Consider the following 134,227-nt stretch of genomic DNA (forward strand, 5'->3'; position numbering starts at 1 on the left):
CACTGTAATCACTCATGGTGTGGTCACTTTGCTGGGAGACTCCTGACGTAAACCTTCTCTTCGCGTTGCAATCACGTATTCATCGTCATCATCAGCGGATTGGATTAACAACAATGATTTTCTGAAATCACCTCCACCATACATTCGAGGCATTTCTATTCCGATTCCAGATCTCCATCCGGCTTCACACCACCGATCCGGACACAATCCGGGGAAAAAAAATTATTCACTCAATGGAGTGACTAAACTGGCCGATTGATTAAGAAATTGTTTCTTCCAGCCTAGATTTTCTCCAGCACGCAACAACCGCTGTCACAAAAGTCCCATTCATCTATGGACAATAAAAAAAATGTCTGGGCATTAGTCATCACAAGATGAACTGGCTGCAACAAGACAGTTCCTCTGTGTAGGTGGGCGGACAATTGACTGTACCAGATAAACAGTGCAAGGCTTTGACCATCGGGGGGGGCTCTCTCTCTCTCTCTCCTACCTGCACAGCCTCTGACTGTGTTTGTGTTGGTGTGCGTGCGTTCTGCATGTTGTGCAATCAACCAGCCTCACTTTGTGACTTCTCGGAAAGCATGAAGAAGGGAGGGGAAAATATCTGCACTGCCTGGACTGCAAGCTGCATGGAAGAGCTCTGGGCTGCATGGAAGAGCTCTCAAGCTGCATGGAAGGGCTCTCAAGCTGCATGGAAGAGCTCTCAAGCTGCATGGAAGAGCTCTCAAGCTGCATGGAAGTGCTCTCGGGGCTGCATGGAAGAGCTCTCAAGCTGCATGGAAGAGCTCTCAAGCTGCATGAAAGAGCTCTCAAGCTGCATGGAAGAGCTCTCGGGCTGCATGGAAGAGCTCTCAAGCTGCATGGAAGAGCTCTCAGGCTGCATGGAAGAGCTCTCAAGCTGCATGAAAGAGCTCTCGGGCTGCATGGAAGAGCTCTCAAGCTGCATGAAAGAGCTCTCAAGCTGCATGGAAGAGCTCTCGGGCTGCATGGAAGAGCTCTCAAGCTGCATGGAAGAGCTCTCGGGCTGCATGGACGCGCTTTCTCCACAGCGCCTACTGCTGCTGCACGGCAGATCAGACGGGGTCAAAGTGTGACTTTGCGTGCTTTTGTACACACGCTGGGGCCAAACGCTGAACTTCAGTGGACACTCGACCCCGCAGCCTGGACAGGAGGAGCAGCTGACATAATGGAGACAGCTCATATTTACATCCTTAACAAGCCCCCCCCCCACCCCCCCTGCACTTGAACACACCACTTCCACAATGCTCACAACTTTATTCTATTATTAGATTTCCCATCACAAAGCGAGGAGTTAAAAAAAAAACCTGCACCCAATAACCACTCAAAGTTGAGTTGCAAGTTGTCACGTCACGTCGTCTCGCTGCAACAAACCATATTTGTAGTCCTGCACACGATATGGCTTTCATTATTTCCCCCTGAGCAATGGGCAGAAAGCCACACGCACAAACTCGTGCAGAGTTTATTATAAGAGAGTTGCAACGTCCTGATCTCAACATCTCCGTCTATAGGTCGCTAATAAACGCCGACGGGACTGAGTACGCTCTGAGCATCGTCTTACCAGGAACTGTGCAAAGGGGAAGATCTGAAACAGGAAATGCAACTGACCCCATCGAAGCCACCTAACTTTAAAATGCACCGGCCGTGCTCGAGCTGCAGCCGTGCATGTTGCAAGCCGTGCAGCGGGGATTGCACGTCGGGAGTCCTGCACAGATCGGTTGGGTATTCTTACCTCCCTTTGGCTGAGACATTTCCCCTTTGCTTTGATGAGGGGGAGGGGAAGCACAAAAGACTTTGCCTTCTTTCTCACTCCCTCCCTCCATCGCCCTCGCACTGGAGCTTCACTGGCTTGCTTTTTTTGCAACAAAGATGCAAAATACAAGCCTCGATCTTCATGCACTTGGAGCCTTTTTGCGTCCGAGGCGTGCGTGTCCGTGCAAAATGCGATGTTGGAATTGCACAGCCCCCGCGGGCGTCGGGAAAAGAGGTATTTTTTTGCAATTGCACTGCAAAGAATTCTCCGCAGCAGTTACATGATGGGCCAAAGGCTGGCAGCTGAAAGCTCCTAACTTGGATCGGCGTGAACCCCTGCGAGAGAATGTTCTTCCTGCTTGGAGCGCGGAGCGTCATGGGAAACGTAGTTTTATCAACGCTGCACCCGACAACCGAGTCAGTCTGCGATGAGATGAGTTGCAATCACATTTAAATCACAGCGCGATGGAATCTAAAGGAGGACTTTCATAAAAGTCCTTCTTTAAAAAATAAAAGAATAATATTCATTTTTATTTTTATTTTATTAGCAATTTAAAAATTGCTTCCTCTCCATTCTATTTTCAAGACGAACATTGTTCTTATGTATGAGTTAAGTTGAGCAACACCAAAATTTACGGGTGGGATAAAATAATGTTTTTAATAATTAATAAGTGAAATAATGCTTTTTATCAAAGTGATATTTACTTTAATGCCCTTTTATTTATACTCCAAAATATTCAGTGCCAACAACAACATGGACTTTTCTGTGTGCAACATTTATTTCCTTCCTGCTGTAACATCTTGAAAATTAGGAATTAAGAGGTTAGAGTTCAAAGAAGTAATCCCAATTTGGTAATGCAAATGCTTTTGATCAATAAGTATTTGCTTGTGGTAAGTAACTAATTGTAGCTGTCAGATAAATGCGGCGACTGAAGGTACATGAAGTTTACAGATATAGCAATGAACAATATGTCTGTACGTAGCGGAGAAATGACAACTTCAAGTTTACTTTCAAAAGTAAAAACTTTATTATGAGGTTCAAGTAATTAATGCAACAACAGAAAATAAAGGTAATAGCACCAAACAAATCAATGAAATGTAACAGGAGGCCCTCAAGCAAAACAGACAACAAAATGGTTCCAACCAAAGGCATAAATCTGAAAAGACACAGCACAAATATATATTTTTCTTTTTTTTTTAGTTTTAATCAAACCAATAGGAGGAACTAATGTTTTTTAGAGAGCATTGTCAGATGCCAATTTATCAATTGGAGCTTAACTGAATATTGACAGCAATAACAGGATAGTGCAGGTAAGATTTTAGTCAAATTGACTACAGTATCTGTTTCAGGATTTGCATGGGATTTGTTGAGGGTGATAAAAAAAAAAAAACACAGAATACCACCAGACTGATCCTTTAAAAGAGTTTAAAGACACACTTGTGTAACCCTTTAGCGTGTTAGAGGCCCAGTGTGAACAGAAGCTGCATGAGACGGGACAAAATGATCACACACGAGAAGGATGTCAGATCCACGTCTCCATGATGTGATATGAGTGAAGTGTTGCTTCGGAGGGGGGGATTCTAAGGACAGGTGGCAAGAAAAAAAAAGGGGGGGGGGGGGGTCAATTCTTGGCAGTAACAAGGGTTTGGTACAGCGGCTTCACCACGACGTGGAGCACGAGGGAGCTGTTGATGAGGTGCTCAGACGTCCGGCGGTGCAGGTCGGCCTCAGCCAAGAAATCGCCGTTTTCCTCCGTGCTCTGGTGGAAGTTGTAGACGTGCTTCACCACCGCCTTGCCCTGCTGCTGGGCCATCACCAGCACCGTCTTCTGGAAGTCTACCCCAGCAAAATCTGCACTGGACGTGGCCGGCGTGATGATGACTCGGGGGCGCCCTCCCTCCACGCGTGTCGGCTGCATGGCGCCAGTCTCCGTGTACATCGGCCTCATGACGAGGGGCAGCCAACGCGGCGAGAACAGGGCATTCCAGGTCACGCGCTTGCTGGCGTCGTGACCGCTTGGGCCGAGCTGGGTCTGAAAACTTGTGCTGCGGTCATCTCGAGTCGGGTTGCTGATGACCCAGGGCGACCCCCAGAGTGGGGACAGGTAATTCCTGGGAATGAAGAGGCTGCAGCTCACATCAAAATATTTGGCCATGTGCAGCGGGGACGCGGAGTGGAACTGGTAGGACATGTAAAGCAGGTCACGCACGGACTCCTGATAGCGAGCCAGGACTGGTGACTGGGTCTGCAGGCGGAAGAGCTCCCGTGGCGGCATCATGGCGTAGCGTACGGCTCTCAAGGCGTTTTCTGCCGTCAGCCCATCGGGCTCGTTCTGAATGATCCAGGCCTCCAGCCCTGCAAAGAGCTCCATCTCGCTGTACAGGACGAGGTCCGAGCGCTGGAGCAACGACATGAGCAGGTGGCTGCTGGCGGTCGCCCACTCGCCGCTCTGCAGCATTGACGACAGGTTCCACGCCATGTACTGGAGGCAGCTGTCCCTCAAAGTCGCGTCCCCAGCCTGCAGGGCGTACTCGTACCAGCTTGCTACATGGCCCGAGGAGTCCCGGGCCAGATTCTGGGTCATGTACTGGGTGATGCCCTGCTGGAGGCCCAGAACTTGGTACTTGGACGCCAGTTTGTGTAAAGATGTGGCCTGGTCCAAACGCAGAGAAATCTCTCCACAGTAAAGATACCTGCTCGGAGAGAAGGAGCACAATAATTACCCGTTATCTTAACTTATCTGGTTCTTCCACTGTATGTTATGCTGCCTAGCAAGTTGGCGTAACGACCCAACCAAATAACAAAGTGCAGCAAGTTGAAGTTGCTCTATAGGACATGGGCTGCAGTTGAAAAAACAATCCTATTACTTCCTTTTCCCAACTGACTTTCCTTGGGAAACTTGGTAAAAGACGACCACAGTGAGGCTGCGCTAACCTTAAGACCTTACTGCATGTCGTCCATGACTCCTGTCTGTACAGTTGTGGTGAAACCACAATGTGCCAAAAATGGAGTAAAAAAGATAATACAAAAAATGCACAGACTAAAATGCTGCTGCTGAAAGGAATTGTGGGATGGCATTGTCTTCCTTCCTTTTCATAAATGCTCGTTCTGTGCAGCTTATGGTAAAGTAGTTAGTGTCAAAGCAGAGCCTTCAGGTATTTCCTGATCGTTTTACTCAGTTAGGAAGATGCCTAATAGTCAGCCTCGTGTAGCTTCCTTCCTATAGGTCACCTGATGAACTTGTCAAACACGGCAGCACAGTCGGCGCTCTCTTTCAGGACCAGCGCGCTGCTGTTGCGACTCAGCAGCATCTCCTCGAACACGGCGCTCTGCAGGGAGAGCACCAGCGAGTGAGCCTGGATCACCTTCACCTCATCGGCGTTGGGCGTCTCCACTCTCAGCGGCACGTCGCTGCCGTTCCCCTGAGCCAGCAGGGCCTCCAGGCGCTGCACCACGCTCAAGGAGTGACTGATGGTGTCCCCTCTGTCCTGAGCGCCTTCAACTCTAATCATACCTGCTGTAGGGGAATGGAGGAGCAATAAGACCGGATGCGAAAAGCAACGTTGCAAAAAAAAAAAAAACAATAATGGGCAATTGAACAGTAAGATGACTTCTCAGAGGAATGCACAGAAGTTGCATGAAGGGAATTTACTGGGGCAGAGAGTGGGTCAGAATCATCCAAATCCATGCCATTGATTAGTCCAGCTGCACAAGCCTGCCTGGACAATGAGGGATTGTGGGTCACGTTTAATTAAAGCTTTGTCTCAGCTGATGAAGCTGACCACCACCCCTCCTCCAGCTCTTCTCCTGCCCAGACTGATGCTGCTGTAGCTGGGATCTGGGATCGTATTTCCTCACGCAGGATAAATGGCTTCCTTTACCCGAGATGAAAACAGACACAAAATCAAACTCTGGGCTGCCGTGTTTCTTTTAGCTCACGCTAGTACGTGCACTGTTGGTGCTGCATATAAGCAACAGTAACGTCAGTCAGAGACGCCCTCCTGGAGGATAAAGTGTCTTCTCCAAGCGATGAAGCCAAAAAGAAAGAAGATATTAAACATTCACCTTCACCCAATAAATAAAGAGAATACCTTTGTGAGGATAAAGTTTATTTCAAAATTACTCATGCAGCAAATTTCAGGTTGTCTTTGAATTGTAGTATCCTTCACATCATGTCCTTATAATTCAAGTGCCAACTTATTATAATACCCTTCTGATAATTATCACATATTTGGACCCACAGAATCATAAAAAATCCCCTCAATAAATTCATTGTATTGGATAACAGCGAAACTCACATCTAATTAAAGATTGTTCCAAATGCTAATAACCATTATGAGTGAGCTGGACAGTAAATTACCTGCTGAGTGCAGACAGAGAGCCAAAATCAGCATCCCAATGTGGATTTGAAGTTTTTTGCCCATCTTTTCCCAGTCTTCCCTTCTCACTGTGTCCGGGAGTCCGTCTAAGCCCGATCTGAAGGACATAGACGGTCTGTCTCTGAATGTGGAACGGGGGGGTTTCCTTGCCACTTCCGGCCAATCTCATCGATTAGTGGGTTTGATTGTGACTTTCCTATCCATTGGTATCATTATTTGTGTGTGTGTGACATTGATTTACTAGTAAGGCCTGGGGTCTGCAGTGATTTGTGTCAGTGTTGGTCGCCCAGTTCAGCCTTGATGTGCGTGTCAACGCAGCAAGAGTAATTCATTCCCAGCTTAAGGCTACAGCACGCTTCATCGGGCGGGGGGGGAGAGTAAGTTATGCAATCGATATTTCTCTTTTTACTTTTGGAACGATAGGAAATGATCACACACTACAACGTTTTTTTACAGCTTTTTTATTTTTCCAAGCAATTTTTGAATTTGAAAGTATCCGTTTTTCAAACTGATATATAAAGGGTTACAGGAGAGCGTTCATATGACCTGGCATGCACATGTCTTATGACTTATAGTCATAATGAAGATTAAAAAATATGTTGACTTTGCATCCAAAAGCAATTTTGACTGAAGACACTTCACAACATGGCAAATCAATAAGTGAGCGTTGTTTTGAATGTCACTTCCTAGGATGATTTATTCTCTGAAATAAAATGTAAAAAAAAAAATACACTATTGCTTCTTAACTCTAATAGCAAGCGCTCATAATATTTTCCTGCTAATTCATATTTGAGATATTTATGTCAGTTTCCTGCTTCTCCTTTCCACACATTTCAAAGCATGTACCAATCAGCCAAAATGTACCGCCTGGATAGAGGCCGATGCTGTCGTCGAACTTCCATATCGATCATGCCTGTGTGACAAAAGCACCAAGCTGTATTGTGCAGAGGGAGAGGCTGCAGAGTTCATTATATGAGCATTCGCTGACATTAGAATTTGTATTTACACTTTATGTCCGCTAGAGGGCAGACAAGTTACGTTTCGTCAGCTGATGAAGTGTGGTCTGAACGCATAAATATAACCAAGAGAAAGATCATCTTTCTTCATTTATAATTTTTTAAAGGGCAAACAACAATTAGCAAATAATTAATCAAATGGATGAATCAGAAATAGAGACTCTGATCCCCCCCCCCCCCCCCCCCCAAGGAGACCAGGAAAGAAGCAGAGATAAGATGACAGCGCTTGGAGAGCTGCTTACGTCACAACCACAGTCTTCTTGCTTGAAAGCTGCAGAGTGAGAGTTAGGTAACATGAAGCTGTGGCAGGCAAGAGTGACAAGAGTTCTGCATCTCAGCACCCCCCCCCCCCCCCTTCAGTCCATGTCTGAAGGACATGCTGACTTTCAGAAAATAGAAATGGACCATTATTCTGGGTTGCCAATAGATGCTGCAGCCGTGAAATTAGCTCCTTGAGTTGCTCATGCTCTGCAGAAATGCTCATTATCTACACATGATCCCAAACTGCTGGTGTATTAAAATCAGCTCATATAGCCTTTACTGCCGTTTACCACTGCTTCTTTAAGAGTGGAAATTTGCCTTAGCATTTTTACCGAATTATATTTCTCCGTGAACATTTTCTTTTTTCCATCAAGGCTTGTTGAAGCAGGTGGAGAGTAAAGATGGTTTGAGAGTAAATTGCTGCTCAGCGCTCACCCCCGTCTCTGTTTGAAACACAATTTGCTTTAATCACAGGCAGCAGTTTCTGACCTACAACTGACAGAAAAGATGGCCTCTCAACATGTGCATGTTTCACTGCTGCAATATAACAAGACCACAAGCTGTAGGACAGAAACGGGCTTTACTTTATACAATAACATCTGCAAACAACATGGTTTGAAATATAATTTTCCAAAATATTTAAAGAAAATCGATTGATTTGACACAGTGGCTATGATGCGATTCATGCTCTAGAGTTAGAAAAACAGATCTGCAGCTAAAAGCTGTTATGACCTCTGAGGGGTCACGGGGTTCTTTGGGTCCGCAACAAGACGATTAGATCGTGGTGCTGAATATCAGCCGCTTCGTCGCGTTCATGAAGCAGAAGAGATCAAGCTCATCTTCTCAAAACTCGCAGCTTGACTTTTATCTGTCTAAGAGGTCTGATCAATAAAGAGTCATGTCCGTGCGTGACTGTCGACCGCTGCCGTTCATAATGTGCTTGACTGAGCCCTGCGGCAGGAAAAGCAGAATGCTAAAGAGAATTATTGAATGATATGCAGATGCAGGGAGAATGGAGACAAATTTGAGACAGAGCGAGGCCACGCTGGCTTTGGGATGGCAAACGGATGGGACTACGCAATGAGAAGTCTAACATCTAAATATCTATCATAGGACTTGGATATAATGCATGTAATGCTGCACTATTTCAGACATATTTGTCTCGTTTCCAGCGTGAAGAGCAAGTCGGAGTTTTATGCCCCCCCCGTGGAATTTAACGTCATTCTGGAACAGAATTTCCCGCATAACTATCTCCTATTTTTTCTTGTGCATTTCTATTTGTTTTGATCTGTTTCCTTTTTCCTTCATCTCTTTCCTTTCACAGATCAATCCCTCCCTCTTTCCATGCACCCTCCCTCACCCTCCCACTCATTTTCAGTGCCCTCTGCCTCATTTCTCCCCTCTCCCCTCTCCCCTTGCTCACTAGTTGCAGTGATGTATCAACTGCCTGGACTCCTCTTCTCCTCTTCTCCTCCTCTTCTTCTCCTCTGTCTTCCTCGGCGGCTATTTGGCGGCAGAGTTCGAGGCTTTGTCGGAGCCTATGGGGGAACAGCATAGCTGGGGTCCGGCCGTAAACCCAGGTGGAGGGTCACTGTAAAGACTTTAATGCGAAGGTAAGACAGGGAGACTTTATATGGAAACAATGATAAGCGTGTCAGATTCTCCGCTGTCGAACATATTTATATTTTTGTGCAATCCTGGCTGTCATGCATCACTGACTTCAAATCTTAGTTTAAGGTACAGCCTGTTTACAAATCTTATTGAGGCAATCACTTCAGCTGCTTCATAATTGCCTTGCACTTTTGCATGAAGAGAACCCCCCCCCCCCCCCCCCCCCCCAAAGACTTCTGAAAAAGACATTCCTCATCTTTTGAACCCACTTCTGGATTTTGTCTTGGTCTCTTGAATAATCTCTGAACAGCAGCACAGTTCACGATGAAGACATTTATTTGAGCCCACATTCTAATGTTGCTTGTCATCCATCGCTATTTCCATCTGTACAATACGAGATGCATCAATGATCTGTTTTCCAGCTCCTGGGATAGAAAAGATAAATAGATCTCATCTTTCTTTTTTTTCTTAAATGCATTGTTCTGGTTCTCTTGTGAAACAGTGATATGGCTAGCGTGCTCCGACTGCTGTTGTTTCAGGTGCACCGTCTATTAAATAATTAAGAGGACTCAGTGGGGCATAGATGAAGTTCAGTTCAGTGTCCTGGGCACTGAGTCCCCCATCCAGCTCTATCGTAACCCTACAGATCATCCAAAAAACGTAATCACAGACAGAACTCAGCCTCTGATATTCACTGACTATACCCGCTCATCCACCTTTGGTTGAAGTTAATCTTTTCAGAGGGGATTTTTCAGATACTTGACAGGTCAGCAACACTTTTTTGTGCCCTTTTCCACTTGTATATGAAGACTGTGAGGAGATTCAGTCACTCTTCAATGTCATGTGAGAACGGCTCAGTTCCAAAACTAGAGCCTGCAGGATTTCAATATTTAATTTGCTGCTTTCCGGATTATAGAGACATTTCACAAGTGTGAGATATGTGACTGCAGAGAAATTGATTGGTAAGCGGAACCTGCCGACCTCTCGAGCAAACAGATCAGGTGTCTGGAAGACCTTGCGCATCTACAGAAACCATTTTAACCTATATCTAGAGGGAAATGTGTGCCTTCAGCGTTTCCTCATTAATCCTTACAGTTCAGCTCATTTGCTTTTGTCGCACCGACACTTGTAGATGCAGAAGAAGGTGCATAAAAGGCACAAGGAAAGCATTCAGATAATTCATTGACCAAATAAAATGAATGCACTTTTCACTCATCTCAAATTTGACTAGTGAAACAAAATGTCAAAGTGAAAATGTTACCTTTAGAAAATTATGATAGTTTTTCTTACATTCCACTAAACAAGAATCAGTTAGGAGAATATGTAATACTGCTTGTAATTCTTTTTGAGCCTGCCAGGAATATGTTTGTACTTTTTCATATTAAATGTTATTTTATCCAGATTATATAAGAAGCTAATTCAGCTGTGTTTCAAGAATTGAATGTCTGCAGTACTATATAATAGATCACACCAGTGATTGCTTTTTTGATTGCTTTACTAGTCGTTTGCAGTGCTGAGGTGATTTAGCAGACAGACAACAAGATATTTAATGCTGCCCAATTTTACGACCGCATTCCTGCTATAGGCCATAAAAAGGGCCAATCAGATAACGTGCATGCATGCTTTTGGCACTTTACTTTACGACCTTTACAATGGCAGCAAACGAACATGACCATTTGCTGGAAGCAGCGATTGCTCCAGTTTCACCGATTGTGTGGATCCATGATTTGAACCACAAATGGTTTTTGCAACTGAAAAGCTGGAAGATAACACAATCCATATAGGGCTTCATGGACGAGTGAGGGGAAATTAGGAGAGGAGACAGACTGAGGAAAACAGGATGGATGTCTCCCGGGTGAAAAAGGTTAGTTAGAGAGACAGGATGATAATGACTCACAGGAGGGTGGCGGATGGCAGGGTCATCGATGTCAGCCCATCTGTTGCTGTGGAGCTGCAGCGTAATTGGCCATCCGTCTTTGAATACCTTCTGACAAATCAAATTGTCTAAGGCTTGAGGCAATAATAAAGAATAAATACCTACTTTAATTCATGTGTGCATTTATGGCGCACTATTTTCCGTGGTGGATTAATCCATGAATGCACATTTGGTCATCAGAATTTGAGGTTGAATGTGCATGAGCAGAGTGCAATATTGTGCCTCACTGATGTGTGTTTGCACAACAATTGCACTGCTTATAGATGCAGACAGTCAATTTTAAATCGTTGGCTGTTATTTGTAAAATAATGCGCTGACTCAGCGTCCAATACTTTTCCCTGTCTCCGTCTTTATTTTCCAGGGGAAGCGCCAAGGTCATGATTGACTGGCCCAATATGACAGCGCCCGGCCGCCAGGAGCCAGGCCTGAAACCTGAGGAGCTGCAAAGGTCCAAATGTGTCCTGGGCTTCATCCCTGTCGTTTACTACAGCATTCTGCTCTGTGTCGGAGTACCAGGTACGTGATCATGATGTCATGAGTGAGAAATCCATGTTCTCTAACTCTTGCAACCTTGATTTTAATGCCAAGGTTTTTTTCCATCCTTGCAAAATGGAGGTAAACTGAATTCCATGTATTTGAGCAAAGAGGAATTCCTGTTTCTAGAATATTGCTTGATTTTTTTTTATAAAGATTAACTAAAATTAACATTTTAGTTAATCTTTAGTCAGTCAGAGTGTAACATGGTTGCTGCTTGAATCCGCTGCGTTAAGCAAGCTCTATTTAGAACCCAAGTACAAGAAAGAAGGAAATCAATGCACCAGTGAGTTAGAGGTGAATCCCAGCGCTCTGTCTGGTGATAGTCATTGTCAAAAGAAAATGATGGCGCTTTGCACAGGTTACAATGATCTCATCATCTGTTTATCTGTTAGAGTTTATGAGCAATTATGTCATCAATCCTTTCAGCCAGCTGTGCCTTTCATCTCCAAGTCGATGGCGGTCATTTTGTCCTGATCCAGCAGGGATTTATACCAAATGTGTGTCATTTAAATGTCCCCTGAGGGAATAATTTAATGAATACATGACTGTGTGTCTGACTGGGTATTAATACTGGATGTTAATGATGATCCAAAAGTTGCTGCAAAGAAACAAATCAAGGCTTTGTAGTTAAAACTGAAAAATGTTCTCCAAAAATGCACGGCTTTACATTGGGTGGGATTACATAACCCAGTCTGCCTGTGACTGAAAAACAGACATGAGATTTATATAAAATATATTTGAAGAGTTGAGCAAATACTCATTTAGAACGAGCATCCAGGACAAATACTTCTAGGTTCCCTTGTACTTTTTTTTATGGTTGTCCCTATGGTGATGCAAACTGCTTCCATCACGGGTTTACCTTCCTTGCTCTACCCGAATCTTTATGTAATAATTATTATTTTTTTGGTGTGAGTCTTGCTCATTAAATTTGTGGCTTTTTTCTATACGGAGCTACAGAAAGAATTGCGGTAACGAATATGAGCTCGAGCTCCTCATAATGGAAATGTTCTCACGAGAGACGCAAACTTTACTGGTATTGTAATACGACGTCTCTCCTTGTTCCAGTGAACATCCTCACAGCAGTGGCTTTGTCCAGACTGGCGTCCCGCACCAAGAAGACGCTTTACTACTACCTACTAGCCGTGACGGGCTCAGACATCCTCTCCCAGCTTTTCATCATCTTCGTTGGCTTCCTGCTCGAGACGGCGGTGTTTCACCGTCAGATTCCCGCCGTCTTGCTGCACACGGTCAGCGTTGCCGAGTTTGCCTCGAACCACGCCTCCATCTGGTCAACCGTCCCGCTCACCGTGGACCGCTACGTGGCGTTGTGCCACCCCCTCCTCCATCGCCAGATCTGCTACCCTGCCAGGGCCCGGAGGATCATAACGGTGGTCCTGGCGCTGTCGTTTGTGTCGGGCCTGCCTTTCTTCTGGTGGTCGGACATGTGGAGGAATAGCCGTCCGCCCACATCGCTGGACGCCTTTCTGATATGGACTCATGTAACCATCATCTACTTTGTGCCCTGCAGCATCTTCTTAGTCCTGAACTCTTTGATCATCTGCACGCTGAGGACGAGGCGGCGGCGGCGGCGGCAGCATTGCCAGGATGAGCGTGGGCCTAAGCCAGTGCCGTCTTCGAGACTTGGGAAAAGCACAGCCATGCTGCTCGCCATCACGTCCGTGTTCTTCGTGCTGTGGGCTCCCCGGACGATCGTGGTCATCTACCACCTCTACGTGTCCTCGGTTCACAGAGACTGGCGCGTCCACCTTGCCTACGACCTGTCCAACATGCTGGCCATGCTCAACACGGCTGTGAACTTCTTCCTCTATTGCTTTGTCAGCAAACCCTTCCGGGGAGTTGTGCGCGATGTCGTGCTTCTCAGGGGCGGGGCACTGTATCCACGCCGTGTTCCGGCGCAGCATCAGACCCAACCCAATGCTTCCATGTCGTCTCTGTGCAGTGGGAACGCCAAGCGCTTACAGCGGGAATCCGCCCTGTTGTCACCTCAGAGGACCAAAAAGCCCTCGTGACCCTGCACCCCTCCGTTTCATCCAAAACACCCATCATCCCACGCTCCCTGATTACTTCTGCCCCCCCCCCCCCCCCCCGGACGCAACTGCATTCCAGCTGTGACCGTGGACAGCCGCCAATCGGCTCCGGGGCTTTCTCAAAGGGCCCCCTGATGAAGTCACTAGAAATATGTTTTCTGCTATTTGTCCTTGGAAATCTGATTAAATGACGGCATTAAGCGTTTGTTTGTTTTTCTTGATATGATAAAATGTTTCAGTAACACTGCAAGAAAAGAAATTGGGTCGTTGTCCCCTGTGATTTATTTAGGGTCAATACATAGAAAGGACAGAATCAAGTGAAATGTTTTTGATGCTAATATCTAGCGGGTAGAATCTGCCCGGTCCTGAAGGAGCACAGCACAGCAAACAAATCGGGCTGCGTCTCCACAGCACAGTCCCAGATACAAAAAAAAAAAACACAGCTGCTGAGGCAAGTGTTTATTTTTCATGAAATGTAGCTCGATGGAGCCTTAAATAAAAGCTCGCTGTTGAAGCGGCAGGAGCCAAGATGCCCCCCCCCCCCTTTGCTCTTCAAACAGTCCACATCACCAACATGGCCTCAGCTCTGGCTAAACAAACCACAGATTAGCCTGATGGTCTGCACAAACACACAAACTCACACGAAGGTGCATGCATGTTCGACAAACACCCGCTCAGACATGATGAACCATCACAGCCAGTACATTTCCATCGGAAGCGCTCGTGTGACATCATCACCGCAGCATGAAGATGAAAGGGTGAGATCAGCGTTGAAACATCGGTTTGATTTGCTTTCATGAATTGACATTTGGCATTAACAAATGTGATAATTGGTGCCCTCTGGAGATTTCTGCGCTGCAGCACTAATTTTTATTATTGAGTAGTTCTTCATTTTACGATTTCTTTTACTGTCATGCTTGGGGGGGGGGCTTGTAGTATTTTATGCTTCCATGCCCTCCCTTTATGTGTTGCATTACTTCCTTTTCCCTCTCGTTGTCACACCTGTTCTGATTGTCACACCTGCTCCTCATTCCCTTCGTCGCACGGCCTTCTTCTCCCTCCCTCCGTCCAGTTCGTTGTACCTCACGGTCACGCTCCAGCCTTTTTCTCAAGCCACAGCCTTGTTTTCGGACCTTTGCCTGTTTTCGTGGCGTGAACTCTTCTGTTGCTCCACCGTCGGCCTGTGCCTCTGCCTCTTGACTCCATGTGTTCAGCGTTTATATTCATCTTCTATTTATTCCTCCGGCCATCCATTCAGTTTCCATCTCCGGCCGCCTTGCCTGCACTCATTCCTTCATTTTCCACTTGTGTTTACTGCAACAGATTGAACTCCCTTCTGCGTCCCTCCGTGGCCCTGTGGTCGTCCCACACTGAGTTCTGAGAGCCTGTACGCAGGAACTGATTCTTTGAAGATGTGTCCTGCTGCTTGACAGTAACAGTCGGGGGGGGTGAAGGACCCTGTAAAACATGAGATGAATGAAAACAGAATTAAGGTTGTAATGCAAGGATAAGATGTCAGAGCAGGCTTTGATAAAAGTTTCATGGAGCTTTCATTCAGCTTGCAGAGCTGTTAGTGGGGTGGGACCGGGAGGAGATGAGGACAGGTAACCCCCCCCCCCCCCCTCCCCCAGGCACACGTCCCCTGTCTTCCTGACACCTGTCCTTTGTGCCTGTTCAAACACCTGCTTGCATTCCCACCCCGCTCCCATTCAGTCCGGCCTGCTGCTCAGCAGCTGCCACATAAACCAGTGAAAAGACAAAAGCACTGCAGAGTGTAGCCGATCAAATACGATTGTCTGAAACCAGCAAGTCACTATTTTCGGGACATATCAAGTCTTTCACTTGAAACATCTTTATTTCCTTAAGTGTAATCTGAATAATGTCTGAAGTTTCACAAGAATGAAAGCTTTGATGTTCTTAAAGTTTCGTAGACGCTCTGTTATAGTTCGTCTTTACATTATGAGAAGTCAGACCGCATGTTTGAATGACACAGTGTTCTGTGCCAGGTTGAGTTCCGACTTTCACAATAAGTGCATCAAAATCAGAATTTTTACTGCCAATAAGAAACAGTTGTATTTATAAAAAAGAAAATACTCAAGGTTTTCACCGCTGGAGAGAAAATTGGACTATAAGTAAAATAAAAATGCAGGACCAATATGTGCACTTAATCTGTGTATATGTTCGTAGTATACAGTATTGAAACTGGTGTGTATATTTGCATTGTGCACAGTGTGCAGGATTTAATTTAGGCATAGGATGGCATGTAGGAGTTCCTGCTTTCCTGACAACAGCAAGATGGGAGCACATTTATTCATTCATGTAGACATGATGAAGAAAACTCTGTGTTGTTTGATGTTGGATAAAATAAAAGTGAGAAAAAACACACACAAAAAACTACAGTCGTTTAACATGTGTTGCTTTACTATCTTGTTTGAACAAGCAGATAAAGTAAAACATAAATAAAAAAGATTTTTTGGGGGGGGGCCCAAGTGGGCTTGTTGTGCAGAAGGCTCTTGTCTGTAAGCCCTGAGAAGACTTTAATGCGTCGAGGAAATAAATGTTTCACACAGGAGGGGTGAAGTTTATTTTGAAACATGCAATCACAGAGACTTTCAGCCTGGCAGATATTTAATACCTGCTGTTAAATAAGGGTCGAAAAGTACACGTAAAGATAAAATCATGCAATCAATCAGTGGGTAATACTGCTCTGTGCATCCAGTGCCATACTGTAGAGAAGGAAAATGTCAGGCAGTAATGGGTTACTCCTTGTTGATTTACAGTTTACAATGTCTCTCTGGGGAGTCGGTTCAAGGAGGCAGGGAATCAGTCAATCCCAAAACTTCCTGAAAGACCTCCACAGATCACATCATGTGGGAATCTGCTCCAGTGGAAACCTGTTGGAGGCCATGAAGGAGCTAAAAAGGCTGACCTCCGTTCTGTAAGAGCCAGGCGGAGGAGAAACCGAAGAGAGAGAGAGAGAGAAGCCGTCCACTTTGCGGAGATCAGTTTGTGACCCCGTTGGGAAATGGAGCAGGAGAAATCTGACCTTGCACAAGTGTGAGCGAGCGTAAACTGTGAGGAGCCTGCAAAGAGTCGGAGGAGCTTCACTGGGTGGTCTCTGCTCCTTCAATTATTGACCAGGATCTAAAATGATTTCAAAAAACAGTTTTGAGTTTCAGTCATAAGGGAACATTTATGTTTACGTACAGCTTGATTGACCTCAGGGAGCACAGACTGGCCCAGGGCTGCATATTTATCAGTCATACTGCTAACATTATTATTTTAGTAGTTTGGAGAAATCAAACTTTCACATACGGCAGGTTTATGGACAACTATCTCAACAACTTCTCATGACAAGTCAAATTTGACACCAAATTGATTCAGCAGTTTTAGCTGCGATGTCTAATTTGGTTCAAGTCTTTGTTGTTATTATTATTATGTTGGTATTCCACAGTAATTAATATACCATTATTGATTCAAACATTAAAAGCACCAGATCTGGATTATTCCTCCATTCCAGATTATAATGCGATGTGTGGCTCATCTGCATGGATGGACGCACAATTATAAAGAATATCGGCGTGTTTTTTTAGACCTTTGCGCGTTGCTGGACGTGACATTTTCTACCACTAGATGTCGCCACACAACAAATGCACTCTTCACATTGAGTTCAGGTGCGTTTGTACCTCGTCCGTCAAATAACAGTCTGCTCGCGTTTCATTCATTCATTTAATTTCATATGAACGTAAATGTATAAATATTTATTTTTAAGATCTAATTTTGTTTCTGTTATTTACATGTAATTAAAAATAATAAACTTATCCATTGATTGTATGTGCGCGTGTGAGCGAGCGAGAGAGAGAGAGAACGAGAGAGAGAGAGAGAGAGAGAGAGAGAGAGCGAGAGAGAGAGAGCATCGCGCCACTCAGATGGGTGGAAAACGCGCACAAAGGCTTCTTGGACTCTTCATCTTTACGTTGCCTTTGAGGTAAAACTGCGCCGAAAGCCGTCAGAAGTCTTCATCTACGAGAGTCGGACGTCCAGTAAAACTTTTCTGCTGCTCCTCTTCCCTTCACTTTTCAGGAATAACGTGAACTCCGCAGGTAAAGCGTTTCAGAGCGCAGCGCGCACGGAGGGGACGTCTGCAGGCGAGGAAGGTAATTTCTCAATCAGTGTTTAAGAAGACATGTTTCTCCTGGAGGTCCAGCCTGTTTTGGTATTTTGGAATCTGCTTCTGCTGAAATCATGAAAAGTATAAAGCAGTAAGTTAAACTTGATATAAAATAAATTCACCGATAATGGCAACAAGCCTGGGGTTAGTCTGGGGCAAATATGAGCCGCTGGTTTCTCTCGCGCACGCATTCCTTCAATATCTTATGTGCGGGGTTTATTTATTAATCGATACATTGAATTGTATGTATTTTTATATGAATGTAAGATGTTCTCACGTCAGTTCAAGATAAACGAGCGCTAAAATAATAATTATGTGATCACTCTGCGTGTATAAATGTGGTTTCAGAATTATATTCCAATAATATCTTTAATTTCATGTATTTTTCTTAAATACCGATAATAAAAAAGAGACATATTTTCATATATAATATCTAAATAAGCACACAGTTAGTGTTTCCCTTAATTTCATCTTAATGTATTGGATTTAATAACATTGAAGATTTTGGAATTATTATTTTTTTGTGATATATTTTAAATGTATTATGTTACAGAATCCTGAACCCATGATCCCGAAAGAATTCAAGGATCTCTGTCTGCTATTATTTTGGTGATTTCTGAGCACATTATTTTATAATCTAATGATTATTATGTTTGGGAAAACAACACCGTCTGCTGCTCTCAATCTCAACTTCCATTGTTCTGAAGCTTTCGATCACGTCAACTGATCTTTATCAGCAGATGGAAACAAACCTACTTGCACTTCAAAGAAGTTCTTTAAAATAAAATTACACTTAAAGGAGATCTTGATATGCATGACTGATCCAGAATAGCTGTTTAATGGGCAACATGATGGGATTTCCTTACTTCCAAGCTGCTGTTTCAAAGGTCAAGATGAGTCCCAGGGAGGAGTTTTATTGTTATTTTAATCATTTTATAGATCTTGAATGGGTGTCTTATTTCCATTCAAATCACTTATCTCACTCCGCAATGAAATCAAGTCATCAATTTAATGGGGATAAGGTGCACTTTTCAATTGTTTCATGTCCTTTACTCCAACTTGGGGGGGGGTGAGTACGGAAGATATTGTGAAAGTATAACTGTTGCCATGTGTCTTTATTTTATTTTAGTAATGAATGTATTGTTTTGTTTCATATATTCCTTCAGAAAGTGGCATTAAACAACAGGTCCTTGAGGTCTGTACGTAGAGTGCGAGGGTGGAAATGACAGAAGTCAAAAGAGTGTGAAGGGACTTAACGGTGTCGCCACAAGCTGTTGTTCGGGAGGGAGGGAGAGAGAGAGAGAGAGAGAGAGAGAGAGAGAGATTCAAAGAAATGAACTGTCACAACTCTCAATGACCTAAAACAACCATATCTGTACACAGCAAAGGTAACTGATGGTTGCTCCAGAGAGACTTCCCTTCCTTGACTTCCTTGCTCTTTAGATATTGAAAAGGTATCACTTGTTTTCCTCTATGTGCTTTATTCACATTATTTTACGCGAACTTTTACCTTATCAATTCACGCGCAATTGCAATGTACAGAAACGAAATTTGTTGACCGACTTGGTCAATGATTTACACAAGAGATCGGAAAACGACTAGTGTTTGACATTCTTGTGATATTTTGTGGACCAGTGAGGCCTTGGATTCTTTCGATATAAACAGTCATTACAATGGTTTTGTTTGGAATCCCATGTGCAAGTGTAATATTTGTGTAATAATACTTCAGAGTCCCTTTTCAGTGTTTGTGACGTGTCTTGTTTGAGATCTGCTCCACATCGATCCCCTCAGACTCATCCTGTTTGTCCCATATGCACAGGTGCCGCCAGGATTCCAGAACAGCTCTCCCTCCCAGTAGCCATGGCTGCCAACGTCACCATTCCGGGCTGCGGGCCTAATGTGGACTCGCTCTATTACAACCTGTGTGACACGAGCGTCGTGTGGGGCATCGTCCTGGAGGCCTTTGCGGCAGCCGGCATTGTGTTCTCCTTGGTGCTTTTCATCTCCCTACTGGCTAGCGTGCCTTTCACGCTTGACAAGAACCACAGGAGCTCGGTGGCGCTCCACGCCTGCTTCCTGGTCTGCACCGCTGGACTCTTCTGCCTGACCTTCGCGTTCATCGTAGGCAAGGATTTCTCCACGTGCGCCTCGCGGAGGTTCCTCTTTGGGGTTCTGTTCGGCGGCTGCTTCGCCTGCCTCCTGATGCAGTGCGTGAGGCTGAACATCCTCGCGAGGTGGAACAGCGGGCCCCAGGCTTGGGTCTTATGTCTCGGGGCAATGGGGCTGTGGCTGGTGGAGGTCATAATCAATACAGAGTGGCTGATCATCACAGTTGTGCGTCAACCACAGGGGCCACTCAACGCCACAGCTACGCCTTGCAACATCGCCAACAAGGACTTTGTCATGGCGCTTATCTATGTGATGGCCCTGCTCCTGGCTGTGGTGATGGCAAGCTTGGCCATCATGGCAGGAAAGCACAAGCAGTGGAAGAATGAAGGGGCTTGCATCCTGCTCACCAGCGTGTCCTCTGTGGGTATATGGGTGGCATGGATCGTCATGTACGTTTATGGGAATCAGAGGAGCGGGGGCCCTACATGGGATGACCCCACCTTGGCCATCGCCTTGGTGGCGAATGCATGGGTGTTCCTCATGGTCTACACCATTCCTGACATCTGCTGTTTGACCAGTGATGACGAAAGCCAAGAGACCTTCGGGGATGACGTGTATCCCAATCGAGGAGTCGGCTATGAGACGATCCTGAAGGAGCAGAGCGCCCAGAATATGTTCATGGAAAATAAGGCTTTCTCTCTGGACGAGCCCAATCAAGGTATGTACGAAATCTCAACGCACCAGTCAAAAGCCCTCCTTTCTGGTGTCTCCCATGGAAACTGATTACATCAACAACATCACCCATATGATGTTTGGCAACCTAAGAATCGATTTTGGATTCTTGTATTGTGTTTTTAACTCTGTACTCAAATCCCAGGTAATTAAAAAAAAAGAATTGTCACAATTAAACCTAAATGCACTCATCTTATTAAAAAAAGGTTGGCAATTCAGGCACGCTGTTGTTATGTACTTGTAGCAATAAGATGTCCCATCCGTCATTTTCTCAGGTAGGAAAACGATTCCATCCCTCTGGTCCGTATTGTCATTTGGCAGGAAGCAGTTTAACTCCCAGTATTCCCAGAAGATAAACTATTTGTCTGGGTAGTATTTTATACGTGTGGACACAATGGTCCACACAGTTACCTTTTTTAAGGAAGTCACAAATTGAAGGTCATGTAAAATACAGCGTGATTTCTGACCCACAGTTTTTCGGATGAACTCCTGGGAGAAGCCGCACGTTCTGTCCCTTCTCTGTGTTTTTGGAGTTTCTATATAGGCACACAAATCCGAACAGAAGGCTTCACTCTGCTGAAAGTCCTCAAATGGTTGTTTTGCACCTGCATGATGACCACACAGAATTTGATATGCTGCTTTTTTTTTTTAGCCTTCCACTGAACAGGATGTGATGTTGCAAGAAAAATCAGAACACTGAGTCCTCCAAGTCAGGCGCAGCCCGATCCAAAAGTCTGCACGAGGATTCAGTGGGCAATCGCAGATGATGAAGCAGGGCGTAGTTTTGGAGTGTGCTTTGTCTGTCATTTGCGTCGGCTTAGGTGAATATACATGTCATCGTTTCCAATTTGGGAGACATTGAGCATTTCCTCCAAAGGGAAATCTGTCATTCAGAAGGTGGCTTTCAAAAAAAAAAAAGCAATGTAAATCTTTCACATTTAAAACTTCCTTATTGTGAGGAATGACGAGGCAATAATTGCAGCCCGGATGGAAAAATTCAGTGAAACCTTTGTGCATAATCGTTTCTCTGGTATTCTGAGGTAAACGCTTCCTCTGAGTCAATCCTGTTAATGAGTGCCTCAGAGTCTCACCAGAAATATCACATCTCGTGTTGTCATGGTCTCAATGGCAACTGGGGGCGTGGCAACACAGCCTCATCCGGGGGACAATATTCGTTGTGTGTGATAAAGTCCGCTTTCCACATCCGTGTCTGTGTGTTTCTACGGAGCTACATCAGGACAAAATAAAGAACATATTATACCTCGTCGTGGCCATTGAGTTTCTCCATATCTTAAGTGCTTGTAATCTAATGATGGCTTTTGCTGAACGATAGCACTTAAGAGGCCTAAAGATATCACACAAAGGGCTTCTTGGGTGATAAGTGAATTAAATGTGTTCTGTGTGTCCATTGCAGCATCCAAGCCCGTGTCTCCGTACAGTGGCTACACCGGGCAGCTGCGCAGTTCCGTCTACCAGCCCACGGAGCTGGCTCTGATCAGCAAATCCATGGGAAATGTGAGTATAAGCCCGCGTGGTGTGTTCATGGAGACACGTATTTCAAGTATGGCCTATTGAGGAAACTAATAAATAACTTGTTATTAAGCTCTTTTTTTTAAGCCCTATTTTTGAGTAAAACCAGTAAACATCTGACAGATTAGAAAATTTAAATATTTGTGATATGTCAATTAAATTATGATTATTTTTACTGATGCTGTAGCCATTTATTTTAATGGGGGCACATCACCTGCTCTAAAACCTACAGGCAATCCACGAGGGTAAAAAGAAAATGCCCACTCGATGTGAGGCATGTCTTTAATGTTTCACCACAACACCAAATGAATATGTTGATTTTCAACAATGATGTCAAAACGTGAACAAGGTGCAGTTTTTTAGCATCTAAATAATTTTAGAATTCACACATAATGATAACACACAATTAGCAGCAGCAGCTAATCCCATATTCAAAAGACGTCCTCTCCCTTATTATTTCTTGGATGTTTTTTTTTTGTCACGGCTTCACGCAGCACTCTCCAGACTCGTCCTTTGACGCGGTTATTCCCAGAGCCTCCGCCATCTCCGCGCCCAACAGCGGTGGCAGCACACCCTCCACACACGCCGAGGTCCTGAACTCTGCTCACACCCAGACAAACGGAAATAGCGTAGGTCGGCCCACGAACCCTTAACACCTCTCTTTCACGCCGCTCTTTTCTTCCTCTCACTTGCTTACCTACAGATACGTTTCTATTCCCTTGCTGCTGATGCATATTGACCTCTCAGCTCCTGTTGTATCCATAGCAACTTCCTCTACAGGTTGACGATGAATCACTTCTTTGTCTGGCCTTTTTCTTTTTTCTTTTCTGGAGCTCACTGTCGTCAGGCCTTCAGTCTTTTACTTTCTCTTCTATGTACTTGTTGGACTTGTGTTCTATAAAAATTCTCGGAGTGCGTTATGGAAAGATCTCTAATCCAACATGAGGGGTCTTTTGTTTTTTATCCTCACAGTCGGCATACATTTCTATTCTTTGTGCTACATTCAGTTCTGTATGTATTAACAAAACTCAGCTTTTAGCCTTTAAGTTAATGATTTTCTTATTCAGGGAAGAGGGTGAATAATACATCAATATGAAGTATCAAAGCAACTATTTATAGCTGAATAATGCACTAAAAATCTAAATATTTCTATGCAGTGTATTTTTAAAGGTTTCTTATCACTTAGCCTGTCATATTGTTATTTGTAAAATATGGCAAAAACAAATTTGGCGAGTGATGATTCTGAGAAGTACACACTGAGAGTAAATGTGCTGCACTATTATCCAGGCTGTCATCTTCTCTCCTCCACGAATGAGCCACTCCAAACTCAATGGAGGCTAGTCGATAAACTCTACCATGTCTCTCTCTTCTTCTGCAGGGGAATGGTCTGCATAGGACGGTTCAGTGGTGAACGCCTCACGGCTGTCATCTCCCAGTCATGCTATCCTACGTTCAATCATTTTCATTCACACTTGCTGTATGTTTGCTCTTACTTGTGGTTCCCTAAGCTGGTTCTGAGTGGAACCTTCCATCCCGCCCTGTGGAGTTTAATGCTGGGTCGCCACTGAAAACAGGCTAAAACCTTGTTTAACTGGATTCCCACGTGCCACTGGGTATTAGACGGTGCAGAGCTGCATTTGGAAGTGGAAGCGAGGGAAACAAAATCCACGGCTTTGGTGCAGAACAAAGACTTTTTTGCAGCGGCCACATATTCACTGAGAGTAAACTGGGGGCTTTGCTGAACCACACGGATGAAGAGCAGCGGTGCAAAGAAAATGGGTAGACAGTCATTTCACTAAAAGTTAGCACAAAAGCATATTCATATATGCACATATGTGTGCAAGAGCGTATGCCCTACAACATGCACCATAAGCCGGCTTTAAAAAACAGCAGTAGCCACATACCAGTGAAGCATTCCTTTCCCAGTTTACATGAAGGCAACACAGGCTGGAAAAATACCCAAACTGACAGGCATTACTTTCACTTATATTACTTATTCTTGGTGTTTAATTATAGGAGTCGATGTATATTACTTGTGCCTGGATTGGGACTATAACCACCAAATTCACACTTTAAACTGAGCTACTGGTGTAAATATATTGTTAATGTGTCTTTAGATTTTCACAGGATGGAAGCATTGGAATCCAAATGTGTATTTCATACTATTTATAGCACTCCTGTGTGCTATTTAATTATTTCATCTGAATTCCACCAATCAAATGACGACGAGTGTTTCACCAGCTTGTAATGCTCAATGTAATCGCATCAACTTCGCTGATCAGCCACTGTGTGATTTATGTACAGCCAATAAATGTTAACTTGTGAACATGTGAATAATGTGTTTTTCTAATCTTCACTATTGTATTTTGCGAGAGAGGGGGGGAACGTGGCACGGCATCTGTTTTTGATGAAGTGCAACTTGGTTCTCACCATCATCAGACAGTCTAACAAGCGAGGCATCTGTTTATTCAGCAGAATACTCCGACTATGTGTCATTTCAGTCGTTAAAATGTCCGCCGCTAGCTCCAACCATCCAGGCCAATAACTCAGTGTTACAAAGGGGGGGGGGGGGGGGGGCACCAACTGTTCCGGATCGCTAAATAGTAAGCTATCTGGTTGATTCTAGTGTTTAAATCAAATCTTTACACGATTAAAAGAAAAATTCAAAAGCTGTTGAATTAAAGTCACAACTCTTGATATGTCCACAAAAAGGTGGCTGACATTTATTTTGGGGTTTTATTATTCTGTTGTATTAGCGCCGCCAACAAGGTTCTGTGATTGGTTCAGCTTGTTGGTCTGATTTTCAGCAGTATTGTGAAAGAACTAATAGATGTTTTTTGGCATCGTATTTTCACCAATGATGGATCTTAGCATATCCGTGAAGGGATTATATTTTGGTGATCAAGAACTGGATCTGAGAATCTTTCAAAGGGCAATTTAACGATTTACCGAAGTGGCTCCAGCTGCCTGAGAGAGGTTGGGCTGTGATTTACAAGTGATCCAACTGCTGTGGCCTGATAACCTCCAAATAATCAGTGGAGGTGAATCATCTCTATTTTTAGCTCAGAAGAGCCTGCTATCATCTGTTTGTGTCAGTAATTCTCAATATCCCTTCACGGGTGAAGCAATAAAAAAGGCTCTAAAAGAACTGCTGCAGTCTTGATAAGAAATATGAGCAGATAAACACAATAAAATCATCTTCTTTTTTTACCTTTTGTGTTCAGTGAAGAGAGAATAAAGCTCTGACCTCAATACATTCAATGGAGATCCATGCCGGGGGGCTAATATATTAGCCGAGGTTTGCAAGGTCAAAACAGGATGAGCATCTGTTTATTTTCTTTATAACTGTTTTACATTATTATTATTATTATTTGCTTCTTGAGATCTCAAAGGCTCATTATGGTTCTATAGCCCAAGGATAATGCTCAGATCCATGCAATGATGTTGGATGGTAATGGCAAGATGACGGCCCTGAAAGTTTAAAAGGGAACGACGCCTATGTGAGTTAATTGGCACTAGAAGCTATCTTGCTGATAAGCACCACTATCTGAGCTGCAGAGCAGTCTGCCCAATTAGCAGCACGTACACATGAACAGTGTGCAGTCGCGCTCAGTACGACAGGATCTAATGCACAGTAAGAAAGATTGTTGATGCGATCTGAAAATCAAATCAGGGGCATTTAGTGAGAAAAGGCAACGCCACAAAAAAAAAAGGGCAGAACTAAGGAAACACAATTCTTATTAAATAAAAGTATTTCAAAATCTGGAGGAGTGCCTGCCTCGTCAAAATGCTGCCCGCCTCCCTCACAGTTTGCAGCGCTCCTCCCTTCCTAACCCTTCACGCCTCCCTCTGACAGTTCAACAAACTGTCAATGAGGAGCAGTCATAAATTTACAGCCCTCAACTTTTTCCCCAATCCACTGTAAACATGATAAACCTGTTCATAAATGATGATGCGTCTGCTGATCATTTACAGCTATATCCGTGATGTCATGCAGAGCGGCTGAATGGAGCCACCGTTTCGGTCAGTGAAGGTGTATTAGGGACTGAGGGGATAATAATCAGGGCCACCGATTGGTCAATATGCCTTTACTCACTGTGCATTTGAACCCTTAGTTAACCATGCAGACCTTCATGTGACCAGTGTGACCCTGTGCCAGAAAACTGAAGAATGATTTACCAGCAGCTTGATCTGAACTGTATGAATAAACAGAGCTGATTCCCTGACGAGTTTGGTTGCAAGCTTAGAGACGTGTGAGGTAATGCTAAGCTACGTTTGCATGTAAAATAATGATCCACATTATGATTAGTGAAGTAGGAATTCACAGTTCCCAGTAGGCTATAGTAGCGATATATTTTACCTGTGCTTGATCCAGTCAACAGGAAGTCTATACAATTGTTTATTGACATTTAGAGTATGAAAAAAAAAATATTGTTGTCATCATCAAAAGCCCGGAAGTTTCTAAAATTATCATCAGTAGCACCAACAATTTTCTAACATTTTTGCAGTGGACAATTTGACACAGGAATTCGAGATTAGATCCCTCCATTATTTATTTTCTCATCTCCACCCACACTTCCTGACTGTGACATGTCAACATACACAAGGGGACACATTTCTGGGCTGGTTGTCTTTTGAAGTAAGTCATTGTGATTGCCATTTTGGGGCAGTGACCCCCCCCCCCCCCCCCCCCAGGTAACAATGTGGTCTTTGTACGTTCAGGACAAAGCTGAGTGCTGTGATTCAAACATGACGACCTTGAGAAAGGGACACCTGAGTGCACCCGTAGAGGGAAACTCTTTGAGCGACCTGTTGACACAGCTGCAACATCCAAATGCTACTTCATGAGCACCACAACTGTATCAGAGGCATATTACATGAGCTCAGATCACCTGACCTCTGTGACCATCTGCTAAACTTTCTAGGAGATAAGATGTGCATTTTGCCTATAGTTTATACCACAAGTTGTTTCAGATTGATGCAAAAAAAAATCTGAATATGCATATCGGTTTTCGTGAAGCCATTGGTAATAATTATTCAAATATCCTGTTTCTCATTTTATCTAATTTCCTTTTCAATTCCTTTTGAGAGTTGCACATGTGCAACACCAAGATGGTAGAGATTTAGAGGCATTGCTATGGCGATTATTTATTACAACACACATCATAGCATTAAACCATGACAAGAGCATGTTAGCTTGCTCAGGGGATGAATGCCATTACCTTTGCAAGTATATATATACAGTATATTACTACATGTGAATTTATGCTATGCTATATAAGCGAACACAGTAACGCTTTTGGGAGAATTTATAATATAAATAATATTATATTTGTCATCTTGTGACTGAGCTATGTGACATGATGAGCCTGTCTTTACAACAACTCCATGAATTCCCCTTAAAATTCCACAGGAGTCCTTGAGATACGCTCCATAACAACCAGGTTATGAGAAATGTATCAGATGTAACAGCACCAGAAAATAGCCACTTCCATTTGAGTTTCGTTTCTGTAAATATGTGTCACGTGCCTCGTTTTTACCTCACCCTTCAAGCCCAAGGCCCCTCAGAGGAGGTGGTAAAGCAGCGCTGCAGGAATTCCAAGGGAAAAGGTGGTGAGAGAAATGTAATCCAGCAGCAGCGCTGTGACGGGACTGTTGGTGAGGACATTAGTGAGGAAAACAGACCCCTCAGCCTCTGCACTCACATACCTGAGATGCTCGAGAGTCTCTGAGCTGACCTACATAAACTGATATCAAGCACAGCTTGGCCTTCCTTTGTTTGTTTCTTATACTTACATTATATCGGCATGCTACAGATGTTTTGAAGACCGTTAGGGATGAGGATGCCCCTGCCGTGCAGAGTCCAGTGCACTTTGGGTAATAACACCATATCCTGTGTTTGTAAAACTGATTGCCACAAATATATTCAGTAAAATCCATTCAATCATTGCATTTATACCAAACATGACCCAGCAGGCACACCTCACAAGTACAAAAAAAAACTCTGTGAAATGGAATTTTAATAAAAGACCATTATCAAGACAAACCCTTATACATCTGGACAATTAAATCTTAAGCTTTGGTTCATTCTACTGTCTGTGCTCAAAGCTAATCGCCATTGTCTGCTTGTTATTCTTCAGAGATTTATTTGTAATTCATCCCTTCTTTCAGAATAATATCAGCAGCCTTTTAGCTGTTGTTGGGTTTATGCATTTTGAACAGAGGCCTGGCGCTTCTGTGAAGCGTGACTGAGGGAGAACCTCTCTTTGGAATAAGGTCACATTGTGATCGGGGCCTCCGGTGAGATAACATGCCCCACCACACACCTGGTATCTCATGCCAGGCTGAGCAGCTGCTGTGTTTCAACACAACGTTACCATGGATGTGGCTTGCAAACACTGGAGTCTGTGGGGACCGAAGACTCACACCCTGATCTCATCCTCCCATTATTAAGCACACCTACTCACACATAGATCAAAGGTTTATTCTGAAGCTCTGTTTCAATCTATAGGCCTAAATGCCACTCATAGCAGGATGAGGGGATTCTGCCTGACAAGTCATTCTAATTCAAATCACTGTTCACAAGTCTTGGCTGTGGATGAGTCCACACCAAGCCTCAAGGCAAGTCTAAAACACATTTTTATCACTTCTCATTGTGACCTGTTACTGCAAGACTATTAAGAGATATTTTGTTGTCTTTTTTAACCTTATTTTCAATTTCTGGGATTGGAAATAATATAAAATAATTCTAATTAACAACACATTAGTTAATTAAATGGTCCCTTTTGAAATTGTCTATAATATCAAATGGTTCTCTACTCCTGATTGTGAAAGCAGTCATGGTATCACCAACACATCTTTACGACTGCTTCTATTTTATCTTTTGAATTGTATTAATATTTATTGTTTTATTAATTTTATCTGAAATTAATTCAGAGGAGGAAGCTATAACTGTTAGGATCAAAAGCATCAAGCAAGCATTTTGATTCGAAATTAAATTAGAATTCACACAAAGAAATAGGCCCCTCATTAAAATGTCGTTCTCTCTAGCTGAGCATAAAATGTGTTGTTCTGTCCCAGAAACAGATTTGCATGGCCTTGATAAGGCACATGCAGTCTCTCAGCAACAATCAGTCTTGTTCAGTGCAACCAGCCGCGAAGAGATTTTAGTTACACTGACTTATTCTGACTGCCTACAAACTGATAACAGATAGGGATTTTTTTTTTTTTTTTTTTTGGGCGGGGGGTTGCTTTGTTTTTTTATTCTCACATAAGAGTGTGAGTATGTTCAATATTTAAATTGACATATTAATCTAACTAGTTAAGTTAGCAATTAAATATTTTTTATATAAATTATTACTCTATTGTGTGAGTTTTATGCCTGCTAAAATCATTGCAGCGTGTCTAAACGCAGTGCACGTAGATAAATAGCGACCCCTATTGGATAGAGACGAAAGTGCAGTGATTTCGTGGCACCCGCCCAAATTATGTTGCGGCATTTTCTATTGGTTTAGAAACGTGCCGTGGGATTTGTCAGATTATGTTCTGTCAGCCAATCAACGGGTTTGTTTACAAACAGCCGCAAAGGTCAAAGGTTCAAACCCATGGGAAGTGACGCAAGTATCCCGGATGTCGTATGAAATTACATATGTTTTTCTGAGAACTATATTATTAAAATAAAAGGAATTATGCAGACACGTAACCGGGGTTCCTGTTTCATCCAGCGATGTTGTCTTTGGGTGTAAACGTGCTAAGGTCGTCAGTGTCCTTCAACAAGGTTGGTAGCTAAGCTAATCGTCCTGTGGTGTTGACTGTGCAGATGCTAATGTTACCAAAGTCGCATACTGAGCAGATCCGACAGGTTGACTTTCACCCAACCAGGACCTTCCTGTGCAGCTCACGCCTTTTCAACAATTTTAAGAGCGAAAACTAGCATTACGTGTTATTTCGTAGAGTAACGTAATTGGTTATTGATACCGTCTATAAAATTAGCCGGCATTTGGGTGCAAATGCCGGCTCGGTGAGGGCTCGGTTTATGTCAACTTGAAGATGTTGTCATTGTAATTATTGCATTTTGGTGTTCAATACCTTGGCTATTGACAGTCCTGCGTGCCGACGAGTGTTAAGACATTGGACACTTGAATGGACTTATTACTGTGGGATCTTTTGAAAAAAAAAAATTAAGGTCTAAAACTAAATAAGCTATTTTTATGCAAGTGTCAGGCTTATTTTGATTCTGAAATGAGAGAAGCTGTCTTTAACACATCATATTCTATATCATTATCATTTCAGCTTTGCATCCGCTCCCAGCTCCACATCAGAGATTGGTCAAATAGACCAGATTTTCCTGCTTCTGATTCTTCTGAGTGTCGTGAACCGGATCCGAGTCACAGCGGCCCTTCCTGGTCTCCTGACCAGGGTCCACCACCTGCTCCTACCCACTGTTGCATGAGTGGCTGTCACAACTGCGTGTGGATCGAGCATGCCGAGCAGCTGCTGGCGTACTACCATGACGGGGGCGACCGAGCGCTTGCTGCTATTGAGGAGAACGTCCTTGACGAGAACCTTAAAGCCTACCTAAAGATGGAGATTAGACTCTTGAAAAAGACGTGACTGTTCTATTTAACGCCAGTGGTTTCGACCACAGTGTGAAATTTAACGAGTGTTGTGTGTGTTTTATGTAATTGCCTTTCGTTTTATTTAAGCACATATTATTTTCTGCACTGGGAATGTGTAAAAAGTTGTTTATCTTCTTTGAGAAGATGGAATGAAGAAACTGTCTACTTTGTTTAATCAAGGAAACGGGCCTTATAGTTTATAACTTATCCTAGCATATAAGTAAACAACGCCAATAAATACTATCTAAATATCAGTAAAGTAATTCTAAAGTTTTTAAATTCACAGTTGATCTAAATAGGTGTTTTGGTGAATGAAGGAGTCCTCTGGCAATAATCGTCTGATGGATTATGTCAGGGCAGAAGCAGAGCACATTCAGGTTTTGGACTGACGTCAGTCAGCTGAGCCTGGTGTCCATATGTCTCACAGGCCCACTTTCTGGGGTGGTGCTGACCCTGCTCTCTGAGTCAGATGTAATCTGGTGCTCAGTGATGCCCGTTCGTTTACACATGCAGTGTACAGTGGACAGTTCCAGCATGGAGTTATTCTTTGATCTGGATTATACATTGATCATATTCAGAATGCTGTATGACACTGACGTGGTGGAAAAGAAATCAAAATGGATCAGTGCCACCGATGCAACGTCATGGTTAATATTCTGTACCAAACCATCCAATCATGAATCAAATGTAGATACGAAGCATGTGCAATTCCACGTGTTTAATATGTTGTTGTTTTTTCAGTGAAAATGAAATAGAAATACAAATTTTCATTCCCAAAATTTGAACCCAAGAACTATCAAAAAATATATACTTTTTATTTAGCAAATGTATTTTTAGGTATTTCTATTTTTTTCAAGATGATTTCAGTTTTGAATATATTTATATCTCTGATTTAATGATTCTTAAAGATGCAGATCATTATCTTTTCTTTGGGGCTTTTTTTCATCTAGAATCTTCTCTAAATTTGAAGATTGAGACACAAAGCTATGACATGGATACACAACGCGTGTACATCCTACATGTGAACTGTTGACATTCAAACAAAGAGGCGGTGCATTCCTAATCTCGGAATATAAGAGGGGGCCCTAAGCATCCACTGGCCCTCACAGCAATCCTAGCATAGAACTCCTCTCATCTGCTGGACAGACCGGGGCTGCACTCACACACACTCGTCTGCTGTCCTTCACCCAAGCAGCTGGTGAGTAGACCCCTGCACTACATGGCTACCACAAACACTGCTTTACATACAGCTACTAAAACGAGTTGTCTGTGCTCTGGAGTCACCTCAGGTCAATGGATATTATTAATTATCATTGCCAGATTCAAAAGTGTCTGAACATAGCAAGTGCAGGTTGACCAAATTTGGTTTTCTTTCATTACGTCAAACATTAGGCAACACAAATTTCCCGGAGGAAAAGATTTTCACAGTAAGTCCTGCAGGACATTTGTAGTTATTTTCAGGTTCAAATGCTTAGAACCTTTAAAGGGTCAACACAACTTTGGCTTGGTGATGAGGACAAAATGTACAGTATATTAGTTCTTTTTTCTGTCCTTTATAATTATATTACAGGAACCTCTGTTAGTGCTTTCATCAAGAATAAAAATAACTGCAACATTTATCAGTAATGTGGTTAATAACTATATGGGCAAATAAAACAAAAAATATTCAGAATGTTGCATCACTTTTTCTTTATAGTTAGGGAAAGAAAATGCCAATCTAATCCTAATGATGCATAAAAATAAAATGTTTGCCTTGATACAAATTATTTTCAGTGTACAAAAGCTTAATTGTGTGAAAATTGTAAATTGGTTGCATAAATAGCTGCAGTATCACTTTCTTATGGAAGAATAAATAATCTGTCACTAAGAAAATACACCTATTCCACACCCTTATTTATACTTCAATATAAATCCACTTTACACTTGTCTTTTGAATGAATTGTGATTGGCTAAATTATGCAAACATGTTGCTATGAAACTGGCTGTGAATGGTAAAGGCTTCTTCAGGACTGTTATTGTCATCAGCACACACTGAGCCGATTGATCACTGAGACCCTCTGTGCATGCTCAGCGTTTCTGCTTTGCTGTCCTTGCTATAACAAGATTACATGTGGACAGCCGGCTTGAAATAGAGAACACGGTAGTACTCATTAATTTGAGCCAGGGATTATGGGAAAATTGGGTCATCCTCACAGAGCATGCAGATGAACCATTCAATGAAAATAGGGATTAAAGAGAGCACCGTAGTGTTGATAAGCCATCTGAAAGTCTTCTTTTGAGATGAATTGCCTAACTTTTCTTCCTCGTTATCTTACACGAAGCCAACAACGTGCATTCAGGTACCATAACTGCTCAAAATGAATCTTGAGCCAAAAGCTGAGATCAAGTCGGCCACCCGTGTCAGCGGAGGCCCTGCCACCCCACGTAAGGGTCCACCCAAGTTCAAACAGAGGCAGACTCGTCAGTTCAAGAGCAAGCCTCCCAAGAAAGGAGTCCAGGGGTATGTCTTGAAAGATTTTTTTAATATATATATTTAGAAATAACGGCAAGTTATGGTTTGTAATTTCTGTTTCTTTGCAGTTTTGGTGATGATATCCCTGGAATGGAGGGCTTAGGCACAGGTGAGCTCAATTCCAGGTTTAAAAGCATTTTTTTTATATCAGTTTCTATGTTCTATAGTGATGTGATAATGCCATATCTGTATTTTGTTGCAGACATCACTGTCATCTGCCCATGGGAGGCCTTCAATCACCTGGAGCTCCATGAGCTGGCCCAGTATGGCATCATCTGAGCCTTCCTGCAGCTCACAACGAACCTCTGAGGATTACAGACCACGACCATGCACTTCAAACCATCTGCCTCAGCCTCCGTCTCCTAGCTCTAAACTAAACTTTTCCAATGAACTACAATAATGACATGTAACTAACACAAAAAAATTGAGAAAAAAAGAAAAATAATCTACAAAAAAAACTTCTCCGTTATCTTTCAATGGATTCTTCTGCTAAGATTCTTCTGAATTTTTGATAGATTTTTAGAGTTTTTGATTTGAGTTTCACATCTTTAGCACAGCTTAGTCCTCTTAAACAACATATCTTATTTCCTTTTTTCTTATTCCTTCTATTTTTCACACAGACAAAACCTTAAACTTTACACAAGCATGGTAGCCTCAAATTGAGTTTAAGTGACAAACCCATGAAGGGGCCGGATTCCCACCTCATGCGCTTCAAATGCACCCAAATTCTTTACAATCATAGTATGCATAATTCTGATGAATCTAGAAGTGTTGTGAGGAAGAAGAAAAGATCTTCACAGCCAACATCCAGGAAACCACAATTTGTTCATTATAACTCATTTCAGCAGAAGACTTAAACGTTAATACTAGTGTCTATTAATTTTAGTGACATATGATATATGTGATATGTACAATATCACTGTGTATGAAACATTTATTTGATGTTTGCATGTTTATTTCTCATACTTTCACGCAATTTGAGTGTTTATATTTGTGTGTTGAAGGACAAAATATTTTGCTCTATTGTTGTTATCTTGTAGATTAGGGCGTTTCTTATTTTTCCTTATTTATTTCAACCATCATTCAGAGTAACTTGTTTTTGATTTCACTGTTGTTCACCCTCATCCTTTTCATTATCGATGAGCCATCAATCTGGCCAAATATATCACTCCCAGAACTGGTAATTTTGTAATTTTATCACTCCTGATTTCACTCCTCAAATGCAGTACTCAAATAAACAAGAGACAAATTAAGATGTTCATATTTTTTTTCTCTAGTGATATAAAGCTGGTGATGGAAAATTGGTCAGTCTTTCTTCAAATAATGGTGACATTTGATGAAATGAGACATTTTTCAGTGCATGCTCAGTTCAGAAGAAATGGGTAATGAAGCATTGACTCCGAGATGATGAAAAAAATAAAACATAAAAAGAGGAAAATCCAAATGGAGATGTGTTTATTCTCATCAAAATTGTTCCTAGGTCTGTATTGATGACCAGTTACATTACATTGAATACATTTTAATTAAATTAATGGACAGTGTTAATTAAATGGACTAATATGCAGTTTACAAGTCTATATGGCCATATTAATAGGAACAACTTTCTGTATTTGATTATCGGATTGATTCTGATTGTTTGACATTCAATAAAATATTTAATAAAACAGGTTGGTACGAATAATGTATCATATAATATCAGTGCTGCCATATGTGAAATTATATTGTTATAAATAAGTTGTCATGTTATTAACACATTATAACGTATTAAATACAGTACAAAAACAATATGAGTAACAATTTATATATGTACAAATATAGACCACTGAGGCTCAATTTAAGATCAATTATGGGCAAATCATACATGGAACCTTTCCCCTGTATTTTACAAAAAAAATATTTAACCGTTTTTTCTTTGATTTTGTGGTCGTTGCAGCCGTATGAAAAGTGGAACGCGGTATTTTCATCTGAAAAAATGTTTCCGTCGTGATTGCTTCAGCGTCGGACCAGTGGGAAGCGGTCGGTCACTAATTCGTGCGACACCCGTTGTATGAGTTGTGTTATGGAGTTTCGTTGACAGACAGCAACGTAACGTGAGATTTGTTGTTGGAGTTCCTGGTTACTTACACAGTGATCTACATTTCGAGCGCTCGCCCGAGCAACATGGCAGATCATATTGTAAGTATAACATCGGCTGCTATATCGCATCAGTGAAGGATCAACTCGGCTAATGCTAGCTAGCCTGTTAGCCGAAGTCTAGAGTGATGAGGCAGCAGAATTAGCTTGGTTGCTAACGTTAGTTCGCTATCATTAGTAAAGTGATTTGGGCCTGGTTAGCTTGCCGGCTAATGTTAGCCCTTTAGCTAGCAGTCGGCATTCAGATAAAGGCCGATAGGAAAGCTACATAACCGGCAAATATTTCGGGATCATAATGGTTGACTTAGAATGTTCATCGCATTAGTCCCAATTAGCTACAGCAAGTTAAGTGAATATAGTGGAAGCTAATATGTTGACTATTCAATAGATGTAACGTTCATATTTGTTGACCATGAATAAGCCCCATAAAGTCGTCTTTAGTAAACGTTGTTTGATTCGGATTCAACATTTTAATGTCAAAAAGTCATTCGGTGAAATGTTACAGTCTCGTACACGATTTCTGCACTGTCATCGTTGAAAAACGCATTGGCACAACGGGAAGAAAAAGCGAAATAGTACTCGGGTATTTGGAAGTCATAAGTGGACTGAATTAATTGTAGATTTATTAATTGTTTTGCAAGTGATAACAACAGCGCTTTCCCAATTGTTTGAATTCAGGTGACAAAGAAAAGCTGTTTATGTCCAATGTTTTCGTTTTAGGTCATCAGGGTACAATCCCCAGACGGGATGAGGAAAATTCCTTCCATGAAGAGGGAGACAGCAGCTGCCTTTCTAAAGAAGGTACCTTGTTTAAATCAGTAATGCAAAAGAGTGCCACACAACCTGGCTGTTGTTGTGTGCTGGTTTAACAACAACTTGCAAAGCTCCTTACTGGTTGGCATTGTTATTACGCTCTAAATAAGTGCACTACCCATTGATCCAGAGTTTGAATGTAAGTGAGCAGCAAACCACTCCCAGCAGGCGGTTGCAACAGCGGCACATTAAGAATGTATGTGCATGCAGATCAATCACATGAGTAGGTTTTAATTCCGTGCCGATGCGCTGCCAGTGATGGGTGAATTAAAGCGTCATAGTGAGGTAGACAGGAGGACAGACACGGTGGTAAGTCTGCAGCTACAACAGAGTAAAAGGAGCTCAAACCGATCACGCAGCTCATGCTGAGAGAACCTCAGTATCATTTCCTTTAATTGGCTGATTATTCCAAATGCTGACCACGGATATTTAAAGCAGTGCTGAATAAAGCTGAGTGCCCAGCATTTGGCTGACCTTCTGCCTGATGTAGTGATAAAATTGCCGTGCAATACTCTGCTGGCCATTTAGCTCAGAGTGCTAACTGATGAGTTTGCAAGGAGTTACTGCAACCTGACTTTCTCTCATGTCATTTTTTTCGACTTACGGTTCCTGCCTAGATTCTATCTTAAGCAATTCCACCAAATGCATTTAATGGTGTTGCACGTTGTTTGTATTTTAATGTGAGGCTAGTCGTCATCCATCATATCAGCATACTGCATTTGTATTTGATTTTTTTATCTCAGGTAGCCAAAGAGTTTGGGTTCAATTCCATTGGGTTTTCTATCTACTTGAACCGCAATAAGACCGGAGAGATTCTTTCCCAGAACAAAACTCTGAGCCTGCTTAAGATCAAGTAAGTAAAAGGCAATAATATTCATATAGTAAAGTCTAGATATTCCAAACTGGTCAGTGATTCTCTGAGTTGACACATCCTTTCCAAATTTATTGGAAATGAGTTAAATGTGTTACTTCAAGTGCATTTTTGTTTTGTCTTCTCTCCTTCCAAGGCATGGCGACATGCTGTTTCTGTTCCCATCAGGATCTTCCACTTCCTCTGGCGAGGTGATGGACACTGCCACCCCACACTCATCTTCATCACTGTCCTACATTTCATCCTCTCCGTCCCCTTCTTCGTCCTCCATGATCCCTCGGTCCTTTTCAGCTCCTCAGGTCCAGGAAGATGAGATTGATCAGTATTTGGCCAAACAAGATGGCAAAATCTACAGAAATAAAGACCCACAACTGTAAGAAACAGACCTACTGTGAACATCCAAGTCAGTCACGAATGTCGAATAATAATCATTAAATTCTTGTTTTGTTACAGATGTCGCCATGGTGCCCTTGGAAAATGTGTGCACTGTGTACCTTTAGAGGTAAGACAATTAATTTATGTTTAATTATCACGCTACTATTGTTGAAAAAGAAACAAAAAGCCCTGCTCTACTGTGCTTACTGTGCCTTTTTTTTTAAATGTAATCAGCCTTTTGATGAAGACTACCTGAATCACCTCGACCCACCAGTGAAACACATGTCATTCCATGCGTACCTACGCAAGCTGACCGGTGGAGCGGACAAGTGAGAAGTTGCTCTTCAGGACTTTGGTGGAATTTCCACACATTCCGCTCAAATCCTAACACTGCTCTGATATTCCTGCAGAGGTAAGTTTGCAGCTTTGGAGAACATCAGCTGTAAGATCAAGTCCGGTTGTGAGGGCCACCCGCCCTGGCCAGATGGTATCTGCACCAAGTGCCAGCCCAGTGCCATCACCCTAAACAGACAGGTATGCAATCGTACTGTTTGAGAGTGGAGTTGATGACCAGCAACCGAGACCATGGAGTGTTCTTGACGCGCCTTGATAAGACCCTCATTCGTTTTGGTCTTTACTTCCATGTGTGTGCTGGTGATGATGTGGAACGTTCTTTTTTTTTTTTCCCCAGAAATACAGACACGTGGACAACATTATGTTTGAGAACCACACCATTGCTGATCGCTTCCTGGACTTCTGGAGGAAAACCGGCAGTCAGAGAATGGGATATTTGTATGGACGGTTCACTGAGCACAAAGACATCCCACTGGGCATCAGAGCGGAGGTGGCGGCCATCTACGAGCCACCGCAGGTGACTTGGAGCCTCTCGTTGAGGTGACGTTGTAGTAACTCTTCATTATCGTGTGATTGTGACTGTTTTTTTTTGTTTGTTTTTTTAGAATGCCACTCAGAACTGCCTGGAACTGGTGGACGACCCTAAAGCGGTAGCTGTGGATGAGATCGCTGCCAAGCTGGGTCTCTGCAAGGTTGGCCAGCATGTTCCATGGCTCGCAGTTGCTTTCACACAAAGTGGCTTCTTTCTTTGCTGTTAGCACTGAACAACTTGAATATTCCAAATCCAAAGTTAAAGTTCTCAAACTGGTTTTGTCAGTGTGAAGTCTACTTACTGCTATTGTCAAATATCTAGTTATTTGTCTTGGCTTTTAATCAACCGAGACAGTAATTACTTCATCTAAACGCTGCACATCATACATTTATCTATCAATTGTCTCGGCTCTTCTTACTTGATCTGTTTTGTTCTTCCTGCTTTTTTAGGTGGGTTGGATCTTCACTGACCTGATCTCTGAGGATACCAGAATAGGTACTGTTCGCTACACAAGAAACCAGGTGAGGGCGTAGTTCACGCAAACACTACCTGTACCTGCTGCTTTCCAACATTTTCATGACTGTCCTCGCTTCTGGTTTGTTAGGATTCTTACTACCTGAGCGCCGAGGAGTGCATCACAGCAGGATACTTCCAGAATCTTCATTCAAACCCTTGCAGACTCTCTCGGGATGGTCACTTTGGCTCAAAATTTGTAACTGTGCTTGCAACAGGTATGTTTGTTTGCTCTAATGCCCAAATCAGAGTCCCTCATTTCTTAGTAAGATATAATTACGTGTGAAACGGCAACAGTGTTTGCTTTGAGATCTTTCTTCACCCAACAATAATGCATGTTGTCTTTTGTTAATATGCCGTGTGCAGGTGGTCCAGATAACCAGGTGCACTTTGATGGATATCAGGTGTCCAATCAGTGCATGGCTTTGGTGAGAGACGAGTGCCTACTGCCCTGCAAAGATGCTCCTGAGCTGGGCTTTGCCAAAGAGTCGAGCTCCGAGCAGTACGTACCGGATGTCTTCTACAAGGTAAGGCCTTATACGTGAAACAACAACAAGCTACTTTAAACACTGGGCTATCTATACCTAATATATAATGGTGTGTGTTTGAGTCCAGTTATTATGGCTCCATTCATCCAGATGTTAAGATTTTTATATGTGTGTATATATATATATATTTTCTTTTCTTTTTTCATCTAAAAGGACAAAGACAAATTTGGAAATGATGTCACATTTCTAGCCCGGCCTCTCCCTGTGGAGTACCTCATCATAAATGTGAGTATGATTCTTGTTGACAGAGCATCGCTTCTTAATAATGAAATGTCTTGCCTCCTACCTGCCTTTTTCTTCTTCTTCTTCTTAATATCATCTTCTGGTGGTTGTTTCATTTCATTGACAGATAACTACCACTTTTCCAAAGGACCCCCAGTACACCTTCTGTTCCACACAACGCTTCCCCATCGAGAACCGTGATATTCTGGGAGAAACGCAAGCAAGTCAATTCTTGATGACATATAATATGCTCTTCCGTTAAATATGCCAGTATAAGCGTTCGATTTACAGCGTGTTATGTTATTGGAGATGTGATGAAATATCAAATATGTTGAAAAGGAAAGAACTGCATCATTACAACATGCACACGATGAGAATGCAGCGTGCATTTTCTCTAGATAGACATTGCTCAGTACACTTTAGCCTTGGTTCCTGAGAGAATTGGGGTGACCTTAGGATTCCATAACACTCGAAGGTCAGAGGAAGTCATGCATCGTATTTTTCTGTTGTTTGTGTATTTGCAGAATTTCCATAGTTTAGCAACATACCTGTCCCAGTGCACCTCCACGGCATTCCTTGACATTGTTTCAGACTTCCATCTGCTTCTCTTCCTGGTCACCAATGAAGTAATGCCTCTGAGAGTAAGGCCTCTTTCTTTCTATATTGTTCCGTTTGTGTATTGATTAATGTCTTTTCCAGTCTGGATTTGGTTACTGGCGTGAAGATGTCCATGCTGATAGGATTTCAGGTTGCTCTTTGACCCATGATGATTAAAAAACAATATTGTATAATCTTATTATTGAGATGGTAGCAGTCGAGACGCCCCCCCACAGCTTTGCTGAATCCGTCTCATCTCGTTCGTGGATCACAGGCTGTGTTTGTTTCTGCAGGACAGCATAGATTTGTTGCTCGATGCGGTGAGGACTCGTAACGAGGATTTGGCACAGACCTGGATGAAATCCGAGCAGTGGGCCACTATTGAGCAGCTGTGCGGTAAGTCACTGATGATCACTGCTCTGCTCAGATTGTATGTAAAGGTTGAAATGATGAGTTAATGATTTTAAAAAAAAGACAAATGATCTGAAAACCAAAAGCAGTCGCGTAAAATTTGCACTTATTTTAACGTTTGAATATTTTGCGTGAAAATGTGCTAGTCGATCAGATTAAACAAGTTTGTTTTTTTTCCCCCTAAACGTATTGATATTATATTTAAATTTAAAATGAATCCGTGATTAAGTATTTAAAATGAATTGCTGCCTGAATGGCCCCTCCTGTCCTTCCAGGTACAGTCGGCGGGCAGCCCTCCAGCTCGATGAGTTACGGGGCGATGGGCGGTCCCTCAGTTCCCGCCTCCTCCTCCTCAGTCATGTGGTCCTGCCTCCACTGCACCTTCATGAACCAAGCTGGCACAGATCACTGTGAAATGTGCAGCCTGCCCCGAGGTTAAACCCCCACCAACGCCCTCTACCCTGATCTTATCCCGCCCCGTCCGCCGCTCAACTCGCCAATGACATCACTATTACCGGGACTGGCTGCGAGAATTTAGATGCCCCCCCCCCCCCCCACACACTTTTTTTTCTGTTTGTCCTTCCCAACTCCCAGGCTGAAAGGGATGCACTTGTTTACATCAAATTCAATGAGTGAAAGTAAAACCAGACTCTTTTTTTGTTCCTCTTCTTTAGCCGTCTTCTCCGAGCATTAGGATTCGTTAAGGTAAAGCGCTTTTCAACCCACAGCTTGCCTGAATGATCGGCGCCCCTCAAAGGAAACCCTGCTGTGACTCAGGACAGCAGCAAAGACTCACATCTGTGCCCATCTCAGTCTCACTATGTCTTCTGGAAGATCTTGCTGTGTATAAATTCATCTGAGGAAAGACTGTTCTTTAATTGAGCCTTTTTATTTTTCTTCTGATTGTAGCGATACCTTTGAATCTTCAGCATGGATTCTACTCATTCAGGTGTTTATAGGTCTCTTTTGACAAGCCCATTACAGTACAATCATTGGCTCAGCCCAGAACTTAAAACTCTTATGAGTGCCAGAGTAAATCTGGCTTTAAAAGGCATACACAAAAAAATATCCTGTCGTCTTCGACAGATTGCAGGAGAAGTTGTTCTGTTTTCTAACTTTCGGACTGATGTCCCACCAAACGGAAGTGGCTCCTAAAGCCCTCTTCACTTTGTTGGACATGTAACTTTTAAATTTGATGGATTGCTGGCTAAATATGTAGCTTATTTCATCGGCTGGATGTTCTGTTTCGAACACCATCTGTTAGCATCGTCACATTTACTGATTTGCACTATATCAGCCACAAGGTGGTTCTAGAATCAGCTTTTGCTCACCACCATACCTGGGGTTCTTCTCTTGCTGGCACCAGTCCAACCCCCCAATCGGTCCTCAACCGCATTCTTTCGCCAATGGGGCCCTTCCAGCATTTTCCATCACTAAGCCTTTAAAGACTCTGCAGAGGTCGCGGTTCAGCATCTGGAGACGGTTCCTTGTGTCATCTGATCTCTGTGCTGGATTTTTTTTCGCCAGCCACTAGGAAAACTATGAAATGAGAATGGTCTGCTTTTGAGGTTTACACATAATTATTTTCTGTGCTTTGACAAAAGGCTCTGAGCTCCTTCCATCAGGAGGGAAGGAGGATGTTCGGCTTGACATTTTCCTAATTCTAGAGTTACAGTCATCAGTGCAGCTAGTTAACAGGCTCTCAATGGCACTGCAGAGGCAAACATCCTTTGGTTTTGAACTAATTTGGAATTTGTGATAATGAGGTACTTTTTATTTTTCAATAACTACTTTCAACCCACCCTTTAACATTTGACACTCAGCAGTTGGCATAGTGAGGTTAAAACAGATTGTTAACTGGAGATCATTTCGGTTTATGTGATTTTTACAAGTTCACATCCGGCACCAAAATGTTTCTTGGAGCCAGTCCGTTGAAAATACAACAATGCATCGAATCAGTTAAGTCAAATCCCAAAGTCCATGTTTAGTTTTCTGCATCATTACCTGGAATTCTAAAATATGTGTGTCCAAATTTTGAGAAATAATTGAAACATTGTCTATATAGCAAGAAAAGCTGATGTGAACACAAAAACTTGAGTTTGTTATTTTTCTTTAAATATACACACACGTTTAGCTTGTTGACTAAACTTACACTGTCACATGAAGTGGATTTTTTTTTCCTTAACAGGATATTCCAACTGGCAGGAAAACCAGAGGGAATCACCAGATCCCCATTGGGTTTGGGGGGGGGGGGGTTCTTGTTCGGATTTAGCCTCTTTGGTTACGAGGGCGGAGTCGTGTGCTCCAGATTTGTTATTTATGAGACTTGCACTTCTTTGTAAGAGCTTGAGTAATTCCATTGATGAAGTGACAGTATATTTTAGTTCTAGAGGAATTATTAAAGTGCGTGAATTCTTGCATTTTCCTTCTGCCCGGTGATATCATTCTCACCACTTGTGTGAGAGATTTATCTGATGTCATTCTAATGGGCGGCAGTGACCTTTTCCTTTTGTATTGCTCCAGAGTTCGTTTGCTGAGCAAGCAAGTTCCTGGAGTTACAGCCAGTCCTCACTTTCCACTGAGGTGACAGAGGACCCTGAAAGTTGTATGCTGTTGACCTGGATTTGAAACACAATAAAAAAATTAAAAAAATTCCTATGCACATAGTAGTTTCTTTGATTTGTTTGGATGTTCACTAGAATAAGTTGAGAAAACTCCAAATAGAAGCAGAAGGTGGCTCAGACTTTACAAATCCTTTAAAGGAATTGCCCTTTTTTGTGTTTATAATGCAATATGTATATATCTGTATCTGAAGAATAGAAGAGGCTTTATTTATTATTACAATTATTATTATTTATGGCTTTATTAAAAAAAATGCTAACTCTTTCATCAACTCTTAGGTTTTATGGAGCTACATTTTGAGGGGTATACAAAACAAACATAAAAAATAACTTAGAAAAAAACAGCAAGAGACAGAATTAGCACTTGTGTTGCTGTTCACACACATTTGTGTCTTTTATTGCATCATTTATTGTTTAAACCCTGTCGGTTCAGGGATGTTATCAGCCCGGCAGACCCGGCTACACCATTTTTCTTTTGTTCTTCCTTCTTAAATGCCTGTTTCCATCCATCAGCTTGGATGTAGATAGTAAAAAAATCACAATAAATCCTTTCAATGCTTCAAACAGTGGGAAATAAAAAAGTCTTAACAGGTTCATGCTTGACTTTGAAGTGAAATCCTGATATACGAGGCCCAGTCTGGGTGAGGCTCAGATGGGGGGAGGAACCCTGAGACCCGCCCTCCTTCTCAGGCAATGAGATGTCCAGAAGTGCCAGTTTCGACCTCACTGCACTATTCGACTGTCTCTGCAGGTAAGTGTTCTCCCTTTAAATCACTGCAAATGAAGCTTTTCTTCATTTCTTTAGTTTTAATTGTATGAATAAATGTAGTTCGGGCTCACATTCTCAGACGTGCATTTGTGTGTGTTTCCAGTTGCAGCTTTCAGGATGAAGCCTGCTGGAGTTCTGTCCATCCTATTGGTGACTCTGTGTGTTGCTCACAAACAGAAAGCAGACCAGAACCCAGAGTGGGATCATAGGAACCCACTGGTTAACGGTAAAGCAAATACATTTACTCTGTCAGTTTTAGGTTCGGGGATTATTATTTTATTTACTGATGAGGATTTTCAGCTGAAACGCAAAGTTTTTTTTTATGCCTATGTTACATCCAGTGTAATGTTATTTTACCATTGAATTATGTCATAAATACTCCTTAAAAGAGACATTGAAATTCCATTAACAACAACAACGTACTCGTTCTCTATTCTCTTGTGCTTTATTCATTCTGCATAATGGGTTTTTCCACATTACGTACTGGAAGAAAATACTGTATACATGGTACTTTTACTTGAGTAAAGTTCTTGCATTTCTTCACAGCAATGATTTTTTAATTCAGCCTGAATTTTTCATCATATTTGATGGACTGGGCTACAAATACAGAGGTAGATTTTGTCATGAATGTCATTTTTAATTAGCTTATTTTAATTATTACATTTTCTTTCTTTCTTTCTCTGCTAGTGTAAACCGAAAGCTCTTCTGTTTTAAAACAATGGTAATGCAGTCTTTTTCCATTGTGTTGTAACTGTTTTTAATCCCACACAGTTTGCTAAAATGTAAAACTGGTTCATCTTTGTACTGAATGTGTTTTTGATGGACAACTTTACTTGCTCTGTGTTTTCCTCGCCTGCAACAGAGAGAATGAAGACCAGAAGTTGTGCCAACCTCTCTTTGGTTTTGGACAACTGGAAATATTCCATCATGACACAGGTCAAAAACCTGTTGCTACACGATCCCAACACGGTGCTGCCCGACTACGGAAGGTCAGGACTCGTTCATATTCATTTTCAATATCCACTTATTACATTTTTTCATTAAGATTCACCTCTTTTTTTTAATATCATCCTAACACTACCGTGCATGTAAGTGATCTTTACTCTGTGATTAAGAAGAGCACATTTTATGACCGGCCTCAGGATCCAACTGCTGTCAGATGCCCTGAGAGATCTTTACAAGGAGTTCAATGGTCTTAAAGAGCATCTCGTCAAGCTGACAGCCAGGTTTAATGGAGCGGAGGCCTTCCTGGATAATGTGCGATCAAGAAGGAACCCTGCACCTCCCCGAGGTGATCCCAGGGCGGTGCTTCCGGGATCCTCGGCAGGCGAGACGGAGTTCCCGGCCCAAGTTGTAGGAACTAGACCGCAAGGAAGGAGAAGGATTGTTTTTCGTAGAATCAAGAAACCTGTAGGTTCAGAGACGCTCTGAGAAACATCATCATGATCGTGTTTGGTATGGATGGAGCTCTGTCATTTTTTTTGTCCCAAATGAGTTCATAAACGTGTCATTTTGATTGACTGACTTTCTGCTACAGGCATGAGCATCATCACCACAAAGTAAAAAAAGAAATAATAAAATGCATGTTTATGTTTACTCATAAAAAAAATTATACATAAAACTACCATGATTAAAGCTGACCCAGATAGAGTGGTCACAATTTCCTGTTAAATAAATATATCCAACATATGTTAACCGATGTCAGGGTAAAGTGTGGGGGTCTCACCCGTGACTCTCCCGTGGGATTTGGAGCCTGCTGATATCCAGAGCCAAAAAGTGACCGCTCCAGGCAACCATCTGTCAAGGGAAAGGAGCTTAAGTGGCATCCCCTTAGCCGCATTTCTATTGAAACAGCAGCTGGCCAGGGAAATGGATAGGAATGCTTGCAGTGAAAACAATAGAAGCAGTGCTAACTGTTGATTTGTTCCCTGCTGTCTTTAGCATCAGGTCCATTTTGGAGGGTCATTTGGAGCAGAAAGACCTTCCACCTCTGCTGGGGCTCGAGGCTTTATCGGAAGACATCACCCTCAGTCAAGGGGTCAATGTGTGGAGAGCAGCCGTAGAGTTCAAAAGAAGATAAACCATTCCGGCAGAAGCTAATACGATGTCTGGATTACATCGTACTAGTACGAATAATTCATTCCATATGATGAGGCACTGTTTGATTAAAATGCCTGTCAGTGCTGTTTGAGTTTATAATGTTCAAATTTTGGGATGTCTTAATTTTGAAAGGTTAGAGCTTGAGAAAGTGCTAAAAATAATAAGCCTATTTTTTGTTCTTTAAATGGTTTAATCTGTTAATTTCAGCAAATCCTTAATAAAGAATGAAACTTTGTTTCCTGTGCATAAATTGTTATTCCCAGTAATAACATGGAAAAAAGCCTGTTTGCCATCACGCCTCCTTTTTGCAAAGTCAACCGAACTTGGATGACGCCCCGTTGTACTACAGACAGCTCCAGGCAGCCAATCACATGCACGACTCATCGGAAATACATTCTTTACCACCAATCGCGCATGAAGAGGGAGAATTTAGCGTTGTCGCTTCGCATTCTTTGGCTCCCCGTATCTTGAGTCAACTTTCTCTGGATTATCGATATTTAACACAGCTGTGAAGGTGTACGAGGTAATATCTGCGATGCCGCCATCCAGTTTATGAAGTAAGCATTTAGCATTTACTTTTATGCGACGCAACCGACACGTTTTGAGTAATATTATAGAAGCGAACTGTTTGCTCAAAACGCTTGCTTTCACAATCGGATGCCTCTTCAAAATCAAAATCAACGGAGGGATATTCTTATGGTTCGCTCTGTCTGAAACGATTAAGTGAAATTAGCAAATTAAATATTGTATTTGCGGAACATCCCGTTTTTGCTTCTGGTAATGAATCTGTCCTACTCAAAGACAGCGTTTTAATAAATACCGTTATTAATGGTGTAATAACCACAAGGCTGCCAATGGCGTTTTTAACCAACTAATATGTTGGTGCTGGCGCAAATGCTCTCTGACGTTAGCTTATGGCGTATTCTTAGTTGTTGTTGTTTGTCTGCCGTCACATTACGATTCTTGCTGTGCATTTTATGCCTCGTCGTCCTTTACTGCGATGGGAAGAAGGTAGCGTTAGCTAACAGAGCTAGCATACACCTGTCATCGTTAAATCTGATCAGAGACAAATACCTTGGAAGGTGTTGCATATTTGTTTTGGTTACGCTTAAGCTATGCGTGAGAAATATAAACTCGGTATGTTGCAATAATATTTACGGTTTTATCACAATTATTTTGGTACCTAGCTTACATCAAACACATCTTTGATTTCAGTAAAACTGTGTTGTTGGTTACTGTGGGAGACAACCAGGGCAAAGCCGCTTCTGTTTCCTCTGTTGTTGTACTTGTAACCTCTGAATCTGGGACAAATAAGAAGCACATGGCCTTTTGTGATTTTTAAACACAACCCTATTTTTTTTTTTTTTTTGCCATATTCCAGCATTTAAGAAGATGCACGCAGCACGTCGCCCTTCATCCATCCCACCTGGAGTCTCTGGAGAGGCCCTGGACCTAACCTTGTCAGGATCCCCCCTCTCTATGTCCCGAAGACCCATCAGTGCCTCGCAGCAAGGGAAACACTTCTCTCGATCCGTGTCAGTTTCTGTGTGTGCAAGTGACGGCAGAGGAAAACGCAACACCTTGGTGAGCGCGACGAGAAAGTCAGACCAATCTCAACAGGTTTTTATAATGTTGTCCATGATGAAGATGTGTAATGTTTGCAAACATACAATTCAGAAAGAAATCCTTTGTTATCCGCAGGGTGATGCCGGCACTGGTAGCTCCCGCTCCATCAAGAACCTGAGGCGGTCCAACAGCACCACTCAGGTTCATCAGCAGGCCAACCACGGTTTAAGGTACAGAAATACCGCTGGCAGTCTCGGACAACGGAAATCGTGGCGTGCCAGCGGCTGCATGATAAATATGTGAGGGAATTTGGGTGGCTGTCGTTACGGTCGTGGGGTGCAAGAACTTGCTTTTGTCCCAGGTTTAAGGGGGAGGGGCCAGGACCTCTAAGGTCAGGTTACCCCCCCCACCACCAGGAGCCAGTGAAAGGAGAAGTGTGTGTGCGCCACATTCTGATTCTATTGTCCGGCAGCTGCTGCAACCCCCCCCCCCACACTTCCCTCACTGCCTCTGAGGATGCGGAGCAGAGGGGCTTTAAATTCTGAGGCTTTTTTTTTAAAGCCCCCTACATTTGTCTGAATCTGTCAGCAGTTAGTGGGTCACTTATCACCCCTCTTTCTCTCTCTGCAGTTTTCTCTCCTCCGTGCGTCGCTATTCCAAAGCGAAAAAGTAGAGGAATGCGCTGCTTGAATAGCGTTGTCAGATTGCTTTTCATTGGGCCAGCTGGCTTTGCTCCCCCACACAGCTACACACCCTCAAACACACGCGCTCAAAATCGTCCCAGACAACCACACAGACACCAGATTGATTTTATGTTCACAGGTTTTACCGTTACAGTCTGTTTTTTTTTTTTTTAGAATGCAAATACTGACTGTAGGATCAATCTTTACCAGATTAGTTCAGCAATAACAGGCTGAACTTGTGGATGATTTCTGTGCATTCCCAGCCAGGGCCGGGGTGACGACTACCTGTCCCTCCTTGACAGCAGCTCAGATGGACGTAAGAAAGTGGGCAGCCTCAGCAAGGCGTCCCCGGACAGAACAACATGGAACATCTTGGTATTTGCCATCAGCTTACTGAACGCATCTCCGTCTGTCTAATGAACGTGACAGGAATCCAGTTTGTAATAAGAATGTTTCCCTTGGTTAAGGACGATCAGCCCAGAGCTTTGCCCCTACATTCAAGCTCCCTCAGCATTGGCGGCGCGGACTCTCCCACCAGCCAGTACAAAAGAGAGCCGGGCATCACGCTGGCTGCGACTTTCACTGCCAACAACAGGGGAGCAGGGTCTTTGTCACACACACGGCTGAGCAGAGATAAACCAAAAATCAGCCCAGTGACCACTGCAGCATTCTGGATAGCTACTTGCATCTCGTGTTTCATCCCTGTTTATCAAGGAAGCTGATACTGCCTTCAGGAATTCCACCCACACACTGAGACATTTTTTTTTATTATTGATGTGGAGGTCAAAGAATGCGCTGTATCAGTTACTGCCACGTCTTCAGGGGCTGGATTTGAAAAATGGTTGTAGTGGCATTCTAAATACGCTGAAACATTTGCTGCGGGAGAGTGTCATTGTACCTTTTTGGTATTTTTCCAGGAGCAACAAGGGGGCTGTTGGGAACTCTGTCACCACTATCCTGCACAACAACTACTCTGAGAAGCCGCTCACACCTAAGAGCTCCAACCAGAAGCCATCCTTTAAGTATGTCCCGCTTGCATTACATGGTTACACTGATTTTATTTTGTTTCCATTTCCTCTCAGGTGAGCTACGATGTTCAAGGGTTTTGTTTTCGAATTCTCTAAATTCCAAATCCTCATTTTATTTCAGCAACATCTTGAAGGCCACAGCAAATGATGAGGCGTCAGTGGAGAGTGGCTCCCTGACTAAATCCCAGAAGAATTTCTCTTCAACTTCCGCCACCTCAAACAATAGGTCTCCAGTGTCAGCCCGTCGCAGCAGCCCCGTCCTGTCTAGAAGGAGGGAGGTCACTGAGGAGGAGGCTGAGAGGTCAGACCCGCCGCGCTGTTTTAGAGGGCTGCTTCAACACTGTGGATTTCAATGTTCTGATTTGAATTGTGTGCTTTCTCGTAAATAGCTTCTTTTATTTTTACATTTGAAGGTTTATTCAGCAGGTGAACCAAGCCGCAGTCACCATCCAGCGATGGTACAGACGCCACTCTAAGAGACGATACACAAATCAGGCAGCGCTGAAACGAGTCCTCGCCAGTAAACGAAAGGTATCCATCGGTCCCAGGCTGTCTCACTCCTTCACTCTTTGTTTCCTCTTAGCTGCTTTGGTGCCTCTCTGTCTATGTCTGCCGCTTTAAAACTTTATGTATCTGACCTTTTAGGAGTGGGAGGAGAGAATGAAGGAGGACCGATGCATGGAGCTGCAGCAGAAAAAGGAACAGGATAGGAAGCAGATTCGTGAAGAGAAAGCTCGTCTGGCTCGCGTTGCTGCCATCCAGGTGACCCTGTTTGCTCTGAGCCCTCTTAGCCTTTGATTTCCATGAACTTTGGAGACTTGCAAGAGAGATGTTTTAAAAAAAACACATTTAAAACTGAGGGAGTAGAAGCTTAGATATCTAACTTTTATTCCTTAATATCTGTCAAGCTCCTAACTTGCTAACATGCTACCAAGGTTTTCTTTATGTAACAAAAGTCCAGTAATCTCTGTCTAATCTTTTCTCAATCATTCATTTTGCAAAATAATTTTGAGGCTCCTTAATATCATTCATACCTATTTGTTTTAAAAATTGAATTGCAAGAAATGAATGTCTTGAAAAGTCTTTTATTTATCTCATCGATTGCTGCAGAAACTCCAGCTAACTACGTAGACGGATTAAAATAAGAGTTCTATAAAAACACTGACACAATGGCCTGCAAATCTCCATCATCAGGCCATGCACTTATACTCTTTGTACTCCCTAACCCTTGATATGCAGCACATAATTAAAAATGTGATGGCTTACTACATTGTCTTCCATCTCCCCTTTGTGGTGTGGTCCAGGAGCTACAGCAGATGAGGGCCCACCGGGTTGCAGAGGCAGCGCATTTAGCCGCGATGGAGCTGGAGAACGGGAGTCAGGCTGGTGTGGCCGGACGCAAGAAGCCACCCAGGATCTCTCCCACCAACAGAGGTCCAGCGTCACCTAGCAACAACATCCCCCTGTCACCCACAGACGCCAAAGCTAGGAACACAGGTCTGCATGGCTCTGCTCTGGGTTGTTAAAACCTGCTACATCCTCAGTCAATTCGAGTCATTTTGAGATGCTTTCTTTTCCTGGTCGGGAAAATAAAGAACAATTTTTGAGAAATAGACATCTGCTGGATATAAAAGGTCTTCATAGTATAGTTCTGATAGTTCTTTTGATGTTTATTGTTACTGTTGCATAGAATAACTGTGATCTCTTAAAATCAGTCAATAACAGCTATATTGAACATGAATAATTCCACTGGATTCTATTGTTATAAAGGTATTGATTAGTTGTGTGCTTCCACAGATACTCATTTGAATATTGTGACTGATTTGAGTGAGATGAGCTTCAGGTCTATTTCTCCAGCATTGTCCAATAACAGAGGCTCTCAGTGTTCTCAGGTGAATGAACCCTTTATCTTAGCTCTCCCACTGCCTTTATTCTCTTTATCTCTGTGGACATTTTACAAAGGCCTTCCCTTTCGTCTCACAGGACCAGGAGGACAGAGCACAGGTCGAAATTTGCTTGGAAAAGCAGGTTCTGGAAAATGACAGGAAATTGCTTCGTAAGGAGAAAGCTCGTCTGGCCTTCCTTGCTTCCCCACAGGTGAATAAACTTAACGTGCATACTTTATTGTAACGGGAGTGTTTTCAAAGTGAGCCAGCAACGACGACGCACCAAGTCAAATTGTCTTATTGTATGTTATCTCCCCCTGGTGGCGACGTCCAGGAGCTGAAGCAGAAAAGGAGCCATGCAGCTGCACATGTTGCTGTTGTGGAGCAGGAAAATGTGAGACGCGCTGGGGTGGCTGGTCGCAAGAAGCCACCCAAGTTTACTCTGATTAACAAAACTCCAGCCTCCCTCAGCAAGAACGGCCCAATATCACCCACAGATGTGAAGGCTAAAAACACAGGTCCGTGTCTCCCGCTATGAATGATGACGCTAAATTCTACTACGCATTGTCCACCTTACATTTACAAAGAATTTGATTCATCCGTTTCCGCAGACTCCATTTTGAATGTTGCAGCTGATTTAGGCGAGCTCTCCAGCTTCAGAGCTGTTTCGCCAGCTTTGTCCAATTGCAGAGGTTCCCAGTGTTCCCAGGTCAGTGGCGGAAATCTTTCAGCTGCATCCGTTTTCCATGTGCCGGTGTAAAAATAAAAATGTTGAAGCAGTAACTGCAGATAAGCAACTATTCTCTGCTAATGTAAGCAGGTGTTTTCCACGTTCCAGGAGATCCTGCAGAGGCCAGTGAGTGTGGAGGACCAGCGGCAGGGAGCTTCGACCAGCAGGGCTCAATCTAAAACCACCCTCATCGAGCTGCTGGACACCCTGAAGCTGTTGGAGGAAGAGCCAGAGAGACTGCCAGAGCCAAAGTGTTACTGCAAAGACAAATACGCCTGGATCGATGAAGTGAGACTGCGTCACTTTGCTCGGCTGCTCGTCTTCATTTTGTCCATAACAAGAATATATCAAAAAAGCGTATGTAATGATTGTAATCGGTCTCTTTGTTTTGTTTTCTCATTAAAGGACGTCGACTCCAACTCTCTAACCACGGACAATCTGGAGCGTCATGGTCAGTTGAGTCACCGCCCAGAGCTACCAGATGGGGGCGCCTTGCTCTCTGAGGCGAAGCTACAAAGCATCATGAACTTCCTGGATGAGATGGAGAAATCTGAGCAGGAGAGACCACGTTCTGTTACTTCAGGGTCGCACAGGGAGGTCAGTGTCTCGAGCGCCACGAGGCGCCATTTTTTTTATTTATTTGTGTATCGTGTATTTTTAAGACCAGTTTTGGGCCATAATCCAACAAGCTTCTGCTTCTCCATTTGAGAATCTTGACATGCGTATGAATATTATGATTGTGTGAGGCTCTTTCAAGTCTCTGCGGATTATGTTTTGCGATTTAATCGACACCGCGGTGATTCCCGTGTGGCGCCAGGCGGTGTTTTCGGAGGAGGAGCTGGCTGGTGTCGAGCAGGCGTCCGCCACCGCTGCTGAGGTCACCGGTTCCATGATGAGAATCAAGATGGAGCTGGAGGAGAAGAAGCGCGCTGTAAACATGCTTCAAACGGCACTGGTGAGGGGGGGGGGAAACATAAACGCATTACTGGACACGTTATTATAGAGATAAAGTTTAAAATACTGAATTGGGTTGTTCTTCTCTGCGCCCGTCAGGCTCAGCAGAGGGAACTGTCGCTGAGACACATAAAGGACACGGAGAAGGAGCTAAATAGGAACTTCCAGCTCCAGAAGGAACAATACGAAGCCACCATCCAGAGGCACCTGACATTCATTGATCAGGTTGGTACACAATCTCGATTCCCAGCTGTGTCCACGTCCTTCTTCTTCCTTTTATGCCTGTGGTCTATATTATGTTTGTTTTTTGCAGCTGATCAATGATAAAGAGACTCTAAGTCAACGCTGTGAAGGCGTGGTGGGAGAACTGAAGCAGGTGGGCCAAAAGTACACCAAGAAGATTGCACAAATGCAGGAACAGCATGAAATGGTGAGACGGGTAATCGCTGCTCAGGAGCCAAAGAACCATAATAATGCGCCACTCACTGCGAATAAGTTCTGCTGCCGCATTGCATTTTGTGTGATCGCCTTTTGCTTTTTTCCACTGCTGCTTTTATTAAACCGTCTCATGTCTCGGTTTTTTGCCACCCTTCTTTACTGTGTTTCTTTGTCCGTGTGTGTGTGTGTGTGTGTTTCTTTTTCCCTGGCTTTTAGGTGTGGCAAATTCTGGGTCCATTGTGCGAGGTAACTTTTTTCCTCTGCCCAGTCATGCTTGGAACAATCATCTCTTATTCTACCATTCTTTTTTTTCCTTTCATATTTTTTCATGTCCCTCAAAACTTCTGTTGGACAGTCTGTCTGCATGTGAGTGTCTGCACTCTTGTCTCATTCACCTCTAGAATAAAAAATGACATTTTCCATTGCTGTATGTTTTTAGATTTGGTTTGACCTCCGTTTTCCCATTTCACTACTTGGTCCTGTAACATGCACATCTCTCGAATGTACTCTTTTGTCATGTGAAAACCCAACCTTGTCCCCACAAAATAACACAGACACTGGTTCTCATCGCTCGGCATCACCATAAATTTACCTTAATCTCTCGACAGGAAATCAAGAAGTTGAAAGAGCTGATGAGCGCCTCTGAGAAAATCCGACGGGAAAAGTGGATTGACGAGAAAACCAAGAAGATTAAAGAGATCACCGTCAAAGGTAGTGTAAGCACAGTCTTAACTCTGATGTTCAGAGTTGAGACTACACACAACTGATGCATTCTTATCAATTACCTGGTAGATGCTTATTTGCATCTGAAATCCCACATGGTGAATTGATTTAAAAATAAAAAATACGTTACAGGCATGGAATAGATGACATCTGATACTCGCCAGTGAACATGAACAGCTGTCTGTACCTCTGCCGCTCTCAGGTTTGGAACCAGAGATCCAGAAGCTTATTTCCAAGCACAAACAGGAGCTGAAGAAGCTGCGGACGCTCCACGAGGCGGAGCTGCTGCAGGCGGATGACCGTGCAGCCCAGCGCTACGTCCGTCAGTGTGAAGAGCTCCGTCAGCAACTGGAAAGTCAGAAGGAGGAGCAGTGTCAGGGAGAGAGGGAGCTAGCCAAACAGAGGTAGGCACGCTACGCTAACCATGGTAACCATGGTAAACTAGGAATTGTTTTATTTTTCCAGCACCGTTCAGTTACGTGTGTGTGTGTGTGTGTGTTTACACCTGCGTCAGATATGAGAGGCAGCTTCAGGAGGAGGAGCTGTCCTTGCAGCAGCAGAGGAGGCGCCTCTACAAGGAGGTGGCTGAGGAGAAAGAGCGGCTGGCTCAACTTTCTGCAAGGTAATGTTCTGACATTCCAAAAGCTTGAACCAGAATAATTTATCGTTCGGAAGACATCCATATAAAAAGAAGCTCCTCCAACCCCCGACATCCAGGCTCTCCTCAATGCTTGTGGTTTTTAAATCTGCCTTCAGAATGCAGATTTGGGTTCGTTATCCCGACTGACTCAACGACTTCTATAGGAATTAGCGTGGCGCTCCTTTTCAGGGTTGCTCTGTCTGTCTTACAGGCAGCGCGCTGAGCTGGAGGATCTACGGCGGCAGCTGGAGGAGAACAGCTCCATGGCTGGACAAGCTCTCAGAGAGGAGCTGGACAAGAGCCGAGAGGAGCAGGAGAGGAGGCACCAGGTGATGAGTAGAGACGGCGTTGAACAGAAGAGATATAAAATACTATATATGTAAATGAGGTCAAGGCAGTTTGCAGGACTAGAACTTGCTAATCGAGTGTGGTTTGCGTGACTAGATGGAAGTGAAGGCTGCGCAAGAACGTTTGGACAGCGAGAGGCTGACCTGGGAGGAAAACTACAAGAAAAAAGAGGTTTGTTGGCATTCTCTTACAAATCAGCGCCGCCCCCCGTGTGTTCACAGGCCATCGTCGGCCTCTGGGTCGCCCGCCTCGCTCTAGATCTGTGTCTGAAGTGCAGGCGTTGCAATGACAAGGTGTGAAAGCTACCGAAAAAGATCAAGCAGTGAGCTCTCTGCTAAAAAACCTGAACCTGAGCATGTGTGCGTGTGTGTGTGTGAAATCAGAACGCAGCCATGGCAGACAGCATGCATGTTTTGTGTGTCCACAGGAAGTGTGGTTGCTGAGCCGTGAGCGCCAGCTCAAAGAAGATCTACGGAAGCAACGTGACAAAGAGATCGAGCTCGCCATCTGGACGCTAGAGGAGGAGACCAGCAAGGACAAAGATGAATGCGAGAGGGCGGCTGACAACAGGTGTGTGTGTGTGTGTGCGGGTCATTACATTGTTGCCTTTTGCACAACCTTGGTTTGGAAAATGTTTCCGATCAGCACTCAACCATTAATTCACGCCGTTCTCAGGGTGAAGCGTGTGAGGGAAAAATACGAGACGGAGCTGAAGGAGTTGGAGCTGTCCGAGAGGGCCGCCGTGGAGAAACAGCGAGAGCTGCGGAAGCGGCAGCTGGAGACGGAGGCGGAGCTGATTCGGCTCGGGGCCCTGCTAAGACAGAAAGAGCAGGAGAACGAAGACATTGCTCAGGTAAGAAACTTTCATTTGATAATTTGTAAAAATCCGAAAATCCGTCGCTCCGCTCGACTTCCTACTATTTCAGACCAGGGACAAGCTGGTGGACGAGCGGCGCAGCCTGGCAGAGGTGATCAGGCAGGAGTTTGCTGATCGGCTGGTGATGACAGAGGAGGAGAACCGCAGGATGAAGGTGGAGGTGTCCGAAGTGAGAGCGAGGCTCAGGCTGGAGGTGGAGAGGGTGACGAGGGAGAAGGAGGAAGAGCTGGCTGAAGTTCACACACGGTACGGATGAAGGGTGACCGATGAGATCAAATGAATGATTCATATTGTTGTATTCCATACATCTATAAAGTGAACATGTTATATTACATCAGATCCCCCCCCCATCCGCAAAAACACGATGAGTATTTTATTTAGAAGCTAGAACAGTTTAATTTATAACTCAAATCAGGGACAAATTGAATCCGCATTTATTGTTCTAGTCCAGTGTGACTCACTGATGAGTTTTTAATGGGGGCCTTGTAGCAGAGATGAACATGCAATACACAATCACTGTTAATTTGGCCTCTCTGCATGGGTTGGGTTAGCAATTCATGCTTTCACTTGATTTATTTGATTTAGATTCTTTTTGTTTGGGACTCTCCAAGAACAAAATGACTCGTGTGAAAATGCATCCCAGATGCCCGTACTCATGAAACCAAATCCAAACTCCAAGTTGATTTGATCATTGATTGGCAAACCCGTGGCCGCTCCTGTGGGGGGGTTGAAACAGATTTCGCTAACCATTTGGGAGGCAACGGATTCAGTCATTGTTTGGTTTTCGTCAGATGGGAAGGGTGACGACGCAGCACTTCTTTATCATCTGAGAAAGGACCCATTTCAAGGTCCACTTTTTTTTTTCTTGTGATTTGCCAGAGTGAAGTCGGCCATCTTGAAGAAGGAGGATACAGTCAGTAGTCTCCGGAAGCAGCATGAGGTGAGGGGCCAGATGAAATGAAGCGGGGGGCAGCGTCTTTCTGTCAGAACATGAACGCTTGGAAAACTCTGTTATTGTAGAGCGACGACTGACGGCGTGTGTAAATATCACCCCGTCTTCTGATAGGCTGCTCTGAAGAGGGCGGACCACTTGGAGGCCCTGTGGGAACAGCAGAGGAAGCAGCTGCTGGGGAAGTGATGGACAGGAAGTCCCGGTCCCTCCATTGTCCCCATCTCACTCTGTGATGCGTCGCTCAAGCCCCCCCCCCCCCCCCTCCCTTCTGCCTTTTGGATGTTATTCATGCCTACAAGACAGAACCTGCGGAACGAGTGTCGAACAACAAACTACACTTTGTTCTACCTTGTTTGAAAGAAATGAAAAATGGGGAAATGCGCTGAGACTCAAAATACCCCCCCCCCCCCCCCGCGCCATGAAGGAGTTCCCTAAACACCACAGACCACGAGGAACCAGATGCAAAGACTATGGATGAACTTCTCACTCTTCTTCCATTTGTATTGGAGGGTTTCTGCAGGTTTCGTGTGTGTGTGTGTGTGTGTGTCCGTGTCCCCCCCCCCCACCCTGCAGTCATCAGAAGCAGGAATGCCTCGTTCCCCACGGAGCTACTCCAGAGAATGATTCCAGATGTTGCTGAAACCAGCCCAGGCCTGTGTTGGTATAAAGGACAGACTCACAGATCAGTCTAGTAATGCCCCCCCCCACAGGCGTTAGCTAATTACAGGATCTGTAACCGCTCCCTCTCTGCAGCTCTGACCAGCCAGCTCTGAACGGTCGGTTTATATGTCCGACACCAAAGTGTGGAAGACGTAGGAAGGCAGAGAGCGTATCGGATGTCGCGAGAGAGAGACGGAAAGTTTAGGTAGCGAAAAGGAAAACGGGTGAAGAGGGATGTTTGAGAGCAGAGACAGATGATTGTAGGGGGCCTTTGTGTGTTGCTGAATGTGAGGGAGAAAGAAGGGAACGGGGGGGGGGGGGGGGGGTGTTAGGAAAACAGAGCTGGGACAGGGCCGGCTGATTGGAGGGTCTGAGGGGGGGCAAGCAGAGGTAAAAGCCATGGAGACTCTCCGCCCGTCTTTTCTGTCGTCCAAACACGTTTCCTTTTTATGTTTCTGCTTTTTTTTTTATTTCTCAACCCTTAAAAATGGTGAATATGTTTCTCACAGGCACTGAAAGTCTTTGTGGGTAAGATCTCAGTAAGTCCAGTCGCTAGCACGAGTTGGGCCTTGGGGGGTGTGTAACGAGCGACAGAGAGGAACTCTAAACCTTGAAGGAAAGCCTGTTATCGAGGCGCAACAAGAAGTGAACGAGCCAGAGCCTCAAAATCAGACCTCATATCAGACAAATATTTATTCTTTTGTCTTTATTTATTTTCCGATTCAGCACTCTGACGTGATTTCTGTTAAAGGTCTCTTTTAAGTCAACTGTGTTTTTATTTCCTTTTGAAAAGTACAACTTACGAAACTAAGCCTTTTTTTTGATGGTTTAAATTCAGTATTTTTATTTTTGACATTTTATTGTCCACGTGACGCGTCCTGCAGTGGAACGGTAGTATTCACTGTAGTCCAGCTTTATGGATATTGTAGTTTCATCAAACCGGACAGGTTGCCGCATAATCAACGAACCTGCATTTACAATCAGTTCCATCATTCTCCCAGTTTTGTGCGCCAAACATCACCGGGCTTCACGGCGGCGTGGAATCCACACACACACACACACACACACCTTGCCGCACCAGTGAAGGCAATCCCCATCGATCATTGTCCCGACTTTCTACACTCTCTAGTTCTTGCACACCATTTTCTTATATCCTATTAGTCTTGTTTTTTTTTTTTATTATTATCGTTTCTCTCGCTTCCCTTTCTTTTCTCAGAGGTTTGAAAACTGTGTAGATGACTGAAAGAGAATAAAAAGAAAAGACTGTTGGAAAGACACACTGCTCATCGTTTGTCTTCACTGTGGGGGGGACACAAGACAATTGCTTGCTTTGTTTCTGCCCCCCCCCTCCCTGCCTCTGCCCATAACTCATGGGCTTACAGATTTGATGAAATCCGTCTTACACAGACATCATTTATTTTCTCTCGTGTTAAAATGATTAATTATATACAGAAACATTTTGAAATGAATAGTGAAATGTTTTCCTCTGATTTGTATATTTTTGAGTTTCCTTGTTCTTCAATGCCTTTTAAGGAGACCACCTCTGGGGGGGGGGGTCTTTCAGCCCAGACATCTGGAATAAAGGCCACAGCTTGACCCACTTCTCATTCACCCCTCCCTCTCTTTCTTTTCTCTCCTTGCCCTTCAGCGAGCTCACTTCCTCCAGACCGCTGGCGCGCACCTAAACGTGTCTCCCCTTTCGGAGTATTCCCTTTCTTTTCTCAGAGGGAACTGAAGCCGGAGATGGCTTTGAGGGCCCAGCTGACAGGGGGAGGGGGGGGGGGGGTGAACGACTCTTGATGTCTTCCTGTCATGACTTTTGTGTTGTAAATTTGTGCTGATTTTTCTTTCTTGTAACGTGGGTGTGTATTTTACGGCACATCCGCAGGTCTGGATGTGTGTGTGTGTGTGTGTGTCCTCACAGGCTCTCCCCCATAGCAGAGATCCTCAGAGCTGCCTGCTGGTGTCTAACTTTATTGCAGCTTGAAGTAACCCCCCCCCCCCCCTCCTCCAATGCTTGGGAGTGAGGGGGTTGACCAGCAGCCAGCAGCTGTTGCTCATTTCACAAAGGTCCCGCCCATACAGTGCTGAGACTGCCAGTGTGCTTACTTCACTCTCGATGAGCAGCAACTCTGGATCCGTCTGCCTTACGACCATGAGGATGAAGAGCTGAGGCCGAAGAACCCCGCCGGATTTCTGATGGTGAGAAGACGAGCTCGTTCATTTTGTGTTCTCTTCCTTGTGAGGAACAGAGAGAGGGTAGGGGGTCGTGTCATCTGACTCCGGACAGGATTTGAGTCATGGGATTTGTCACAATCTGAGGCATACGCGTCTGGCTTGACCTCTTATACGCCCGCTCAGATTATTTACTCACTTTAATGGCATTTATTTCAAGTAAAAGTTAAAGGGATGGAACATTTCTCTTTCCTTGGCTTTCCCTGTCAGGTCTGAGATCTGAGCCGGTGGCAGCTGAGTTTATCACAGGATCACTGCTACGCATTCTTTCCATTCCCTATTTAGGCTCAGCCTGGGAACAGACATCATCACCCTTTACTGTCATCCGTGCACTCTGTTATTTTCTCTTTTCTGTCTCACTAGTAAGGAAATAATGTAGAGGATTTGTGTGTTGGAAATGTCCCCACGTTCTGATGAGTGGTTCAGTTGGACCTCATCAAGAATAGATTTCCTGCAAATGAGCGTTCTGCTTTCCTGCGTTGGTTTCCTCATCAGTTACAGGTGTCATTTAGTTTGTCTTGTGTAATGTGTCCGGTCCTCAGCTACCCGAACGCACGAATGGGCTTCCGCTCTCTGGTCTAAACACTCCAAAAACATTTGAGAATGTGCAGAACCATAAGTTGGAGTGCTGCGACTCCATTATTATATAGTTGAACAGTGAATGGGCTTTTTAAAGCACAGTTATTACTTCTATAAAATTGATTGAGCGAGCACATATCTCACAACTCGGTTGATTATATTGTGTTTTAACAAATGTCTATAGATTAAATATGATTGAGCAACCATCTTGACAAACTTGCAGCGGTTCCTCTATTGCGTCTGTGGGTGTAAAAAAAAAAAAGAAAAACGGGCAGGAAAACAATAAATGAAACAGGATGTAAAAAGCCATCGCCCCTGCACTCGGTGTGTTCAAAGACGGGGGCAACGTTTTCAGTAAAAGCGGAGTATTTGAGACACTGCTGACGCTTCATGCCCCCCCCCCCTCCCCATTCAACTCTTTCAACCTCCCTTTCACTATTTGTGCTGAAAGGAGCCCAGAGTGGAGCCCAGATCCCAGTAATTAAATCCCCACCGTTGCTGACCCCCCTCCTCCCTCCCTGCTTCCCTCCCTCGAGTGACCAGAAACAGACAGAAAGCTGTCCTGCGGAGGACAACACCTTTGTCTCCATCCTCTGCCCCCTCATGTTCCTGCAGATGGAGCAGGGGGCCTGACGGTCGTACGCCCGCTGACGGGGATGGCCCTCCAGAGGGGTCTGGTGCTCGGTGTGTTGACCATCGGCTCCCTGCTGTGCGTCTACATCTTGTGTGTGAACGTGGAGCGGCCTCTGTCCTGGTCCACGGTGCCCCTGAAACACCTCCACAGCTTCGCAGCGGGAATGAGCAGGTGAGAGGAGGAACTCCTCATTCATTTATATACTAACAGGGTAATCAAAGTATTATGACATGAGACGATGGCTATGAGGGTGAAAGTCTTAGGCTTAAGATCTCAGGCTTAGGTTAATGAGCAACCAGACGAGCCTGATTTGGAGATTATTCCTGCCCTCCATCATGTTTTTGCCAGCGTTTATCTGTCATACCAAGAACAGTTTATACCCTTTTGATGATGATCCAGATGTGGATGGTGAAAACCCAAATTACGAGGGGAATGAGCTGCTTGGCGGAGGTTTGCGCTCCGACTATTTTTCTAGTTCAATATAGTATCAAGCACGACGAATGGCCATCGACTTCAGATTTACATTGTGACGTCATATTTTCACGTTGGTTTAAAATGAGCAGCAGGCAGTTTAATCAACGGAAACAAGACCGCAAGGGCTTTTTTGAAATGCTCCTCTTAGACAGGATGTTTGACCTATTTGTACTGAAATACATGCTACTGTGTGACTGTACTTGTACGCTAACATTCTATCTAATAAATATATTCATTCATTCAATCCAGTCTGCAATTATTCAGCAGTAAAATGGAATCGAAGGGTTAAACTCTGAACAGTTCCATGTCTTTCTGTAACCAGCGTTTATTTCTCTTCTGGCTGTATCATTGTGGATTCAACAAAGGAGCCACACAGTGCTTCAGCTGCACTAATGAAGAAGAAGGAAAAAAAGACTTGTGGACTCATTCCACCGGCGGTGGTGTCTTACACGCGTCTGTGAAACATAAGCTTTGTTATAGCAGGCAATGCTCCAGGATTAAATGCTAGCGTGCCCAGATAAGATGCATTAGGTCGGGGAGCAAAAGTGGAAAACATGGCTGTTTCACAAAAGGCCTGTTTCAGTTGTGGATCTTGTCGGTGTTGCTTTCAAAAGGCTGTTATTTCATCTGAAAGCTCAGGGGGAAAAAATATCCATTTGAATATCTTGCTTACTTTCTGCCTGTAGCTTCTTTTTTTAATCCTTGTGTTTTTTTTTAATGGTCTGTGATGCGACATGACAACCCAATTCAAATTTGACATTTAATTGGTTTTTTCTTTTGTTTTAAAAGACAAAACAATGGAGAAAAATATAACAATATTTCTGACGCTCATTGATTTGCGATTTGTTGCTGGACAGACATGAGTGCAGCATCAATCTTCTCCTCTGACCCTCATCAAGAAGCAACAGTTCATCATACTGACTTGCATGCAGAGAGAAAAGCTTTCATGAGATTTATGTCCAACGGTGACTTGCTGGGCTCACCGCCAAATCCTGTCCTGTCCTCTTCCACAGCAGCTCACGAGACTCCGAGGAGCCTCTCGACAGAAAGACTAACGGTGACCAGCGGACCCATCCGCCCCCGGCCTCCACCTTTCACCCGGAGCTCGCAGTTGTTCATGAACACACGCAAACATCCAAAGGCGCTGAGCACAAACCAGCCGATGACAATGTCCTGGGTGTGTCAAAGTTGGGTCCCGGGGCCGGTTCCGAAGACGCCACGCCAAAACCTCGCCAGCCCACAGCCAGGCCAACAGAGCCTCCGTTCATCGGAGACGCTTACATGAGTGAGGATATCCCACCACAAACGGTGAGTTGTGTCTTTACAGAATTTCGTCGGTTGTATGTAAAAGGTTTGTGAGTAGAGCTCTTTATAGTTTATTTTGAAGTTAATTTAATTGGAAATTCATGTCATGCCCTTTTTATTTTATTTTATTATAAGACTTCTTTATTTTGCATGACTCTGCAGGTGAATTGGGTGAAACTTTAATAAACAGCACAAAAGCATCCCTATTTATTACTTGCATCAATAATATTTGTTAAAAAATATGCAAATGAGGTATTATTAAACTAATAGTTTGATTTTGCAGAATCAAAGATTACATGGTTGGGATTAGAGGAAAGAGGAAATAGAGGCGGAACCTCCAACATGACAAACCTGCGTTTCTCCTCTTTAAAAGCCTGCTGATTTCATTTTAGCTATAGGAAATGTGATTGGACCAATAATGACATCTTTAAAACGGAGTCATGTGATCAACCCATACGTTTGTGGAGCACCAGAACATTTCTGGTTTTCATCAGGCTGCATGCGTGGCGCTGTACTGGGTGGGTCTGTCTCCCCAGCGAATGTTTCGTAGAAAATAGAATTACGTCTCAAGCCTACAGCCTGGCTCCGTTCCTTCCACCCGCTTCCAATTTCCTGAACGTGTCATGAAAGATTAATCCCTTTCTTGCACCGAGAGAAATGCAGGAGGAAGGTGACAAAAACACAAGATACAATTTAAAAAATGGTCTTTGAACGTCTCATGGGAGTGTTTATAGTGCTGAATGTAATAATGCATCCACATGATCCCAATTGTTTTCATGTGACTCTTCCATGGACAAGCTGTACTTTGGTTTGAACCGGCTTTAAAGGCTTGCCACCTCAGTCAAACGACACATTAGGTGTTGAGCTGTTACACAAGAATGTGCACAAAAACAGGAATGGATAACTTATTCCACAGAAAACCGGAGCAGAGGACCCTGTCAACACGAGACATTCGCTCGCACGTGCTTTTATATTTCACGCATTAGAAATGCGTTATTTATCTAATAAAGAGGATGTTTCGTTGACAAATGCATTTACGAGTTAGCGTCCTGAAGTCAACTTTAACAAACTGATGTGGGACACTGATGTTCCTGCAGAACCGAGATAAGACACTGTGCCTGATGATAACATGCCTGTGTTATCTGTTGCCCCCCCCCCCCCCCCCCCCACACCCGCCCAATCCCAGGACTGCCCGGATGGAATCAGAAGTCGGATCACAGTAACTGAATTTAGTGGGAAATATCTGAAACACATTCCAGTCCTGCAGTGGGCCAAACACGTCACTCCGGAGCAGCACCAGCGTCTGAGCCGCTATCCGGGAGCACACGGCTGGGGAGGCGTCGATTACACAAGTAGGAGTTTCTCTCTGCTTCAGTTTTATTCAATTTTATTTCCCCCCCTGTTTTCTTTTAGAAAATAATTTATGATATTTTTTTATTTTATTATTTGGTCTGTGTGTTTACTCTTCCTGTCTTTCTTTCAAGCATCTGAAACACAGCTCGTTTCCACTACTTGTCTTTCCTCTCTATTTGATCTAAGACCTTTGCTCATTTCACATCGACTTAAACTTGCAAAACATGTTGCTCTCGACAGCTCTAGTAAATAGGTTGGTGCTCTTTTTGCAGGATGAGCGTGCACCTCCGACGTAAACACCCCTGAGTTCTCATGCATTTCGGTTTCTATGATTACAGAGTCTGCAACACACTAGAAGTATCCATTCCAGATCAAGTCTGTAGTTTGAAAATGCCGCATTGCATTGACGGATGGCCAAATAAATTCCAGAGCATTCATGTAGACACTGAAAATCATCTAAAGCTTTATAAAAACTACAGTTGAAGGATAATGCAGAGTTATTTTGTATAATTTCGTGAGGGCATGTGCTTCATATCTATCTTGTTGAGGTAACTGTAGCTTCCTGTTATTGCAACCGCATGCAAACTGTGAGTGTCGGTGCAGTTCCAGAAGTCAATGCTCTTGTAAATTAAAATGTATTTTTTAGAGGCCTTTGAGAGTGAGATAAATAATCCCGATGCATTGTTTGTCTGTGTCGCCAGCTCTGGTGGAGACGCTTTCTCTCCTCAACTCATCTGCTAACTGGCAGATGTTGGACGACTGGAAGGAGCGCAGCAACAAATCTGAATGTGTCCAATGTGCTGTGGTTGGGAACGGTGGGATACTGAGAGAGTCAAAGAAAGGGAAGGAGATCGACAAGCATCACTATGTTTTCAGGTAGATATTAACTCGTGGATCGCAGCCTACGTTCCTGTATTTCCGCATGTGGTGTGACGAGGTCGCCTTGGATCATGGGAGTTATTTCTGTATAATCAGGATCAGGAGGTTCATTGATCACGGTGGAGTGGTCTTTTTTTATTTTTATTATTTGTGTTTGTGGCTACTTCAGGACCAACGGAGCCATCATCAAGGGCTTTGAGCAGGACGTAGGATCTCGAACCACCCACTACACGTTCTCCACCAACACGCTGATGAACTCTTTGAGGAGCTACGCGGGCGTCGGTTACAGCGGGCCGCCTCTCTCTAAGGTGAGGCGACAAATTGAAAAGCGTAATTCAAAAAAAAAGAAAAAGAAAAATGCTTTAATCTGGAAGCAAAAGAGAATTGAGAGTTCTGCTGCCATCCAACAGGAAACGAGGTACATTTTTCTGCCAGATCATGATCGGGATTATCTGCTGATGAAAGCTGCGGTCATGCACGCTCCAGTTGAGAGAGGACCTGAATATTCCAAAGAGTAAGCATCATTTTCATAACGATGAATCATTCGAAGGTCGGAATGCAACGCATCTCAAAGAACTCCTGTCTAGTTTTTTTTTGCTCGTATGATTTCTGTTGCGTAATGTCGCGTTTCATCCACAGTCCACTTAAGTTCTTCGGAAAGGACGTGTCAGCGGAAAAGCTGAAGATGTACCACCCGGATTTCATCCGTTACCTCAGAAACAGGTGAGCTTTTTTTTTTATTTTTTTTTTTACGTGGAGAAAAGGTGAACGGAATGAAAAGTGCAGTTTGCATTTCAAATACCGTAATTCCCGGTGTACAAGCCGCTACTTTTTTCCAATATTTTGAACCTTGCGGTTTATGCAACGACGCGGCAAATTTACGTATATTTTCCCACTTTCGTTACGAGCCGTGTTTCGTTGAAGCCTATTTATTTTCGTTACAAAATTAACGCCCGCCCGCCCGGAGGGAAAGCCCCGCTTGCGCGGAGCTGGGGAGATCCGCGAGAAGGGCCCGGCGCTCGTCCAGAGTCGCCGCCGCCGGACCGGGTACGGCGGCGCGTCCGACGCCGCGTAGCGGGGAAGGAACCCGCCCCCTCGACCTCCCGGGCGTCCCCACCCCTGCCGCACCACGCTCCCGCGGACGGAGGATGAGGGGCACGGGGGCAAGGGGGACGGGGACACCCCGCCAGGCGGGCGCGCGCGCCGCGCAGCCTCCGACGGGCGGAGAGGGGAGGGCGACGGGGCGACTGCTCCCCCAGCCGCGGCTCGAGCCCAGCCCCGCTTCGCACCCCAGCCCGACCGACCCAGCCCTTAGAGCCAATCCTTATCCCGAAGTTACGGATCTGATTTGCCGACTTCCCTTACAGCTACCTTGATCTAACATGCCAGAGGCTGTTCACCTTGGAGACCTGCTGCGGATATCGTTACGAGCCGTGTTCCGTTAAATATCATTTGTCTCAATGCACTTGCGGCTTACGAATATGTGGGGCTTATTTTAGTACAAAATATATATATATTTTAATTCAGTGGGTGCGGCTTTTTCACAGGTGCGCATAATAGTTCAGCAATTACGGTAGCTGGAAATGAGATGAAAAGAGACGCAGAAACCAGAGCGCTGTGGGAAAGTTCCCACAGACTGACAGACAGACGGCAGAAGAGGACGAGACAGATTGATTTATGACACGCTGTTCAACCTCTATTTATCAGATTCCTTCGCTCCAATGCTCTGAAAACCAAATATAAGGACATCTACCGTCCGTCGACAGGAGCTGTGATGCTGCTGGCTGCGCTGCACACTTGTGACAAGGTGAGATTCACCGTCACAGTATTTACTATCAGTCACCCTTTCATTTAATGCCTTTAATTCTTTGTACACAGTCGCCCCTTCAAATGCAATGCACTGTCGGGAGTCTTTTATGTGATAAAAGCAATAATGGAACGATTCACGTGACTGAAAGCTTTTGTCAAAATCAGCTCACGAATGCTGAAAATAGACTTTTGGACATTCGGATTCACAACTGTGGCCTTTGTGTTTTGTCCTTTGATTTAAGGTGAGTGCGTACGGCTTCATGACGCCAGACTACAGGAAGTACTCCGACCACTACTACGACAGCGCTTACCGCCCCGTGGGCTTCTTCATCAACCACGACCTGCGAATGGAAATGACTCTCTGGCAGCAGCTGCACCAAGCCGGCCTCATACGACTGTACATGCGCGAGTGAAGGTCAGGGCGACCTGTGGTGACGCCGTTACCGGAAAAGTGACGATCTCCACCCTCCAGATCGGATCAACGGCTCTCCGAGTCGAGAGAAACGGGAAATTTAGGAGAGGTTTTCTTATTTATGGGAAGTGTGTTTCTGTCAGAAATGCATTTCACTCTCCCAGAAGTTGCATTTATCTTGATTAAAAACAAACCCAGTTCCTTGCCAGATCGTTTCATGTTTCAAAACTCCAAAACCGCAATGACTGGGGATGTACTAAGATTTGTAGTTGTGTAAGGGACAAGACTGCAATTGAGTTGGCCACTTGCTTTAAATATCCTGTCGCTCCTCCCTAGACAGTTTAGTGCACTGCTGGCAGTGGCTCGGCTCTACCCTGACATTTCCTCAGAATATTTTCTGTTATGTAAGTCTGTCTGCGTTTCTATATTTTACACAGAAATGTAAAATTCACTGACATGTTTTCAAAACAAAATCAGAATTAACTTATTTTTCTATGTTCTTAAGTTTTGGTTTTTTCTCCAAGCACACAAGCGCCGTGCTTTTATTTTGTTGGTGCCACACTGTGACGAGAACGCTGCGTGGACTCTAGTGGCCTTTCAATGCCTTCTTATTGTGGGATGGAGCATTATAACAGAAGGGAAAATTTCAGCAATGTTTCCACCTCACCGATGACGACCGGCTTTATTTAGCCGCAATGCCTGGATTCGCCGCTCAACTGTGAACAGGAAGGGTCATTAAGTTTGTGAATTTTTAACTGTTGCCATTGATCTCAAAGGGGAGGCTGTAGCATGACTTTCTCAAAGACATTGCTGTACTAACTTACTCATTTTATCGTAGCATGAAAACCTGTTGAAGGACAGGAATGGAGGGAAAAGAAACCAAAGGCGCTCAAATCAGGGAATATATGTATTTAATTTTCTTTATTTTGCACCATATGAAATCAATACATTTCCGGACAAACTGTTCCAGGCGTCTAAAATACTGGATCGCTTTCTTTTTTTTTAACAATGTGTAACAGAATATCTGTTCTGTATGAAATAAAACTGATTTCATCTCATCATTGTTGACTTTAGACCAGGGGCACTGGTTTCGAATCCAGTACGACGTCGCCTGGTCGGAGACACGCCCACTCCACGTAACACAAAAGGAAAAAGCACAACATAACACAACAGCATAGCAACACAGTACAACACGCTGTGGTCTGAGATATCAACTTATTATTTGACAGGTACGACTTTAGTAATACCTCAGGTCTCCTCACCCGTACGGTGGCGTGGTCGGTAGGGTTACCGACTCACAGCCGGAGGAACTGGGCTTGCATCCAACTGTGGGGGTGGCGTGGGGGTGGCGGGGTAGGCCTAGGGCCTTACCTGGGCGAATGGAGTGGTCCACTGGTCCACTGGTCCACTCCATTGCGCCCAGGTGTGCCCCGGGCCCGCCCTGTTGCCCCTGCTCCACCTCATTCCCGTAGTGGGATTCGATACCAGGGCCATTTTGCCCCCCTGCAAACTATGCCAGGAAACTCTTATCATACCGTATTTTCACGACCTGCTGATTCGGCGCAGTCTCATGAACAGTTGATTTTTCTTTAAACATACAAAGGGCGCCGGCATGATCTGTGCGCAAACTAAAGCAGGAGCAAAACCGAGTTTGGTACTCACATCTTTAATCGTCATGACGGACCCATGCTTTAGGGAGTTACCAAAGCCATGAGTCAGGGTTTGCAATGTTGCCAGAATGTCACGAAAACGCGCATGACTTTTTATTCAAGACACAAAGGTCACAATGCTTTGATCACGTGGATGCTGGATTATAGAGTGTGGATCGGACTGGCAGTCTGGAGAAGTTTTACCACAGTTCAAGGATCCAAAGTGTTTATTGTCATTTGCACTGAAGGGAAACGAGCTTGAATGTCTTCCTTTGCTGCCCATTAGGAATGCCGTAAAGCAACAAAGAAAAAGAATAATGGTTAAAAAAAATAAAAAGTACAAAATAGTACCATGTCAAATAATAAATGCATGTACAAATTGATGTGTGTATTTGCAACAAGAGGATTAACTATGTGTATAGTGTTCAAGGTAAGAGTGAATGTGCAAATAGTGTGTGTACAATTACACATAATGGTTACTGTCCAATTACTGCATACCAGAGACCTAAGATGAAACGGGGACTGACACTGATACATGGCTGAATGACTGTACTGGTGAATTTAGAAAAAACAGAGGGACTGACCTGATGTTGAGAAGAGTTGTAGGCTGCTGCCTCCTAGTGGTGATCACAGGTTACTGCACCAGACCACAGGGTAAGTCTATCAACATACTGGCTCTCAGAATGTATTCACATTAACACGTATTAGTGTTACTACCTTTTGCATTTGCATTTTTTTTTAATCAAACATTACAAACGAAGAAGTGCACGCATTGGGGGATTATTTTCAGCAGGGGATTATTAATCCACATTCGGTACTGAAACAGTTCAGTCAGCAGGAAGGACAATCTGGGATTGAATCAAATTAAAGTACAGTTTTTAAGAAAGCAAACCTCTTTAGTACGGAGGACTTACTTTGACCGTTTAATTAATCCTTTTTTTTTTAACTTACAAAAAAATCTAGAATTTTCCTTATTTCTGATTAATTAACAAATTGAAAACTCACCACTACGATAGAGCGCCTGAACGCAGCAGAACACACAGATCCAGTGGAGGCTCTGTGTGTGTGCGTGCGTGCGTGCGTGTATGAAACATGCACGGTCCGTGGCGCTCCCTGCTACACATTAGGTAGAATAATACCAAATACCTTGGAAGTCATTCCTTTAAACATTTTGACCATGGATCAGCTCCAGTTTTCAGGTCTTTGCCATGATTTGTTTCAGATCGCTGCTTGATGATGTTTGAGGCATCACAGATTCGCTCTTTGGCTCGCTTTGCATTTGGAGCATTCTGTTTGCGACCTTTAATTGTCAGCTGGCTACTGGCTAATGATCAGTTGCTGATTGAAGAGACACAAAGTGGACACACTTTGATACCCACCAGTGATGAGGACTGAAGTGTGTGTGTGTGTGTGTGTGAGAGGGGAGCTCTTCAAGCCATAGTCATATCAGTTGATTAAAACGTCATCATTATTGATCTTTCATTCCTCTCTCTCTCTCTACATTCACACGCTAATGTCAGGTTAGCCCCAGTTTCAGAGTGGTCCCTTTTTTATATGTATAATGGTATAGCTGTGCTAGCAGAGGCTGCAGCCTCCACGCCTCCTGCTGAAACCAATAGCTGTTCACAAGTGGCATTTTGTAATCCAGCCTGAATAGATGCCCCCTCAAGTAATCAGCGGTGCTGTGAGTGTGTGAAACGATGTGGTCTGCTTTAAAGATGATAGCGAGGAGCACAGTAGTGGAACTAACACGGGGTGCTTGTCAAAGAACCATGCCATATTATCACATTTTAATTTGTTGGATATTTCATATCTTTCTTGCAATAATCACATTTATATTTTACTTACCAGATCATGAAACCCGAGGATTCTGCAGAGGGATGAGGAGGTAGAGGATGATGAAGGATGTTGTAGGAGGAGAGAAATGCAAATAAATGCAGAAGCAGGCTCCTCTTATCCTACCGGTTGAGCCTTTACATTACTAACTGCATGCACAAAGTGTTATAGAATGTATAATATGTGTAGTTTTTTCAAAGAATGTGTTTTTGGCAACTTTGGGTTGTATCATAAAATGAGATGACTGCTGATCTCCTCGCTTTGTTAACGTAACACTATTATCCAGCGACGCATTCAGAGAGTTTCATCACGCCAGTATTGCCAAAGGTTCGGGCATCATCTGCTTGAAATCCGCCGATGCTTTTTGAAATTGATTGACGTTCGGGTTAGTTATAAAATATTCTACAATGTATTTAGTTGAAATGAAAATAAATAGTTATTCAAATCTAGACATTTATAAATAATTACATTTTTAGAATTTCCCCTCCACAACATTGTGCTTAAATAGACAAATACAGATATAAGAGCAATGATTTTTCTCTCTGTGCTGCAGTATTTTTTTGCAGCTGACAATTACCTGGCTGTTTGAAGCTTTTGTTCCTCTTGTAGAAGGAAGCCTGGCTGCAGTCGCACGGCAGCGGGGTCAGCGGGCCGGGGGAATGAATCAGACAACAGACACACGCCGTTTCTGACAGGCACTCATCTTTCATCTCCAGGAGGCCGCGGAGCTCCAATTGATTTGCTTTCTGAAGTCACTTCAGCTTTTAAATGACAGCCCTCTCAATCAGTGGAGGCAGACGCATATGCTGGAAATAAGGACGTTCAAATGTCACCGCACTAAAGAAAGGATGATATAAACCTCCAAGTAAATCTATTTCTAACTAGTCAGTCTCTTTTGCCTCCAGCAGTGCTTCATTAAGCTCGTCCTTTTAAAGCCACCCTCTGAGTCCGCTCCTGGGTCTGAACCTAAAGTTAGAAACGGCGCTTCCTCCTGTACCGTGTATTAATGCAAGTAGGTCGTCAAACTTCCAGTTTATAGACGAGTATGTTCATTCCCATCACTCCCTCAAATACGCTTTAAATTGGAACAGCCCTGATCTTATGGCGTCATCCAGACCACGGAGAAGCATCGGTATTGTGACGGCGGCCCAACAAAAGCCAGAAGAAGCAACGAGATCTCCCAAAGTGAACATTTTGGAAGCTGTTCTCAAACACGTCCAGCTGTTCCCTCTTCCAAACTGGAGGAAAAGTGCAGCCAGTGCACCAGATTACCGTCAGATGGGAGAACTCCCAGTGGGGCTCTCACCCGCACGGAATGTGAAATCTTAATTTCTCATGCAAAGACATGAATCATCCGTCTGTGTGACTTTCCTCCTTCCTTTGTCTGTTCAGTCTGTCTGATAAACAGCCTGAATGGTAATCAGCTGCAACCAGTCCATCTGGACCGCATCAAGATGACACCTGTTTCACCCAAGACCAACCTAGAATATGCTCTCTCTCTGTCCCTTCAAAGTGACTTTGAAACCACATTGTCAAAATTCACAGACATCCTGTAAGTTTGACCAAATATATTAAATATCTGTTTTTCATGAACATGATTGTCCATCCACAGAATTAAATGCTCTAAGAAACAGACAAAGCTAAAACCAGAGTTGGAATTCGATGTTTATTGAACAATGCCAGACAATAACCAGCAAATAAATGCATGTGAAGAGGCCCAGATTCCTGCCGATCCCACAGCCGGATAGAAACATTTCTCTCACTCCATGCTGGATTAGAAACATTTGAATGTCTGATCTGGCGTTGCAGCTTCATGTTTCATTTGGGTCTCAAGAAGAGAAGGGCAAAGTCGGCCACTGAACCTAAAGACATAATTACTATTAACCCTCGATTGCTCTTCCTTAGCATATCAAAGGCAGGATCAGAGAGGGGGCGACCCTGAGCATCAAACAGTTTCGCTCAATCACAGCAGCAATTATTCCAGCAAAATAGACTTGACTGCTGTTTCTCAATTAGTCTGAAAAGTCTGCGTTTTTCGACTGAAATATATTTCTGAAATATGAGATCAGCTGCTCATTTCTAAACAGAAGACTATATCTGAATACTTATATGGCTTGCAGACCAAGAAGTTATAATATACATCATGAAAAAAATAACCAACTAACCAACAGCAACGAAGCAAGTCAATAAATAAATAAATACATGATTTGAAATATTTACAAATATATGTATAGATGAGTCATATCTGTGGCTCAAACAGAAGACAATAAACAGGAAATGATGATAGGCACCTAAATGTCATGTATTTTTGTGATTTCTCAAACTTGATTGTTTACTTTTCTCCTGAAATGTTAAGGCCACACAACTAAAAAAAAAAACTTTCAGTCGTTGCGCTTTTTCTGTTCACAAGAAAATCATCAATTTTGCTTTTCGAGAATTTGAGAAAGGTTAACAAGAATAAAATCCTTTTGGAACAGGTTGGTCTCCCTTTTTTTTTTTTTTTTGGTACTTGCTGATTCAGAGCATCTTGGGGGGGGGATCACGGCTCCTGGACTTGCCCTGGAAGAAGACAAGACTCAGCGGGTCCGGAGGAACTGAAGGGCATCATGTCCAAACAGATCTCCGCCTGGCACTCGTAGTGCAGCATCGCCGGCAGCAGCAGGTTGCTATGGTTACAGAAATCATCGGAGATGAGAGAAACGTTGTTAAACTTCTGCACCGGATTCCCTCCTGCGTGTGTCGGTCCCACCGGCCTCTGCGCGCCGGGCCCCGGCGCGGCGCACGGCTCCTTCTGCGCGGTGCAGGTGTCGTGGTGGTACGACGCCAGCTCGTTGCTGAAGTCCACCGCCTCCGCCGTGGACGTGGACGTGGAGCAGAACTTACCACAGCCCAGAATGGTGGAGAAGGCCTTCCTGAAATCGGCATTAAAGGCGTAAATGACCGGATTCAGAGACGAATTGGCCCAGCCGAACCACACGAAGATGCTGAACGTGGTGTCGCTGACGCACGGCGGCTCTCCGGGTCTGTCCGGGTTGCAGAAAGGCACCACGCAATTTAGGACAAAAAAGGGCAGCCAACAGAACACGAACACCCCCATGATGACGGACAGCGTCTTCAACACCTTGGTTTCTCTTTTGAAAGACGTTTTCAGCGCGTTTTCGTCCTGCGTCGACGCGCGGTGGAGTTGGTTTTGCGCACGGGACCCCGCTGCTCTCTCCAAAGACGAGATCCGCCGGATTTGGGTTTGCGCGATGCGGAAAATGCGCGTGTACGTGCCGACCATGATCACGACGGGGATGTAGAAGCTTACGAGAGACGAGGAGACCGCGTAAGTCCGGTTGAGGCTGGCGCTGCACGCATCCGGTTGGTCGGTGGAGTCGTCGGCGCGGTGCCAGTTGAGGCGCACGGGAATGAACGAGACGAGCACGGAGAGAGTCCACGCGCCGCCGATCATCAGGAGGGCGAACCGGCGCGTCATCTTCCGCTCGTACTTGAACGGGCTGGAGATGGCCCAGTAGCGGTCCACGCTGATTACGCACAAGTTTAGGATGGACGCGGTGGAGCACATGATGTCGAAAGCGACCCAGGTGTCACAGAAACGCCCGAAGAGCCAGACGCCAGCCACCTCGGACACGGCGCGCCACGGCATCACGAGCACGGCCACGAAGAGGTCGGACACCGCCAGGGAGATCACGAACGAGTTGGTGACCTTGGAGCGCAGGTGACGGAACTTGATGACCGCGGCGCACACCAGCGTGTTACCCAGCAAGGTGGACACGATCAGGACGCACAGGACGCAGCCGGTCAGCGCACGGAGACTGAGCACTCCACCCGACCCGGGGGGGTCAGCTCCCGCTGTGACCACACGGCGCTGGTCCACATGGTCCCGGTATTCCTGAATGTGTTTCCGGCTCTCATTATTAAAGCTCTCCATGAATGTCCAGAGTCAGGTAGTCGGTGCCATGTGCGTCTCCAAAATCTCACCACCCTGCGCATGCGTTTTTTTTCCCCATCACCCGCTGCGCATCTTGTAGGTCTAAACTCTCTGCTTGTCTTTCCAACACGGAAACGACAAAAACACTAAAGAAGTTCTTCCAGAGAACAAATCCAACGGTGAGATACTCCTGAAGGGGGGGGGCGCTCAGACGCTCCAAAAACGACTCCGCGCTCAGAGCGACGGGCTGCAGATTGCGACCCTCATCCAGTCTCTTCATAATCCTTTGACTAGGGGTTTCCGTTGCTTCCGATTTTGCAGGAAAATAATCTGGAAATCGATATAAGACGTCTTTCTGTCGGAAATCGATCCTCTCCCAACTCAAAATTAGCCCATCAGTACAGGTGGTCGACTAATTAATGAATTAACCAATTGTTACAATGTTTGAATTTGGCTGCGGGTTTATCTAATTGGTTGGGATGTCATTAAAGGACACATTTCTGACGTCACGCTCATTTCCTTTGTTGTTAAATGTCTTACTCCATCAATGCTTCAGGTTGATGATGTAACAATTGTGCTGCGGTTTGAGGAAACATTCCAAGTCTATATGTGTCGTTTAGGAATTTCATTCTTGATGACCTAATTTTATAGGAACAAATATAAACGCTTATTAAAATGACTTTGACGCCACTGATGACAGTTTTAGTGAAAGTCAGCGTAAAAAGAAAGCATGCACTGCCCTCTGATGGACAACTGCTGCTATAGCACCTTTCACAAAACACACACAGACACTTATCTTCCCTCTCCCAGGCATTGTGCCTGCTTAAGGCCTACATGGGTGTGTGCATACAAGTGAAAACAATTTCCCAGAGAGGGATTAATAAAGGAATGTTTCTTCTTCTTCTTCTACCTTTTCGATTAAAGTTTTTGGTCACCATTTCGTTCATGCATGGGAAGATCAGATACATTCCACTAAGGTATGGTGGGCCCAAAATGATCAATCAGGATTCTGAAGCAGAGATTAAATGCCCTCTCCTGGCTGCAGCTTCAAATACATTGAAATAGTAAATTACTCAACATAGAAGTGTGCTCGACATGGATATGAAATCAACAGATGGAATTCAAAAGCTTGTCGGACCACGAACAACATACCGGTCCAAAGTCCATTAATCATGGAAGTTGTTGACATATCTGGGTCAATGTTAAAATCCATCCAGTGAGCGTCGGCCCGGTCCATCGCGTGTGTGAATGTTTGGAAGTTTTTGTCAGCGTTAGGACAACAGATAAACAGCAGGAGCTGACATGCACACCATTTAAGCTCTCACATAAAACAATGTTGGGTATTTCTGGTTTATTTTAATCCTGATATATGCCAAATGCACCAAAACTCATCCATTTAAAAATTCAAGTAAATAGACAAATGTTCACTAGACAGCCACATCGTCACAAAGATAGAGGATGTTAAAGGTGCTGCACATTTTATGGAAACAGCAGTATACTACAGATGTATTTGTTGGATTTAATAAAACACGCAAAACTTAAACTTTAAATTGTTGGATTTTGCCCACATTTCTGAAAACTCACAAAGATAAAAGGCACAAAAGACGCTGCTGTGTGCTGCAGAATAAAATGGCATAATGTGAATAACATGCTGTATATTTACACATAAAATTAAATATTTCTTTACATAAGGAAAGAAGTTTGTGTAAATTAGAGGAGTAAAGAATTTATCGTTTTACATATTGAAATAAATACTACAAAAAAAAAAGGGACCCTCCCCACTACTTGCAGGAAACTAATTGTACATAAACAAAAGTTGCCAACCAGGGCTTCACATTAAAATAAATAACATCCAAATACATACATGTGTGTGTGAGATTCAACATGTTAAGAAACATTACATTCAGAAATGAGGTCTACACGTTCGAAAGAAAGGAAGCAAAGAACAGGTTTATAAGAAGTGGAGATGTCACACTGTCGTTTAAAGATGGTCGCGCTTCAATCCTGCAAGGTGGTCGGAAATAATCTACAGTTCATGAAATCTGATTTTCAGTCGGAACCAAAAACCGGAATGGATAAAAGGACTGCTGCAACCATTACATCGTCAGTAAGTTATTTCAAATGTCCTGACATGAAGTTGAAGACAAATGAAAATGAAAGGACAGAATTCAGTTCTTGTCGTGTAGTGTGGCTACATTTGTCATATTCAGGGTAAATGAAAGCATTTACAAGTTTTACTAAACATTTTACAGATTTTAACTTGGAAAATATGTTAAAAATGACTTATTTTTAGTAACACCATTAATTATTATTAACTCCTGTTTGTATCACTAACTAAAATCTATTTTATTTAAACTATAGTTTATAGAAGTAAGAATTAAGGTTTCCACTTGCTTTCTTTTTAATGCAGATTTAAAAATATGGGCTCCAAAAATCACCACGATGCCAAAAATGACAGATAAAATCAATCTATGTTCCAAGGGGTAAGAAAAAAAAAACTGCTTAATTTGATCAAACTTTTTAAAATATTGAAATGTTAAATGGATATAGAGGAAAAAAAGCGACCACAAATTAACCAAGTTTGACTAAATTCTGAAAGAAAGTCGACACAAGCATAAAGAAAAGCCATAATCAACAATCAGTCGATGTTAGTAATTTTCAAAGTTAAAAGGCCAATGAAATAAAGAGATTGAAATTCATTCTGTTAAATACATTTTCATGTAGGAAAATTCAAGTGGCTGTTTCAGTTTTACAAAGAATTACCAAAAAAATAAAAATATTTGGGCCTTCCTCAAAACTAAAGTCGCAGCTGGGCTGACATTAAAACAAATAAATATGACGATACTAATAATAACAACATTTAAATTACTGAATAACAATCTGTCATTTATCAGAAAATACATAAACACTGAAGACGACAGTGAGAAGAAAAACAAATGTGCAAAATTCTGTTTGAAAAGGACGAGGCGCTTGTTTTTTCAGATGTCAGTGCTCAAAACATCAAATGTTCTGCGACACTCAAGGAATTTCTAATTGTAGCTGTTGGGCGAAACTGGAACAAGAACCAAACGGGCTAGCTTTTCAGCCTCCATCACAACGTTATCGGCCACAAACAGCCCCGCACCTGAGAAAGAGAGACCTCCATCTCTTTTCCTTTTCCTTATCTGTCCCTGATAACATACCTGATGACTTCAATAACAGCCGGTTGCCATGGTTCTTGTGTGTCATCAGTGCTTTAACTGAATCCCGTCCTCCACTTGCGGCGCCAACCCCAGACAGGATCAGACTCCCTCAGGACTTGAGAGGGGATCCCAAAATTCCATGATGCGTCGGACCCTCAATGAAAGATCGCACTCTTGCAAGTTTAGAAGTAGTCAAGCCAACTCTTCTTTCTCTCTCTCTCTGTGGATTCATTTGTGGAACTTCCAGTTCCTGAGGAGGTGAAGCCTCCATGCTGGGGGGGTCAGGTGGACGGGGTGGAGATGCTCCCTGAAGGAGGAGGATAAAGAGGACTGCAGGATTCTTCCTGCACCCACCCTGCCCCCCACCACCCAGGCCTTCAGGCTCGAAGCTGTAGACAGGTACCCTGCAGGGCGTAATAGAATAAATGAAGAGAGTAGAAGTGTTGGAAATAATATTGAATCACTCTGAGTTAACATTGCTACGAACATTCTGGGCTGCATGCTGACTGGGCATTTCTCACACTGTTAAGAAAAATCTGTACATTTGAGAACTTGTTAAAAAATAAAATGTTTTTAAAATGGTTCTAAATTCATTAGAAACAATTTCAGAGAATAACTTAAAGCCATAAAAAAGCAGAACAAATTGCAAAAAAAATTCAGACTCAATTATACTTGTTCCACATACGATTAGTACTACAAATCAATAACTGCAAATATTGATAGATTGTGTATTCATCTGCAGGGTGCCTCTGCAGTGCTTGTAATGTTAGATGTTAGAGACAACATACGGTACCTCTGTTACCTTTCCATGCACAGGCAGCGGGCAGAGTGAGTCTCACTCCTGCAGCTCTGTCAGAGCCACACAGCATGCAGCCCGATCATCCTTACTCTGGACTGGACTCTCGGCTCCGCCCCCAGTCGTCATGCTGCGGCTGCGACTGGTCAGTTTCTTCAGCTCGCTAGCAAATGAGATGACTTTCTTTTTGTCTTCCCGCACCACCTGGAAGCAGAAATAGAATCCCGTTAGTGGAAATATAATGGACAGAAATGTGCGTGTAGTTTTCTTTTGTCTACATGATTTTAGACGAAAAGCAAAACTTTAACAGCAACATTTGTGATGCTTTATTCATAAAAGGTGGCTTGTTTACATACTTTATTTATTGTCAAGCAAAAAATGGCTTCTGATGGAGGATGGTTCATTAATAAAATACAGTTTCATGGATGTGTACAACATATTAAAGATGATGATCGTTGAATGGTAAAAAAAAAAAGCCACGATACATGCAAAAATTTTTTAAAAATGAACATGGGATGCAGTAACGTGTTAAAAGCACAACAAAGTTCTAAAATACAATGATGACAACACAAGGATTGAAATGTTAATGAGCAGCAAGTCACAGAAAGAGCATAAGCACATGCAAAGTTAAAACTAAGCAAGTCTGGATTAAACAAGCCGCACAAGATTAACAATAACTGGTGATGCAAATAAGCATAAAATAAAACATGACAGAATAGAAAACATACAAACACAGACTCTCTAAAATCTGAAATTAGTTGTTGCATTTCGAGCTACCTGCTCTTTGAGTTTAAGAATGAACCTTCCCGCGCCCCGCCAGCGGCTCTGAGCTTGGTAGACGCATTCGTGATCCAGCAGCACTCGCTGCAGGGGCTTGGCGGCGGACGACTTCTTGGAGCCGGCGTCCTTGGTCACCTCCTCCATCAGGACGTAGTCACACGGGTTGGGATTGGAAAGGATACTGTAGGAATACTTGGCCTTTGACAGAGTCTGTGGGAGAAACACTATTTAAGGGTCCTATAGATCTTTGGAACGTCAAACACGGATGTTTCTAAGTGTGATCTTGACTCTTCCCACCTGCTGGATGATGTCCTGAGCTGTGCTGTAACGCGGGGCCTTGATCACCGTGTGAGGCTGCTCTGGCGAAACTTCGTGAACCTGGATGAAGAACATGTCTTCCTCTGCTGCTCCTCCTGTGCTCTCTCTGCCACTCACCATCACCTCCTCCTCTCCCTCCTGCACAGCGTTCTTTTCATTTAAGTTCTGCAAGAACCAAACTGCTTATAAACCTGTGTAGATTTAAAACCTGTGGCGGAGCATTACAGGCTACACAATAAAAGTTCCCTTTTAATGATGCTCATGGAAAGTAGAAATGTATTAAGGCTCCTCCAGTAAAAACACATTGATAATAAATGGGACCAAGTTAATTAAACAGTTACCTCCTCTTTCGTTTTAAGGCCGATCCTCCCCACATAGCCCTCCTCAGTGTTCCAACTGGAAACCAGTCTGACCACCTCCTCTTCAGGAGCAAGAGGACGATGCAGAGCACAGCGCGTCGCCTCGCTGCGCTCCTTCAAAAGTGGAACCTTCTCCTCGCACAGGAAGTACTCCGATGGGATGCCGACGGGCGCTACAACCTGTGGGGGGGCAGCGACACTTGACTATCCAAGAGTTGGAACAAAACATCTGAAAACCCCCCCCGTTTAAATACCAACCATGTCCAGCAGCTGTTTGGCGGTCGTCTGTTCTGTAACGCAGAACACAGTGAAGGGCTCAGGACCAGGAGCGCCATACACCGTCAGGCTGTGCTGCTGCAGCACACGTTTCTCCTCGGAGCTGAACAACTGTGCAGAGAGAAGGGGAGGTGCAAAGCAGGAGGTTACAATGACCCGTGTGATCACGGCATTTCTGCCTTAAAAATGCATTCAAATCCTTTCACACATGTGCATCATGTGTATACTTAAGGATAAAAGATAACGTATTTAAAAGCATCTAAAAAAATATATTCATTTTGCATGCAGGTGTTTTACTATTACAATATATACAGCTACATTTGGAGATACAAGGTCTCACCAGTGATGAGGGTGTGGCGCCCCCTGTGGGAGCTTCCTCGGTTCTGCGGCTGTAGATGAACAAGCTTGACACTTCGAGGGGCTCATTGTGTTGCGTTCTCAGCTGGATGTGTCTGTAACCTGATGCATGCAACAAGAAAAAAAACAGATAAATATGATCACAGCCAAGGAGCAAATTTTCTAACATCCATCAAGACATTGTCATAGACCCCCCCCCCCCCCCCCCCGCGCTGTGTGTGACACGTCTACCTGGCTTGAGGGCCTTCAGAGGCAGCGTCCTCTGCGCGGTAGTCTGGGAACTGTTGTTCTCCACAACAGCAAAGCGCAGGAAGCACATCTCTTCAAAGTGCACGGTGAACTGGAAGTGCTCGCTCCACATGGGGTTGAGAGTGTTGCGGTGGATGGGTTTCGTACGAAAGTGGCAGCCGTCTACAGGCATTCCCAGTATGTCCACCTCGAGGCAGGGGCTGCCAACGCTGTTACCGGGACAGACGTTCTGTCCCGACACAATCTGAGGGGGACACCAAGAGCACCAAGAGGACGTTCGGTGAACGATGCCAAATAAGAGTCAGCAAATTCACTCCGACGTGCCAACAAAGACTTCCTTTATACGGCTCGGTCACCCCAAAGTTGAACGACTTTAAGATAAATCTCAGTCACCCTACCCCTACTGTTTATACAGGATGACCGTTCATACTTCCTCATCTGATCTGAATCTGAGCCTGACAGCTGATGGAAGGCAGCGGATAAACACTCTCCCCCCACAAATCAAGGCAGCATTATTTTGACATTACTGACTTGACTTTTATAATTGCATTGTGCTCCTTCCTGACAGAAACTCAGGCTGTTAATCTGTCAAGATATGACAGATCTCCATGATTCATCTGGACACACACGCAACCAATGAATTTACACTTCTCACTTTCATGTCCGCAAAATGAGTTTGGATAGGACTTAAACAAAAATCTAAAGTTTACCAGACATAGACAAACTTTCAAAGGCTGATTTAATGCCTACTCGTCCTATCCCGATCGGTCTCGCTCGGTTGTCTGTGAACGGTGGCCATAATGTTCCCTTATATTACTGTCACCTGGAACAATAAGAATCGCAACAAGGGCAGCTGCCCTCATGATGGTGTCAGCCAAAACAAGGCGGCATCGAGGGAAGGAGCGATCCACATCTGCTTGTACTGAAAGCAGATTTGGTGCAATGATTTTCAAGCCATTTCCATAAGTAATGTGCAAACAAGCGGCACAAAGTGATGACAAGCAGACAGAAGATTAGCCAGTGGAAACAGCGAGGAGTGATGTCAGACAAAGTGTGGACATGTTGCAAGGCTTTCACGAGGTCCTGTTCTCATTTCTCACGTATGCATTTCTGGATCTCACTCTCTGGAGCTGTCAGAAGAGATATCAGCTGTTCTCAGCGCCCCTTTGTCTGACAGCACAGTGACACATCTACATAGTTAGCCGAGGGTTTGCAGCTGTCTTTTTAAATATAGTCCCCTGTCATAAATAATTCATGAATGCTAATGTCAAGCACAGCCTCCAACTGCCCACTGGAGACAAGCCCTCAAAGTTTCACTGACTGCATGATCTCATCAGCCTCATCACTATTTTTGAAGTGCCACTGTCTTAAAAGCACATTAATAAACATATTGAGTCATTCACTTCATCCTAAAATGACATTAAGCCTTAGTGACTGTCAAATAATAAAATCATGTATATGCCGATCAGAATAAACGGTCCAAACACAATTTAATCAGAATCAAAATACTTCATTATTCCCAGAGGGAAATTCCATATGAGCTCTTAAGTGTGCACACTTTATTTTCCATTCATAATGTCTGTGCAATCATTGCAGGCATGATAATAATGATAAAAAAGACAGGCCAGTTCATTTTAATGAACCCATTTTTTAAAAATATATATTTTTTAAATTGCAACGCTAAAGCTGCTGAAATGAGAGCTGACAGGATTATACTTGGTAACTAGGATCAATGAAAATGAAAGCAGAGAAGGCAAACTCCAAGAGGTAAACTTTCATTCTTTTCATCATCTTAACTTACAGTGAGTGAATAGACAGTCGGGCTCATGGTCTCCAAATCTCTCTCCATTGGACAGAACTGCTGATACAGCGGACAGCTACGGTCCCAAAGCACCGCCGGCTTCAGGACGTAGCCACAGCCACCATTAACCTCAAATAAAGCTGTGTTCAACTGCATGGGCAGATCTGGGAGGGGGGAGAAGGGAAGGGAAAAGGGATTGAATTATTGCCTAGAATACAAAAAGATACCTCCATTCCATCTAGAGAAGCGGGTAGAGTCATCTCTCCTCTTATTTCCAGTGAGTGATACAAACTGTAAAGGTTTCCCCACATCGTCCTCACCATCAGTCTGATAGTTGAGGGCCACCAGCTGAATGCCGTGCAGCCAGAACAGCAGGGGGTTTGGATTCGTTGAGTCGATCCTGGTGGCTGCTGGGTAAGTCCTGAGCAGCTGGCACACTGTGTGCTGAATCAGCTTCTGGGAGTAACGGCGGCACAGGCGCTTAGCGGCGTTCTCGTTGACGGAGGAGACGTGGTAGCATTTGGGCGTACGGATGATGGCGCTCAAAGAGGTGGGGGCATTAAGGACAGGCGATGTCTGCTGCTCCTCCCAGCTCAGACGCTCTGTGCCAGCGAGAGGGAGGACAGATGTTCAAAGATGAGGCATGACATGAAGACTTGCCACAGTTAATTCTGACCCCAAATCAGTTTATAATTAAGCTAGAATTACAGATTTAGTTACCCAGAAGTATTCTAACTTAATAATGAAATATTTGGTACTTTGAAGACCTTATTTACTTCATTAAATTCAGGAAAGGTCAACCGGATTAATAGAAGGAATATAAAAATTTGAATTATAACTCGTAATCCCAATAATGATATGAATGAAATCAGCAATTTTAATAATTACCTTTGCCTGGTGTTGGAGCTGTGCCAAATATGGACTTCCTGCTCTTTCCCCGGTCCTTATTTCTGCCAGAGTCAGCTGGAGACAAAGTGGACAGACCTGTGTGGGCCCACACATAGCAAGAGGCATACTTGTCAATAATGCAGCAAGAAGAGAGTAAGTATGTAAAACCGAGCAATCATTTTCTCTAAATCCTGCCCGATTCCATTATAATGATGAACTTCCTCCCAGTAATCATTCCACATTCATTTGCTTCAACGAGCTCAGAGGTTAAAAAGACAATATCATTGATTTTTACATTATTTGCAGGATTGTTGCAGGAAAAATATCATCAGAGTTTCAAATTATGAAAATGAAGTAAATCCTCTGTGCAAAGGCCATTTTCTAGATGACGAGAACCTCTGAAGACATTCAAAAAAAAAAGTGATGTCTGCAGATCGCCTCCTGTCTAGATCAGGAAACACAATCCCAATCTTTGAACTCAAATCTCGGGTCCCTGGAAACAGTAACCACATAAAATACCAAGTGGAAACAAAAGCAGGTTTTACAGCTGCCAATGCCATGCAAGGAGAAGAAAACAGAAACACAAAACATTTAAGGGAGGAAGGAGGGAGAAAAAAACATAATTGAGACAAATGGCATTGAGGAATGAAGATAGATCCTAATGAAGAGGAACAAAAGATAACTGGTATGAGAAAGCAGCGGAATCCAAACACCCTGAACTGATAAGCAGAAAGCATTCCCATGTACATAAATCCATCTTATTTTAACCACTTGAAACATGACACATTAGCTTCCAGCGAAACAGTCAACATTGGAATGTGACTGTGTATATGGATATAAAACGCCTCTCTCATGTATCTCCATCCGCAAAACACATCAGATCTCTGCTGTGCTACTCTTGGACTTCGGCGCAATGAAGTATCCCTCTTTTCCCCATGGGGAAGAAAATGATTCAACGATCTCAGTGGGTGTTCTGCGTGGGAGAGGAAGAGTGTAACACTGGGGTATTAAATATCGTAAGATGAAAAAAATGGAAAACCACGGGGGGAAAGGTTTAACTTTTTAAATATAATATGGGAGCGGATAAGATAGGGACAAGATGGGAAAACAAGCGAGATAATGATAGCAGCATAGCAGAAGTAAAAGATGAGAATAAATTACATTGCGTTGGTGAAAATAGTGAGTGTCAAAGAGACTGAAAGATAGCAATATTCTCTACCAGGGAATTTCACAGCCTGGCAGTAGATGATGAGGTCGGAGAGCTCCTGGGCAATCTGCCGACTCTCCTTCTTGCTCTGAGGAAGGTAAAACTCCTCGCCCAGCTCCATATCAAACACCTAAACATGAAGGAAGCATGGTTTTACTTTAAGGAACCGGGATGCACTACTACAGCATGGGCTGGATTTCATAAAGTAGCTACACAGAAGTACCAGGGGTATTAAATATTTATTTCTGTCTTAATCCTATTTCTGTTGACATATTTGTGAATCTTTGATAAGCAAATATCAAAATACGTTACTTATAAGCACTGGCTTGAGTCCTGCTATAATACCCAGTGGCACAGAGTAATGAGGAAATGGGCTGCTTCTTCTTCTGCATTCTAAATCCTGCAAGTTGAGCGACTAGCAGTCAGGCCAGTTTAATTCTTAGCTCCGTACTTTTCCTTTGCTCTGTGTGGCGCTGTCAGACTTCTTCATCCTCTTCGGTATTTCGTCAGCAGGTTGCTCTTCTTTGTCGGCTGAGCTCTTCCCCTCTGGTTTGTCATCCAGGATGTTATCTAAGAGGAAGATGCAGAGAATTAAGGCAGCTACCAAATGTTTAATGGGAGCAGAATGAAACCTTTCTGAAGCCAAGATAAGAGTCAAAAGCAGCAATTTCTGAATGATAAAAAGAAAGCTGCAGAACATTAACCCAGCACCGCAGAGCTTAGAAGACCAACACAGTTGCAACAAGCCAATCAAACAAGTGCCCACCTGAAAATACTTTTATTTTGTGAAAATAATTCCGTTCAAAATTGACACCAGCAGTAGCATAGCAGTCCCTTGCTCCAGGAGGAAACAAAACTGATGACACCAAGCTTGTATTTAAAATGTATTTGCTAAATTAAACGGGGCTACGGAGCTGAAGGCACAGCTGTGTCAATTTAACATCTGTGAATCTTGGGAACCCAAAATGCTGTTTTATATTTTGTGAGTGGGCTTGGGTTACTTCAGTCTGGCCCACTAGAGCTAGCTGCAGCTAAAGATGCTTCTGCAGGAGCTCCAGCATTTTACCCATCTGCATGGTATTTGGACTGGTCAAGCCTTTTGAAGCAAAGCATGTTAGAAAAACAAATATAAGGGGGGGAAGAAGTGGTTATCTTATACCCCTAAATACTCAATCCCATAATCATTTTCCAAAGCCAAACATCCACAAAAAGTCCCCCCCCCCCCATACACACCCCCACCTCCATCATTGACATTCAAAGCAATGTCTATCAACTGTAAACACCAGAAGCAGCAGGAGAGAGTTGTTCTTCCTACGATCCCATCCCTCCTACACGTTCATCTCATCCCAGGAAAGAGATACTTCAACTTGTAAATAAAGAAGTGTTTTTTTATCAGAGAAAAATGTGTTTGGAATCTCTTCATTTGACGAGTTTGGTAACAGAGCTAACCCCCCCCCCCCCCCCCCCCAAATAAAACATCATCCTACGGACAGCAGCCAAAGAAGTGAGCTGGATCAGACTGTAGAGAGTTACAGTTAAACAAGGGATGGTGGCATCTTGGCAGTTTAAATAAATATTACTTGAATATAACTTAAGCTGGGAAAAGCTTTTTGAGCGGTCTGAGACCAGGATTTAGGAAGGAGCATTGCTGGGAGTGGGACTGAGACAGGGTAGTTTCCCCCTGGTCTGCAGTTTAGTACGGGGGCAGCGTAGGGCCTGAGAAACCAGATGGCTTTGTTTTGCTTCCCTGATGAGTCTGCCCAGCCACTGGCGAGGTCACAGAAAAATACAGGACGAAGGGGAGGAGGCGGGAGGTGATGTGCTGGTGGGAGAAAGAGGGATCACGCAGAGAGGCCTATCTATGAAGGAGGGTCATTCTCGAGGTAGAGGAGAGCGTGGGCTGCATTTACAAAGCACGAGTTTGTAAATCTTTGCCATGGAAGACTTTTAAAAATACAATATCCAGGATACTAAAATACAGTGTAAAGAGCGACACAATGTCATCTGGGATAACACTAACGTAGATGACGGGTACCCAGAATGCATTTTATTTGCACATCGCCATGTGTCATATTACTTTAATTACAAAATGGAAATAAAATAAAGTGTAAATAATTACAGTTCTGCCTCGTTTCGTCTCTTCGGTGCAAGGCCTCTCTGGGTTTATTCATTTTAGACCCAACAACATCCTAGCAAACAATCCCGCTGTCGCAAACCAACCACTGTTAAATATTTAGTAGCAATAAATACGCTCTGTTTGGACCCTACAGGAATTCTGAAAACCATTAGGACTCTTGGGAGTCGAGCTGCTGCGCTGTTGTTGCTGCATTGCCAACAACAAGCACCTATTTGAGTAACAACAGCGGCGAGTGAAGGAGGAAGTCTCGTAGGTCATCGGCTCAAGCTGCCATTATTAATATCTCAAACAACACAACTTCCACAATTCATGTGTTACTATCAAAAGCATCAGGCTGAATCATTCACGATGTCGCTACTAATGCATGACAGATAGCAACAGTCGAGCAGAGCGTGACATCCACAAACTGCAGGCATCAAGCAGTTATTATGGTACGTGGGTAAAACAGTCTACAGCAGTGATGCGGATCGCTAATGCACCTCGACATACGCGTGTTTCCTCTCTGCTCATTTTCTGCAGCGGTAGACGACAGCAGAAAATTGGCAACAAGGAACTCATAATGTGCCCTTAAAACTCAATTGAAGAGCGAACACAATTAAAGCAGCGTTTTGCGTCGCCATTTTAAGTTTCACATTAGGATTCTTTGATCAAACGAAAGGAGCGAAAGTCTAGCTATAGCGCTGCAGAACAAGCAGGATGGAGCCACTGGCTGAAAGAGAGGAGTGTCAGAGCCACACATTTACCTTCCAGGCCATACGAGGCAGTAGAGGCAGTGAGGACGTCGGCTAAGTGGAAAACAGGCACGATAAAATAGGAGAGGAACAGAGTGTCAACATAAAAAGAGACTTGGTTATTAAAGAAGAAAGATGGAATAAAGCTGTAGAGTGTTACGATAGTACTTCAAACTGAATTCTTCTGGGTTGAGTTTTTGTGTGTGTGTGCCTTTGAAGTATGTCCTTCTTCTCCTTACCATCTGATAGAGACTCATAGTCATAGTCGTACTCGTCTTCTTCCTCCTCCTCCTCCTCATTGGTGTGATTGCTTGCTGAAGGGACCCCCGGTGAGCCATTGCTAGCCTGGGCTTGCATGTGTGCAAGCTGGTGAGCCTGTGATCAAAAAGACGTTTTACAAAACGCACGAAAAATACGAGAAGGATTAACATTTGCAAAGATGTACTTCTACCCATAAGCTCTTATCCGCAGGGCATCAGGATGAATCAAGTCAAAAATGCACACATTGTTTGTGTGTGATAGCATTTGTTGCTCAACCTTCTGTTTGAGTATGTCCACCGGTGCCTGGTGGGCTTTCAGCTTCTTGTTCTTCAGGAGTATCCTCCCCCTCAGCTGCAGCGGCGACGGCAGGTGCGGGTCGTCGCTGAAGTCGCTTTCAACGAGGAAACGCGTCACCAGACGTTCTCCGAACACCGTCTAAAGAGGGAACGTGACAAATATGACTGACAGGCATCGGGGGGGAAGAGAATGCCAAGTCAAATGGGAATGGGCAAGGAAAACCAAAAGTGATTTTATCAACACAAAGCATGGTAAATAAATAAACAAGGCAGTGGTGACGTAAGCGAGCCTGAGGCACAGAGCTATCTGAACTTGAAAGACTTCTCTTTATCAAGTCGCGCAGAAGCCGACCTCAAGGGAGGACGGGATGCTGGAAAGTTTTGTTGGAAGAAAGCAAGATGATATTCATTCCATCATGTTGTGCCCAGATTAGTCAAGCTTTTAGAATCGAGGACATTAGCCTGAAGTTTGGAAGAGCAAGCCTGTCGGTATGTCTGGCAGTTCAAATGAACACATCAGCAAAGAAACTCTGGGAAAATGAATGAATGCCGGTAAAAATGTTTTGTTTTTTTAAACGGGACAAGATGAAAGAAGAAGTAGAAACTGATGCCTGAAATTCCAGAAATATTAAACATGGTATTAACAAACCCCGTTAAGGAAAGTCACATTCTGTAATTTCAGATGGGCAGTAACCGCTGGCGCACCTTGAAGATTTCAGCCATCTTGCGTTGCTGTGGGAGGGAGCAGTGGTTCTCTATGGACAGGATGACGGGCATGTCTGACTTGACAAACGCAGACCGATTAACTGCTTCCACCACATCCTGGAGGATCATGGGAGAGATTGCATTCTTAGAAACGGCACCCCAAATCAAATTAAAGTCAATAAAAAAAACAAACCTTATGGAATATAATACTAAGGAGATTTACTGAAATAAACCTGAGATGAAGCATCAAATAAAACACAGGTGTTTGAGGTACCTTATAGGTCCAACTCGGATTATATAAATTAATCTGTTTGGTTTACTGAACCAATGCAATTTCTGAAATGGAGCACTGTTGCCAAAACATAAGACATCATACAGCAGTGCAATTATGTTTGGTGATATGAAGGACTGCCAGTAATTGATCACTCAAGTGTGTTTCTAACCTTAAAGGGTATCTTAGTAGTGAGGGTGTGTCCGTGATAAATAACTGGCATGCCATCATCTCCATCCCAACAGTCCAACTCAACACTCCTGCAGCCTTGTAGCAGCACCTGGTGTAAAATGACGCTAATTGTAAGGCAGGAATATATATGTACAAAATAGATGATACAAAATAGGATATCGATGTGGTCTCAGATGACGGAAGGCTCATGCACACCTGACTGTAAAGCTCGACGGAAGACTCTCCTTTAAGCTGGTGCCCAGTCAGATAGGTGTTATGGGAAGACTCGATGTAGTAGTAGGATAGAGGGTACTGCAGCTCCTCGGGGTTCATCTGGGATTCGTCAATACGAGAAGCAAAGTTATCCTTATCCATCAGGAACCTAGTCAGGAGAGCAAAATGGTTAGCAAATTAGATTTTTGTAAGCGTGTTTGTAAAGTATGCAACTTAGAAATGATTTTTAAACTCTACCTTGCAAAGCCTTCAAACGACATCCATCCCATTTGTCTCATGCTTGATGAAGGCTCAAATCTCTGAAAGAATAAAAAGCAAGAAATAACAATTAGTCGCTTCTACTTCCCTTTGCCTCAGACCTCTTCCATCCTAATGCTATTCATCTCTGGTGAATTTACAAATCTATACGAGACAAGTTCCACCTCTTCGTGTTTGGTGCTTACTCTCCAGGCTCTACCTGTATAATTGTAAGGATTTCGTCGTAGCTCAGGTGCTCTCTTTGGCAGTTGACGAGGAAGTCATTGAGCTGAGGGATAGCCAACCCCAAAACGCCCAGGGATGCGTTTTCCACTCCCGTTCCGTTGGTTACAATACTGGCTGCTGCAATTGCGTCTGAGATCTGCCTCTGGTTGTCAGTCATCTGTTGCCTCGTCCATATAAACAGACCAAGATCAGAACCATTACGGGTTAATAGGTCTGAAGGGAAAAGAAAAAGGGAAGAATAATTAGAAAAATGAAAAGTAAATACACAAATGAGTGTAACTATTTCTTACCGAGGTCTGGCTGTAGGCCTGTGTCTTTGTCGTCTATCCTGAGGCTGGTGTAGAGAGGAGCCAACTCTGGACTTGAACGACTGCAGGGGACAGCGAATGTGTCAAACAGCTCTTTTAGGTCCTTCCTGCTTCGGATGCTGAGGAAGAAATGACACATAACCAAATTTTGGTCACAAGCAGCTCAATTCAGTTCACAATTGGATTCCAGCAACACAAATCACAGTGCAGAAGATTTATGTTATTTCCAAAGATTTTGGTGGAGTATGATTCAATGGTGATACTTGTTGTAGAATATTTAAATTTCAAAGGGAATTCCCTCAATTTTGAATACATTAAACTGGATCTATGTTTCTTGTAAAGGCGCATTTTAAGATTTGATAAAAGAAGTTCTATAAATGCTAAAGAGTCTGAATAACTGATTTGCAGATGGCTACAAAAAAAACATATCTTGAGAACTAAGCAGACTTTCTGAGAGTCTCATCTGCTGCAGTACTGCACTATCAACCTCTCTGCATAACTAAATGTGGAATTGAAGAGGAAAACTTCAAATCAGAAAAATGTATGAGGACTGCTATAGAAATAATCTAAAGCAAAACAAAGCAAAACAGTTTCCTTTCATTTGAAAAGGGAAAAATTGAGAGACAGACAAGAATTCTTTAGAAAGCATGATAACCTTGAATGACTTTGCTGCATTGCTAAAAACACATCGTTATATAATAAGAGCTGGACAGGACACTTTTACAATTTACATCTTTGCTTCAAGCTATTAGCCGGTGTTGGATGATTACACGTACCTAGAAAAATGCGCTCCACTATTTAGTCGGAAAAGATAAAGCAGCAAAAAATGTAAAGTGAATCTCTGTTCTTAGGAAACTATCTTGTTGTTAATAAAAATGTCAAAACACTGTTTCTGCTGGAATCATTTTTGGCATTTACCTGAACGACTTGAAGAGCTCAACAAACTCGATAAAACTCATTGTGCTGTCAGAAATGATGAGATTCTGGAAGCCTTTGAAACAGCCTTTACCTCGACCGTGCCACGACCTGCTGCTCCACGCCCTGCAACACACGATGAAGGAAATCACAACTGGGCAAAAAAAAAGGGTGGGGGGAATTCTCGAGTTCAGACTCTCCATAACAATTTCAGTCATACCCTGGCTGTGACTTGGCTGTGCCTGGCAGGGTTGGAGAGGTTTGTGAGCGGGACTGGTTGGATCCCGCCATGCTGGAGGAAGAAGAGGATGAGGAGGAAGAGGCTAACAAGCCAGGGTTTTTACCGGATGAGAGGGAGAATGGTCCAGGGAAGACATCATCTATGGAAGCAAAGAGAACTGAACATAAATTACTGAATCAGAGGAAAGGATCAGAATAAATTCCTATTCGGATTTTTTTTATAGCTTTGTTAATGTCACCTGGATCTTCTAGATCTATGTTATCAGGCTCTGGTCCATTTCGATAAAATCCCTCCTTACAGCTCCTTGTTTTTCTGGAAGCCATCTCATCGTCTGTGGCATCCCCACTGTCCCCCTGTATCGGTGTAAAAACACACTCTCAAAGTCAAAAACAAACTCTTCTAAATATTCCACGAAAAGTTCAATGATGGGAACGAGCGATAGAATCAAAGCTCCATACACCGACCCTGACAAGGACCTTTTTCATCTTCTTGGCCTTATCGTTGATGCCTAGAGGACTGCCTTTCTGGCCAGCAGGCTTTTCCACTCCACCTGAACCCATGTTCCACCTACGCCCACCAAATAGCTCAATGGCATGGGCTAATGTGGGGCCTTCATACCTGCCATCCTCCTAACACGCAGACACAGATTCAGTCATTAAATGCATTCTCAGCTAGGATAAATCCATGCACTTTAACTCCAAAGCAAAATATGTTCAAGAACATGCTTGGAGCTTACCTGGTACAAACTGACATACTGCCTCCTCAGCCATTGCAACCTCTGGTCAGGAAACTTCTTCAACTTCCTGGTTGCATTCACCAACTCCGACAAACCCTTGTGAAGCATTTGTGCAGTGTGGTTGGGGGCCACAAAGTGCAGGAGTCTATGGCGGAGGAGGTTATTTAAAACACTTATTGAACGGTGGAGTGTTTTCCTGAGGCACCACTGATTGTGAAATGGATTTCAAAGCCTGTGGCAACAACGCCATACCTGTTGTCAGTAGTACTGAGGCCGTAGAGGAGGCTGAGACCATTCTCCTCTACAGTCATCTGGCTCAGCTTGTTTTGCAAACACACAGCATGCACGTCCACTCCCTGATGGCCCAGGAAAACGGCCTGCACATCCAAATAACCACAACGTGGATGAGTATCGTGAATACAATCCATTTCAAATGCCACTCAAACAGAAAGCTGCGCTCTGTATATATGTATGTAAATGTGTCTCCAAAGATACACATTTAAATTCTTACAATGCAAGTTTGAGGATCATATTTAAAATATTGCAGCTTTATTTTCTGGAATAAATCCAACTTTAAATAAAAGACGTGCAATTTTGCGAGGGATGAGAAAAATAGATATACAAGTATACTTTAGATTAAAAGACTACAGATGAAACTCAACACTTTTCTTCTTCTTTTGACAAACCTTCACAACACTCAGGTCCAAAAGACCCTCAGATAGTCCTGCCGCTACAGTCTGTCCTAATCCCAGTGGCGGTTCTGAGGGGAAGGCCACTCCACCCTGGGGCTTACCTGCCAGAAAACAATACATTTACTCCATGTTTGAAACATAATAATTAGACAGGAGGATGTTTTTATGTCGTGGATGCCTGTTCTCCACTGGTATGAAGTGTAATAATCATAGAGGAACTGACACGTCTTGAGATATAAACATCGCAGATACCGATAATTCTTCCCAGTAGTTCTTTCAAGTTAATCTTAACACACTTGCCTCAACAGAGCCCACAATCCTTATAAATAGCCCGTTACAATAAACACTGTTAAACTAATTTATTGCTGGAAAGTGTTAATTATTAACACACAGAAGTCTGCAGTCTTTAAACTGTCATAATTTACCCCAGGTGAGCGTTGTGTTGTCAGGCTGTAGTTGCAACAGACAGCGAGCTGTCAGGTGGCTGTCCTGGTCGTAGTGGATGACTGTGGCCCCTTGCAGCAGAAACTGATGAATGTCTGGTTGCAGGGAATAGACATACCTAGAAAGGAAAGTACAAATACTGTCTAGTGTTGTTGTGCTACTGATGATGCAGGAGTGTGCATGTTTCGTACCAGGGAATGAGTTCAGTGCCATGGCAGAAAGCTCTGTGCGTCTCCGCCGTCCCCTGAAACTCCGCTTCTTTCACCACCAGCTCAGACGACAAGTCACTCTCTGAATCCGACAAGTCCCCTGCCATGAATCTGAAGGTGGAGAGTTGGTAAAGAAAACAGTAAATTATTATTCAATTTACTGATTTCTGCTGCGACATGCAATTTCCACCTCTGAAGCAATACGTTATTAAAAAAAAAAAAAAGCATTGCAGTCTAGTAAAACAGCATCTACAGTCAGGATGATCAGCACATAATTATACAACAAACTGCGGTGCATCGGTTGAGGAAACAAAACTGTATCATGTATTGTCAATGGACATTCCTTGATGACTAAAACACAGAACTATAATTAGGTTAATGATCAGCCTCTTGCATCAGCTTACAATAGATGGTTTGTTTCTGCTGGTGTCCTAAATGAATGCAAACTAGACAGAAAGAGCAATAAGAGCAGTTCCTGAAATAAGGCAAAGGGAAAAGAAAACTAGCAAAAAGATGGAAGTAGGGACGTTCAGGGGAATCGTAAAAGTAGCTTAAACGTCTCCTCGATATTTATCTGAGTCTGATCCAAGTCACAGAGAAATAGAGATGTTATCCTGTGCTCTAACAATAAATGACAACTCAGAGTAAAAAAAAACTGCCTCGATACACAGCCAAGACAATCCAGGGTTCCGTAACACAAACAAGCTTCAAATGAAATTAATTTTCTATTGCTTTTGAAACCAAATTCTAAGTCCTGTGCTGTTAATTCCGTTCCCCCCCTGGCTCGCTGAAAAGTACCAGAGCTGTGTTCCTTCCTGTCCTGACGGGGAAACTGACCTGTTATCTGTTTTCCCTGTGACACAGGAGTTTATGTGAACATCACCTCATATCAATAACAATCTGAAAATGTATTTATTCACAAACCCATTATCTTCTCCACTGTTTATGAAGGACAGTAAAAAGGTTTGTATGACTTTGGTAGACATCCAGAACCGGCTACGTCTGAGTCTATGAGCTATTGAGGACTAACAGGAACTGTGCTTTCGTTATGAAGTGATGAACCAGTAACACCTATCATGCATGCATGTATTAATAGGTATTATAGACGTGTGCATGGCACATTCTTTTTTCACTTTATTCATGAGTCATTCTTCTGCTCCTGCATAAAAGAATAAAGATTTTTATTGATATATAAGCCGAAACAGGTTATTTCCTTACTGTCAAAGTCAGTGGAATGTTGCAATATTAAAGCTGTGACATTATTCGTATCACAATTGCATTTTGAAGCATGATCCTGTAGTGTAAGGTAAGGGAAACAACATGACAAAAAAAAGTAGGAGAGGAAAAGGGTACTGACTGATTGCGACAGCGTTCCCTGAAGGAGTTGGTTCTGGATGCAGGGCATGGGCCAATAGAAGAGGGACTGGTGGATGCCTCATCGGGATCCTCCAAGCTACGATTACAAGATCTGAGGAGCAAAAGGAAGCGGCATGACGGTCAGATCTAAATGATGAGTAGGGAAAAGGAAGAAGTGTGGCACACTGTGTCCTCTTTTAAAAAAAACAAACATGTAAAGTATCTACCTGATAATCTGAAGGATGTTGCTGACAGTAGCTTCTTTCTCTGGAACATGTAGACCATCAGCACCGGAACGCAACATGAAATTGTGCTGGCCGCTGTAGTCAGACACAAACTAGAGAAAGGATAAACACAAGTTGGATGAACTCTACTTCACTACAGGGGACATTTCTGAGTGTAGGACTGTACATGTTTGTGCACAGTACCTCTATTGAGTCCTCTGAACTATCTGAAGGTGGTTTGAGGCTCATGATGCTTGCCGTCCCATCCAACGCATCACTCAGCTCCTTTAGAAAAACTCCACAGAAAGGCACCACCTAATATGGAGCGACAGGAAAGAAAGAAAAAAAAGCACACACATCCCAGTGGTCACATTAGTAAAGAAATAATGTGTACTATTACAAGTTAAAAATAAATACATTTGGCTCAAAATGTTGTTTAAGTCAAATGCATCCATTCATCCCACATAAACAATACCCTACCTTGCATCCTGGGATATTGAGAGCTCTGGTCACGATTTTCTTGTACTCAGAAGAGGACTCATGCTGAGCCATGGCGTCCTTCAGGCTCCTCATGGTCTCGATGTCAGACTGGTCCATAAACTGCCACATCTTCAGTACCTTGCGGGATCTACAGGACAAAAGTAAAAAAATACTCAAATACAGGCCTCTGTATAGTATGTGAGAGTACCTCAGATGTGTCTGTGTCTTTCAAAACCTGAGTCCAGCCAGAAACTCCATAACGCCATTGTAATTTCCCATGTTCCAACAGCATTTAGCGACGTGGACCAGATGGGAGAAAACCTCTCTCTTCTCCTCCATGGATCCTGCAGTCAGGATCAGCCACGTCACCCAGGAACTCACCTGTTGATACAGTTGTACGCAATCATTCTAATAATATGAAGTCAAATATCACACGTAGAAATTGTGTTTGCTTGAAGGCCTGGCGTCCTTTCCAAAGCTCTACTCTGTTAGTGTGAGGGAATAGTGAAACACAGCTGACACTTTTATTGTGCGCAGCCTTAGTTGTGCTCTTGTCATCTCTTTAAAATGATAATATGGCAAGGAGTGTCTAACTTGGCGACTCATGCAGAGGACCATGCCACCTGGTTAAACACTGACACATGCACCTACACACAACCACACACACAGGAAAGAATGCAATCAAATATCTGTCAACTGTGCACTGCCGCTGCACTGACAGTCTTGTAGCAAACACAAAATACATGATGGAGGATGCAGATATATATCAGGGTCATTTTCCTTTCACAATCTCACAGACACACCCACTCAGACCAGACACATAGAAAACACAGGAAAAGATCAGATTCCAATCTGGCAGAGTTCTGCGCTCTAATGTCTCTCTCTCTCTCTCTCTCTCTCTGTGTGTTAGGATGACAGAGACACGCAAACAAACGACAAGGAGAGGCTAGAGTAGCGCAAAAAAAGTTTCCTAAAACAAAAGCCTTCCTCACATGCATGGATAGGTGTTATCAACTTGACAACATTTCAAACCCACACACACACATGCAGAACTAGAACGATGCACACGCTGACCCCCCCCACCTTGACGTTTGTGTATCTGTACACGTGTTATTAGGTGAAATATGAGGATCCCTTTCGCCTTGATACATGAATTATATAACCGAGGTTGACAGAAATATTACAAACCCGGCGGTGTGAGCACGTAACGGGCCGTAACGGGCTGGTCCTTTTGAAGCTAAACAGTCCGGACAGACACAAAGGGGTTCACCCTACACTGCCTCCAAAGTTTCTCTTTCTAAAGCTGTCTTCTTATCTTTTACTCCCATACATGGCTTGAAAATGAAGAGAATTGAAAACATTTGGTTCTTTTTTGGCGGGGGGGGGGGACTTAACAAAACTGGTGTGGGAGGAAAAACAAAAGTCGGACTCTGAAGCTCATAATGCAGTCCTGGTAGTTTTGAGATGTCGAAGGAGCATAGAGGACAACATAGAGATTGTATAAGATAACAATTCTAAAATGCAGATCTGCGCACAGAATTTAGATAACCAGCACAGTCACAATTTTAAGAAAGACCATTACGGTTGATCTTTGACCTCTTGGATATAAAATGATGTAACCTCGTCGTTTTATCAGAGTTGTGCGGAGCTTTTGTCATATTTACGTTCACCGATGGAGCGTGTCATTTTCGTCCACAGCCGCATCATTTTCAATTCGTGTCTTCTTGAATGACGTGGAATCATTAACAGACAGACGTATTATAATGGGTCAGAGGTACGCGTTTGCTCTTACTTTGCCCTCAGTCACCGAGTAAAATTCAAAACAAACTGTGATTTAGAGAAAATGCAAGATAGACCCAGAACAGCAACAACATCTCAACTTCCTTTGAGAGTGTTATGATTTAAAACCGCTTTAGGGCTTCATTTGTGTCTTCCCAGGGAGGATTGCTCGTGCCATTTGACTCCACCGTGCCCATATATGGTTACAATGCACATTATTTTTTACGTGCGTGTGTGTGTGTGTATGTGTGTCTCCTCTCACTAATTTAAATGAAATCCAGCTGATGTAAAAGGCACGTAACTTAAAGCTGACGTCATTGCCAATCAGTCTCTCCCCTCTCTTGCATTCCTTTTGTCAGCTGTACAATGCTGTGATTGTTTATTCTTGAAGTCACTCACCAGAGAGGACCCAAGGGAAAAGTAGACAACATATACAGTACTACTTTCAGTGTGTAATTATGTACACACAGTGTGTGCATGGGCCATGAGTTGAAAACTTGGCAGGAGTCGCAGGAAAACGCTGTTCTGCTCCGTTTCTACCTTTGAAATGAACGTCTCTGATGATGTCATTATAGGAGAGGTCATCAATGGGCACAACCAGAAAGAGCTCTATTTTTTTTTTTTTTTTTTTTACAGGACACGTACCAAGTTCCCCTTATCAAAATAAATAACCCCCTCAATAAGGATTTCTTTTTTTCCTAAGGCATTTAGGAGTCACACCATTAAATGCTTCCAAGTAGTCTGCTGATTGCTATCATTGGTTCTCTCGAGTGATTTCATCCTGATACAAAGCAGGTAGTAAAAGCTGAGCTGGAGAGATAAAGGCCGTCTGTGCACAGTCGCCATAATAAATCACCGCCATTAAAGCAACATTATGAGCTCTTACACCACTTGCATGAATACAAAGATTTACGGTTATTGATTACGCACTGATTTTGGTTAGCGTAGATCACTCTCTGTGTGACCATTTAACCTACAGACAATTAGATACTACATGTGAGCAATTGCTGCTTTTCTTTGACTTTTGGGGCATCAACTGAATCAGGTTTTTCTTAAACTCTATTAGTCTGAACTTTATTAGTATAGATTCATGAATCAAATGAAGGACAATAACCCCCAAAACACACACACACACATAACAGGTTTTGCATCAGCAGACTTCTAACCTCGTTGAATCGTGCCACTAGGTCCTCCACAGCGTTATTCTGCCGAGCACTTTGGGAAGGCATGGCGGGCACCGATAGTGAAGCCTTGAGATTTGGGTGGCGTCTGGTTTGACACTCAGGACTGCCCAGGTCTCGAGTGAGGAAACAGAGGTAATCCAATGGAAAGACCTGCAAAGAGACAAAATAGCGAAAACAAAGATAAGTTACTGTGAGCTTGGAAATTAATTCAGGATTAGCAGTATATATATATATATATATAACATTATGGCATAAGAGTGAATGCATTTCAGAAGAACTGATACTTTCAATAAACTGTCAACTCTAATTTCTCTTCTGCTGACAGCAGGAGGATATCGTCTAATATTATTGCTGGTGATCCATTTAGGTCATGAGCATATTACTTTTAAGTTGGCAGGTTAAATTTAAGAACATTTTGTATTCGAGTATATTTAAGTATATTCTAAACAGTAAATGATGAATTTCCTCCGAGGCGTTTGCATGTAAGAAAATACACTGTATTGCACATATATTGCATAACACGACAAAATATTGCTGCAGAAAACCGCAAAACCTTAGCATACCAACATAACACACTAACCATCATATTTTAAGACCCAATTATGTGTGTGCTCAGTGGAATGTGCGTTTTGTGTTTAAGTCTCTCTCACTCGTTGGTAGAGTTGCTGCTCTTGCTCGGCAAGGATACACGCAATCTCCTCAGGGAACTGAACAAGGTGGCGCATCTCTGCCAGCTCCTTGCTGATCCCGCTGACGGCGGGAGGGAGCGAGCTGCTGCTGGTCATGCTGCTCACCAGCTGGCGTTCTGGATCAATACAATAAAGAGGTGGACGAAGTGAGACAGAAACTGTGAATCGAATTCCTTAACCTGCTTTTTCCTACATGCCGAACATTGTCTTGGGTGGATACAAAGATTGAGGAGAGAAAAAAGGAGACGCTATCATGAATGCAAGAACAGCCAAAGCAGTTGCTCTGAAAAGAAAAGATTATAGATTAGCCCGAAATATTTCCGGTCTTCTGAGCATCAATGGCTGCATACCATCCTTTTTCTACCCTCGACCAGCCAAGAGAAGCCTGCGACGCTTCACCCTCTTGAAGTAAATAGCATTGATCAGCTGCCTGCTCCTGTGTTTGGATTGCAGTCAGCTCCATTAGTCTGTGTACACACATGCACAAAACCCATCCTCATCTTTGCTAACAAAAGACTAATGGACGGTTTCTACACTGGTGCTGTAGCTGCCAGTTAGATATACTGTACATCGTCAGGATAATGGCCAAGTAAACCAATAGACTCTTTCCACTGCAGGAGCTTTCCAGCCTGTGAGGGACTGCTTGATGAGTAATACCTGCAGTCTGAACACAAAAGTTAAGAAACCATAATCTGATCACTGAAATATGAACTCTGTTTAAAAAAAGATCTACCAAGACCTGCCGTACACTCTCTACATTACACAGAAAATAATGCATATAGGTGAGACAGTATAAGCAAACGTACGCTGAAAGGTTGTCCACGGTAACCCCTGAGATGTGCAACACGTAGCTATGGCAACCGCTGCAATTACTCTGAAAAAAGAGCTTATTCCTAGAGTTTGATTTGTGGGTCCGGAAACAGCTTTACAGATTCTGTAATGAATTATCTGTGTCATTTGTGTGTGTGTGTGTGTGGTAAGTCAAATGAAGATGAATAAAGAATGGAAAGTTTGATTTGCATATAAAAATAATAATAATAAAGACTACAACAAAAGCAGGAAAATGTTTTAACGGAGAAAAGATTGACAATTATTCGCACAAGCAAGAAGATAATAGAAGACGGGGGGACAGACAAAGAAAAATGGGAGCAGGAGATGATGGCGATATGTTAGAGAAGAAGGAAGGGATAAGAAGAATAAGTGGACATGTTGTCATCTACATTATGCAGCAGGTGCTGGATATTTATTACTGTTAAGGAGACACTTTAATCCGATAAATTCTTTCAAGGTCTTTGAAGAAACGCTGACTCCAGTCTGCCTCCAGTCGCTGAACAGTTCATACCAGGACATTATCAAAGAAATATTTCCATAATATAAAAACAAGAATACAAGCTGAAGACTGGAAATACAGGAAATGGGTTCCAGAGATCCCAGTATCCTTAGTAAATAAAAAAAGGAGTCTATCCCATAAGTAAATTAATTTCAAGTCTTTACATTAACATAAGCAGATCTTCTGAAGTGCAAATGGAGACACCCTCCAATCGGTGATATGAATTTCATGACCATGCAGAGTCCTGAATGATTCATTTATTCGCCCTTTAATATACACAAGCAGAGACGAAAACAAAGCTTTCAGTCAGGCAGGGAACAAAAGGCTCTAAAGAGATGGTAAAAAGCAAATGTGCATCAACACAGAGACACACCAATTCAAACCCTACTGTATACTTGGGTCATAAAGATATTTATATTTAACATTACTCTGACAAAAAAATGATGCATTTGCAGTTATTTGAATGCTATATAATTTGTCCCCTCATCTTTTCATGGTCTTATGAAAATATGGTGCCTGTGTGTCAGAGCAATGGTTACCTAATTAGAAGCAATGTATAAATATCAAATATTAAATGCGGTTAAATGAATCTTACATCTAAAAACTGTTCAAAATGATTGGTTATTTGATATATCTGTACATAAACATCTCACTGAAGCTAAGAAAAAAACATCCTTCTGTTAAGATAATCTATTCTATTCTAGCCACAGTAACTTTACTTTAACTTGAGGGTTGATTAGTATTTTGCGAATAAGACATGTATGTAAACCAAAGCAGCCATCGTACAGGATCAGAATGTTCTCACGTTCTGACCCGACGACAGCTCCTTCATCGCAGAACGCAGGGAACTCAGACAGGTGCGGCGCAAACAGCCGGAGTATAACAGCTCTTAAAGGCATGCCCTTTGAACACGTGAATACGAAACGTATTTGAATAATAACAGGCATATTCACAAATGTATATGTATGCACATAAAACTAAATCATAGGAACTCAAAATAATACAGATGCAAAATCAAAGCACAAGGATTGATCTTTGATTTGTCTGCTGTCAGAGATATCACATGGCACACACAGGCACGTGAGACATTTACAGAATTGTTGGGGTCAATTCAATGTGAAGTTGTTCAGACACCTTCCTTCAGGCCAAGGGCATAAAGGGGGCGTCGAAGCGCTAAGCAGTTGCTCGCAAATAATTCCGACTGCTGCATCACTGATCACACAATGAAATGAAAAGGTCTCAACTGAACTGCAATGCTGTACAATGACTCCCTGCAGTTTATAATGCAAACAGGACATCACAACGGGACATGCGCTCTGAATGCACTAGTTAATGAAATCTGGCTGGTTTTCAAAGCACAAAAAGCAGAAAACAATTAATAAGGAAAGAATGACTTAATCGCGAGGTGTAAAAGAAAATGCTGATCCATTTGGCAGTTGTTACAGGAATGTAACAAAAAGGTGTTAAAACGCCGTTATAGATCACAAACATCCTGCCAAGTCACGCAGAGACTGTTAACCTGCACTGGGCACCAGCTACATGGTAAAGTGACTCCGTTGCATATTTAACACAAGACTTGTCATTTCTAAAATATCTATCTTGACATTACTTTTTTTTCTTTTACAATTAATATCAAGTGATTTGGATTCAAAATAAACTCAAATATGAACTTAACATTGCAGAAAAGGTTAGTTGCTACAGTAAGCGTATGAACAAATAGACCCCCCCCGTATCTCCTTTTCAATGTAATAAGTCCTCTCGATATTCATATGACAACACACCTGTTAACATAGAAATGTTAGCCACAAAATACAAGTGCACACACAAACACACACACAAACAAACTGCCCCACGTCTCGGCTATTGAACCAGCAGCAGTCAGACTGTGACTCACTTTTCTTCTACTCACTGATCAGCTTGAGGTTCAGTCTGTGAGAGAGCTTCATGTTTGACACAGCTCTGCCACGCTGCTTCCACCCTGACAGCTCAGCTCAGCGGTGACCGAGGCTCACTTGTCCACACTTGAGTCCCACTCTGCTGCAGCTGCTCTCTCGCTCTCTCTCTCTTCCCCCCCCCCCCCGCCCCGTCGTCCTCCTCCCCCCGTTCTCACTGGCCGTCTGCTCTATTTCTCTCACCTTCCTTCATTCCTTACTTGAACTACGGTGTCTTTGCCTACTGCTCTTTTTCCCATCACCTGTCTCCTCTCCTTACTTATCAGTTGCTTCTCGAAACTACATTCACCATTCCTCTCTACACCCCCCACCCCCCACCATTCATTCACCAACACCATACTTAGTTCACAACCCTGTGTTAGACTTAGACAAGGGCTGACACAAATACTGAACGAACAGTTGAGCGTAATGATGGTGTTCTAATTGATAACATGTTACATTCGCAGGTAAATGTCAAAATGTTACTTTCATCTGTTTCAAATCAAAAAAAATATTTCAGTGACGCTTGAATTTTACACAACATTGCATAAAACGTTATTTCAAATGAGAAAAATGATGCATATTTTCTCAAGCCTATCCAGCAGCACGAATGAAAGTAAAAGTATCTGCTTTCGATATGGTTAAAAAAATTCAACGTAAATCTGACCAAAGTCTGCTCCAAGATTTCCAGTAATTTCAGTATTTATTTATTTTACAATACTTAATAATCTTTGTAATCCTTACAGTGAGCACTAATGTTATGTGAACAGCTGTAACGCCGGATGACCATTAGACCTTAAGCATTTCAGAAAGACAAGTATCAGCAAACGATAACTGCTTTCTAATTACTGACGCACTCAGGAGTGATTTATGCTCCGAGTATGTCTGCAACTCTTTTACAGAACGCAATACTCTTGCTGAAACCCAGACGACATTTGTTTTCACCCGCATTTGTCTTTAGAGGTTTAAGTTTACCCTCAAGACAAGATGTGCAAATCATCTGAAGGTCCGCTGTGATCCGGACATGAACCTTTTAAAATGTTGACAGATGCCGTGTCAATTCAGGAGGATAAAGGCAAAAGGAACCGTAGATAGGAAATGCATGGATAGAGAACGCGAAAGCTCTTCTGCAGAGGACACAAAGATGACTCTAACCACAAAGGAGTGGACCACTTAAACGGATAATGGTGGTCACGTGATGTTTCTAAAGCTTCATGCCCATTTTAAACCCGGTCAAACCAGCTGCATTAGGAAGTAGGCTAACAGCAAACTGAATTTCACATGTTAGACGAGTAGCTTTATCATCAATGCAAAGCGGTTGTTCTGCTGATTCACTGAGGAGAGGAGTAGCACAAGATGGCAGTGATTAAACAAACATTATTCACATTAAAATCAAAGCTTCAAAATACTGAAGTTCATTTGGCAAAATCCGAGCTTTGACATTACGAGCCATGTGATCTAAAAACATTGTTAGACTAACTTCACATGACAATTGGAGTAAAAATGGAAACTGATTATTTCCTTTTAGTTTAGCTAATTTCTTTTTTTTTTTTTTAAGAATACAGACCCAGATTCTGAACTTCATTGATTCACGCAGGTGTCTTATTTCTGCCTGAATGGCAAAGACAAATGAACACACAATGCGACTTCAGGTAAGTCATGCACATGCAATATGCGGGTAGCATTAGAGCTATGCTGGAGAGACAGAGAAAGTTCTCATGCTGTGTGTGTGGCCGTGAAACCCTCGTCCTGCCAAGACTTCTAAGCTGCTCTGTGTGTGCGTGTCTGGCTCTATTCTGCTTCCTGTAACACCCATCAGAACAGAGCACAGTGTCATGTTGAAGATATGTGCTGTCTGTGTGTGTGTGTGTGTGTGTGTGCGCATGTGCATGCTTCCAAATGTTTTTTTGGTCCCGACAGTTATTCTGATGAAAATCAATTGCGCTATTTTTATTCTAATAACATAAGTCACAGAGGAATTAACACAAAATTGTTTATAGAAGTTTCAACAGAGTCTCCCAATCTCTGTGTGTGTGTGTGTGTGTGTGTGTGTGTGGTTGTGTGTGTGGTCCCTGATCTTGCGAGAGACAGCCTGTCCCTTGGTCAATTGCCAGGGGAAATTAAAGTCAGGATCATCTTACATTTAAGTCATACGTAACACCATTGTAGGGACGTTGGATGGTTAGTCGCCAGGTCAACGACTGACCGACAACCCGACTGGCTGGATGATGATGTCACGTGGCCAGCAAGAGTCACAGAGGTGATACGCCGTGTGCTTGACGATTATTTCTTTATTAATTATGTTGTTTTTAATGCCCTATTATGTTAAAACCCAAATAAACTCCAATATCGAGCTCATCAAGAGATGGCAATGCTTCGTCTTCTTCTTGTGTGTCTCACAAACTTCAGCCTCGTGTGTGCAGAATGGACAACAGAGTGGAGAAAGGGAACGGATAAAAAAAGAAAAAATGGAAGTCAAAGGGAAAGGACGACCACTGGGATCAACTACAGGCGCACTCCTCCCGACCTAAATCCCACTGTGGATCCCATGTGGGAAAAGAGCAGACAGGAAGAAGATGAGAGGAGAAGTCGACCACATGGGAATAGTGAGAACGCTTTCTTCAAACAGATACAGGCCGTTTGCCAAAAGTCTCTGCTTCATCCAATTTAAAGCACACTGTCATTTCAACTTTGCAGGTTTTACATACTCAAGCAAACAGACACACATGCTACAGTGCATCACCTACCCTTTAGCACGCCGTGGCCGTTGGGACCCTGGGGCGAAGGGCAAGGCAGACTGGAACGCGCACCGAGAGCGGCCGTAGCCTCCAGCAGGGCTCCGGTGAGCAGCGAACACACCGACGTCCTCCGGGAACAAGCGCGATACAAGCTGGAAGAAGGGGACATTTAAAACAGCAAAGTCGGCCTGTGATTCAAATCAGCATGTTTAAATCAGAGCTTAAGGATCTGTCTTTACTGTAAAAAAACAAACAAAAAAACATTAAATCCTCAAATATATTTACATTTTTAGGATTAGTGATAAACTCCAAACTGTGAGAACTTTATCCATACAGTCAAAGCCATGAGTATAGCTGCAACTTTGATGCTTCTTTTAATGAATCAATCTACGATTAGGTCTATAAACCTAAACATGAAGAAGTTCAGTTCACCTGTCACTTAAACATAAGCAATAAACATTCCCAGAATGTCAAATATCAGCCTTTTAACTTTGGCTGCAAACCTTGGCAGATGATGATGATGATGATGAAGATGATGATGATGTGGGTATGGGTTTAGACCTGGTCCTGCTAGGCTGTCGCTGACGACGTGTGATGACCAGTGGGACTCCTTCAGACACACACATCCAGCGGTCCGGAGCCCAGGGTAAACCAGACTGAGCTCCTCTGTCTTCTGCACGTAGCTGGCAACCTGTTGAAGAAGCCAGTTACAAGCTGACAAAAATCAAATGCTGCAGAAATGGAAAAGTAGCTCAATGAAAGTTCTGCTTTTATAAAAAGGTCCACAGTTCACGAAAGCCAAACAAGTTCGGATCAAAAGAGATCCCGTCACGAAAGAGTGATTGCCATTTTGCGTTCCGTCATCATTTCCGTGTTCCAGTGACATTTTGACCTGAAAAAGGAAGCTCTTCTTGGAACAAAGATCCATCAGACATAAAAGGAAACACTTATCTAAACGTCTGATTTGTTCCTTTTTTTCCCCTGAAGTGGACGTGGAGATGGGCTTCTCCGGCACAAATTTCAGCCGAAAGCCATTACGGAAAACGTTTTGTGGTACTGCAAATGGGCACTTCAGCTGCTTTAGATATTGCTAAATTGATACAAATCAATACTGGTAACAGAATGAGGGATGACAATAATTAAAGTTTAATGAGGAAATGAAACTCTGGTGTAATCAACAGTGACAGAACCAATCTGCTGTGCTTCCTAAAAGTGATGGGAAGAAGTTCGATAAGGCCCAATCCGTCCGAGGACATAATGCTCACATTAAGAATACGAGAATTTAAAAATGCTGATTAGTATAACACACACACACTGCATGGAGAGCTACTTCAGTGGGCTGGGCTTCCTGCATGGGGTGTAGGCCATCGCTGTTGTCAGATCTGGGCCGTCCCGAGGGAAAAAGAGACGTACCAGGCTGCACGTTTAAAGAATGAGAGAGCCGATGTGAGGGACAGTTAGAGAAAGAATGAGACACAAAATAAAAGCTCAGAGGGACAACGGATTGGACTGGATCGCAGCTAGCATATAGGCAGGCTTCCAGATGTATTAGTGTCGAGCCTCAAAGCAGAACAGAATGATCAATGGGAATTAAAAGGTGCAAACAGCACTGAACACTTTTGAAAGCAAAGGAAGAGGCCTGTGTGTGTGTGTGTGGTGAGTGTGACTTTGAAGGACATAGAAAGGAATGTTGTGCTGTTTTTGATGGATGAAGAGCAGCTGTCTTGACCAGCACATAAACAAACTCCTCCTCGAGACATGTACATATATCTACAGAAAGATTGTCCAACTGTTTTGCTTTTCAACACTCCCAAACTGGTTCCAGAATCTTCCAGGTAGAGCATCTGAGGTCTCCGTCCTGAGGAGTGCAGTCCTACGAGCAGCTACGATACTGCGTGGAGCAATCAAATTTCCAGGCCTGCGGTGGAGAACCCTAAACACACTTCGGAGGGAGATTTCTGCATATAATATATATATATATATTCTTGTGAAAATAATGCCATGAGAAGTATTCCTCTTTTTCTCGTGTGGTCAGATGATGCATGACATTTTGAGTTTGTGTTTCTACAGGGTGGAGGGAATCTCAACTTGCCATTCTTGATTCTAATCAATTCAACGGATGAAAGAGAAAATGTAATTAAGATGCGCAACACAAATACATACTGCACGAATAAGCTGTGACTTTCTGGCAATCAGTTATGGGCGACTTTAAGTCCCATTAGAGCCCAGTTGTCTGCCTGGCAACAGCCATTCTTGGAAAGGATTAGCAAGGGGGCACCGTGCAGATCTACTGAACTCTGAGCTGGTATGCGCACACACAAACACGCGTGCATATACAATCAGATATGCAGACGCTATGACTCATGCCCATGCCGTTTTGTTCATCATACCAGAGACATACAGCATGCAAAAAAACCAAAAAAACATGCAGGACATGGAGGAAGCTGAGGCGGTCTCCTTGAAATCCAACCGGCTTCACCTCGACCGCTCTACTTTGATGTGTTTGGCCCACAACAAACTCACATACTCAAATGCCGACACCCTCTCCCCACGCGAGTGCTCTCTGTGTCTGTCAAACATACACACACACACGCCTTTTGAACTACTCTGAATACTCTCCAGTACTCCAAAGAAGAGATCCCATGACACAATGTAGCCCAGCTGTCTATGAAATGAGGCAATGGTTCTTATGTCAGTCCAGAACATTCCACCATTGGCGCGGTTTAATCTGTTAATGATATCATATAATTAAATACAAGCAAGTACTCGCTCAGGATTACACATTAGTGTAAAATTACTTTATCGCCCCTTCCCATGAAGCTGACATTCAAGGAGTAGAAGTACATTTTTCAAACTAACTCGGGGTTAGCTGAGGTTACTGTGGGGGTCAGTGTTAAATTATGCTGGTCTGTGGCTGAGGTCACTGGGAGTTTTAACCCCTTCTTGACTTTGCAATGTGAATTTTGCCATACATCAATGTAATGTTTTTGTTTTTTTTAGCCACAGATGGATCATTTATATGTTACATCGAGGATTTTCCTAGCAGACCGAATAAGATTCACGTGGTCTGACTTTCAGAGAATACTCCAACATTAAATGATCTTGGAGCGAGAGTTTGCTTTAATGCAGTGAAAATGGAGCAAGCGAAGTTATTCTGAAGGAAAAGGAGAAGGAGTACACCGAACAAGTGAGTATAAACTACACCCAGTCTATTTGAAAGCCCAGTGAGGAGCCAGGTATGTTCAGCAGCTCGGGTATCTCAGGGCCCAGACGCTCTTAACTCCACCCTTGCTTGACTGAGTAAACCAAGTACATCCAAAAAAACATGAAAGAGATGTAACACCTCTCAGGGTGAACATATGAGAACGTGCTTCAGCAGGATTGTACACTGTTTATTTCTACACTTATTGAGGTGTTTGTCATGCACAAACACAGGGCGCACTCGTGCACTCACCTCTCTGCAGTGCACAAGCGCTCCGATTTTTCTGCTGTGTTTCTCTCTGTGCAGAGTAATATTTGATTTTCTGCAATATATATGTAGGATGCCTCCAAATATATGTAGAAATAATGTAATTTCTTTATGTGCATCCTCTTAAGTAAATCTTGTATCTATGCTCATGCTTCCATGTAGAAGTGAACGTTGCTTCTTGTAGTTGATCTGCGTTCACACACTCAGACATTTGAAGAGACGGCATTGCTCAGACAGGCGGTTGTCTGGGTATCTGCTTTGAATTAGACTGATCAGCGCATGCTATAGGATAAAATATACATACGTGAACAACTCTCCCTTCATTAAATGCTATTAATATAATCCATCTGAAAAAAAAGCTCATGAAGCGATATAAATTAGACATTAATGATATATAAATATCTGACAATCACCTACAGCGTAATTAGAGATAAGCATATATGCGGTTATGCAAAACCTAATTGTCATTGTAAAAGTAATGAAAAATGTAAAATTTCCCTTCTCGTCTTGCACTGATGATTTTTGGATGATTTTCAATACGCTGCGTTGGAAACCAAGGTTTCTAAATGTTGCTGTATAAATCACATTAAAAATCAAAGTAGACACACCAATACATGAAATGAGCATTGGGCCAATAGCAAACTATGCACCAGTGGTCAGGGAATAAATAACAAGTGAGAAATTATCTCTGCATGCCTCATTTCATTTGGACAAAATGAAAAATGAAGAACCTTTGTTTGTTACACAAAGAAGTGCACAAACTTAGACTTGAAGCAAAATCTGTGCTCCGGTACACGTGTCTCAAGTCAGAGTCTCTTGTGTTTAGTGAATTATGATGCTGCCATTTCTTGTGTTTAATCTTAGTGTGATACAGCACAGGCAATGTGCAGAAACCAGCTTTCTAGATTTGGCCAGGAGGAGTGTTAGCGGGAATAAGCGACAGAAGCACATAAAGGCATGAAGGCGTTAATGCTTGACAGAAGCTCATATATAGAGGTAAAGAAAAAAAAAACAAGTACAACAGGTGAAGGGAGAAATATTAGGGAGGACAACACAGAAAATCCAGAGGGAAGCTAAATGTGAGCTGAATCAGGTTTCACAAGAAGCTGTTTCACCTCAGAACCCTGAGCTGAGCCTTCATCCCTCACACCTTTAACAAGATTAGGACATAATTGTGTGTGTATATTTGCTCCACATACAGAGAGCGGCGAAGACTCAGCAATGCAAATCAAATGCATGGAGTTTGTGAGAATATCGAGCATGCAGCAGCATTACTAAGAATAAAATAATATATTAAAATACTAATAAAAGGAAAGGAAAATAAATTTTCAGATTATTTACTGCGCATTAAAAACCCTTTTGAAAGGGTAAAAAAAACGATTTGGCACAGAAATGTGCAGCCAGAGAGAAATATGTCATGACAGAACTGATAGAAATTAAATGATTTAGCTTCAAGATTTCAAGTTTCAAAAAATTTTGAAGTCAGGGCGAGTAGAACAGACAATAAAAATGAGTTGGAGAGAGTGTCTGAAAGAGAGAAAGAGAAAAAAAGATTGAGGTCATCTCAAGGGCCAAAACAACCTGGAAACCATTACCCAGCGCACTCAGTGGGACCCTTCCACCCCCCCACACTCACCCGCTTACAGTTCTCATGATGTCATACTACGGCGTGCAGCTACCCTCGCCGACATAACGGCGCACAGACCTGGTCAGACAGCCAGAGATAAGCCAAGATGAATGTTTTTTAGCTCTTAATGTTCAACATAAGAATAATTCCGGCGCTCCACACAGGGAAATCCAGACCGAAAAGTTTTCGAAGGCAGTTGCTACATGAATATTTCTGGTTTAAAAATGTATAGACACCGTCCTCCCTGCATGAAATTACTGTTGTCCAAGTTTAACGCTTAACTTTGATGTCTCTACGTGCATAAATTTTCCTCCATCTACCTTCTCCAATGCCACATTTTCAGAATCAGGCAAACTGAATTTCTCCTCTGTTTAATTGTGACAAGCACCCAGATTGGAGTCTGAAAGGCCATTCTGTGCAATATCTAAGCTTAGTTGCACAATGAATGAAAAGATGCGTGAAAACTGAAGCTTTCAGTGAAGAAAGAAAGCAAAGTAGCAGCAGGGTTTACTTACTGCAGCACAGGAAAAGGCTGGTATGCTGAAGAGAAAGAAAGAAAAGCCACCTTGCTCCGGTCCTTCTTACTCTGCGTACAGTTAGAAAAGTGGGGAGACAAGAGAGTGAGAGAGAGAGCAAGAGAGAGAGAGCGAGAGCGAGAGAGAGAGAGAGATCACTGCATCAGTAGAGCAAACCTAAAGAGGAGATAGATGGAAAGGAAAGGGACAGTGAGGGCAACAAACAAGAGCCTCAGATCTCTTTCTGACAGAGACGACTCCCCCATATTAGGTTATGAGGCAACCGGCCCGCCACAACCTCGCAGCCAGAAGGGAGATTTTATCTGCACACTCTAAACATACAAAGACGGACGAGACGCTGGTATACAAGATTTCAATCGATCCTCCTCCAGCAGCCTGCTCAGTGTGTAAACAATGTCTTGACGGAACTCAAATAAGACCTTTGTGCTATTAGACGGAACCTGAAAACCAACCACTGAGGGGGTCTCGGCCTTATTTTTCACTTGCGGGTTCATCCAGAAGGGATGCATACTTTCTTCTTAAGACAAGCAATGTGAGTCAGTCATAGTAAGGAAGTCTTATTTACCCGTAAAAGACAAAGGGAAGCTTATATCAGTTTAGTTATACAACAACATCACATGTACTTCCTGGTTGAAGCCAGGAAATGACGCAAGTCCTTTGTCTTAGTGGCCTAATTAGATCAAAAGTACAGTATAGGAGTATTAAGTGCATATACAAACAGGACTGCAAGTACACCAAGATGCATGAATAAAAGTGCGGTCTGACAGTTTTAATCATTCTGCTCTTTGGAAGCATTTGGTGTAATCTGTAAGATTTATCCCTTAATTCGGAAGTGACATGAAGAATTGCCTCGTCTCTGAGCTGCCTACACGCAGACTGCTGGTGAGGACAGTTGAAAGCTCTGAAAGAAGTGACTGATCTTGAACGCATCATCAATACCCTTGACATACATCTCTAAACTTCAAACAAACAGCTTTGCATGGCTCAAACTCTTCATCCTGGCGGATGAAGGCTGCTCTACTACTAATACTGCTAACTGTACTACAGTTTTTTTGCCACTGCAAGCAATACTACCACTCCTATTCGCTGAACTGATTCAGCATTTAGTATTAAATGAATAAGTACCGAGATCAGTGTGGCTACTCACATTGAACTACACATGATGTTGGCCACTACATTCCTCCTTAATCATTGATTCTCCCACTTGATTCCAGAATCACTACAGCCAGAAGCACACACAAAGCATGTAGGTCCATGGACATCAATGGTAACACGAATATCGAGCTATATCCTTGCAGTGCTTCCTCATTCCTGGTTAAAACACACATCAGACACACACAAAACATGACCGTGTAGAAAAGACAGAACCGTTCGAATCGTTCCCCTCTGGGATAAAGCCTGATCAAGCACAAATCGCCTTTAAGGTGCCACAATGGTTCCTCAAAATCCATGTTCCGACTCAGCTTCTGAAAGGAACGGGTGACGCTCCGGAGGGGGGGGGGGGGGGGGCACCCGTAAACCACTTGAACTTTGCTATTAGCTTCACGCTGGTGAGTGTTTCTATGCCAACCTCTGATTAAAAGGCCGGCGCCACAGCTTTTCACTTTACTGCAACTCAAACTCAATGGATTCATTCTACATGTCCGCACGCTGCCAACAAAATCCGATGGCGTTTGCTGTGAGCTAAAAATGACCACACTTTTATTAGAGTCAGAAATGGTTTAGCGAGATGAAGAATTATCACTCAGCAAACCTTCATGCATTTTCTGGCAAAACAAAGACCATTGTGACCGTTTTCTGTTCACAGCGTAACATAGACACACATCATTACAACAAGAGACATCAAAATAAACACAGTATGTTATTCACTATTGTGTGTGTCTAATCAAGCAGAAAAAAATTAATCTCTTTCATGCCCGTTTGATATCAAAGTGTTTTTCAGAACAAAACAAACATCTGGGACGCCCTGGGTCTTTGCATTGCTTTTCTTTGATCAATACCCGGCTAATGGGGCCGGCCTCTTGAGCCCGAACTGATGGATTCGGATTGATGTTCCAGGCTGCTGCATTTGTTACATGAAGCATATTTAGAAGGCACAAAGTCCTCGGATCAATGTTAAACATGACAATGATACAGTGTCGCATGGCGTCGTCTTGTCCTGCAAAACTGCTCCGTTTTCAGGCGCCGATGTAGAACCGCTATGTCCATCTTTCTTGAAATGCCTAGAGGTTTTTCCACATACAACCCAGTATTTGCAAGTTCTGTAGTCGTTTAAAAACCTGTGCTGCCCGCTGACGGACGTGTATAAAAGTACCGAGACATGAAGCGTCTCTGAAGGTGACTGAAGGAAAATAAAGTGTCACCTTAAAGATGGAATCCAGATTAAGATCCCTCAAAAATGTTTTAGGAAAACATGCAAATTAAGGAGAATATTTGGTCAAGCAATCAATCGATCAAGTTGATAATCACTTTTGATAAATGCAATTTTATTTTTCTCGCATCCGTTTGTCTTTGTGTGGCGTACAGCTCCTCCTTCTGGAATTTTAATCACACAAAATTGATGATTTTCTGCCTTGAGTGAATACGCTATGGGTGCTATTCATTGTTTTTGCCGTAGCGCACATGATAAATCAAATAAATTAGAAAATGCCTCCATCAAAATTAATTAAGAAAATAAACGTTACCTGCAGAAAATAGTTCATCTTCTGTTACTGTTTTAGTGACCTTATTTAGCAAATTAATTTAGTAAAAAGAAAAAAGAAAAGAAAATACTACAAAAAAGCCCTGGAGCCTTGTGATATTATTAAATGCATTCTGATTGTGAGTAATGAAATTTAAATAAACTTGGGAGTACCTGAGCCAAAAATGACACAGCTTGCATGTTTAACAGAATGATCCAAGTTATTCTGCAGTGTAGAGCTTTCTCTTCTCCACCAGATGGAACCAGAGGCTAACGTTCCATTTTTAAGAGCAACACGCGTAACTGCACTGCCCAGGTCTCTCCCTTTATAGTGGCTGTACTATATATTTTAAGTCCTACACAATAGCATCAACCATCCCGTAAACTTCATTTTGGTTAGCGTTAATTGGGGTTGTGCAATGCTGTAGCTGAAGACTGTTCATGTTTTTTGCGTTCCTCGTGAGAAACCTGAAAAGTTCCGGTTATTAGATGAAAGTTGGTATATCATCACAGAATATTACGTATTACTCAAAACAATGACATATCTAAGTACTATTGATCAGGAGTGTGTATTAACCTTAGTTAAAAAAAGAAAAGTCTACACCGTGTCTTTTTAATTTAACAGCCTTTCCAAGGAATCCCTTTTTGAGGACCGATCATATTTTCCCACAATATCACAGGGATGTGACAGATCTGAGCTCACACACTCACACACACACACACACAAACTTATTCTCACAAAGTGAAAACCCACCCATGTGCAGTTTTGACACCCTCCCGCCAGCCCACAAAAGCAAACAGATGGAATGAGTTTCAACAAAAACAAGTGCAGCGCCCACATGCACTCCCGTGCCCCCCAATAGACGGGTAAACAGCAATGAAGCCGAGGACGGAACGCTGCCTTGTTTAAAGAGCAGAGCGATTCAAGGCTCCTTACAATGGCACGCAAGGTATTTGCTGTCCTACACCTTCTCAGTGAAAACAGACATATCACACACACACACACACACACACACTCGCAGTGCGTTTCACCACACGCAAACTAATCTCTAAACTGAGCTGTGACACCCAGCTGGGCGACAGAGCGGCCTGCTCGGCACATTCTTTTGTTGTGGTTACACACACGGGGAGAGAACACAAGGGTTACGGACACATGGTTAAATAACTGTGACATGCATGTCTGCGCGTGTGAGTGTGTGTCTGTGTGTGTGGGAGCTTTTGTTAACCACTGAGTGAAACACTGACCTTGACTAGACCAGTCCTGGATCAATCAATGCATTGTGCAAAGGAGGATCGTGCATAAATGTGCGTTTGTGTGCGTGCACGCATGTGTGTGTGTGTGTGTGTGTAGACATAAAAACCTGACTGTAATCTATTTCATAGGGTTGTAACCAGAAGGTTGTAAAAGCATTGAATTTACAATATGAATGTGTTAGCTGTCTGGCTGAACGGTCTATTGACCCGAGTAACTGCCTGAAAAGCAAATCCATACTGTGAAATAATGAAACAGATATAATGAAACAGGATATTTGCCGCAGTTCATCTTATAATTCTACCTTTGCAACAGGCACTAATTGGTTGCCAAGATGTGGATGTGTTTGCAAAAGTTATTACTCGAGTTCAGGAATAACCACTGAGCACACAAACTGACCCGTTTTACAAGCACGCCATTTAACCAGCAGACAATTAGAGGGAAAACAGCATTCAACCACACACGCGAGAACGAGTTCAACAGCAATTCCCATAAGTTGCAGGCTACATTGTAATCTTCTTTTTGGGCACAGCCATTGTAATATGTGTGGAATACAAATAGCCTGGTGTCTCATGGGCCCTGCAACAATGAGCACTGCCAGCGCTGCTCATCAAACTGTAGCAAAACTAGGCATGGATGGGCGGATGGACAGACTACAACCCGGTTCATATGGATGTAAATACAGATGATAAACAGAGGGACAAGGCTAAATAATAAAAAAATGAGTTCCAAATGAATATTAAGATTTAAAATTGTGAGATTTCATTACAGACACCGATACAAATTACTGCCAAGTCTTTCTCAAAGAGCTTGAAATGAAGAGATGTTTTCCGGTACAGCTCGGGCAGAACTCTCGACGTGTGACTGGTCTTCCTACTTTCCCTTTGCAAGAGATCTGCAAATGCACAGTTATTTGCATGCATGGAGATCTCCCCCAGCAGTCAGTGGAGGGGGGGGGGGGGGTTTCAAGCAAAAGTGGAATTCACACATCTCACTTGAGTGAGTGGGAGCTGAAACTGACTACAAGAATAAACTGGTGCAAGGAGAAGTCACAAGGAGCTTATATTTTATGAAATGATGACCTCCTTCCTGTATGATCATTGCCTCATTTGGAATTCCATGCAGGTAAAGGGTAGAACACATGAAAAGATCAAAGTTCGTTTGTTGGTGAGTCGATATAGTGAAAGGAACACTACAAATAATGAACACTGTAAAAAAACAGTCCTCAAAGGCATGTTTGTGAGTATAAGAAGGAGGAACTCCTAAGGAAAGCTTCAGTAAATGGCCTTCCTGATTGACTTCCCTGGAAACGTTACCCTTAGCTTAGAACTGGCAACATTTTGGTTTTAGATCCAGTTATGAGAAGACATATTGATGGGAACTGGAAAGGGCAACGCATCCCGAGAGGGAAGAATCTATTTGTGTCTTGAAAGACTATTTCCCTCCTCAGTTTGTGGGAATTCAATGAATTTATGTGGCTCTCTGAGACATATCCCCCCCCCCACTTGGCCCAAGCTGCTCATGTTGTCCTCAAGTATGTATGCACATGTCTGTGCTTGCCCATGTGAATATGCTCGTGTGTGTGTGTGTACGGTCACTCAGCACTTAGCCTGACACCACCCTGAGTTGAATAAAAGGACTCTGCGGGGGCTCTAATTGGTGCTCTACACAAAGGCAAACAATAAAATGTTCTTGCTTTAGAGCCTGTTTGATCCACATGGCAGGTGTGTGACCATCTCACTGTTAAAGTAATGAAACACTTACTCAGTGTTCAAATTAAATGGCAGTTAGTGAAGCAACAATTAATGAAAACAGTGGATGTACAGTAATCATTGCATAGAGGTAAAAAAATAAGTAAAAAGGATGAATATACCGTGGCAAAAATACAGACACAAAGAAAAAGAAAGGAAATCTTCTCATAGCAGTTATATTTCACAGCATCCGTGTTTTTGGGAGGTTGCAAAAGTATTTTCCACCCTTCCCGAATGCATGTTGATTTTCCACGATCAACTCAAAACATATCCGGTGCCCTGCATGATGACCGGGACAAAGACATGACTTTTTATCTGCTTTGGTGATTAATAATTCAACTCGTGGTCAAGTACACATATTAAGATTACAGGCTATTAAAATATGCTACAAGAGCCTTAAATAAATTGAGAATATAGACTTTAAACACACAAACTTTACGACTACAAAACAATTGAGTACAGATGTAACTTTAAAAAACTGCATCAACATCATAGAGAGGACTTTGCTTGGTTCAAACATTATTTTTTTGTTTCCTCTGTCTCACACTTCCCATTCTCTCCCATATAATCTGTGCCTAACCCCGCCCCCCAAGCTTCTTTCTTGATTTTCCCTCATGGTAGTTTTTCTTCTTCATCTTTTTCCATTATTAAAATCCAATTTTCTTACTCTCTCTGTCCCAAGGTTACTCCCCATCCCCCTTTTCCTCTGTATCTCTGCCACTATTGCCTGCTCCAATACCTCCTTCATACAATCCTGTGTTCTTTGGCTTGCTCATTAGTTGTAGCAATAAACACACAGAGCCACAGGATACCTCCAAAAAAACCTCCTCATTGTGATTACTGCAGAGTCCGGCTTACACCACATATAGGAGAGCCTGTGTGCTATAAAGTATGGCTGTGTATGGAACGGACAGCGGGACGTAGAGTCAGATACAAATGCTGTTTTGCTTTTTTTTATTTTTTTATTGTTGCCGCTGCCAAGGAGGGGGATCCACGCAACATAAATCATTATGCACGTTTCACCAAAGCAGCCAATCACAAGGCAGTATCCTGCTGCGCAATAGTAGACCAAGGCTGCAAAGACTTCAGCGATAAGGTCAGTGTACAATGGCTTAATCAGCTAGTAAGAGCCTTCCTCACTGAATAAATGCATCCATGTGGCAAGAAATTCCACACAAATCATCAACCATGGATCGCAGCCATACTAACTGCACATAAACTCCTGAGTTGCATGACATATGTGCCGTCTAACAAACAAAGCTATTTGTGTTTGCAGCTGCAGCGGACTTTATACCGTTTCTACATCTTTGCCTGCTATAATGAAGCTTTATTCCATTGCAGAAGTGTCGGTTATGTCATCCGACTGTCCTTGAGGAGTGGACTCGTGGGTTTGGCAGAGATCTGCGCTCGACAACGAGAGATTACCGATACGATGACATGATGTGGATCTTTGGTTTTCTCTACCGTGGGCTGCAACTGTGAACCAGATGTTAAACCTTCTGATCAGAGTGACTTTATTTTTGACAGCATGACAACCTTCTTTACAATGGGATGCGGTGCTACGTTGGTTCCCCCCCCTCCCCAGTTATTTTATGATCCCTGAAAACTTCGCCGCTGCCCAACTGCTTCTCAGAGTTCTCTTGGTGACCCCATACAGGAGTAGCTCAGATGATGTTTTCACGAGGGAAGTGCTGGCAGCTCCACACGTTTTCAAAAGGGTCATTATTAAGGCAGCTCTGCCAGGACTCGGCGCAGTATTTCTACAACCACGAAGGACTCATAAAAAACACTCTGGCAAAGTCAGAATCACACTGCAGCACGCACATGAGTGCAAGTTGTGTATTTGTACGGTGTTAGTGTTTAAGCCATGCTCCACACATGAGAAACTTTAGACACTGCTTGGCTGTGTGTTGTGGCCGTGAAATAACCTATTTAAAAAAAAAAAATCTTTTTTATACACACAGAATTTTTACATGTTAGATTCACGTTCTAAAAAAAGTGAAGATCATTTTATTCATGGACTCTTTTTCTCTAACTCTGATACTGTTTGAGAATGAAAATCAGACCGAAGTAGTCGTTAACTATTTGCCAAAGCATTAAGCAATATCAAAGAAAGGCACATGCTTTTATATCAAATGCATTATATTTTCTTTATTCCTTAGCTGTATTCTTCGACTGTTCTCTCTGCATTTTGAGGTTTTACAGAAGAGGAGGGACACGATAGCAAAAAACAACAGGAGAGCATCCTGTGTGATAATGCCGGTGCCTCGTCTCCACGGTGAAAAACACGACTCCTCACAGACAAAACGCCTTCTGTTGAAAAAGCTGAATCGTGCAGCTCCGACAAGAGTTTTCCATGTTTGTGCACTCTCTCACGTGGAAAAAGCAGAATACAGCGATGTCCTCACCGTCTCGTTCTTCCTCTTTTTCCTCGTCCTTAATTTCTTTTTAAATGTGTCGCTGTTTGGTGATTTGCCGTCTCTTCCAATTGCCATAGCTGCTCGTGTAAAGCAGATGCCAACTGCGCTCAGTTCATTTACGCACACAAATGCACAAACAGACAGACACACACACAATATGGCTCGCTTCATTCAGCCTGTCAGTAATATGGGGCGCAGAGCTAAGAGTGAATAAATCATTTTTCCATAGCAGGGAACAAAGAGCCTCTGTGTGTGTGCGTTTTTGAGGACGTCTGTGCATATTAGTGTAGTAATAATATTCCTTCGGCAAAATTATTCTTTTTTTACGGATAACAGGCAGAAAATGTCAACGCAAACACAGGAAAGAGCAATCACTGCTACAAAACACAACACACACACAAATACTTACGTACGTGTCTGTGTCCCTGCATGTATGGTTGTTTCATGGGGCCCGTTGTACTCGGGTGTAAATATAATTTAATTGTGTGCTTGCAGTGTAACAATGACATGAATAAAGCTTTCTTTCTTTCTAATGCATTTTTACTTCAGAGTTAATTCTCTTACCTCCTGCGCCATAGGTCCGAAAAGACGTAGCATCTCCCTGCAGACACTGAATTCTTCTCCCGCACCACGTATTAGGATCGGTGTCATATTCTGCCTGCTGGGTCGCCACGTCCTGCGAAAAACAACCGCCTCCCAGATCCCCTCCGGGATGTGTCCCGACGGCAGCGTCCTGACAATCGCTCTGGTTCCTGTACACACCGACTTGGTCACCTGATGGAAAGCACATTTCATTGTAGTAAATAAAATAAGTAGTTAATAATGAATGGAAGCGGATAAAAGCGTGCAGAGAAAGCGACAAACGCAGGAACGCAAAAATACCTTTTGATTGTTCTTGAAGAAGCGCCTCACCAGGACGGTGGAACGTTCTTTACGGTTCCTGATGAACTCCGCGGTCTCCAACAGGCATCCGCCGTCCCGGTCGTCACCGATGCTGCTCCCACTGCAGCTGGCGGCCTCTCTTGAGAACGTCCTGCCATCATTCCTAGAGGTCACGGCTTGTGGAGAAGTCTGTCGAAGGAATAGCTTCTCAAGAGAGCATTTGTTAACCCTGCGCCTGCGGTTTAGCCTCTCCAGGCTGGAGTAGCCATCTTTGAGGACGCGCCGGTGGACGTGTCCGTTTTGGGGACAGTGGTGGCGGCTAAGGTGGGGAGAACTCCAGGGAGATGACACCAAAGAGTCCGGTTCACTGACTGCACCGCACCAAGATGAGAGGCAGGGCGACGTCTAGAAGCACAAAACAATGTTCAAACAAAATTAAATGAGTTTTCAGAATTTTTATCTCCTACTGGTTAGTGCAAACATTGGGATATTTTTTATTTGTCCTTATCATTATGGTTAAAGATATAAAATGCGTGAGCTACTCTACATTGTTACCTCGTGGAGAGCAAGCACAGACACTGGAAGGCTGCTGCGGCGGACGTGTCGCTGGTGGGGTTGAGCGGGGCTGGAGCTGAGGCCAGCACTGGGAACAGGACCGGGATTGGGAATCTGGCCGGAGGATGTGGGGCCGCAGGAATCATAGATGCTTGAACTGATGTGAAAGCTCGATGTGGTGCAGGGGCAGTGGGGGATAGTTCTGTTCCTGCCTGTATCCGCACCCTCTCCTGAGCTGTCCAGCTGGCGCGGAGATCTCTCTGAACTCTTCCCAGGTATCGGAGTAACTGTGTAATTTATTCCTCCAGTTCTCTTGCCAGCAGGCAACTCTGGATATAGTTTGGCTTCTGCACTCGGGACATTTGAGCTGCAATCCAAATGCTCGAATTTCTCACGTAAAATTGTCACTCTCCTCTCATTGGACAACTTCCTGCAAGAGAGGTCAGACAGGCTGCTGTGCTGTTTTGGTTGCCACAATTGGTCAGAGTATCGCTGGATGTCCTGGATATCATTTGCATTTCCGGCTCCCGTGCTCGGTCTGCTCCCAGTTGATGAGGTCGAAGCCAGAACTGCTCCACAGACTTGGTTCTGATTTGCATCAGTTGCCATCACGTCTCGCTGAAGCTTCTCGCCTATTCCTTTTGATTTGCAGCAGCTTTGAAAAGAATTGACGGCAGGCAAGCAGGAGACTATTAGCAAACAGATAGATGGATATCTTTTTTTTTTTTTTTTTTTAATCTAAAGTTGAAAGAAAAAGTCAAATAGATTTCCCTAAGAATCTAAAATCCAAACAGTTGTGAAACGTTGCCTTCCATCTCAGTTAGAGGCTCCACACAGTAGCAAGAGGAAATTACATTTGCAGAGGAAATTAAATTTGCAGACTTCAAAGACCGTATGTTGTGTAAGATGACAGCGTTCCTCATGTTTAGAACTCAACTGGTCTAGGAGGCGCTTCACAGCGAGTCCACTGCTCTCCCACATGCCTTTGGTCTCAGGGGACTAGAGCAACAAACTTCCTTTGATTGGTTCCATCAGCAACTGAGTGACTTAGTAAAGCTACACTTAACAACGGACACGAGTTGCTCTGCATCCGCTGCCACTGGCGCATTTCACTTGACACAGACAGAAATTTAAGATGTCCCTTTTAATTGTGATTGTTGCATTTCTGATAAAAAAAAAAAATCAGGAAAAACGACATGCAATGCAATTGTAATCATGTCGTCCTCAAGAAGAAGAATGAATGAATGAATTGTTCCAGAAACAAAACAAACTGCCAGAAGGGGTATACCAGGAATACTCAGTAAAAATCTGTGCCCACTGTTCTGGGATGAGAGTACTCACTTCGATGATGAGAGCGATCCACCTCAGGTCATGCTGAGCAACGGACTCCAGCTTCTTTTTCAATTTCTGTGCGCCATCGCAGTCATAGGGTCGTGCTGGGGAAAATAGTAACTTCAGCTTCCAGCGACCTCTTCGGCGACTAAGAAGGCAAATCCATACACAGTGGGCTCTGAGCGGGTTTTGTCCGTGTTGTGGAAACAGAAGCGAATGCAGCTGTACAAACCGCCAGATAGAGAACCCGCGGAGGTGACCCTGGAGAACAGAGGAATTTCCTTGATAGTGCAATTCCAGTCACAGCTCACAAGGCTGCGCGAGTGGCTCTGGACGCTGGTTCTGATTGGTCCTGATGTGCATCTGTGCCATAGTTATCTCCTTACAGGCCCTGAGAGAAAAGAGAGAACAGAAACACCAGTCATTATTTACGTGCTGCCGGGCGCTAATTCTCACAAACACACTTTAAAGCACATTCCAAAAGAAAACGCCGCGACTGACAGAAAGTTCAAGAGCAGTAAAAATGTTAAAAGAAATGTAATTCACAAGGGCAACTTTTTTTTTTTTTTTGCAGTTTTCTCCCAGTTCCTTCCATACTCTCTTCTTTCATCACATCAGATTTCTTATCTATAGCCATTCAAATTAAATCACCGCACGCAGCACGAGTCATTGTGACCAAAACAACTGAAACAACAAATGCTGAATTTAAGCAGGAAGGAACGAAACTTTCTTGAGTTTACTAAGCAACATTTCAGCACCAGCGAATTGTTGTCTAGAATTCTTCATCAGTGTTGCATCTTCAAGCATATTATTAAGAGTCAACCACATGAACGTAATGAAAACATTACACAGAAGCGGACTCTGCTGGATTCCTCTCATGCAACTGGTATCTTTTGATAATGGCAGTTTTTATTCCGGCTGCCTGTGGTGAGATGCGGCGACCATGAACTTCCTCAAGTCAATAAAATTCCAGGAGCTTTTTTTCCACATGTTTTTCTCTCTGTTATCTGTAAATGGATAAAATGCTGCACAAAAGATTTTAAAAAGACAAAAAAACAAGAACATAATAACCTAAAAGAAATAAATAAATAGTATGGAACACATTCCTAAATTCATTTCAATAAAACCATCCCAATCTGCTTTTTTTTTTCTATACATTTTGCCCAACAGACTTTAAATACAACACACACATATTCACGGTGCAGATTCCTTGTCATCCGGGTCACGTTATCCTCAAAGTTGAATCCAAAGTAGCTCGAATCCTCTTTAATGTTTGAAGTTGTTTGCTCTCTCATCTAAGAGGCTTCTTCCGTTCTGACTGACCGATGAGGCGTTTCAGGTATTTAACATCCTGAGAGGTCGTTACCAACACAATCTATTAGATGTCATGACTCAGAGGTTCACTGACCATGAGTATGTGCATGATTCCTGTTTTTAATAAAAATAAAATCACTTTCTTAAATAAAAGGAAAACGCATTTAAAAGTATTTAATTTCCCTTGCGTAGCATCTGTAACATCAATCTCATCTTAAATTCAGAAATAAAATGAATACCAGAACAAAATCCAAACATTACAAAAGCAAAAAACAAACATACAAAAAGGTTCCATTGTAAATAACGGGTTTCAGCTGCACAATAATACATGAGAGAAACTTGCCTGCAGCTAGACAGTTGACACATAGCTAACACTGTAATAAATTTGATCTAATTACACACTGAGAAATGGTTGTCTAAGACCTCAGGTAAAATACGAATAACTTCAACTCCACTTTTTAAAGTCGCCGGGGGGGAAATAAAAAACCCGCCACTGCAGCCCGACTGACAAACATCATAGTAGTTTTCAGAAAGTCTAAATCAGATGACATTTTTGAGTTCACAGAGAGCCCACTGTTGATGCACAACAAAAAATACCTCACCTGCATGTGTCACAGTCAACCAACAGGTCCGACCAGATCAAAAGTACAAAAGCATCATTCATAAATATGACCAAGATCTATCACCGCCCCATGCTTGCGTTGGCAATCCTGCTAAATGTGACACTAACCTTTTGGCATCATTATAAACGCTGCAACATTACACTGCGTGTGCATGCCTTCAAACCTGGTATGCAGAAATCACCAATCAACTTCGCTATGCGTGACTTCAAATGAGCACCGGGCATGCCTTAAAGTAGCAGCGGGATAGCAACAATATTCTTAGTTTTAACGGAAGTCTGTGGACATGCTACAGCCGACCAATGAGGGCCATCCTCCTAACCATATTCAATTCTCACAGCGGCAATAAAAAAAGATTTTTCCACACCGAAACTACAAAGAAAAGAAATATGCTACAATTACAAAATCTCTGGATTTAGTAAATCTAAAACACAACCATGCACACACACACACACACACACACACACACACACACACACACACACAGAGTTTACAAATCAGATTAGCTCCTGATATCAGGTGAATTGTGACCCTAGAATAGACAGTAAATGGCCTTTTCAGCCTGGGCTAATAACACACACACACACACACAGGAAACCAGGTCACACACGACTAAGGAGTGCACTGACCAGGAGGACGCTCAATCACTTCTATTTCAGTTGTTCCATTATATATACACACAACACTGACCGTGCCGTTCATTATACTCGGCCTCATTACCTGGAAAACATCTCAACTGGTAAAATATGAAAGGACTCTGGTATAATCCAATGACAGTACTTCTAAAGAGCATTGTGAACAGTATTATGAATCTAGTACTCCGGGTTTTTCCCGCTAATTAAGTTGTTGACTGAGATAGACGAGTGCGAACGAGAGAATTTATGAAAGCGACAAAGCGAATCAAAGAAATACAAGCGGGATCCGCCTTTCTCACTCTCCAGTGAGAATGCGTGTTTGAGGAGGGCGAATAATTCATTGACATCATGTTTAACACGGACAGTCAATTGACTGAGCACAAATACACGACTGCTGTGTGATACACGTAATTTGTCAGTGGTTTAGTTCATGACATATTGCATGTAGGAATAACCAAAGCTTTTAATTATGATTATTCTTAATATTTAACCAACAGTTGATTCCTTTGCAGAACTGCCATTGTTTAAACAGAAGGTAGCATGCTGCTTCCAAAGACCGATACTGTAGCTCAAGGCAAAAACCGGTTGCTGTGAACTCAACTGCACCTTCGTCAAACTAAATAAGAAATAAGGGCGGACACTTATTTATACTCAGTTCGATAACAGCTAATATTATCTGTGCTGCAACGAAGTGCAACGCATTTTGGCGAAAGCGAAAGCGGATGAGCTCAACAATGACCTAAGACAGCCTGGAGGAAAACTGGACATACAGTAATCTGTTTATGTAGATTCTCATTCATCGAGGTCATGCTAATATTCAAAGGCTGAGTCAGAAGCGTCTGGGCTCATTTCTAAGGGAGGGAAACAACTGGAATCTGTTTTGACAATACAAACCGTGTCAAACCGTAAAACATGTAAAACAAATGTTGGGATTAAGATTGCTGCTGCATTTTAGAGGTTTAGTGAATGAGTGTCATTTTTCAACCTTGGGATGCCGAATGGAAAGATGCATGGATTTCAAATCTCAAAATCTTGACCCTTGCCTGTTATCTCATTGGTAACCGGACAAAATGAATCAACTCTTTCTTTTAATGTGTATAAAGACTTCAGCAGTTTGTAAGGGGCCTTCACTCTCACATAAAAGCCTTTTCCTAATGTTCATTCATGAGGAATTATTTCACAACTCATCCAAATGATGACTCACCGCCTGGTATGCGATTAGGAGCTCGAGAGGAGGAGAGAAAGAAAAACGCACAATAATGTAAAAAGCAGAGCCGATTGTTGCTCCTAACCTCACATACTTGGAGCAAAGAGATTAAATGAGAGGGAAAATACAGAAGTGAAAAATGGGAGCTGATTTCAAGCAAAGCAGAAATGCCACTTATTCTCATGAGCCTGCAAAATACTCCACTAAATACCTCACATTAAGATTCAGCATTGGATCTTAAGCATTCCAGCAGCATAATGAGCTGGTCCGGGAGGGAAGGAATCCCCTTTTCTTTTGTGGCAGGGCGAGGGGGGGGGGGGAATGCCGTGAGAGCACAATAGACCGATGATCCCACTGGTGTCACCTAACTGCAGAGACAAATTTGCAACATTAAAATAGTAAAACGTTGTACTGTAAAGTAAAAATACATCATTAATGAAGCGCATCATATTCTTCGATAAGTATCCAAACCACAGTGCATACAGAACGATGTGAGTTTTGCAGTGCATAATAGAGTACACATTCCTTGTGTTATCTTTAATGGACATAGCCACAACAGAATAGTATAGCAGTCCCTCACCTGCAGCAAAGGGATGCTCAGTTTGGTTTTTGTTTTTGGCGATTGGATTTAAAATGTCAACACATCCATCTTCGGACAGTGTTCCAGTGCACCTGACCAGAAGTCCTCTGATTTATTCTGGATATTGAAATATTCCGGGGTTTGTTTTTCCAGAATGGAAACTCCTGGTTAAGAACTGATGGAAAACTACTTTCCATCTGCTGCCCAGTCAATTTCAGTGGAGAAACTTGGCTGAATGGAATCTGTACATTACGCTGACCATATGAAGAATTTAAGCGACGGCCCGCTTTCTAATTGCTCAATTGTTTCACTATGGATAGCACCAAAACAGACCACAAAAAAAAAAAGAAAACGTGTCAATACCTGCAGCTTTTCGTTTTCAAAACAGCCAGTAATGAAGCGAGGGGGCTGGTTAACAGTGCTGCAAACAGAACAGACTTTTCATGCAAGGGACCGGGAGAACATATGGCTTTGATTAGAGGGAAGGGTAGACATAAACTCCAGTGGAAACTGCCCAGAAGAGAGCGAGCGAAGAAGAGAACGGGCGGGTGAGTGTGAATACGTGCATGATTTGTGTGCACTACTATTCTGACTCAAGAAGGGGCGCCTACTTTCACTCACGGTAGATGAGAGTGCGAATGTTGCGGGAGGGGTGTGCGTGTACTCGAACACAAAGAGAGAAAGGGATGACTCAGAAAGGAGGGGGGGGGGGCACTGCTGAATGGGAAGAACAGAGCGAGCGCCAGTATTTGTTGATGCGCGAGTCTGAAACAGACAGAGCATGAAGAAGGCATACAAAATGACACGCTCAGTGTTGCTGTCTTTGTGTGGCAAGACAAGATTGAATTCACGAAAACATGGCAAAACGTGACAGAATATAAAAGGAAAGAGAGGAGCGCTCCTAAACGCAGCTGCAAATGATGCATTTTTAATTGTACAGATTTTAAATTATATTTTTATAATGGTTTGGAATTAATAATGTGCGCAACAATAAAAAAAACACACCACGTCTTTAGGTCAAAGGTCAAATATGGCTGCGATCGTCCCTCTTCCAACCCAGACAGGAGAAGACAAAATGTGATGTCATCAAGAACAAGTCTAAGTAAGCGAGGATGTGCTGACACGAAGTCCAACCCGTCTCCCGTACCCGTCTGATCCACATTTTCTATGTCAAGATATGATCACGCTGGATCACGCTGCCTGCGAGAGCGCAAACCAGGAGCTGAAAGCGCAAGCAGAATGCAAATACGATCAACCTGGATGGAAAGGATGGATTTAGCATAAAAAGGATCCATGCTCGGAACTGGAAAGCATCAGAGAGCACACTTCACTTGTCACTTGTTGCGTCATTGCACACACTCCGCTGTGATATCGACACGATGACATCACCGGATCCGGATGTGCTTCATTCCTGACTGATAGTAACACCACCTGATTTCCTGATCCTGGAAAAGCTACTCCGATTTTTAACATCATCGTTTTCAGAACTTTTAATGACGGCTCATATCAGGCTTTTTCCTCTTCAACATATCATTTCTTATCTTTTGAGCTTGCATACTTGTGGCTCCAAATCCACCTCCGCATAACTGCAGAATGAATTAGGATAACACAAAGCAAATGATTAAAAACTGCCAGTTGTGTCTTTATTTTTCCTGCTTGTTCTTCTCCAGGCAGTGACACCGTGTCGCATTTTGTCATAAATGGCCCCATGTTGTGTCGACCCCTGCACTTCTGCTAGCTATTCTGATCTGGATCTGATTCATCCAAGCTGTATTAACCCTTCCATCTTTTAAAGTGGGAACAAATGCATCGATTTAGTGAGAAGCAGAAGCAAAACCCAGAGCATCATCAAACCAGACACACCTCTGGGACTCTCCCTTCACCATAGACCCGACCAGTCAAACAAAAACAAAAGAATTAACACTCATTTAAAATATAAGTGCTTCCACGTTAATGAAAACAATCCAATGGAGCATGCTTTTGAAGAAATCACAAAGAAGCATTGTTGATATCGACCTAAATACATAACATCGAGGTCAACACAGAAAAAGACAAACAGTTTCAAAACAATCCCACCTGGAGACACCAAACTATCCTGCAAACTGTCCTAGAGGGTTTCTGGGGCAGTTTTTGAGCCGCTGTTCACTGCGTGCAACCTGCAGCCTGACCACCGAAGCTGCAGCCTAAAGTCGTGAGAGTTCTAACTTACCGACTGTCGGCGCGTCCGTCCGTGCGAGTGGCTCAACGCACGCTCGGCTCAGCTGTGACTCGCTCCGCCGCGCTCCCGCAGAGAAAGTTGACGCAGTCAGTGGGAGCGCTGTGGCGTAAAAGCGCTCTCCTCTATGCGGAGTTCAGGGACGCCTCGGAAAACTGTCCTACAATGTAAACTCATAAATCAGACTGTCGTAGTCTCGCGTGAAAGACGCAAACACGGACTGTTTATTATTTTTATTTTATTTTAAAGTATGTGAATAATAATAATAATGGGGCTGCTGCAAGTTGCATTAAAATACACAGGGGGGAAGTTAAGTCTTATTCTACTGTATATCTTAATTTCTCTAATACTCCTCCAAAATTGTTTTTAGCAGCGATACAAATAATTGAGCTCTACCTTTTGCAGAACTAAGCTATAATAGAAGTGGTTTGTTTTTCTCCAGACAGTACAGCTTCTATATTATCTGCTTTGTGGCAGGCCTAACTTTAGATTTACCCCACCTTTTCAACAGGACCTGAATGCACCATCTCCTCTTCTCACAGTAGTGGTGTGGACAGCAGGACAATGACCGCGGATCAGCGTTAACTGTGCGTGTGTGTGTGTGCGTGCGCGCGCGCGCGTGTGTGTCACCACATTGGAATGTCTGGCTACAATTTGGTTCAGTTTATGTGGCGCGTCCTTTGCATTGTTTCCTGATTGTTTTGTAGCAATTTAACGGACTTCCCGTAACCGGCCTTTGATCCGCCCATTTAGTTTCTCACCTCCAGTTTGTCCAGATTTCTAAATTGAAGTGAACAGAATTCCAGTCTGGCTGCGTTCATTCTGTTCACACCTGTAGGCCTACAATTTATTTAGGTTAGAAGTTGTACTGAAAACACAAGAGTCCAAGTTAGAAAGCACATGTCAGAGAGAGGAGAGAGAGAGAGAGGGAGAGAGAGACCCTTTTTCCACTTCACTGCCTTTAACATAATTTACTTGAACTTGGGAAAATTAGGTATTATTTTCCAATTCGCCCACCGCTCCGCTGATGGGAATCCATATTCCATCTCCCAGGAATGTGCTATACCCTTCATTCCTAGTTCAACTCCTCAACTCCTCCACCCAGAAGTGTGCAAACAATTGGGAATCTCCAGATAGCTGATATAAAGGAAAAGAAAAAGAAGGCAGGGCGCTGAAGAACTTTATCAGGGATTTTTATGTTGCACCTTGCGCTCTTGGCGACATGCCTGAAGATGACAACTTTGATACGGCTCATGCTGACATTCTATTTGAAAACAGTGAATTTAATATATATATATATTTTTACTGAAACTAAATAGCATGCAAGCAATGTAAATATAAGGTGAAGGAGTGATCTTGTATCTTGTACACACACACACACCTCTGACCTTATTTGATAAGTATACAAGCAAGTGCAAACTTTTATTTCTTCTTTTATAGCAAGCCTCAACAATAAACTGTGAAATGAAAAATGCACTTTTGTAACCTAGGACTGTTTTAGTTTGCTAGAGGACAGGACATCGCAAAAAAAAGAAAATACTGTATATATAAATACATACAGCTTCTAAAGGAATTAATATACATTGGCCAACGCAGCTCAGCCTACGACTTATTTAAAAACTCAATGAAGAACTATTTTTCTGATGGTTGGTCTATAACCCAACAGGAACAATGCAGCAAGCTCTGAAAATATAAAATACTGTTGTTTGTTCTGTTGAAACTAGAATATCAGGTGAAGAGCTTTGAGAAGGGTTTTAGTTAATCCTGCCCTCTGCTGTCAAAAGAGGGTCATAACATGCAGGAACTTATCTGCAATAATAATAATAATAATAATAATAATAATAATAAAAGCAGATGAAGGAGGCAGAGGAGGAATTGAATTTTTGGAGTGGGTAATTAATATAATATCATGGAATTATGGACATGGAATTACAAAAACCATACATGAAAACACTTTTATGCAAAACATCTTCAGCTTCATGTTGACAAACAAACAGCTACTCTGTCTTACTCTATTTACTTTGACCTTTACACTCTCAAACGAAGTCAGTGTGCTGTGCTGATGAATCATCCTGCAACCATAGCCTAGAGCTAATGTAAAGGACTGGCCCTCTATGGGAGCTATGAGCCTTTGTTTTGCAAGATATAGTTTGCATTGGGACACAATGGGACGCAGCCATCCTGCATCAATGCCTCCACAATTGTGTGTTGTCTACAAACAAAGGGGAAATAAACAAAAGTGCAACGCTTACAGAGTAAAACAGCCTGCATGTATGCATGCATGCACACAAAAACACACAATGACTACAATCAACTCAGTCAGGTACTATTCTATGTGACTCAGTGTTTTGTAAAAAAGAAAGAAAGGTTCTATGGTTGAAGCCTACTTTGTACAATTGGGAGTGCGTCATGAGGAGCGCTTGGGCTTCTGGGACTATGATGCAAGTGAAAATGATGCCCCCGCACAGTGTGGGTCTGTTCCACAAGCTTCCATCATGTCAGAGATAAAATGACGCTTGATATCTTAAATGATTTATGAAATACAAACCTGTCTGCAGAGGAGTGAGTGTACAGGCTTATATGAACACATCAAGTTTATGTAATCAGAGAACAGACAACAAGAGGTGGAACTCAATAGATCATTTATTATTTCATCACAATATAGTGAATATATACTCGATACGATAAATCAGTATGGAGAATAACATCTCGTAAAATAGGCCGATGTAATACATAAAAAAAGTTAAGCATAGTTTAAAATGTACAAAAGCAGCTTTAGAAGGTTTGTAACGGTTGTTGGTCTTCAAGCATGTGTTAACCAAACCGTTCAATGAAAACAAGACACATTTGATTTCTGCTACTAGCATTCAAATCAACCAAGTAGAAATCAATGTCAAAGCAAATCAGAAATATACAAATAATTAGCTTTGGCACTTCTGAAGTGACTGTGACATCCAACTGTGAACAGCGATTAAGAAAATGTCACAGTGGCTTTTACAAAAATTCATCCACACTCCAGTAAGGCTGATGTAAATGTGCATCACCAGAAAGATTCACAACCATGAGCTTGTTTTATAATGAACCCACATTCATTAATATATATTTTTGGACTATATTCAACTCATTAAAACCAGCAGGCGAACCCGTAGAATGCTACAAACTAGTACATTTCAATAAATAATGCTATAGTGCACATACAGTACTATATTAGTGCAATCCTAATCAGAGTGAAAAAGATTCCTTGAATCACAGCAAATTGGATGAAAAATAAAACTTAAATAGGAGAGTTTTTTCTAGCATGAAGAGAACTGCTTTACTGAAGCTTTCACATAATATGCTGTGCCATGACCTATTTGGGATCTATTTTTGTATGAAGGAGATTTAAGGAATGAAGCACGCATCATGGTCACAGGCCATCCGATTTAACAATAGACTAAAGTGCAAACCCAGAGTCTACTTTTCAAACAAAAAAATATAATTAAACACAATTCTAATGCTTTAAATAAAAAATAAAAAATAAAAATGAAAAATATCTCTGCAACAGCAGAGATATTTAAGACAGGACCAGATATGACAGAGAAAAACTCCCCCCAAAATTCCGGATGATTCCTGCCAGACACATAATCCTGCCGAGTTATCGAACCCAGCACCCTGAAATAGCAGTATTTTGGTTTCTTTCACACAATAACATAAAGCTCGCTTTTAATTCAAGGCAATTATTCAGTGCTAAAGGACAAAACACTCTTTTATTTTTGCATTGAAATATGATGAGACCATTTCTAAGCTTCGGTATTTTTATCTCATCCTTGACGAAAACTCATGTTGAATCAATTAATTTTATCATATAGGAAGCCCCACGCGCCGCTGTTTGCATGGTCATCATTTCTTGAATTCTAGTCTTATATTTTTCTACTCACCCCTTTAAACATCATGGAAAATTAGACTGCATTAAGAACTGCATACCGAGATGAAGAGATCAATGTGGATTTTGCTGGTTTAATCTCAAGCACGTCGTTGAAAAATGCTGCGAGGATTTATCTTCGATTCAGCCATACAAACATTGAAAAGGCTGCTGGTGACAAAGGGAAACTGGAATAAAAAAAAAAAAAGAGTCCTATAAAGGCACTTCAAAGATATTGGTAAATAATACTGTAATATTTCAATTTTATAGAAAAGAAAGGTGGGAGAAAGAAAGAATCACAAATCAGCAGCAGATCAAGGAAGGAACGCTTTCTGGGGGGGGGGGGGGGGGGGGGGGGTGACGCTGGGGCGGATTTAAATGGCGTTCAAATTTTGGCCATTATGAGCGAAGATCCCTGAGAGAATCCGAAAGTACGACCCTCTTTTCAAGTATAAAAAAATAGCTTGCTGTTTCTTTACTTGGACAAAATGCCACATTAAAAGTCTTCTTTTATTTTGAAGGTCCCCATCAGTTAAAGAGCCTGAGGACCTGAGGCCTGCAGAGAATGCTAATGGGTTCAAAGAGCAAACTCAAAGACCTGAAATCTTATTAGTATTATTTATTGTCTTAGACATTCTAGTGTCTTTAGTACTTTGTACTTTCTATAATATCTGTATTGCATTTCCTCCAATATCCTAATACTGTGTGTAAGTGCTATATTTGTGGTGTTACCCTCTGTTTGAAAAGTAGCATACAAATAAAGTTTGACCAATTGATTGGCCTACGTTTTTGTAATGTCCTTAAGTTAAACCATTCCTGTACGCTAAAACTCAGTGATATGTGCCCTGTCAGAAACACAAATACTGTATATTGATTACGTTATTTCTGATAATAAGTCCATAGTGCAGTAAAGGTTGCTCCCTATTGCATTTGGGTTACAAGAATATGGATTTGAGAATGTCTGTTATAAAAACTACATTATGGTGAAATTCACATTTCAGCCCAAATTAAGCTGTAGACATTTTTCCTTGAGGAGAAAACAGGAAATCTCCATCGTGGAGGCACTTATTTATCTACGTAAGCTCAAGGGAGCAGGGCACGGTTCATTTCATTTTCCATTTACACAATAATAAATGCAAAACAAACCGAGGTTGACTCCAAGGAATCAACATGTATAGATGCACTTATGCCTGACCCCTAAAAGGATCGCCGCTCTTCACTCTGCAGCGAGCTCAAACTGCCTCACAGGTGTAAAGAACATGCAAAACACAAAATCACCCTGGAAACATAAGAGCATCAGGAAGAGAATTCTATGGCGCGTCTCCTGCCCTGCTCTTGCGAGTACTGTTGTACCATTTCCTAAGAGTTACCCCAACAGAGCTCGCCACGATGCACAATGCCCCGGCGAGGCTCAGGTAGGTCGGCGCGTGGTTGAAGAAAATGAATTGGAAAAGGAACGCCAGCACCACCTCGCCGGTCCTTATCAGGGACACGGGTCCAGCCTTCTCAAGCTGCAGAGCCTTTGTGATGAACAGCTGCCCGACGATGCCCAGGACAGCGATCAGCATGAGCATCCAGCGATCGCGGCCACAGAAGGGGATCGTCCACGCCCCGAGGGCGGATACAGTGACGATGCTCTCGATGAAGCCGATGACGGCGTAGTACCAGACCGAGAGGTATACATTGGCGCCTTTGCCAATCTTTCGAAGGGTGACATAAGTACAACCACTGAAAACAGCTCCTATAAGTTAATAAACAAAAGAGTGAATGAATACAGCAATAAAAAAAAGACTTCCGCAGAGCATAATTTAATTTACAA

At 43.0% G+C, this 134,227-nt stretch overlaps 10 protein-coding genes across 11 annotated transcripts in view; 6 read left to right on the forward strand and 4 right to left on the reverse strand.

The window, feature by feature from the left end:
* map2k6 (mitogen-activated protein kinase kinase 6) overlaps window positions 1-1,841 on the reverse strand; it is a 13,220-nt gene extending 11,379 nt beyond the window's left edge. The window contains exon 1 of the mRNA XM_068754265.1: window positions 1,730-1,841. Coding sequence (XP_068610366.1) covers window positions 1,730-1,841 — 112 coding nt within the window. The remainder of the gene's footprint in view (window positions 1-1,729) is intronic.
* A 1,551-nt stretch (window positions 1,842-3,392) lies between these two features.
* Window positions 3,393-6,195, reverse strand: btbd17a (BTB (POZ) domain containing 17a). The gene is made up of 4 exons (XM_068754480.1): window positions 6,132-6,195; window positions 5,593-5,602; window positions 5,003-5,290; window positions 3,393-4,464 (listed from the first exon to the last, which is right to left on the reverse strand). The coding sequence occupies exons 1-4, from the start codon at window positions 6,193-6,195 to the stop codon at window positions 3,393-3,395; spliced, it is 1,434 nt and encodes a 477-aa protein (XP_068610581.1).
* Window positions 6,196-11,333: 5,138 nt separating this feature from the next.
* Window positions 11,334-13,541, forward strand: gpr142 (G protein-coupled receptor 142). The gene is made up of 2 exons (XM_068754481.1): window positions 11,334-11,490; window positions 12,577-13,541. The coding sequence occupies exons 1-2, from the start codon at window positions 11,352-11,354 to the stop codon at window positions 13,539-13,541; spliced, it is 1,104 nt and encodes a 367-aa protein (XP_068610582.1). The 5' UTR covers window positions 11,334-11,351.
* A 6,049-nt stretch (window positions 13,542-19,590) lies between these two features.
* gprc5c (G protein-coupled receptor, class C, group 5, member C) lies at window positions 19,591-23,512 on the forward strand. The gene is made up of 4 exons (XM_068754746.1): window positions 19,591-20,557; window positions 21,986-22,086; window positions 22,596-22,730; window positions 23,480-23,512. The coding sequence occupies exons 1-4, from the start codon at window positions 19,591-19,593 to the stop codon at window positions 23,510-23,512; spliced, it is 1,236 nt and encodes a 411-aa protein (XP_068610847.1).
* An 8,198-nt stretch (window positions 23,513-31,710) lies between these two features.
* pde6gb (phosphodiesterase 6G, cGMP-specific, rod, gamma, paralog b) lies at window positions 31,711-33,510 on the forward strand. Of its 2 annotated transcripts, XM_068754379.1 has the most exons (4): window positions 31,711-31,725; window positions 33,089-33,219; window positions 33,300-33,340; window positions 33,434-33,510. In XM_068754379.1, exons 1-4 carry the CDS (start codon window positions 31,711-31,713, stop codon window positions 33,508-33,510), a joined length of 264 nt encoding a protein of 87 aa, XP_068610480.1. The 2 variants fall into 2 exon arrangements, with proteins under 2 accessions (XP_068610480.1, XP_068610479.1); XM_068754378.1 differs by lacking the exon at window positions 31,711-31,725 and having other exon boundaries at window positions 33,077-33,219.
* A 1,772-nt stretch (window positions 33,511-35,282) lies between these two features.
* nploc4 (NPL4 homolog, ubiquitin recognition factor) lies at window positions 35,283-43,260 on the forward strand. The gene is made up of 17 exons (XM_068754350.1): window positions 35,283-35,406; window positions 36,085-36,165; window positions 36,921-37,030; window positions 37,185-37,421; window positions 37,502-37,550; window positions 37,658-37,752; window positions 37,834-37,957; window positions 38,115-38,294; window positions 38,383-38,469; window positions 38,759-38,830; window positions 38,914-39,040; window positions 39,189-39,349; window positions 39,524-39,595; window positions 39,720-39,812; window positions 40,117-40,233; window positions 40,483-40,585; window positions 40,876-43,260. Exons 1-17 carry the CDS (start codon window positions 35,392-35,394, stop codon window positions 41,037-41,039), a joined length of 1,887 nt encoding a protein of 628 aa, XP_068610451.1. The 5' UTR covers window positions 35,283-35,391; the 3' UTR covers window positions 41,040-43,260.
* Window positions 43,261-47,482: 4,222 nt separating this feature from the next.
* cep131 (centrosomal protein 131) lies at window positions 47,483-57,101 on the forward strand. The gene is made up of 26 exons (XM_068754486.1): window positions 47,483-47,674; window positions 47,792-47,886; window positions 48,603-48,714; window positions 48,807-48,943; window positions 49,257-49,361; window positions 49,489-49,668; window positions 49,781-49,898; window positions 50,013-50,129; window positions 51,588-51,771; window positions 51,865-51,962; window positions 52,092-52,271; window positions 52,389-52,580; window positions 52,801-52,938; window positions 53,037-53,162; window positions 53,251-53,367; window positions 53,592-53,621; window positions 53,984-54,086; window positions 54,301-54,502; window positions 54,613-54,720; window positions 54,950-55,067; window positions 55,183-55,257; window positions 55,514-55,656; window positions 55,762-55,939; window positions 56,013-56,209; window positions 56,843-56,903; window positions 57,030-57,101. The coding sequence occupies exons 1-26, from the start codon at window positions 47,483-47,485 to the stop codon at window positions 57,099-57,101; spliced, it is 3,378 nt and encodes a 1,125-aa protein (XP_068610587.1).
* Window positions 57,102-61,042: 3,941 nt separating this feature from the next.
* Window positions 61,043-68,305, forward strand: st6galnac (ST6 (alpha-N-acetyl-neuraminyl-2,3-beta-galactosyl-1,3)-N-acetylgalactosaminide alpha-2,6-sialyltransferase). The gene is made up of 9 exons (XM_068754349.1): window positions 61,043-61,194; window positions 62,511-62,805; window positions 63,989-64,154; window positions 64,857-65,031; window positions 65,204-65,342; window positions 65,445-65,548; window positions 65,674-65,757; window positions 66,742-66,841; window positions 67,086-68,305. The coding sequence occupies exons 1-9, from the start codon at window positions 61,046-61,048 to the stop codon at window positions 67,254-67,256; spliced, it is 1,383 nt and encodes a 460-aa protein (XP_068610450.1). The 5' UTR covers window positions 61,043-61,045; the 3' UTR covers window positions 67,257-68,305.
* A 4,974-nt stretch (window positions 68,306-73,279) lies between these two features.
* On the reverse strand, window positions 73,280-74,602 carry LOC137909997 (D(5)-like dopamine receptor). Its single transcript, XM_068754422.1, has one exon. It carries the CDS (start codon window positions 74,387-74,389, stop codon window positions 73,280-73,282), a length of 1,110 nt encoding a protein of 369 aa, XP_068610523.1. The 5' UTR covers window positions 74,390-74,602.
* A 3,482-nt stretch (window positions 74,603-78,084) lies between these two features.
* Window positions 78,085-121,213, reverse strand: plce1 (phospholipase C, epsilon 1). Its single transcript, XM_068754423.1, has 44 exons — window positions 120,605-121,213; window positions 120,050-120,454; window positions 119,732-119,941; window positions 105,961-106,123; window positions 105,442-105,585; window positions 99,395-99,549; window positions 98,727-98,894; window positions 96,017-96,162; window positions 95,782-95,929; window positions 95,506-95,616; window positions 95,305-95,414; window positions 95,079-95,189; window positions 94,126-94,167; window positions 93,704-93,832; window positions 93,494-93,630; window positions 93,063-93,169; window positions 92,629-92,753; window positions 92,377-92,521; window positions 92,105-92,269; window positions 91,879-91,993; window positions 91,620-91,779; window positions 91,403-91,525; window positions 90,467-90,603; window positions 90,151-90,389; window positions 89,931-89,992; window positions 89,676-89,841; window positions 89,461-89,568; window positions 89,018-89,134; window positions 88,293-88,451; window positions 87,995-88,130; window positions 87,768-87,809; window positions 85,339-85,457; window positions 84,900-85,017; window positions 83,680-83,776; window positions 83,113-83,402; window positions 82,793-82,956; window positions 80,974-81,235; window positions 80,726-80,844; window positions 80,368-80,496; window positions 80,092-80,289; window positions 79,730-79,915; window positions 79,430-79,642; window positions 78,745-78,856; window positions 78,085-78,260 (listed from the first exon to the last, which is right to left on the reverse strand). Exons 1-44 carry the CDS (start codon window positions 121,211-121,213, stop codon window positions 78,085-78,087), a joined length of 7,077 nt encoding a protein of 2,358 aa, XP_068610524.1.
* Window positions 121,214-134,227: the final 13,014 nt, after the last annotated feature.

This window comes from Brachionichthys hirsutus, chromosome 21 (assembly GCF_040956055.1).
Source record: "Brachionichthys hirsutus isolate HB-005 chromosome 21, CSIRO-AGI_Bhir_v1, whole genome shotgun sequence".
Taxonomy (NCBI): domain Eukaryota; kingdom Metazoa; phylum Chordata; class Actinopteri; order Lophiiformes; family Brachionichthyidae; genus Brachionichthys; species Brachionichthys hirsutus.

Excerpts from the sequence above, each read along its gene's own strand:
- btbd17a (XM_068754480.1), bottom strand. The coding sequence starts at position 6,195 with ATGGGCAAAAAACTTCAAATCCACATTGGGATGCTGATTTTGGCTCTC. Across the intron at positions 4,465-5,002 it reads GTGTTTGACAAGTTCATCAG|GTATCTTTACTGTGGAGAGA; the intron begins GTGACCTATAGG and ends CTCTCCGAGCAG.
- st6galnac (XM_068754349.1), top strand. The coding sequence starts at position 61,046 with ATGGCCCTCCAGAGGGGTCTGGTGCTCGGTGTGTTGACCATCGGCTCC. Across the intron at positions 62,806-63,988 it reads AGGATATCCCACCACAAACG|GACTGCCCGGATGGAATCAG; the intron begins GTGAGTTGTGTC and ends GCCCAATCCCAG. Across the intron at positions 65,758-66,741 it reads ATCCGTTACCTCAGAAACAG|ATTCCTTCGCTCCAATGCTC; the intron begins GTGAGCTTTTTT and ends TCTATTTATCAG.
- LOC137909997 (XM_068754422.1), bottom strand. The coding sequence starts at position 74,389 with ATGCCGTGGCGCGCCGTGTCCGAGGTGGCTGGCGTCTGGCTCTTCGGG.
- nploc4 (XM_068754350.1), top strand. Across the intron at positions 37,958-38,114 it reads CCATCACCCTAAACAGACAG|AAATACAGACACGTGGACAA; the intron begins GTATGCAATCGT and ends TTTTTTCCCCAG. Across the intron at positions 38,470-38,758 it reads CCAAGCTGGGTCTCTGCAAG|GTGGGTTGGATCTTCACTGA; the intron begins GTTGGCCAGCAT and ends CTGCTTTTTTAG.
- gprc5c (XM_068754746.1), top strand. The coding sequence starts at position 19,591 with ATGGCTGCCAACGTCACCATTCCGGGCTGCGGGCCTAATGTGGACTCG. Across the intron at positions 20,558-21,985 it reads TCTGGACGAGCCCAATCAAG|CATCCAAGCCCGTGTCTCCG; the intron begins GTATGTACGAAA and ends TGTCCATTGCAG. Across the intron at positions 22,731-23,479 it reads CCCAGACAAACGGAAATAGC|GGGAATGGTCTGCATAGGAC; the intron begins GTAGGTCGGCCC and ends CTTCTTCTGCAG.
- gpr142 (XM_068754481.1), top strand. The coding sequence starts at position 11,352 with ATGATTGACTGGCCCAATATGACAGCGCCCGGCCGCCAGGAGCCAGGC. Across the intron at positions 11,491-12,576 it reads GCTCTGTGTCGGAGTACCAG|TGAACATCCTCACAGCAGTG; the intron begins GTACGTGATCAT and ends TCCTTGTTCCAG.
- pde6gb (XM_068754379.1), top strand. Across the intron at positions 33,220-33,299 it reads CCCAAGAAAGGAGTCCAGGG|TTTTGGTGATGATATCCCTG; the intron begins GTATGTCTTGAA and ends GTTTCTTTGCAG. Across the intron at positions 33,341-33,433 it reads AATGGAGGGCTTAGGCACAG|ACATCACTGTCATCTGCCCA; the intron begins GTGAGCTCAATT and ends ATTTTGTTGCAG.
- cep131 (XM_068754486.1), top strand. The coding sequence starts at position 47,483 with ATGCACGCAGCACGTCGCCCTTCATCCATCCCACCTGGAGTCTCTGGA. Across the intron at positions 47,675-47,791 it reads GAGGAAAACGCAACACCTTG|GGTGATGCCGGCACTGGTAG; the intron begins GTGAGCGCGACG and ends TGTTATCCGCAG. Across the intron at positions 56,904-57,029 it reads GTCTCCGGAAGCAGCATGAG|GCTGCTCTGAAGAGGGCGGA; the intron begins GTGAGGGGCCAG and ends GTCTTCTGATAG.
- plce1 (XM_068754423.1), bottom strand. The coding sequence starts at position 121,213 with ATGGCAACTGATGCAAATCAGAACCAAGTCTGTGGAGCAGTTCTGGCT. Across the intron at positions 79,916-80,091 it reads GCCTTAAAACGAAAGAGGAG|AACTTAAATGAAAAGAACGC; the intron begins GTAACTGTTTAA and ends TGGTTCTTGCAG. Across the intron at positions 78,857-79,429 it reads TTCTTAAACTCAAAGAGCAG|GTGGTGCGGGAAGACAAAAA; the intron begins GTAGCTCGAAAT and ends TTCTGCTTCCAG.